The sequence below is a fragment of the Phascolarctos cinereus genome, unplaced genomic scaffold, assembly GCF_003287225.1.
Source record: "Phascolarctos cinereus isolate Bilbo 61053 unplaced genomic scaffold, phaCin_HiC Scaffold_4;HRSCAF=312, whole genome shotgun sequence".
Lineage (NCBI taxonomy): Eukaryota > Metazoa > Chordata > Mammalia > Diprotodontia > Phascolarctidae > Phascolarctos > Phascolarctos cinereus.
In genome coordinates, this window is record NW_027555847.1 from 216,110,817 (window position 1) to 216,254,995 (window position 144,179).

At 39.2% G+C, this 144,179-nt stretch overlaps 1 pseudogene; it reads right to left on the reverse strand.

Annotated features, from left to right (window-relative positions):
- Positions 1–60,140: 60,140 nt before the first annotated feature.
- On the reverse strand, positions 60,141–61,077 carry LOC110201576 (L-lactate dehydrogenase A chain pseudogene; annotated as a pseudogene).
- Between the last annotated feature and the right edge of the window lie 83,102 nt (positions 61,078–144,179).

Here is a 144,179-nt window from a genome sequence, read left to right on the forward strand (position 1 = left end):
GCATTATTTCATTTGATCCTCACAAGGAGGTACTACAGCTATGCTTATCTACTTATAGAGAAAACTGAGGCTCAGAGAGTTGAAGGGTCACACAGCTAGTAAATGTCAAAAGTAGGATTTGAATCTAGGTCTTCCTAACTAAAAGTCCAATCTGCTCTCTACTTTAGCACCTTTCTTCTCAAGATAACATATGAGGAAAATATACACACAGATAATAATAATAGCATACTATTTATCTATCAACTTTAGATCTGAAAAGTTCTTTTCATATCATATATTTGCATTCCTTACAGCAACACCATGAAATAGGTACTATTATTATTCCCCACTTTATAGATGGAGAAACTGAGACTTATAGAGAGCCTTGACATAACTTGCCTAGCTAATAAGTATCTAAGGCAGAATTTGAACTCCTAACTCCAGGTTTGGCATTCTAGTAAACCACCAGGTTGCCTATATATACTAATGCAATGGGCTACCCATTTAGCTGTAGGTCATAGCTTGGACAAGAGGCATTCTGAAATACCTACAGATTCTGGTAACTGTAAAATATAGTACAAATAAAAGGTATAATTGACAGTCTTTTCAAAACCATTCTTATTTCTATCTAATTATTTCCCTTTAAAAGACAAGGTGATGAAAACTCAGTCTCTTTTCTGGCATTACTCACTTTATGTCATAGTAGAACAATATTTTCCATATTACTCTCTTGCCTCCTATTAATATAATTCTTTTCCTTCTGAAGTTCTGTTTATAACCTCCACTCTGGAGACATAATATCAACTCAATCATGAACACAAATGGAATTCTTTGAGGTTAGTACCACACTCCTCTTCCCAACTACACCTTCTGCTTCATGAATACTCTGAACAGAGAATGTAATGCATCATCTTTCATACTGAGTACTATGATTTTTTTTTTTTTAGGGATGGGGGTGAAAGGAATGGAGAAGAGAGAGGGATTATGGGGGAGGGAGAAACAGTTGTTACAAGAAAATAAAAGGGTCACACACTTCGATGTATTTATTCCCATGCCCAGAAGGGTTGTGTCTAGCCCTGTCTTCTGGGTCTCATTAGTTGAACCCCTTCCCATCCACCCCCACTCTACTCCATTGAATTAAAACATGAAATTTCTTCAGGGTGAAGTTTATGAAATGCATGTGTCAGTAGCAAATTAAACTTCCTGAAGAGGGAACCCAAAATCAATCTGGAGTGTACTGAGGGACTTGACATCCATGAATGGCCAAAGCCTGGGAGATCTGGGTGTCTACAAGTGCTATACAGGATGTCCCAAAAGTCTTAGTTCGGGTTTAAGACTTTTGGTATACTCTGTATACTAAAAAATACATTTTTAAATAGAATGGTTATAGAACACAGTTGTTCTGGTTCTCGAATATTTTTGCTGACCAATGGCTACTATATATGCTATCTATGAATCATTCATTCTCAAAGAATTAGAATATAGCAAATACAGCCTACTAAATCTGAACTGAACATGAGGGCATAGGATCGGGGCCTGATGAGAGGCTTAGAGATGAACCAGCCCAAATTCTTCATTGAGCAGATGAGGAAACTGATTCCCAGTCTGGTGATATTAATTAGGGAATCTCATATTTAATTGTTAGTACACATATTAGTATAGTTAGTGTATATATTGGAGTCAGAGGACCTTGGTTCAAATCCCCACTCTGACACTACCTATGTAACATTGAACCTCTCAGAGACTCAGTTTACTCATCTGTAAAATGCAGTGGTTGAGATAGATGACTTCTAAGGCCTCTTCCAGCTCTAAATCAGTAATCTTATGATATATACATATTGTCTCCCATGTCTTGGTATCCCAGCACTTAGTATACTACCTATCTCATAGTCGGTACCTAATAAATATTTGTTGATTGATTGACTAATTATAGGATTAGAGCAGAAGGAACCTCAGAGACTAGTCCAATTCTCTCATTTTAGAGATGAGTAAATAAGCCCCAAGAGGCAGCCCCCCCTACTCTGCCAAGAAACCCCAAGCAATAAATGCTAGGCTCTGGATTCAAACCCAGGGCCTCTGACTTCAAATTCAGTATATTTTTCATATACCGTGCAGCCTCCTATAATCTAACCTTTCTTTGATGACTCAGAGGGCATTTCAGGATCCACTGAGGGCTCAGGCTCTTCATTATGAAACCCAGTTCTTGTACAAGATTATTGATCGGTAGTATGGGACATCAGACTGGATCTGTGCTGAGCTTGTGGCAGCTCTGGAATTTCTCTTTTCCAATTGTTTCTTTATGCTAATCTATTTATGTGCTATTTGTCTCTTTAAAAAGAGAGCGAGAGAGAGAATGTGAAAAAAATTTGATCATTTAAGACTTTTTAATTTTTGTTTTTCAGATAAATAGAATGTTTACTGTACCCACTAAGCTGAATAAAGCGGGGATGGAACATTAAAAATGAGAGGACTCCTCTGTTGAATAAGGTCCCCTTGTCTCAAGGGACTGATTTTCCATTCCATCCTTCATTAGTCACCATGTGAGCCTTCTGGGCAAATCTGGAAAGGGTTCCATCTGGAAAAGGAGAGAACACCATGTCTTACAACTGAATGAAGAATCTATTCCTGGAACACTCATCAAAATACTGGCGAACGTTTGGCTCCATTCATTCATGATTCCACGGGCTAATGCTGATGGGTTATATAATGAGCCAGCTGTCTCCCTCAGTTATGTCCTCATCATCTGGAGGGGCTATGTTCAGCTGCATGTGGGCACACACATTTGCAATTACTTATAATTAGCAAGTATGTTTGCCATCCTTCCTCTTCAGGGGACCAAGACCTGAGCATCTCACATGCATGTGGCTTCCATTGAGCCAGCTGTAGTAGGGGTAAAAGGTCAAGGTCTTCTCTGGCCTATCTATGATGTGTCTTAGCTTACCTGCCATGTATTTCATGAATCAAGAGGGAAAAAATACCTCATATTAAAAAAGATTAATGCTAACCAAAAGGGGGAATATTTCAAGTGCCTAAGGAAAAGAGATGCCACAAATAGCGTGAAGGCAAAAAAAAAAAATTTAAGACTATAAATAATTACTTTACAGAATCCTCTTTAAAGTTCTCATACATTACGTATGTATAAGTTTAGCACAAAATGTTAAGCAAATAAAAGAGGGAAATGTGAAACAGCTGGAAATGCTAAAGACTTTCCTTTCTCAAAAAAAAATCAAATGATAAAAAGTGTTGCAGACAAGTTTGTTTTCTAGACACTGTTATTTTTAGGCAATGTTAATTAATAGCATGGAGAATTAGTGCAAATTAAGTAATTAGAAATGAAGCTTGCAGCAAGAACTGACTTGTGTTTATAGAAGCATGATTAAATGATTAAAACTGATCCTTTCCATTACTTGTTTGATGACAGTGAGAAAAGGAAGAATTCTCAGCATCAAAACAGGGAAATCACAGTCCTCAGTTAATGACTAGTTCAAGAAGTAGAAAGGTGATAAGAGAAAAGGACTCACAGGAAGAATGATCTTAGAGTTAAAATAAGTAAAATTTTATTTTTATCTCCCCAGATCTCCCGTTGTCTTATTGAGAAAATTATTTTCTTCGACATTCAGATTATCCAAATAGGAACGACACTAAGGATTTGTGTCATTTCCCAATATAGGCCAAACAGGGCTGTGGAAGGTGGTGGCATTGTTAAAATGGCAATGCCCATGCCTGTGGATTAGTGCTTCTCAAACTTTTTGGTCTCAGGCCCTCTTTACCCTCTTAAAAATTACTGAGGATCCTCCTTTCTCCGGTGCTCCCCCTCAAAGAGCATTTGTTTATGTGGACTCTATCTGTCAACATTTATGTATTAGAAATTTAAATATCTTGGTATTATTATAAGAAAATAGCTTGGACTTTGTAGACCCCCTGAAAGAGTCTCAGGGACCCCCACCCCCACCCCAGCATTCCTTGGCCCACACTTTGAGATCTGCAGCTCTATGCTGTTTGTGCAACAGCTTCCAAGTCTTGATAGGTGCTCATCCAGGGGAGCTGCTTCTGCCCAAGTTCATCCAAACCTCAGGAGGAAATAATTCAAGGCAAGAAAAGAGCCACAGCAATTGATTTCAGCAGCAGTGCCTTCTTATTGCCTTTAGGATAAAGCAAGGAAGGAAAAAAATAAGCATTTATGAAATACCTACTATGTGCCAGGCACTTTACAAAATTATCCCATTTGATTCTCACACCAACCCAGAGAGGTAAGTACTTATTACCCCTATTTTATAGTTGAAGAAACTCAGTCAGAGTAAAAGTAAAGTGACTTGCCCAGGGTTGTACAGCTAGTAGTATCCAAAACCAGATTCAAATTCAAGTCTTCCTGACTCCAGGCTCTATACTTCAACTATTCCACCACCTAGCTGCCTCTAAAATAGACATTTTTCAGCCAGGCACCTAAAGCTTCCCATAGTCTGGTTCCTATCTGCCTTTTCAGACTATTTCACATGATTCTCTTTCACGTGTTCTATGTTCCAGTCAAACCGGCCTGCTGGCTATACCCCAGCCCTATTCCTCCAACTCTCACCACCACCATATTCCATATCCTGTCTCCTTTGCAGAGACTGTCTGTCACCCATGCCTGGAATGCATTCCCTCCTCTCAAAAATTCCTCTCAGAATCTCTAGCTTCCTTCAAGGCTAAATTCAAGGTCTATTTCCTACAAGAAGCCTTCCCTGCTCTTCCCCCTCCACCACCAACCCCAACTCTAGGTATTAGTTCACTTTCCTTACTCAAACTATGTACTTCTTTACCTATAAAATGAGGATAATAATAACACCCACGTCACAGGGTTGTTGTTGAGGGTCACGTGAGGAAAAAAATGCATAAAGTGCTTTGCAAGCCTCACAATGCTTCGTTGTTCAGTTGCTTTTCAGTCATGGCTGACTCTTTGGGGTTTTCTTGGCAAAGATACTGGAGTGGTTTTCGATTTCCTTCTCCAGCTCATTTTGCAGGCAAAGAGGGTGAAGTGACTTGCCCAGGGTCAAATAGCTAGTAAGTGTCTGAGGCTAGATCTGAACTGAGGAAGACGAGTCTTCCTGACTCTAGGCCTGGTACTCTGTCCACTAAGACACCTAACTACCCCTACGAAGTTCTCATATAAAGCCCTTAACTGAATTATATTTCATTTCCAGGCTGCCCTAGAGGTACTTGCCAGTAGTTTAGAGAGATGAACTACCCTCATCAAGGAAAGATGGCAGAGAGTGGGTTTGTGGAGGTCATTCCATCTTCAGCCAATTGTAGTATCATAGACTCTAGACTCCAAAGAGACAGTCTAGCCTTCCCCCATCTCATTTCATAAAAGGAGAAACTAAAGTGTAGGGGAAAGAAGGGAATTGTCCGGAGTCATCCAGTTAGAAAGCAAGGCGCTGGTATTTGAACCCAGAACATCGGGCTATAAAGCCATTACTTTTTCTACTATTCCCCATCAGGTGCCTTAGACTGGGAGACAAAAAGGCCTAATCCAAGGTGAAGAAAGACCATTTGAGAAATGTGAGGGCCTGAAGTGCCAGGAAGAGAGAAATTAGCATTGGTATTGCTTGAGGTAGGAGTGCCAAAGGTCATGGGGGGCGGGGAACATCAATGTGTACACACACACACACACACACACACACACACACACACACACACACGTACATATGTGTAATGTGTACATTTAATGCATTCATATAAACATATGTATTGTGTGCCTATCTACACGTATATGTTAGCATATGTGTATACATGTGAACATATAGGGATATGTGTGTATATATGCACACATGAACATATACATGCATATAGATACATATAGGTTTTTTTTGTTGTTGTTTTTTGGTGAGGCAATTGGGATTAAGTGACTTTGCCCAGAGTCACACAGCTAGTAAGTGTTATGTGTGTGAGGCAGGATTTGAACTCAGGTCCTCCTGACTCTAGGGCAGGTTCTCTATCCACTGTGCCACCTAGCTGCCCCCTATCCATACAGTTTTTAAACAGCAGTACAATCAGGCACCCACTTATCAGGTTATTAGGCTTCTGGCAACCTCAACCATCTAAAGACAGCCAAGAATTTGAAACAACCAACAAAGTCCTTGGAATAGCTCTAATAACTTTTATAGAGTCTTTATTCTGAAGGAGAGACACTTAGGCCCTTACTCCAAGTCCATTATGCAATCTAAATAAACTTGGCTGTCCGGAGAGTAGAAGCAACAGATTGGGATGGGGACAGAAATGGACACCACCAACAGCTACAATTTGCAGGCCTGGCAGAGAGGGTTGAAATGAAGAAGCAAAAGCAAGAGCTAGCGCAGTAACATTGTCTGGGGCTCTATGACTTAGAAGAAGCTCTAGGGAATTAGCTGAGGCAGGTAAATGACTTGTTCTGCCAGGGCCACAAAACTGGTGAATAAGAGAGATAGCCTAGTCCTCCTGATTCAAGGCCTAGTACTCTACCCACTGCACCACTGCTGACTCTCTGAGAAAGTCACATAAATGAAGTTTTACAGCATATGGAAAAAAGGGAATCTCAGTGTCACCAAGATTTGAATGAGAGGAATTTGGTAACATAGACGGCATTAAATGCAAATTGAAAGGAGAAAACATTTGGCTCCTTTGATTCTGTCATAGGAGGAAAAAAAGAGTTGTTCTGCCTGAATTCTCCATTTCTTTTAATCACGTGATCATCTTCTTAATCCACCAGGCCCAAAACTTCTGAAGTCCTCTCTGGTTCCTACCTTTCACTCATGTGACATATCCAATCTAAAGTCATGTCCACCTCCACAGTATTTCTCATATCCTTTCCACCATAGTGTAGGTGTATACTGTGTAATGCTTCTGTCACCGCAGTCACCTCATAGATTGTCTTCCTTATTTCCAAACTCAGCCCTTTCCATCCTATCCTCTACCCAGTTTTCAAGCTAATCTAGAATCTCTACACAATGGAGACATCTCAGAGTTGGAAGAGACCACAAAGGCTACCCAATCCTTGTTTGCGAAAAGAAATCCCTTCTGTGACATACATGACAATGGTCCATCAGGCCTCCCCTAGCCTATGCTCCCCTAAAACACAGTTACAACTTTGTCACTCCCCTTCTCAAAATCCTTCAATGGCTTCACTTTGTTGGATAAATGCTGAATTTTTCGTAGTCTGATATTGGACGCCCCCCCCAATCAGAAGTCAACCTCTCCTCCCAGCTTTATCTGCTACTTGTCCTCTATGCATATCCAACATTTGAGTCAAAGCAGGCTAATGGCTGTTCTCCAAACACACATGACAGTCTTTCCATTGTGCAGCTTCATTCCTGCTCTTTTCTCTATATTTGGAATACCCTCCTCCTTGCCGCCTCTATCTCTACCTGCCAAAATAACACCCTCCTTTCCCAGCACAGTTCGGATGCCACCATCTCCATGAAGATTTCCTCTTCGTCCCCCGAACAGATGGGTTTCCTCCCTTCTCTGAACTGCCATAAAACCTCCTTTATAACATTTATCACATTTTAATTTCTATTACAGTTACTGTTGTGCTGGTCTTATCCTCCTAGTTTAAAAGTTGTTAGGATGGCAGGGACAATGATACAATTCAGCAGTTTCTCAGTAGTAGCTACTCAACAAACATTCCTGGAATGAATTAACAAATGTCAGAATCTTCATTTACTGTGGATTGAGTCACCAGCATGATTATCCTAGGCCTGATGGAAGGGAGTATTTCTATATTAACAATGGTGATAAGAAGGTCCGTCCCCCCCATAATAGCTAATTTAATAGTAAATATCTGTATAGTGCTTTAAGATTGGCAAAACACTTTGAATTTGTTATTTATTTAATCATCACAACAACACTATAAGGTGAGTGCTACTTTTAGACCCATTTTACGGTTGAAGAAAGTGAGGCAGGCAGCAGTTAAATTGACTTGTCCATGTCACAAAACTAGAAAGTACCCAAGGCCAGATTTGAACTCAGTTCCTTCTGATTCTAAGTTCAACACTATATCTACTGTGCCATGCTACTTCATCTCTGAATGAATATATGGTATGATTTCCTGAACCTCAAGATTGTAGGAATTTTTTTCTTTCCTGAGTTTGTTTTTAGAAAGCAACGTGTAATTTCACCTTATCTAAAAAATATGAAACCAATCTTTCTTGTTTTTAATGGTCTTCCAAGCCCACCCTCCCCGTATGCCATGCACACAATTGTTTCTGTTTTCTGAACTTTCCCCTTCAGTTCATATAGGACAAAAAAGGAAATAATAGTAATTTACTTTATCTGTCTGAAGGGGAGAGGGGAAGGAATCCCAGGTGGCTATGGGGGATTATTCAACAGTCTTACTGCAGCAAGGTATAGTAGAAAGAGAACTAGATTTGTAATCATGGGAAAATCATTTAATGTCTCTGTGTCTCCTTTCCTGTGTCTATAAAAAGGAAAAAGGCTGGGAGTAGGATGACTTTTAAGTTCCAGCTCTAAATCTGTACTCCTACATATCAGAGTGGTTTTTCTAGTAGCAAGGATAGGTTACACCCAGGTATAATTCATACTTTCTCAGCCAGATCCCAAAGTGACCAAAGGCATGTATTTGTTCCTAACTGGCTAAAGATAAATGGAAAGATGGAGCCTATAACCATAACAGATTTTTCCTTTATGTGAAGTTAAATGGTCTAATTTACAATGTCGAAGGTTTTTTTTTCTTCATAGAATGTAAGGTCCTCAAAGGCATAGACTATTTTTCATTTCACTTTTGTTTTGGCTGGGCAATGGGGTTAAGTGACTTGCCCAGGGTCACACAGCTAGTAAGTGTAATGGGTCTGAGGTCAGATTTGAACTCATGTCCTCCTGAATCCAGGGCTGGTGCTCTATCCATTGCGCCACCTAGCTGCCCCTCATTTCACTTTTGTATCTAGGTGTCCTGCACATAGTAGGCACATTTAAATATACATTGACCTGAATTGAAATACCACATATGTCATTTTCATGGTGCATCAGTCAGTAGGAAATGGTATTACTTTCTTTACCTCTTTTTTAAAAGAAGAGTATGGGAAATCAAGTATCAGATCTTTGTTAAGAGAGTATTACATGAGTGGCTAAAATTATTTGTGATCTGAAATACTAACAGATCTTTTAGTTTAAGGGTAAATAGTAGCTGACATTTCTAACCTGTACTGATTTCAGTGACGTTTTTGATTCTAACAAGGAAGGAAAAATTAAAATGGGTCCCTCCCCACACGTCTTTTCCTTCTCCCCCTTCTCTTTCTCTTCCTTCTCTTCTTTCTCCACCTCTCTTTCTTCTACTTCTCTACTTTTCTTCTATTATTTCATTTCCTTCTCTTTCTCCTTCCCTCTTTTTTCTCCTTCAATGCCTTCTCTTTCTTCTCCCCTCCCTCATCTTCTCCTTTTATTCCTCATCCTTCCTTTTATTTTCCTTATCCCTCTTCTCACTTATTTCTTCCTCTTTCTTTTCCTGTCTCTTCTCCATTTGCCTCTTTTTTTCTCTGATGAAACTAATTCTATCATTCTAATAAAAGCAGAAAGAAACCAAGTAGGCTGGAATGTATATTAGAGACAGGTACCAGGGAGACAATGTAAAATAGTAGAAAGAGCAATGGACCAAATTTCAGGAAACACACACAAACTACTTTTGTGATTTTGGGAAAGTCACTTCAATTATCTAGGCTACAATTTTCTGCTCTGTAAAATGAACGCAATAACACCTCCCTGAAAAGTTATTGTGAGCCTCAGGGAGGCTGATGAAATCAAACATATTGATTGCTATTGAGAAAGATAAATTGAGAGTGTACTGTGGTTTTATCAAAAACTGACATCCTATCGTTTGATTTTAGCCAATACTAACAGCAACCCTCAAAACCTGTATGATCCAAATAGTTTATGTTCCTTAGGATCACCTATGGTAAATCAATTCCTTCTCTTCTTCCCACCTCTTTTTATTTCTGCCTCCCAAAGTCTGCCTGTGATTTCATCTGGAAGCCTTCATTGCCTACCCATCATTTGTCTCCAGGTTGCCTCAGCTCCTGTTTTTCACCTTCTATCTTCTTTACATCCTGAATTTCTACCTGTTGTCTCCTTTCCTTCCCATATGCTTCCTTCTCTATCTTCCTACTGTCATACATCCTCTCTGCCAAATTCTGCCACCACCATCTTCCACCTTATCTAACCTTGCTGCGCAAATTCCTGCTTCAGTGACCTTCATCTATAGCCTGAGGTCTACAACCAGATACCAAATGGTTAAGAACCACTGACCTAGTAGTCAAAGTATATGAATAGACAAATCTCAAAAGAAGAATTACAAACTATTAATAGCCACATGAAAGAATATTCTAAATCACTAATAATAAAAGAAATGCTAATCAAAACAATCCTGAGAATTTAGATCACACCCTGCAAATCTGCAATGGTGACAAAAGAAAGGAATGGTCAGTGTTGGAGGTGTTATAGAAAGATGGGTACAATAATGAATTGGTGGTGGAACAGAATCAGTACAATCATTTTAGAAAGCAACTTGTAATTATGCAATTCTAATGGCCCCAACATTCCACTTTTAACTTTTTATTCCAAAGAAGCCATTGATGAGGAGAAAGTGCCCATTTGTACCAAATATGTAGAGCAGCACTTTTTTTGAAGATAATATTTGTAGAGGCTTAGCACAATGCCTGTCACATAGGACAGATTTAAGAAATGTTTGCTCCCATTCCCAAAGAATTGGAAACAAAAGGGGAAGCTAAATGGCTCAGTGGATAAAGCACCAGCTCTAGAGTCAGGAGGACCTGAGTTCAAATCTGGACTCAGATATGAGACACTTACTAGCTCTGTGACCCTGGGCAAGTCACTTAACCCCATTGCCTCCCCCACCTCAAAAAAAAAGAATTGGAAACAAAGTAGATGTCCATTGATTGGGGAATGGCTAAACAAATTGTGGCACATGAATATAATAGAATAATACTATGATATAAGGAATGATGAATGTGATGAATACAGAGAAGCATGGAAAGATCTACCTGAACTGATAGAGAATGAAGTAAGCAGAGCAAAGAAAATAATAGACGAAGTACCTACAACAATGGAAAGTACACCAAAACTTTTTTTTAAATGAACGTTGCAAAATTACAAAGAACAAGTATGACTCTAAATAAGAAATGTAAAAAGACACCCCCACCCCAACACTTTGCCGAGGTGGGAGCTTTGTGGCTGATGCACTGCACATATTTTCAAGATTTTTTCAATATATTGATCAGTTTTGCTGGGTTTTTTCACTTTTTTTGTCTTTAAAAATCCCTCTCTGGTAGGGATGTCTTAAAAACAAAAAATATCAGTAACAATGTATTAAAAAAAATAACTAACATCTGATCAATAGTCTTATTTCATCTATGACTCAGCAGAATGAAAGTACTCTGAATGAGTGAGTCATTAAGCCAAACAATGAGTATTTAATATGCACTATTACTGACCTAGGTGCTGTAGTTATAAAGACAAAAAAGAAACACTTCTTACCTGCAAGGAGCTTACATTGTGGGGGGTAAGAGACATTATCTATTACAAATATCAAATCTTCTTTGCTTGTAATTTCACCTCCAGTAATTTGCATCAAGTCACAACCATCACCTTAAATCTGAACTCCAATCATCTCTATTCCTGGTCAGCTTCATACTTTATCTGAGAAAAGGAAAATTGTCGATGTTGTTCAGTCATATTAGTCATGATGGACTCTTTGTGACCCCATTTGGGATTTTCTTGGCAAAGATACTGCAGTGGTTGGAAGTTTCTTTCTCCACCTCATTTTACAGATAAGAAACTGAGGCAGAGGCAGAGGTAGAAGAGTTGGGGAAGAGTTGATAACAGAAATTAAGCAAGTATATTTTTTTCTCTTTTTACAGACAACTAGGTGGCACACTGGATAGAACACTGGGCCTGGAGTCAGGAAGACCTGAGTACAAATCTAGCCTCAGACACTTACTAGCTGTGTCACCCTGGGCAAGTCACTTGACCTTGTTTGCTTCAGTTTCCTCATCTATAAAATGAGTTGGAAAGGAAGTGGCAAACCAGAACTGCCAAATGGGGTCACTAAGAGTTGGAGACCACCGAAATGACTCAAGACCACCAACAATTACAACGGTGTCCAGAGTGCTAAATCTCAAAATAGTATGAAGCTGGCAAGCAAAGGCAAAGACAAAAAAAGGGATGTGTGTAAGTATGTGTGTGTGTTTGTGTATGTGTGCATATATATGTGTGCACACACATGTATATTAGTGCTGAAAAGTTGATGATCAAAGACAGGATATGAGTGTTACTTCCAGTGAGGAGGCTGATAATAACAGATGACATAGAGAAGGCAGATCTGAATTTGCTTGTTTTTTTCTGCCAAGAAGGATCTCTGGACTAAAAAAAAATAAAATAAAATGAATAAAAATGGAGAAGAGGAAGTTGATTCATAAGGTAAATAGGAAGATAGTGAGAGCAGCTTCCCTTAAGGAGTTCAAGTCATAGGGCTCCATAGGAACACAGGGCATCTCACAAATCTTAGTCATCTTTCTGGTAAAATATTAGCAATAAAGATAAGAAAAATTGCAATGCTTAAAATAATAACTAAATGGATTGAATATCAAAAGTCTTGGAATTAACCTATGTACACTTTGATATTTTCTTATATATGCAACTATTTCTAGGGAAATATGGAAAGGAACAAACAGAGAAATATTCAGTGTTAATAGAAATAGCTGAATTTTCATCATTTCACTCTTCCAGTTCAGGCCCTCATTACTTTTGACTTGGGCTATTTTCAGTCTACTGTTCTCTCTGGTGTTACTCATTCCTTCTCCAATCTCTTCTCTTAAAAAAACTGCCAAAAGAGAATTGGCCAGCCAGCATCTACATGAACACCACTAATGACAGAGAGTTAACTACCTCAGGAGGCAGACACTGTCCATTCCATTGTGGGAAAACTGAGTCTAAGCCAAGAGTTGTTAACACTTTCTGTGTGTCCTGGACCCCTCTGATAGTCTGGTAAAGCTTAGGGACCCCTTCTGGGTATAGTGTTTTGAAATGCATAATGTAAAGTGTATAGGACTACAAAGGAAAACAGTTACATTGAAATATAGTTATCAAAATATTGAGAGACAGACAGACAGACAGACAGACAGACACAGAGAGAGAGAAAGTTATTAGACTTCATATTAAGAACCCCTATTGAAAATGTTAGTGTTAAAAGAAAAATGCTGGCTTGGGCCTCTCCCTGGTCAATTAAAGTCAAACTCAGGAAATAAGACAAAAAGGAGTTTATTGGCACCCCAAGGCATCAAGCAGTTGGAGTGGGGCTGGCCACCAAATCCAAGCTCCAGCCTGTTTTTATAGACCGTTTTTTTGAAAAGAACTAAAAAACTCAATGAGAACTGAAAAAACTCTCCTCTCTCCCACTCCTGTCAACTCTACCCCACTCTTTACACAGGTGCAGGGCATTGATCTCCACAAATGAGGAGAGATGGGTTTTTAGACCAATGGGCTTTGGGACTGGGGTTACATTCATTTGACTTGGCATTATTAAAATGGCAGGTAGGTAGAAAAAATGGGAAGAACTAATTGACTTTATAGAAGACAAAATCATGCCATAGGATAATCAGATGAAGAAACCTGGGCTATTTACCCTCGAAAGGAGCGGGGATCTTGATCACTGTCTTAAAGTATGTGAAGTATGGTCCCATGGAAAAGAAAGGGTCTCACATTCTGCTTGGCCCCAGAAAGAAGTGGGAGCAAAGGCTTAGAAGCTGCAGAGACTGATTTAGGCTTGATATATTAAAAAAAAAAAAACTTTCCAACAACCAGACCTCTTTACAAGTGCAATAGGCTATCCTAGGAGATGATGCATTCCCTCTCATTAGAGGTCATTCTGTGTAAAGGTAATTCTTGATCCAAGATTGGCCGAACTAGATGGTATTTGAGGTTGCTTCCAGTGTTGGGACTCTGTGATACTTTGAAGAAGAGAATCCATAGAGATTTTTTTCACCTCTTTAAGTCTGTAAAACCAGACCTTCTATTCATTGGTGCCATTCTTTTTTTTTCCATGTTCTCCCTTTATTAAGAAAAAAACTTTTAAAAAATCTCAGCAATTAATAAGAAAATTGATTGCTGTAATATAAAGTAAGCTTTTATAGCAATAAATATGATTTGTAAGTTGTTAACTAAAGTCATCAAATCGAACAAGTATTTATTAAGTTCCTGTTACATTTTAGTGCTAATTAAATATTATCAGTCTAAGATGATTAACATAGAGAAGACCAAGTGAGATATAATTGCTATTCCCAAGAACCTGAAGGGCTCTCACATGGAAGGTTCCAAGAACCTGAAGGGCTATTATATGTAAAGTTCTAAGAATCTGAAGTACTATCCCAACATGCTTGGTCCCAAGAGTCAAAACCTGGAGTAAAGGTGGAAGCTACAGGAAGCCATCGTCCAGCTTAATGTCAAGAAAAAACCTTTCAACAATTAGAACTAACCAAAAGGAAAATGGGCTGCCTCAGGGAGGACTGGATTCCCACTCATTGGAGATCTTCAAGCAGAGGCCGAATGACTACCTATTGGAGATCCAGCACTGCAATTTTATGTGTCCAGTGTTATCATTCTATTCAAATACAAACAACAACAACAACAACAACAACAACAAACGGTTTGCCAACATTCCTCTAATAGAGAGATATAGATGAAAGGAAGGAAGAAAGGAAAGAAAAATAGTAATAGATAGTATTATAATTGGTTTCTTTTGTATTCCTATGTATTTTAATTTATGCATTTAAAAACATTACTCTGAGAAAGGGTCTACAGGTTTCACCAGACTGTCAGAAGGGTCCAGGGCACAAAAACTGCTAAGAACCTCTACTCTAATTCTTTATTTCTCCCTCCTGGCATGAGTTAGTCATTCAATAAGCATTTATTAAAAACTTATTGTGAGCTAAGGCATTATGCTAGGTGCTGAGCATACAAAGAAAGGCAAATAACAGTCCCTGCTCTTAAAGAGCTCATGGTCTGCTGAGGGAAGACAAAATCAAACAGCTCCATATAAACTAGATGGATGGATAGATAGATAGATAGATAGATAGATAGATAGATAGATAGATAGATAGATAGATAGATAGATGGATGGATGGATGGATGGATGGATAGATAGATGGATGGATGGATGGATGGAGATATAGACATGCGATAAATTGATAGTTGCTGCCCATTCTAAATTGACGAAAATGACAGAAGGAAGATGTTAACATTAGGGGGGATTGGAAAAGACTTTTCAAAGAAGGTGGAATTTAGCTGGGACCTGAAGGAAATCAGGATAAGGTGATGAGGAAGAAGAAAATTTTAGGCATGGGGGACAGCCAGTGAAAAATGCCAGAGTAGAGGGATGGTGTGTCTTATGCTGTGGAATAGCAAGGAGGCCAGTGTCCCAGAGTACACAGGAGTAAGGTATGAGAAGACTGGAAAGGTAGAATGGGACAAGGTTATGACCCTAGAAGGATAGTTGAAATATCCAGGGTTTTTCACCTTTTGGCTCTGACATTAATGTAGAAGAGATCTTGTGAAAACTACTTCCTCCCTCTGGACCTCAGCTTCCTCATCTGCAATGAAGAGGTCAGATTCAACAGTCATTAAAGTTCCTTTCTAGCTCTCCCACTCTATTTCAGTGATTAGCTTCAGAGTGATGTTCTTAAAGGCTGCAAAGCATTACTTAAGGTATTTGGAAGCTCTCATGCAAGCTATAGGGTTCCATTGGTTTGCACCGAATTAGACTCTCCATTTTCATGGCAAACAGATGAGGAAGTAGTTTCTGTATTATCCCTATCTAAAGTAAATTAGGTCTGATATCATTTCCCATTTTCTATCTGACTTGGTGCTCCCCCTCTGTACACACACGATTATGGAAAATGAGCCCTGCAGAGAAGCAAATGGCTTTGAGCGAATCCAAAACATGAAGCTGTGATGCTTATTAGGTCATTAAAAAGCAAATGACTATTTTCTTGAATGCAGCCCTTGTTTCAGCTGCCCTTGACAATATCCTTAGTAACGACAAAACTTTTCTATTGACTCAAGATAAGTTCCATAAGGCCATTAAAACAGCTCATTGTTCTGCCAGGGGTACCCACTGATGCCGACTCTTTATTTGAGCAGGATAGGAAATGCGCCCCAGGCCAAGGAAATCATGAAAGCGGTAGGTGCTATGAGTTCTGCAAATACTACCCAATATACAACAGTTTAACTCCTTATCAGAATAGCACTCATCTGGGGCCCCTATGAACAATTATATTTTATCAGTTTTACTTGGCAACGTTTATGTATAAATACAGGTCATGTGTTTTCACAGCTCAGTTCCAGAAATAGGCCCAGTTTGGGGGTGACATCACTTCTCCCCCAGCAGAAACTGCTTAACTCTTCAAAGTCCATCCGTCATTGCCTCTACAACTCCCATCAGAACTTGGATCAGATCTCAAGGATCCAGATGAAGTTCTAGGCCTAGCCAAAGTTAGAGAGCTAATTCTAATAACAGGTAAAAAATTCACCAAGATACAGAAACTATACTTGCTAATTGAGAGGTGCACATCTGGTGATTGGCTTTTAATGGAAATGGAATCAAATCCAGCTTTGATAAAGCAATATGGGGAAACCAAATCCAGGTAGTACCTGAATCCAACTACTTATAAAATGAAAAGACTGTGATACAATATTGGGAGAAATAGATGCCTTATTCAAATAGTATTATTCCAGAAAAATAACCATTAGGCTTTCTGCAAAACTCAGAGCTCTCAAAGAGTGTTTGGAGTATTGAACTTTGAACTGAGAATCCCTTGATTTGAATCCAGTCTCAGACACTTACTAGCTGTGTGATGCTGGGCAAGTCATAATAAGATCATGGAATTTAAAGATAAAAGGTACTTTTAAGGTTCTTTAGTCCAACCTTGTCATTCTACAAATGATGAAATTGTTGTTTGTCTTTCTTTCTCAAAAAGGGCCAATGGCATCATAAACATGATGTCTTGACTTGCTCATAAATTGGATTTGAGTGAGGAAGAGGTGCACAGAGTCATCAGCCTCCATCTCTCCTCCAGAATCATCAGAGTCCCATGACAAAACAAAGGTCAAGATGACTGGACATGGCCCAGGATTCAGGGGGCAACCTTGGCTTTTCTAAATTAACCTAGTTTCTAATGTGCCTGTTTGTCTGAGGCCATGCACTTTCAATGACTAAAGGCTAGGTAATTGAAACAAAAGGGGAAGCTAGGTGGCTGTAGACAGAGCAAATTGCCTTGGAATCAGGAGGACCTGAGCTCAAATCCTATCTCAGACACTTACTAGCTGGGTGATTCTGGGCAAGTCACTTAATCCCAATTGTCTCCCTTCACCCCCAAAGAAGAATTGAGACAAAATATGGCCCAATTTATCATCCCAAAGATATCAGTCTCGGAGGGGAAGACCCTCAGAGTTTTTTGGCCAGAATTTGATTTTTATACTCCCAGAGAGGTTAACTGATTTTCGCCAGGTCACACAGGTACTTAAAGTCTGGGGCAGGAACTGAACTTACCTTCCGGAATCCAAATCTAGGATTCATGATACTGTTCTTACTCCTTGGTCTGAGTTTTCTCATCTGTAAAATGGGCATACAGTGAGTAATTCACAAGGTTATTATGAGGATGAGATGAGATAATGTATAAAACTTTGAGAAAACCTTAAAGCACTATGAAAATGTCAGTTATTATTTTATGTTAGGGATTGAAAGCAGGTAGGCCTGATATTAAGGTTACTTTCAGAAAGTTCTCCTGGTTTTTTTTCCTAAAAAGGAAGCAAAAAGGAAATTTTGCAATGAAACAAAAAATTAGGCAGAGAGCTTAGTTGCTAACTCTAGTTTAAATACAACAGATTAGCCCAATTATCAACATGCTGAATAGGGAAGACTACTTGCTATTTGGGCCACTTACAACCAAACATCCTGTTGTATGTTTTTCTAAGAAAAGCTGAAAAGACAGGATTTTTCCCCAAACTAAATTCAAGTTATTCAGCATTCTGAAAAACTGCTTTTAAACACACCTGCTCTGTCTGTAGCAGCTGAAACTTAAAATAAAAAGACAAGAAACTGATGTCCAAGTTCAATATGTCTCTCCCACCCCCTGCTTAGCCCACTTGGGTTTCAATAGCTCACATCGTCTGCTCAACATTTCAATGTATCATCAAATTGTAGTTTTCAGGAAAAAAAAAATTATTTGGCTTTGCCCTGGAATCCAGGAAGGGAGAATCTGTGCTACTACGGTTATCATAAAAGAAGGCAAGGAAATACAGTGGAAAGAGCTCTGACTTAGGAGTCTGAGGCCTTGGTTCTGTTACCAGTGTGACCTCAGGCAACTTAGTTTACTTCTCTAGGCCTCAATTACCTCTCTATAAAATGCCCGGGTAGACCAGGAAAGGAACCAAGATATGCTCTTTGTAACATTTAATTCCTGAATGATGAAGAGAGGGAAAGTGGTAGGTCAGATGTTAGACATAATGTTGATAATGTGAAAACAAAATATATTAATAAAACATACATTTTTAAAATTTCTGCATGTTTCTTATGGAGGAGAAAATCCAAGAGCATCATTGGATGTTCCACAGTTTTTAATCTTTTCACCTTATGGTAAGGACAGATTCCTGGGTTCCTAGTAGACCTGAGGGAAATTTTGAAATCCTAGTTTTGCATCTCCCTCCAAGAATTCAAAAACAAAGAAGTATGGGCAATTTCTCTGACCTTTTTATATGGAAAATGTAGGATCCATTATTAAAGATAGATAGATAGATAGATAGATAGATAGATAGATAGATAGATAGATAGATATAATAAACAAAATGTAAGTTCATTAGATTGTAAGTTCCTTGAGGGCAGGGATTGTCTTTTGATTTGTGTGTGTGTGTGTGTGTGTGTGTGTGTGTGTGTGTGTCCTCAGTGCTTAGAACAGTGCCTGCAACTTAGTAGATACTTAATACATATTTATTGAATTAAATTTGATGGAAATGCTAGTTTTTGACTGTCGAGCTTTTGTTTTATAAAAGTGTTAAAAAAAAAAAAGAAATCAGAACCTCCCCCACCCCACCCCCCAAACTCTTGTGGGTACAATAGGACTGTCCAGAGTGCTCTTTCCAAGTTCTGCTAGTAAAATAGCAATGGTACTAAGAAATAGTATGATGCAATGGAAAAAAAACTTAGGTCTCCTGCCAAAGACCCAGATTCAAGTCCCTATCATTTATTAGCTCTGTGACCTTTGGCAAATCAATTTACCTTTCTTTGTTCCCTCATCTATAGGATGGGGACAATAGTAGCTGCACTAGCTGTATTATAGTGTTGTTGTGACAAAAATGCTTCATAAATTGTGAAGCGCTTTGGAATTTTATTGATCATGATTGCTTATAGCAGCTCAGAGACATTTACAAATCACCTTCCTTCTCCTGGTTCTTAAGAGGCATTGTGCAAATATAGAATTAGAGGTGGAAGGGACTTGCAGATCTTATAGTCACCTAAATCTGGAGCTAGAAGGGACCTCAGAAGCCATCTTGTCCAACCACATATAATACAGACCAAAATAATGATAATAATAATTTAGCACACTAAGACTTGCAAAACACTTTACAATTATTATCTCATTTGATCCTCACAACAACACTGAGAGGTAGATGCTATTATTGTTCCCATTTTTCAGATGAGAAAACTGAGGGAGACAGTTTAAATTACATGCGTAAGGTCAGATAGTAAAACTTTTGTTGTTCATTTGTTTCAGTCACGTTCAACTCTTCATACTCTCCTTTAGGGTCTGGCAAAGACACTGGAATGGTTCTCCAGCTCAGATGTGGAAACTGAGGCAAACAGGGCTAAGTGACTTGCCCAGAATCACAGAGCTAGTAAGTATCTGAGGCTAGATTTGAACTCTAGAAGATTAGTCTTCCAGATTCCATGCCCAGTGCTCCATCCACTGAACCACCAAGCTGCTCTTAGACCTTCCCAAAGATAGAATCAGTGCTCTATACACTGTGCCATATAGCGGCCAAGGTATTTTAAGTGACTCAACCAAATTCACAGAGATACTAAGAATCAGAGGAGATATTTGAACCCAAGTAAGCTGACTCCATAGTTTGTGTTCTTTCCACTGTACCCTGCTGCCTTACACCATTGGTTCTTATACTATGGGTTAAGGAGTTATTGCAAGGGGTCCATAAAATCTAGATGCACACCGAGCATTCTCATTTTTAACCTTTATTTAGAGCCAACAAAATATGCAGTGTAATTCACAATAAATAAGCAAACATGCCTCCTGTTGACTGAATAAATAATATGTCTCACACATATATACATTTCTATTTTTCAAATAGATGCTGTTATGAATTTTAATATACAAATTCTTCTTTAAAAACATTACTAAGTTCACAGGAGCTTTTTGTCAACACATTTTTTCCATCAACAGATACTAAAAATATGACAACTGTCATATGGGAGAATAAAAGAAATGTTTTTTAATGTTGAAAGGGATGCTTACATCAAAGAAGACTGAGAGCTACCAATATAGTCTAATCTTTTATTTGACAGGTAAGGAAACTGAGACCCAGAGATAAGGAGTGATATGTCAGTGTTATAGAACTAGTTAATGGCAAAGCTAGGACCAAAACTTAGGTCTCATAGTCTTTGTCTAACCAATATAACTTGGTTCCTTTCTAAGCTGCATCTTTTCAATGAGATGCTATTCCTTTCTGAAATTGCTAATGTAAATAAGTAACTATGAACACAAATATCCCTAGACTCCCTTCACAACATCCCTTGAATCCATCCTCTTGTCTCTACCCATGTATCCACTAATCTGGCTCAAGCCCTCATCACCATCTTTCTTGGACTATGGCAATGGTTTCTCAGTTGGGCTCTCTGCTTCTAGTCTTTCCCTTTTCCATTCTACACAAATTTGCAAAATAATCTTTTTTTTCCTTTTAGGCAATTGGGGTTAAGTGACTTGCCCAGGGTCACACAGGTAGTAAGTGTTAAGTGTTTGGTCTGAGGTCGAATTTGAACTCAGGTGCTCCTGAATTCAGGGCCAGTGCTCTATCCACTGCACCACCTAGCTGCCCCTCAAAATAATCTTCTGAAAACACAGGTCTGACCATGTTACTTCTCCACTCAAGAATTTGCAGTAGTTCCTTATTGCTTCTCAGGTAAAACACACACTTCTCAGCTTGGCATGAAAAGTATTTCATAAGCTGATTCTATACTACCTTTTCAAATTTATTTCATATCACAATCCTACATACTCTTTATATTCCAGCCCAACAGACAGACTTGTTGCTCCCCAAACTCAATATTCTGTCTCCATCTCTATGCGTTTTGCTCCAGCCATCCTCTATTCTTGGAACACACACTCTCTTTCCTTACGTCCACCTCTGAGAATACTTAGTCTTCTTTAATGTACTTTCTACAGATGCCACCTCCCACAGAAAGTCTTTCCTCTTTCTCCTAATTTTTAGTATTCTCTCCCTCTTCAAATTATCTTGAATTTACTCATCTATTTGTATATTATGCCCCTTGTAGAATGTAATCTCCTTGAAGTTAGGGGGAAGACATTTCATTTTTCTTTTTATATCTTCAGAACCTATGATGCCTTGCCCGTAGTAGGTCCTTTAAAGACTTGTTGAATTGAATCCAAATGAAGTAACATATTTACATTCAATAAAGTCTTTCTTAACATAATGTCATGACCTAACAAACTGATTTTTATGTTGGGCATTTCAGAAATAGTAGAGAAGACACTTAAGTAGGGAGGAAAGGATTTTCAGTCCCCTTCAAATTATACTATTGAACTACTATACTTAGACCTCAGTCTAATCTTGCTTTTTAATAGATTGCATTGTCTTTCTCCATACTAAAAAATAATCATAACTCACATTTCTCTAGCTTTAAGGTTTACAAATCACTTTCCTCACAGCAAATCTGCATATAATGCAAAAATTTCACGGCCATTTTGTAGATAAGGACATGTAAACATGTAAGTTTTAAATTTTAGAACATAAACTCAAAAATTTTTTTAAAAGCCCTTCTGTTCTCAGATATATTAGGTCTTTCATTTTATGTCCCCAAATGATTCTTGATTCCTGGCACTTGACAATCAAGTGCTCTGTAAACGAGTTTCCTTCTATTCCTAAAGATTTAAGCCCCTACTCTTTCCTCTCTTCCTACTAATCAGCCAGTCAATAAGTCCTTACATTGTGCAGACAAGGAAATGAAGACACGGGAATCTCAAACAATTTGTTCAAAGTCAGAGAGAAAACTAGTGGCAAAGATGGAACTGTATAACCAGGCGTCCTGTCTCTCACTTCTGTGCTGGCCATTGGGTTCTGTTACTGTTCCTTTGTCTCTTTGGTATGAAATAATGTCTGATGCATGGATGACACCTCAAAAGTTAAGAACCCTATATGTAGAAGAATCCACCCATTAGACTCCACTATTTCATGCCAAAGAGACAAAGGAATGACATCAAAGCCCAATGGCGATGTTAGTGAACTGAGAAACAGGACACTTGGGTAATATCATTTCATCTCTGCCACTAGTTTATTGTCTGACTTTGAACAATTTCAAATTCCAATGCCTTAGTTTCCTGGTCTGTACAATACAAGAGGTTGTACTAGAGCCAGGGGTCTTAACCTTTTTGGTGTGTTATAGAGCCCTTTGGCAGTCTGGTGTAGCCTAGGGGCTCCTCAGAATAATGTTCTTAAATGCATAGAATAAAATACATGGTATTTCAAAGGAAACTAATTACATTGAAATAAAGATGCCAATTTTTTTTCACTCAAGTTCACAGACCCCCTTGAAATCTATGCATATTCCCCCAAATTAAGAACCCCTAGACTAGATGATTGCTTAGGTCTTCCTTAGCTCTGATTTGCTTATCTGTTTATATATCATACCCCCGGTAGAATTTAATCTCCTTGAAGGTAAGAACTAGTCTTTTGTTTTTCTTTTTATATCCTCAGAATCCATGATGCCTTGCACATATTAGGTCCTTTAAATGCTTGTTGAATTGAATCAAATTGAAGTGACATATTTAGTAACTAGGTGACACAGCAGATAGAGCACCAGGTCTAGAGTCAGGAAGACCTAAGTTCAAATTTGGCCTCAGTCACTTCCTAGCTGTGCGACCCTGGGCAAGTCATTTAACCCTCTTTGTCTCAGTTTCCTCACCTGTAAAATGAGCTGAAGAAGGAAATGGTCAACCACTCCAGTATCTTTGACAGGAAAACCCTAAATTGGGTCAGGAAGAGTCAGAAACAAATGAACAACAGTAAGAAATTTTACATTTAATAATATCTTTCTTAACAATGTTTTAATCCAACAATCTGATTTTTATGTTGGGTTATATAGAGTTGCATTCTGTTGGGTTCTGTGGGTGAGGTCTGGGACCACAGGGACCACAACATAGAGTGATTCAAAGAGCACTGAACATATAAACGTACTGAGCTGTCTAAGACTGGCTAACAAGCCAATTGTTAAATTTTCAATGTGAACATTTATATCTCAGATATTGGAAAATGCTACAAATCAGGGACCAACTTGTTTTGTTGATTGTCTAGACTTAAGAAAGTGATAGAGAATGTGTTAATAATTAAGGTTAAACTTGAAAGTGTATTGTGTATATATTTTTTTCTAGAGAGTCAGTTGTTAAACATTTGCCAGCACACACCTGATTAAACACTTCCAAAAATATATTACTTATTACCTAGAGAATATACAAACATGTGACATTCACCAAACTGTAGAATTACTCTTATAGTTCTCACTTTTTTTCCTTTACAAATTGGTAGAACCTATTTACTGAGAAATGAATGTAACTAGTATTGATGTAGCTAGTAATATATGTAGCTAGTATAGTAATAATATACGTAGCTAGTTAGTAACATATGTAGCTAGCTATATTAACATATATAGCTATCATATATGGTAGTAGTTTGCAAAGTGTTTTACAAATATTATCTCGTCTTATCCTCAACAATCCTGGGAGCTAGGTGCTATTACTACCTCCATTTTATAGACAAGGAAACAGGCTGAGAGAGGTCAAATGACTTGCCCAATGTCACACAGCTAGTAAGTATTGTTGTCTGGATTTATACTCTGCTTTTCTTGACTCTAGGTTCAGCATTCTATCCACTGCACTGCAAAATCTAATAGAACATTTCAGAAAGTACCTGGAGCTATGCTTTTGAGCTGTTATGCAGAAGGCCAGAGATTCTCAACAGTGGTGATCTGGTCCCCTGAGAAAGGGAATGACTGCCATCTGATGGAAGTTGTGGGGAACTGCTTGAAGGACTTGCTGCAAAACTAATGAAGGATGGCAGAAAGGAACACAACAGAAGCAGATCTATAACTAGACATTTCGGTACATACAGCACATTCATGGCAACCAGTGAAAAACATACCCCAAAATCAACTTCATAATTCATGACAATTTGCAGTGAAAGGGAAGGGACATTAGCTCTGCCATTTACTACTTATATGGACTAGTCATTTCATCTCCCAGGTTCCCCATCTGAAAAATGGGGAAATTGGATTAGATGCTCTCCAAGGTCCATTCCAGCTCTCAATCTATGATCCTAAGATAGGGAAAAGAAAAACTGTAATACAAGAATTAATTAAGACAAACTTTGTTGAGTGGGAGAGGAGATTAGAGACTACAGTGGCTCACAGACGGATGTTATTAACAACATGCACCATCTGGTATCTTCCTATTTTAGCTAATTAATCTTGCTAACTAGATTCTAAGCTCTGTTTTTCTATGCTTCTGGAGGAATGCATGTATGAAATGTCATGTCCTCTAAATTTCAGTTCCCTTAGGGAAAAGCCCTGGTTGCCTTACTTTAGATAAGGCTTTAAACAGGTAGCTGTTAAGCAGAGCAATAACCAGAAACATCTACTGAGAGCTGCTAGAGGCATGGACTAGAAGAAAGGAAATACTTTATAGGCAGACAGAGGGACTGTGAAGAGAACTGCTGGCATGATAAAGCAACCTCATAGGTATGCCTAGACCTACCCAGGGAAATACTTCAAGTGACACAGCCTCTAGAGAAGAGTTTCTCATGAATGGATGATATTATTTTCAATGGCCCTGATGCAAGGCCTGATACATATTTGTTTCATTTGACCTACAAATAAACTTGCTTATGCCTTGCCAGCCTGTGTGCTTATAAGGGGATCCGGTTACTATATCCTGGGGTGGTGGTGGTAATGTCAGATAATGAAGTTCCCAAATTATCTTGAGTGGGGCTAATGAGCTAGAGAAATGAGAAGTTCTCTGAACTATACCTGGGTCCTTTATGTATGTAAGGAGCTCTGATATGAGGCTTGCAATTATATTGTAAATGTCTGTGGGCAGTGATCACTATCTTACCCTCTCATCTCTAACACAAGTATTTACCCTCACACTTCCCTCCCAAGGCTCAAAATGCACTTTTGAAAGGAAACCTGGGCTCCTTCTTGATTTGAGATTAGCAGCACCTCACTGGGGATTGTTTCATTTCTCTCATTGATGACTTAAAGAGCTACCCCTCCCAGTGATGAGGAAAGGAGATAGAGTGAGACCCACCCTGTAGTTGGCATCAGAAAGGAATTTATCCTCTGCTCGAGGAGAAAACCCTGAGCAGGTGTCTTCTCTGGGAGGCATGATTACCAGAGGCTGTGCTCAGCTGGGGTTAATTGCTCATTAGGGTGGATACAGAGGCTATAAAAAGGAATCTGCCACAGTTAGGAACTCAGCTTTCTGTGGGAGTGTGGAAATCCTGTCATTCAAACACAGCTCACTGATAGCCCTTTATTCGGGGCTTAGCTCTCTGGGGCTTTAGTTGAAGTGTGTTCCTGATGCAGTGGTTTCATTAAACAATTGCCATTCAAAGAAATGATTCTCCACTTTAGAATTAAAGTGAAGTGATGGCAAGAGGACTGGGTTGGACTGGGGAGACATGAGTTTGAATCCTACTCACATCTAGGGGAGTGTTGGAGCCAGCTCATAACAGCTCTAGAGAACTGGTTGTTAAGTTTGTAGTGTGAACATTTACATTTCACAAATTGGCAAACACAACAAATCAGGGCTTGATTTATTGTTTGGTTGATTTCAAGACTTAAAAAAAATGAGAAAGAAAATGTTAGTAGTTCAGATAAAACTTGAAAGTATATTATGGGGCAGCTAGGTGGCACAATAGATAGATCACTGGCCCTGCAGTCCCTAGGACCTGAGTTCAAATTTGGCTTCAGACACTTATTAGCTGTGTGACCCTAGACAAGTCACTTAACCCTAATTGCCTCCAAAAAAATTTTTGTTATATGTACATTTTCCTATTAGAGAGCCTGTTGTTAAACATGTCAGCACATCACTGCTCACATCCTACCATAACTTGCCAAAGGAGTTAGAAAAAGCCAATAGGAGAGTTGGGTCTTGAGCTCAGGTCTTCTGACTTCTCATTCAGTGTTAACTTCTTTGTTTTTATTGTTAGAGCTGGAAGGAACCTTAGAAATACAGCCCCTTTATTTTACTGATGAAGAAGGTCATATGAAATTCACTGAGGAAGCTTAAGTCAGAGCCAGGAGTTCAGCTTAGCTCTTGTCACTCTTCCAGCTCTCTATGAAAGTGACACTATACTGTTGCTCACTCCCATTTTACAAAGCAGGAAACTGAGGCTCAAAGAAGATAAATGACTTGGCCAAGGTCACATAACTAATGTCAAAGGAGACACCTCTAGGCTCATTATGATTTCCACTATGCTACACTGCTTGCAGAGGAGTATGTTCACACATACCCAATCAATAATACTGGGTATGTTGATCACCTACTTAGAAAAGGACACCTAGTCTAGTGAAAAGAATTTTGAATTTGGAGTTAAAGGATCTGGGTTTGAATCCCAGATCAGATACTTGCTAATTTTGTGACTTTGTACAAATCATTTTCACTCTCTGAACCTCAGTTTCTCCCTTTGTAAAAGGAGAATATTAGTATTGTTCAGCTGTAAATCTTATATTTTTTATATACAAAAAGCTATATTTTAAGGGTAATGTCAAACAACACTCCTCTTACTGCAAAGTTCTGCATAAGCCATAGTCCTTACCCCCAAATCACTTACCCTCTTACTGGAGACAGAATTGTTGGCAAATGGGAAAAAATGTATTGCTGCTGGTCAGCATGCTATTCATGAGAAGGGAGGGGAGGTATTAATGACACTCAGAGGAAATGCTCTAGGTCAGAAACATCCCTCCCCATGATGTCTCAGTCTATAAGAGAGAGGCTCTGCAGAAATGGGCTGGTCTGCAAGCATGACCCTGAAAAAGATTTGAGAAAATGCAACTCCTTCCCTTTTTTGCAGAGGTGGGGGACTACTGATGTGAATTGCTATATACACTGTCAGACACAATTGATGGATTTGTTGGTATTGCTGAATTGCCTTTTCCTTTTTTTTTTCTTCTTGGTTACAAAAGATGGCTCACTGGCAAGGGTAGAGGAAAGAAGAGGGATATAGTCAGAAATTAAAACAAAAACTTAAAGAAATTAGTGTCACCCTAAACTGGGCATCCACCAACCACTTATCAAGTGCTAGCAAACCTTTTATGACCATCCCAATGCAACTTTAAAGAAAGCTCTTATTAAAAACTTAACATTGAATATCAACCTGTAAAACTAAACTTCATTTGTAGGTATTTATATTTAAATTAATGTCAGCAAATAAAGCATGGCAACATGAGTCTTAGCTCAATTGAATTTTTATACTGAAGTTTCACATCAGTTTTTTCTAATTTCATAAGAAAAACTCTGAAGGGTAGACAGCGTGGTTCAGAAGAACGAGGTATGGCATCAGAAGATGCCCTCTGATACTAACTGCCTAAGTGACTTTGGGCACATCGCTTTACTGACCTGGTTATTGGTTTCCTTATCTGTAAAATGAGGGGGGGTGGATTAGATGGCCTGTGAGCTCCCCTCTGCCTCAAGCTCTATGACCCTATTAGTTTGTCCCAATGTAGGAACTGGAAAAGGGTTAAAACTTACAAGAAATGGATTTCCTTAGATCAGAGATGTAACTTTTTTTTTTGTAAGCCTTCCATCCAAACCAAATGTTAACGTTTATTGGGCCTCTAGGCAAAGGAAGGAGTTGGACAAAACCTCACCTTGACCTGCCTGAAATCAGGCAGGAAACAAGAAGAAACCTGAGGAGGAAGAGTTAGACAATTGCCCTCAGCTGAGAACAAGAGTTCAACTATCTGGCTGGATTTTTTACCTACAGTCAAGATACACTTCAGAAAAAAAATCAATAAATTCCACAAACCTGCATATAGCATGAAATACCTATCTTGGTACATTTACCATATTCAGAGAGGATGATTTCTAAATTATTGTAGCATTTCATATTTTATATAAATTATGTGTGTGTACATGTGTGTATGTGTGTATATACACATATATGAATGTATGTGTATATGTATGTGTGTATGTGCACATGTGTCTATGTATGTACATATATACATTTAAGTATCTGTTTTAAATCTTAAGTGCTGTGATATATACATTACTATATATAGTATATGTAATATATGATAACACTGCTGTACGTATATATATACATAAATTACATATCCATTTGCACGTTAAGTTTTATATATAATATAAATATGAATACATATAAATATAAGTCTATACATATTCATGCATGTATTATATTTTGCAGGTTATACATAGGTTTACAGATTGTTTTATATATAAAGCATATAAAATATAAATGTATACATATATGATATGCATATTTTTATAGGCTAAGTTACACACACAATTGTAGACATATATTACATAGACTTTGGAGACTAAGTTTTAGATATATTACATATGTATGTATACATACATATATTACGTAGACTTTTGCAGGCTATGTTTTATATGCAAATATATCATGAGTGTATATATATATATACATTATATAGACTTTTGAAGGCTAAGTTTTAGATTTATTATATATGTGTATACATACATTATATATATTTTGTAGACTCAATTTTAGATATACAGTATGTATGAATTTGTATATATTACATGGATTTTTGCAAGCTATGTAAATTATATATATACATACACATAGACATTACATAGACTTTTGCAGGCTAAGCTTTATATATTACATATGTGTATATACATGTGTGCATTGCATAGACTTTGCAGGCTAAATTTTAGATATATTACACATGTATGTATGTTACATTACATAGACTTTTTGCAGTCTCTGTCCACACAGCCAAAAATCCACCCAAACTGCAAAGTGAGTGATCTGTTTTCCAGCTTTCAACACAGCCAGTGGACCATGCAAGTTCCTCAGGTTCACTCTGCACTTTTTATGCCATATCCCTCTTGGAAATGACTTGTAGGCAGCATGGGAAAAGCAAATAGCACGAGCTCCAAAGCTCATCAAGTAGAAAGTTGTAAGACACTGCAGCACACACTGTCTGAAACAAAGCTACTTGAACTCCCAATGCTTCACATTCTGGATTTTTCTTCCCTTTGTCCTAGAAGTAGGTGAAAAAAGACAAGGTCCTAAAGTAAGGGGGTTGGACTAGATCTCTGAGGTCCCTTACAACTCTAAAATCCCATGTTAATAGTAAGTTCACATTTATAGAGCATTTTAACATTTGCAATACATGTTATCTGATTTGATCTTCACAGAAATTCTGGGAGATAGGTGCTATTATCATTCCCATTTTACAGATGCAGAAACTGAGGCTTGAGAGGTTGAGTACCTTACTCAGACTTCAAGGGTGTGCTAGAGCCAGCTTATACTAACTCTCAAGTAGAATTAAGTACTCAGCATTTATTTCTCTGAAATATGCTAAAATGGCAAATCAGGACTTAATGTACTATTTGTTGATTTCTAGACTTTAAAAAGTGATTCTAGTTCTGGCATTCTGTGATTCCATGAGATCAAAGGAGATAACACAAATGCTTTTCAAAATTAAAAACATTATACGAATAATAACTATGATTATTTTTAGCTAATTGGCATGAATTAGAACTTGAGAGAGTTCGTGGCCTTGAGAGCATTCTATGCCTTTTTCCATAGTATCTCTACCACAAATTCATCAAATAGGTAACAATGTTTTTGCTGTTTGGGAACAATCACCTTTCAGGAAGGGCATGCTCATACCAACTCATGAGAGTCAGTTGTTAAATTTTCAATGTCAGTCAATTTGGGGCAGCTAGGTAATGCAGTAGATAGAGCCTAGAGTCAGGAAGACCTGAGTTCAAATTTAACCTCAAATATTTACTAGCTGTGTGACCCTTGACAAGTTACCTCTATTTGCCTCAGTTTTCTCATCTGTAAAATGGGAATAATAATAGCACCTATCTCCCAGGGTGGTTGTGAGGAAGAAATGATAATCATTAAGCACTTAATGCCTTTACACAGTGCCTTTACTACAGTGCCTGGCACATAAGAAGTGCTATGTAAATGTAAATTTTGATTATTAATAATGAACATTTATTAACTACTAACTATGTGCACAGAGCTAAGCACTACACATCCTAAGAAAGGCAAAGACAGTCCTTGCTGCAGGACCACGAGCAAGTTAAGTCCTCTCCCAAAGCCTCATCTTCCCCCTCTGGAAAACAGGGATAATAATGCAAGATCTGTCAAAGGATTTAGGTATCATTCTCTGCAAATAGCTTGTTACGGTCATAACCAGTCACACCCAAATAAGACACTAGACTCCTTGTATTCATTCCACTACCATTTATTAAGAGTCTACTTTGAGCAAAGCACTAGGACAGCATTAGGGAGAAGCTAAGATCCTGAGACAGGAGGTCACAAAACAAAACAAACAAAATAGTTTTTGTCTTCAAGCAGCCTACGTTCTATCATAGGAAACATATATACACAATATAATCATATACAAAATAAAACAGAGTAAATACAAGGTACTGGGGGGAGGGAGAAGCGTTAGCCACAGGGGACCAGGAAAGGCATCATATAGGAGGTGGTATCTGGCCTGAGATTTGAAGGAAAATAGCAAGAGGTGGAGGGGAGGAAGGAGTGAATTTTAGCGCAAAGGACAGATAGACTGGGAAAAGATACAAAGATGGGAGACAGAAAGTTGTTTGTAAGGACCCACAAGAAATGTAGATTGGCTAAACTATATGTGAAGGGGAGTGATGTAGAATAAGGTGGGAAAGGTAGATTGGAGGTAGCCTTGTAAAGGACTCTTGAAGCTATGCCTGTCACAACCTGTGCCAGAGCTCAAAAACCCTAGAAAACTTTCCTAAAAGCAAACAGCAATCTCCCTACTTGGTATGAAGCAAAGTGCCTGTCGTTCAGGGAAGCCGTAGAGAGGATGTCCAGAATGGGTGGGATGGTGCTCTAGATGACCCCTAAGATTATTCCTTCCAGTACTAAAACTCTCCCTATGATTTTTCTTATTAAAAAAAAAAGGAGCATTTCAGAGAGACAAGCGGCTTAGTTCCAAGGGTCTTCCCCTTGGCTCCCAGCTGGCTGTGTAATCAACAGGGCAGGTTCAGTGCACAGGGCCTGGGGCAAATCCGTACATGTCCCTGACTCCACTCTCTGTCTGAGCTTGCTAGTGTAAGGTTTTTTCTCTGGAAGGACATTGAACGATTACTCACTTTCTGGCATGGGCTTCTAAAAATCGGCACTTTCTTCATCCACTCAGCAAAAGGCCCATAAAAATGTTTGCCCGGACGATAGATCAACAATCTGCTTGGAAACAGGCAATATCTGTTCAGTCTGAGTTGGATGGTTGGGGAAAGACAACGGCAGTAAGAGACGTCTGCCTGACCCAGGAAGGCCCTGGCTTCGACTCAGTGAGCGTTGCTGGTTATGATGCTGTCTGTGTTCGCTTTAGGAAATCACTTGCCTGCTTTTCTTGACCTGGGGTATAAAGAATGGGGCATCTCCTGTGAACTGGGAGCTGGCAGTTAGTAGGAAAGGTTCACTTTCTTGCCTTGGTGTCTTTGCTCATGCCATTGCCTGGCTCCCATGTGGGGAATGGATTACTTCCTCTCATTTCCCCATTTCTGTTGATAGGTCTTGCTTCCTTCAAGCCCCGACCACGGGAAAGTAGAGGGAGTGATGGACCCAGAATCAAAAAAGGCTGAGTCCCTCAGATGAGTAAGAGCTCACCAGCCCTGAAGTCAGGAGGACCTGAGTTCAAATCCAGCCTCAGACCAAACACTTGACACTTACTAGCTGTGTGACCCTGGGCGAGTCACTTAACCCCAATTGCCCCCCAAAAAAAAGGAAAAAAAAAGAATGAAGATGAAACATGTCCTCCTGGAGAGGAAATACAGAATGAGACATACATTTTGGGGCAGCTAGGTGGCACAGTGGCTAGAGCACTGGCCCTGGATTCAGGAGGACCTGAGTTCAAATTCAGCCTCAGACACATAACACTTACTAGTTGTGTGACCCTGGGCAAGTCAATTAACCCCATTGCCTAGCCAAAAAAAAAAAATGAGTAAGAGCTGAGTGACCACACACAAGTCATTTCACTCTCTTTCAGTTTCTTCATCTGTAAAATGAGGGGGTTGGCTATGATGACCTCTAAGGTCCTTTCTAGCTCTAAAAGCTATGATCCCACAGCCTATGGTTATGCTTATGTAATTGACACCTCCTGCATGAAGCCTTCTAGGATCTGACTTCCCCCTGCTCTGCCCTGCCCTAACTCCAGGTGAAAGTGATCTCTTTTCTCAGATGTTTCACAATACATTAGCTAGAACTCTTGTACCATAATTATTTGTGCATTCGTTCTCCCATTCACTTTAAATCGCAAGTTCTTAGAGAGCAGATCCTATGATATAGGGACATATATGTATGTATAGAGACATATATACATGTATATATGCATGTACACATATATAAGTATATGTGCATCACAACACATATATGCACACATATATACATACATAGACACTACCCATACCCACATCTCTCTAGTGCTTAGAACAAAGCTTTGTACATCTTAAGGTACTTAATACTTCCCAAACCGGATTGAATTGCTCTTTGCGAATAAAACCTGTGTTTGTGGTCTGGATTGTGTGGGGACAGGGAGGTAGTTGCCAGACAGTGATACCTGGATTTCTGGCAAAGGCAAAGGAAGGGAGATGGGTTTGGTATCTTGAGTTAGGGTACAGGGATTGAAGAAGTTTTAGTAAAATGAGACTAAAGCTAAGTCCCCTGTACTAGCCCCAACCTATCAGTCAATCAATCCTCAAGCCTGTATTAAGTATGTAACCTGTCCAAGTATTGTGCTGTCCTCAAAGAACTTACATTTTAACAAAAAAGCAATAAGAGAAACTGGTGTCCTGAGGAGCTGACTAGAGATCATAGATGAAAAGATCATAGATTTAGGGTTGGAAGGGGCCTTTGAGGCCCTCTAGTTCACACATACATCCATTTTACAGATGAGGAAACTGAGAGCCAAAGGGGTTAAGTGACTTACCCAATGTCACATTTATAAAAGTGGAAGAATCAGTATCTGAACCCAGATGCTCTGAATCCAAATCTATTATTCTTTCCACTGTATCTTATTAAATTGTGAGCTGCTATCCAGGACTGAATCCTGGTATACAATAGGGGAAGGCCACAACTCACCCGTTAATAGTCCTCATTCTCCTCTGATGGGATGTGAAAGTTTTTCTTGCTTTTGTCTAGTGGATGTAACAGAATGTGGTTTAACTTCCTTTCCTGTCCCCAGTAGGTATAACTGAGTTAGAATATTGGCTCCTGGAGCCTGGCTTTCTGAAAAAAGGTTAGATATCAGTTTTGTTTCAACAACTTGGACCTGTCACTTGGAAAGAATAGAGACCATGGATTTGGATTTGGAAGGGACTTTAGAGGTCATTTAATGTAATCCTCTCACTTTACAAAGAAACAGGTCCAAGGCCCAAGGTCAAGCAGGTACTAAGTTCAAAAGCTAGGACTTCTACCTGGTTCTTTTGATACCAGACCCATCACTCATGGTGGATAGTATAGTATTCATTGCCCCATACTGCTTCCACAGCCTTTTACATAGGGATGTGTTGATAAATGTTTAACAGCTAGTTCTCTGGGCAGAAAAATGTACACAGAACATCCTTTTAAGTCTATTTTTAATATTTTCCTCATCACTTTCATAAGTCTGTTGTTGTTCAGTTGTTTTCAGTTCTGTCCAACTCTTTGTGACCCTATATGGGGTTTTCTTGGCAAAGGAACTGGAGTGGTTTGCCTTTTTCTTTTCCAGAACATTTCACAGATGAAGAAACTGAGGCAAACAGAGTTAAATGACTTGCCCAGGATGGCACAGCTAGTAAGTGTCTGAGGTCAGATTTGAGGCCAGATGACTCTTCCTGACTCCAGGCCCGACACTCTATCCCCTGCACCACCTAGCTGCCCTCTTGTAAGTCTAGAAATCAACAAAAAAATTAAATCAGGCCCTAATTTGGAGCATTTGCCAATTTCTGATGCATTACTACTCACAATGAAAATTTAACAATTGGCTCCCAGGAACTAGTAGAGTTGGCTCCTGCATACCCCTGCTTCCAAAGCTCATCACACTTTGTTTCTCCTTTCTCCATGCTATTGTGGTCTCTCAATGGTTGACTGAAGCCCAGGAGGTCACAGGATTGAAAACTGTTGGCAGATATGAAATTTAATTTTAAAAACATTTAAGTTTGAAATTTTAAGATAAAGCATTATTTGTCTTAGGGCCCTGAGAAATTGTCCTTCCACCATCATTTTTGTATATATCCATTATAGAGTATAGAATTTTAGAATTGTAAGAAGTTGAGAGGCTGTCTAGCCTAACCTCCTCATTTTACAGTTGAAGAAACGGAGGCCAAGAGGGGGCAGGTGACTTGCCCAACGTTATAAAAGTAGTTAATGGCAGAGTTGAGATAAGAACCCAAGCCTCTAGAATGCTAGAATTGTGTGGTTTCCACTACACCACACTGTTCCTTATGTGATGAACTTGTTTATCAGAATGAATCATTTTCATTTTGTTTGTTTTATTAGTGAGCATGCCCCAGGCCTGGGAACCATGAAGAACAAACCACTCTGCATTTCCTGTGTGATGTGTGATAGCATCATCCTAGGGATGACAGGACCTCTTGACCAGGCGTTCTTAACCTCTTTGGTGTTGTGGACCTCTTCGTCAGTCTGGCAAAGCCGATGACCCCCTTCTCAGATGGATGTTTTAAATGCTTAAAATAAAATCTAGAAGTTGCAAGGTTTGTTGTAAAAATCAATAGTTTTTATTATTTAAAGAAATAAATGCTTATTGTTGGCCTACTGCCTGCCCCACCCCCCCCAATAAAATAAAATATATAGGATTATGGAAGAAACCGATTATATTGAAATAAAGATGTATTTTTTCTCATTCAAGTTCATAGACTCTTCTGAAGCCTATCTACAGGCCCTTTAAGGAGGTCTTGGACCCCAGGTTAAGAACCCCTGTTCTAGACTATGACTGAAGGTGTTTCCATAGGAGAAGATGTCACCAGGAATGTATGGGTGCACCAACAGAGAATAGGAAGAGCTAGGCCCACTTCAGGCTACTAATTTTTCCTTCTGTCCATTTTCTGAGTGTTGTTCACTGAACTATAGCTTTCCAGCAGCACCAAAACCCCTGAGAAACAAAACAAAACAAAATAAAACCTCCTTCCTGCAGCCCAGCTTCTCATGTGTGGGCAGCCTCCTTGTACATCAATAAATCACTAGCAGCTTCAGGGGGGAGACCTTGTTCCCTACTGCTTCCTGAAATTAAAAATGACCTGCTCACCTCTGATAATGACTGTCATATATTAACTAGGCTCCTCCCAGCCTCTGTTCCAACCCAGCTCCTTTCATCAGGGGGTGTGGGAGAAAACTCAGGCTGTGGAAGCTGTTTATTTAGAGTTTGCTGTGGCTTTCCCTCTCCTTTAGGGACTAAGTCACAGCTTCTGGAAGTGAGGAAAGAAAGGATATCACATAACCATCTTCCCTCACCCTCTCTCTTTTTCTCCCTCTCTCCACCCCCCATCTCTCTCTCTCCCTCCCTTTCTCTCTCTCTCTCTCTCTCTCTCTCTCTCTCTCTCTCTCTCTCTCTCTCTCACTGATTTCCCTGCATTGCTACTTGTGGAGGTGTTAGGTCCACCATCACATCATCGCTTTTTAATTTAACATGAATTAATTAATCACCCAGGTTTTCATCCTGTGTCTCCTTGCATGCAAACAACCAGGTATGGTTCCTTACTTGCGCAACCCTCCCCCTACCTTTCATCAGCAACAAGGACTGGATGACAAAGAGGAACAGACAAGTTTGGGGTTCCTGACTCTTCCACAGAACCTAGCCCATGACAGCCACGTGGCACACACTCAATAAATACCAACTGGCTTGGCTCATTCTCCCATTCAGCATCCTCAGGGCTCTCTCTGACAGATAGGCCTCAGGGTCCTCAATTCTCTTCACTTCCTGGAATGCAATTTTCCTACTTTCCTATCTCCCAATCTCATGCTCCCTGGGGCCTCCAACCTCCCTCCCTAATGCATGTAGCAAAAAAGATGAGATCAGAGATCGTGGGATCTTTCTAACATAGCCTTTGTATGCTCCCTGGCAACTAGTATGTAGCAAGAATACTATTTTCTAAAGCTACCAGGGGCCAAGGAAGGGGAGGAAAGTCATCCTTTTTCCAGGGCATATTTGATCTTATCTATTCAAACCAGAAGACTTTGAGACCAGCCATAGTCTCATGCCATGGAGTTGCAGGCCAAAAGGAGGAAAGATGGGTCCCAAAGAAAAATTCCTGGTCGAGCACACATTTCAGGGTTAACTGGCAATGGGTATATCGGTCCCCTTGGGTATGGGCAGGCCTGCCCAGCTAGTAGATAAAGATGAGCCTGCCTGTCTTAAAGCCTTTGCTGTTTGATTTCAAAGCTGGTTGTTACCTGGCACCCAGCATTCTGGAGGTCACCCCTACAGTCCAAGAGAGCTGGCTGTTAAATTTTCAGTGTGAGCTTTTATACCTCTGAAATCAGAAACACTGTATAAATCAGGACTTGATTTACTGTTTAGTTAATTGTCCAGACTTAATAGAGTATTGGAGGAAACATTAACAATGTATACTAAACTTTAAAGCATATACACTTTTTTAAAAAAGTCAGTTATTAAATATTTGCCATCACATCCCTGTCCTTACAACAACCTCCCTGCCAGTAGTTTGTACCTAGTACCCACTGCATACCAGCATACCACCATTCTCACCACGCGTATATACACACACACACACACACACACACACACACACTCTCACACATAACACATACACATATACATGTCCCAGTTGGCAGTCCTACCACCAGAAGTAGCTGCTCCTCAAGAAAATGTGGGGAGTGATCTCCTTTACACACAGCTGCCAAAGTGATAGGGAGGCAGTTGGTTTTGGATCCAGAGGACTTGGATTCTAATCTCAGCTCTGTTGCCTATTTCCTGTATGAATTTGGACAAATTTAACTCCCCTGAGCCTTAGTTTCCTCATCTGTAAAATAAAGGTGTGGGAGAGGGACTGGACAGCTGCCCTCTTTCTAGCTCTTTATGACCAAAAGCATAGATCCGACCATGCCACACCCTGTACTCAACATGCTCAGTACCTCCCTTGACGCTGGAAAGCAGTCAATGAGCATTCATTAATTGCTTACTATGTGTTAGATACTGTGCTTGGGATACAAAGAAAGGCACAAATAGATTTCTTGCCCTCGAGGAGACTCCATTCTAATGGGGGAGACAACACTTAAATAACTATGTACACACAAAATAAATAAGTGGAAAGAGATCTCAGAGGGAAGGTGCAGAGTTGACCAGGGAAGCCTGCAGAAAGTGGAATTTGGGCTGTCTTGAAGGAATCTAGAGAAGCTGGGAGTCAGAGACAAAGCAGGAAAACCGCCTGCCATATGGGATAGCCAGAGGTAGGAGATGTGGTATTGTAGGAAGTGGGCCCCCTAGGATCAACTGCAAACTCTTCTGGTGTTCATTCAAAGCTCTCACCTTACACACTGAACCCTTCATGCCCTCTTCAGTCCAGACAATCTATCTTTCCTGCTCATCCTCACACATGGCATTCCAGCCTTCATTTCCAAGCCTCTACACAGATTGTCCCTCATTCCTGGAACTCTCTCCTTCCTCTCTCCCAGTTCTTCGAATATTTAGCTTCCTTCAAAGCTCCCCCCAGGCACCACCTCTTAGATGAAGCTTTCCTGACCTCCCCAGGGTTGGTAAAAATCCTTTAAAATGACCTTGTACAGGGAAAATGATGAAAAGAAGTAGGGAGAAAGAAGGAATAGCACTTCTAGACCTCATACTAAAGCAGCATATATAAAGCAACAGTCATCAAAACTATCTATATTGGTTAAGAGCAGCTAGGTGTTGCAGTAGATAGGGTAAAGGGCCTGGAGTCAGGAAGACCCATCTTCCTGAGTTCAAATCTGGCCTCACACGCTAGTCGTATAACCCTGGGCAAGTCCCTTAACCCTATTTGCCTCAGTTGCCTCATCTGTAAAATGAATTGGAGAAGGAGATGGCAAACTACCCCATAGTATCTTTGCCAAGAAAATCACAGAGTCACAAAGAGCTGGACATGACTGAAAATGACTGAACAACAATAACAACAGTTAAAAAATAGAGAGACAGAAAAATGGAATAGAGTAAACAAGGGAGAACCAGAATCAATGAAACTCAGTAACCTAGTATTTGGTAAAGTAGAAAACATAAATTACATGGGAAAAAAAGGACCTCCTTATGTAATTTAAAAAAATACTGCTGGGAAAACTAGAAAGAACTCTGACAGAAATTCGACTTAGAATAACACCTTACACCATATTCCATTTTGGAAAGCAATTTGGAATCATGCAAATAAAGTGACTACAATGTCCACACCCTCTAAACCAGAGACTCTTTTAGTGGGCTTATAGTCTAAGGAAGGCTCAATAAGGAGAAAGGCCCCATAAGCTCCACAAAATGTATAGCAGCACTTTTTGTACTAGCTAATTTTTAGAAATGAAATAGATATCTATCAATTGGGGAATGACTAACCAAATTGTGGCACATTCATATGATAGAATATTATGGTGCTGTAAGAAATAATATGTGTGATGAATATAGAAAAGAATAGAAAGATATATATGAACTGATACAGAGTGAAGTAAGCAGGAAAACAGTATATGCAGTAACTGCAACAATATCAATGAAAAGAATGACACACCAAAAAAAAAATCAAAAGTAAATGTAATGAAAGTGCAAAGATAAAAACAGGGTTCAAATGAAGAGACAAAACAGGATGCTCCCAACCCAGCCCTTCACAGAGGTGGGAGATCCCCAGGTGTTACATGTTGAACACGTCTTTGTGTTTTTCAGTGCATCAGAGGCAGAATTTGAATCCAAGTCTTTTTGGTACCAAGGCCAGTATGCTCTTCATTACACTATATTGTATCCGTCTTAATGAATTCTGTTTTGTAATTGATAACTTCTCAGGTCACAGCAAAGGACAATAGAGGTTATATTAGAGATAATTAGTCCAAGCTCCTCACAGCTAGATGGTACAACAGATAGAGTCAGAGAGACCTGAGTTCAAATCCAACCTCAGTCTCTTACTAGCTGTGTGAACCTGAGCAAGACACTTAACCTCGGTCTCCCTCAGTATCCTCAACTATAAACTGTAGAAAATACTAATACCACCCTACTCAGGAGCCTTGTGAGAATCAAATGAGGTGATATTTGTGCATAGTAGACAATAAATGCTTGTTCCCTTATTTCCTACAAAGGAACAATAAAAATAATGGAAATGAATAATTGGTTACATTGATTGGTAGGCAAGATCTGTTTTAGCTGTCCTGAATGAGAACCTATCTGCTCCCCTAAGAGGATAGCAAAGATGACTTAGGGGAGAAACCACAGAGGCAAATGGCTTCATTCCAGCCCCATTGAAGCATCTGGTTTTGGCTCTGCCACAGGGTTACAGTTCCAAGGTTGCCTCCTAAGAATGGTCTAGCCCTAGGGGCAATGGTGTTTGGTGGCTGGTGAGGGAACCTGCAATTTTCTTGGTAGGAGAGAGGAAGCAGCAAAGTGAGGACTTAATGAAAATCTAGTTTCTGTCTGGTTTCAATTCTGCCCAGCTATGTTTTAAAAGAAAGAGCATTAGACTGAACATCTGGTGACCCAATGCTTAGCACAGTGCCCGGCACGTAGTAGGCGCTTAACAAATGTTGATTGATGTAACTTTGGGCAAGTCACTTCATTTCTGGAGGTTTCAGTTACTTAATTTGGTCAATTTCCTGATCTCCAAAGCTCCTTCTTAGCTTAATGATAGAAAAACATGGTGTAGGAGACTATAGCAACCCTGAGTAAATCATTCAACCTCTGCTTGCCTCAGTTTTCTCATTTGTACAATGGGAGATATCCATACTTAATAGTAATGGGGTTTGGGGGTTGTTGCAAGCAAAGGGCTTTATATCCTTTAAATGCTGTGTAAGTGTGAGTTTTAATGTCAATAATAATTTAGTTCTATCCATCCAGGTAGGTGACAATATTCCAAAGTGTCCCTCCCAATTTTGACCCCACACATCCCACTCATTCAGGCTATGCATCCTCTCTTTCCCTTTTGTTTTCGTTCCTTTTCTCCTCTACTCTTCTCTCAGGATTTGGGATGGAGTAAAAAGTTAGAAATCTTGTTTCTTCAAGTCCTAACTCATTTGCTTGGCATCATGATAATTTGTTAAACCTGCTTTGAGGAGTTTGCCCAACCCTATTGAAGATGTGGCATTTAAGGAGTCTGACTGATTTATCCTTTGTATGAACCACAAAGCTTTGGACATTTCTATAGAATCTTAATAGGAAGAGCCTCTAGAAGTTTATTGTTGTTGTTCAGTTGCTTCAGTTGTGTCCAACTCTTCATGACCCATTTTGGGATTTTCTTGGCAAAGATACTGGTGTGGTTTGCCATTTCCAATTCAAGCTCATGTCACAGATGAGGAAACTGAGGCAAACAGGGTTGAGTGGCTTGTCTGGGGTCACACAGCTAGTAAGTATCTGAGGCCAGATTTGAACCCACGTTTTTCTGACTCTAGGCCCAGTACTCTATCCACTGCACCACTTAGCTGTCCCTAGAATCAATAGATCTGAGTTTAAAACCTGGGTGACCCTGAGCAAGTCACCTAACCCTCTCAGCCTCAGCTTCTACATCTATAAAATGAGAGTAATAATAGCACCCAGAGGTGTGAGAATTAAATGAAATAACATATATAAAATATTTTGCAAGCCTTCACATACTATATAAATGCTAGCTATTATTATTGTAACTTGAATTAATCTTAACTTCTCTGTACCTTGGTTTCATCATCTATAATAAGGACTAAATGACCTCTAATGTGCCTTCTAGCTCTAAATCTTTATTTCTTTATCTTCTACTCTTTCATCATAGAGATTAATGGGGAGAAGGTGCCAGAGAAACAGATTCTGGCTAAATGTAGAAGCATAGGTAAAAAGCTAAAGTAGACCCTAAAATCATTGAGTCCAACCTACTCATTTTGCCGTTGAGATATTGGAGGCCCAGAAGAAGATCTATGACTTGCCCAAGGTTGCTCAGGAATAATACTAATACTAGTAATGATAATAATAATAGCTAGCATTTATGTAACATCTTAAGGTTTGCGCATTGCTTTACAAGTATTATTTCATTTTATCCTCACCATGACTCTAGAAGGTAGGTGCTATCCCCATTTTACAGATGAGGAAACCGAGGCAGTGCTATTCCAAGTCAAACACTCTAGCCACTCTGCTTATAGAGGCAAATATTATGGACATTTATTAAATGCCTACCATGTGCCAAGCACTCTGCTAGGTGCTGATGATACACAAAAATAAACCAAAACAGTCCCTTCTCTCAAGGAACTCACATTCTGTTAGAAGAAACAGCATGGACACAGTGGCAAGGAGCGGGAAGTTTGTTATATAAAGGGAACTTTGTTAACGATAGAACAGGGAATCCAGAGGACACAGTGAAACTGTAGGGAAAAGTGGTATAGGGACACAAGAGGGATGAAGCTAACATATGATACATATATATATATATGTGTGTGTGTGTGTGTGTGTGTGTGTGTATACACATACATACACACATATACATGTACGTATACATATATATGCATTTATGTGTATATGTGTATATATATGTGTGTGTTTGTGTGTGTGTATATATACATATATATAGGAGCAAAGAGTGGTGGTCAGAGAAGGGAGCTCTGGCCTATCCAATCTAAAACTAAGACAACCTACTGCCCTGTGGCTTCACTCAGGATCCCAGGGATTCTGAGTAGCAACATAGAACAATAGGGGATTGTGTCCTTCAAGTAGCAAAAGTAAGATTGATTTGATCATTGCTCCCTTAAAAGGGGTTTAAAAGTTAAAAAGTAGAGGGGGAGAGGGAGCATGTGGAGGCAAGGCAGATGTCCAATTCCTCATCTTGCCTTCTTCTCAAGGCAAGGCTCAGCGAAGTCCTGCATCCAGCCTAGTCCCACAGGGGTCAGGCTCCTTGTAAGGTAACTTTCCCAGGGTAGGTGGTAGGTGAAAGAGCTTGGATTCACACCCAGAGTCTAGGACTTCAAATCCAGGGCAATTTCTACTACAGACAGTCAATCAAGCAATCAATAAGCATTTATTAAGTGTCTACTATGGTCAGGATCTGTACTGGTGATGAGGCTACAAAGGTAAAAAGAAGTAGTCCTTAACTTCAGAGAGCTTACATTCTATTGGGGGAAAGATTGCCACATAAATAAACAATTAAAGAGTATAAACAAAATGAATGCAAGATAATGGGAGGTGGGGTATGATAGCAGCTAAAAGGATCAGGAAAAGGTCTAATGAAAGAGGTCGCATTTGAGCTCGTCTTTGAATCAATCAACCAAAACCAATTATTTATGAAGTGCCTACTATGCACTAGGTACTGGGGATCTAAGTAAAAAGAAAGGAACAATCCATACCATCAAGGAGCTTACACCCTCTAGAGGGGGAGATAATAAATACGTATAAACCTATGTTGTCCGGTAGTTTCAGTCTTGTCCAATTTTTCGTGGCCGCATATGTGTTTTCCTGGCAAAGATGCTGGAGTGGTTTGCCATTTCCTTCTCCAGCTCATTTTACAGATGAGAAAACTGAGGCAAACAGTGAAGTGACTTGCCCAGGGTCACACAGTTAGTAATTGTCTGAAGCCAGATTTCAATTCATGAAGATGAATCTTCCTGACTCCAGGCCTAGCACCCTATCTACTGTGCCACTTAGCTTCCCATACAAACATATAGGAAGTATAAATATAAAGTAAACAAATACAATTATAAAGTAAATATATACAAATAAGTCAACCACAAAGTAGTTGGTAGAGAGGGAACTAAAAATTGGGGGATCGAGAAAGGTATCACGCAGAAGATGGTGCTTGAGCTGTATCTTAATGGAAGAAGGTGAGTGTACAGGCAGAGGTAAGGTAATAGAGCATTTCAGACATGTGAGACAGCCTGCACAGAAGCAAAGCATTGAGAGATGGAGTGTTCGGTGTGAGAAGCACAGAGAGGGCCCAGTTAGGCCACATCCCAGGGGGTGGAAGTAGGAATAAGGTCCCTAGAGGCTGGAAAGATAAATTGCAACCAGAACACTAAGGGCATTAAAAGCTGAACAAATTACTCCCATTCTGAATTTAAGGGAAATTATTGGTCAGAAGTATGTAGACTAGGCTGGAGTGGGAACAGATTTGAGGCAGGCAGATCAAGTAGGAGGCAGTTGCAATAATTTTAGGTGAGAGATGATGACAGCCTAAACTAAGGTTGGTGGTTTTATGAGTGGAGAGAAATAGTGCAACTCAGCCTCGACCAGGAAACCCCTCTAAAATTGTTTTGTGCGGATGCAAGTACAAAGAATAAAATAATCCCTATTCACAATGAGTGAGGGCAGCTAGGGGGTGTGGTGCATGGAATACTAGGCCTGGTGAGTTCAAATCTGGCCTCTGGCACTTGCTAGCTAAGTCACTTAATCCTGTTTGCCTCAGTTTCCTCATCTGTAAAATGAGCTGGAGAAGGAAATGGCAAACCATTACAGTCTCTCTGATAAGAAAACAGCAAATGGGGTCGTAAAGAGTTGGACAGAACCAAAACAGGGCTAACAATGAGTTTATATTCTATTGAAGGAGCTAGCAAGTAACTATAAAGTATACACAGTTTAAAGTTAATCAATGCAAATATATACAAAGTAGTTTTCTAGTGAGGGCACCAGCTGTGAAGGAAACTAGGGATCCTGAGAGGCAGAGGTCAGAAAGGAATACTTTCCGTGCCTTTTCCACAGTTCCTGCCCTTGAGGCAACTTAAGGAGACACTAAAATCACTCAACAAAACAACTGTGAGAGTAGTCATGAGGCCACACAAACAATAGGGAATGCCAAAGGAAAGCCTACAGACTGAAGACCTGAAGAAGGAGGAACGCTGAGCATTCAGGAGGCAGGGAGGCAATAGCTTTGGAGATAAGCTTTGCCGAATAAAATCCATCTTCCCAGGGCACGAATAGCACATAAAATCATCATTTATGGTGGACACTGAGGGCATAATGCCAGTGGGCATGTCTTCCGATGGATGTCACTTTGCTGTGTTTCTTGGCTTGAGGCCTCTCGGTCTACCTCCTCCACACAATGGTGGCTAAGTGTTGGGAGCTTCAGACCCCAGTCAATGTGATCTTTGCTGGGATTCCAGGTCAGGAGAAGTTCAGGGAAGGAGTCCTAGGCCCCAGACAACAATTCTAGAGATTTGATCAGAGCCCAGAATACAGACGCCAGGCTGAAAACGGCTTCTTAGCCAAGCCTGCCCTGAAAATTCAAGTGCACTCTTACGATAATAAATTTGGAGTTGGAAAGGACCTTAGAGTCCATCTAGTCCATATTCATTTTATAGAGGTGAAGGTGCACTGACTGGCTCAAGGCCAAACTGTTAACAAGTAGCAGAGCTAGCATTGAAACATAGGCAAAATAATGTCAACAAAGATGATGTCAACAACAACAATAAAAATAGCTAGTATTTATATAGCACCTTAAGTTTTGCAAAGTGTTTTGCAAATATCTCTTTTCACCCTCATTTTACTATGTAAGGTAGGTATTATTATTGTTATTATTATTCCCATTTTACAGGTAAGGAAAAAGAGTCTGAAGAGTTTAAGTGACCCAACGTCACACAGCTAGTAAGTATCTGAGGGTGGATTGAACTCAGGTCTTCCTGACTCTAGATCCAGTGCTCTATGTGCTGTGCCTCTAGATGCCTTTAAATTCTTAATCCACTGGAGCAACCACACTTGAGAATGGAATATTCCAAATGTGTTGGGGGGCAGATCTGTGATGAATACTGTGGAATGCCTTTCCTGGATCCTGAGCTGTGTCCTCTACCCTCAAGACAGCACAAGATGCAGTGCTAGTGTATAGATTTCCTTTTGCTATTTCACCCACAGCAAGGCCCATCAGTTTTGTGAAACAGTTATGTTACAGCTATCATACTATGTATGCTAAAGACTGTGCCATGGGGGTTACACACATCTGAAGACATGCAAGTTCTTGCTGATGGCTTTTACAAAGCCAGCACAGCTAAGTGGGTTTATAGTCAAAGACTAATACTGAAGGAGCTTCTGGGAATCATTTAGTACATCTCTCTACATCCCAAACCATGTGGTCTAATTCTATAACCTGCCTCCTCATGGTCATTCTCCTTCTCATTTGCCCTATCATATTATCTCTGTCTCCATGTCTCCCTACATAGTTAGATTACAACTGCATTGAGAAGTGAATTGAGACAGAAAAGCAGAGGTTGGGATCTCATATGGTGGTAGCAGTAACTGAGTGGGTCATGTGTACCCATACATACTTGTATTTTCAAAATCCTATTCTTAAAGGTATGGAAAATATAAACTGCTAGACAACCCATTCCTTTTCCTTAATTTTTAAGGACAAAATTTAGGCAAATAACATAAGAATACAGATAGGGACTGAACCTCTGATTTCCCACTACCAAAATTCAATAATACTCTTCCATTAAAGAGGGGGAAAAAATCTGAATTCTGAAACCGTGTGGTATACAGAGTTCATTTGTGAATTATAGATAATAGCCAAAACATTGAAACCTAGGACAGGATAGAAACTAATATGACCCCAGAGAATGGACAATGGGCCATCTTCACGAATTGTTTAATGGTTCTGATTCTATCCCATAGCAGAGTTGTCGACAAGTTTCCCATCCTGCAGGTCTGTTCACAGACCTTCATTTCCAAGGCTCAGCTGGAAGTTCTTATGACCGAAGTAGATGCAGAAGAGAGGCTTGCTGACCTCTGTTGCTATGTGCTGCATGGCCCAGCGTGTGGGCCCGGTGGTCCAAGGCAAGACTGACTACAAGCTCTGGGTTTTCCTCCCGAGGGCAGACAAATAGCCCTCTCTTCTTTAATCTCTCTTTGCCCCCAACATAGCTAAAGAAAAGATCTTTTTTTTTATTGTCCTTAGCATTCATCACAAGCCTCATCTCGTTCTGGGCTTTAAACATTCCTGACATTCCTATGGGCCCTTGCTACTCTTTTGTACTCATCCGAAGTGACCTACCCTTGCTTCTTCCATACCTGTCTTTTAAAAATTTAAATTGCCTGATGAATTTTCTATGCAGTCACACAAGTCTGCTAGCTGACAACAGAGAGAGAGAAAGCAAACACTGCCTAAATCTTACTTTTATCCTGTTTTCTTTCTCAAAGAGAATACACTTCACACTTAGAAGTATGGAACAAAAGTCATTGAAGAGAAATGCAAATCCACCCTCTGTGAGTCTTTATCAAGTGACCTCAGGACCAAAAATGGGCAAATGCTTTCCTCATTTTTTAAAAAGAGAAGAAGGTTGAATTCTTTGAATTATCTGCTGAGTTACACTTCCTGGCAAAGTTCTTCGGTTTCACAATCTGTGAAATGGGGTGATTGGATTAGATTAGAAGTCACCAAAGTAGAGGCCAGGAGCTTCCTGTAGGGGTGTGTGTGTCATGACTCCAAAAGTTCCTGGCCAGTCAATCAGAGGATGGTAAGATAGATTGGGTCCCATCCTCTCTGCAATAGTCATTCACCAGACTTGTCCTCAAATATGATATTCCCCCAGTCAATTCCTACTACAACTCTACAAGATCTCCACCTCTGCCCTTCTGTCTCAATGTGTTTCTCAAAGCAGTCATAATCTAACTGGGAGGGGAGACATGGAGCCAGAGATAACATGATAGGGCAAATGAGAAGGAGAATAACCATGAAGAGGCAAGTTGTAGAATTAGACCACATGGTTTGGGACATAGAGGAATTTATAGTACACAGGACACTACTTCTATCCTCAATACCTCCTTCATGGATTGATTATCTCTATCTCTAATTATCTCGAGGCATAATCAAAAAAGACTGAATAATGAGGGCCTACTCCTAAGAAGATGCATGTTTTCTGAGCCTTCTTCAAGAAGTGGGTGCCTGCTCTCCAATTCAGAGCACGCATAGGTATTCTGTGACTATTTCTTATCAGCTTATTCAAAGATGGCAGAAAGTCTTTTACCTATCTTCAGAAATGGAACAACAAAAGATATAAACAGGCCACATCTTCTACCAAGTCATTTGACCCTCTTTCAGAGTATCTGTACAGATAAATCTAGGAGGTTTGGGCAAAAAGATGGTAAGAAGGAAGATTTGGAAAAAGTTGAATGATTAGGTCCAGTGATGAATCTCAATTGATCCTGATTGTGAGGGGTTGGACTGGGGGGACAGGAATGGTTCTCTAATGGAAATCTGTAGGTGTCTGTCTTTGGTCCTGGTCTGTTCAACATTTTCTTTTTTTAAATCAGGTTTGTAAACGACATGAATCATGGTGGTATAGATAACATGTTGGATTACACAACAAGGATCTAACAAAAAAAATCCTCAAAGTCTAGAATAATGGTCCAAATCTAATGATATAAAATTTGTTATTGATAAAAATATGGTATTATACTTGAATTTGCATAACTTGTGCAAATACAGTACGAGAAGGATGGGGCTATTACATTCATTCAGCAAGCCCTTATTAAGTACCTGCTATGCTCAAGGCCCTATGCTAGGCACTAGGGAACAAGAAACAGTCCTTGCCCTGGAGGAATTTAATTAGGAAGCCAGTGAGGGAGTGGGTAGAGGGTTAGACTTGGAGTCAAGAAGATCTGAGTTCAAATCCTACCTCAGAGACTTACCACTTATGTGAACCTGGGCAAGTCATGAAACCTCTGTTTGCCTCAGTTTTCTCATCAATAAAATGGGGATGATAATAGTGTTGGCCTCTCAGGGCTGTTGTGAAAAATCAAATGAGATCGTATGTACAAAGGCATTTTGTCAAGCTTAAAGCACTATGTTATTGTCGTTATATTACAATTTACTAAGAGAAACTCCTCCAGGATCACTGCCTTGTCATGGCAGAGGGGTTTATGTAACTCAGTGAAACTATGAGCTATGCCATGCAGGGTTACCCAAGATGGACAGTTCATAGTGGAGAGTTCTTACAAAAAGTGATCCATTGAAGGAGGAAATGGCAAACCACTCCAGTATCTTTGCCTAGAGAACCCCTTGGACCATATTAAAATTCTAAAAGATGTGACATGGTATGCTATGGTCCGTGGGGTCATGAAGAATTGGACATGACTGAATGAATGAACAAGAAAACAACAACCGAGGGAAACAATGTACACATAGAGAAGTGAATACAAAATAATTGTAATATGATGTAATTTGGAGGATGAAGAAAGGAAGCAGGCATTTCTTAAGCACCTATTTTGTGTCAGGCACTGTGCTAAGGGCTAGGGATACAAAAAGAGGCAAAAGACAGACTTTGCCCTCAAGGAGCTTACAGTCTAATGGGGGGAAAAACATGCAAATAAACATATGCAAAACAAGCTATGTAAAGGATAATTAGGAAATCATTAATAGAGAAAAAACACTAGAATTAAGAGGGATTGGGGAAGGCTTCCAGTAAAAGATGAGATTTTAATTGGAACTGAAAGGAAGCCAGAGAGGTCAGTAGTTAGAGTGGAGGGAGGAGAATCTTTGTTCTAGGCATGGAAGACAGATAGAGAAAATGCAAGATAGATATCTTGTATGTAGAACAACCAGGAGGCCAGTGTTACTGGATCAAAGAGTACATGTATACAAGAGTAAAGTATGAGAAGACTGGAAAAATAGGAAGAGGCTAGGTTGTCAGGGTTTTGAATGCCAAACAGAGCATTTTGTATTTGATCCTGGAAGTAATAGGGAGAATTGGAGTTTATTGAGAAGAGGGGGGACACATGTCTTAGGAAAATCACTTTAGTGCCTGAATGGAGGATGGGGAGAGACTTGAGACAGGCAGACCCACCAGCAGGTTATTGCATGATGATGGGGTCCTAACACCAGAGCGATAGCAGCGTCAGAGGAGAAAAGGAGGTGTATTCAAGAGATATTACAAAAGGTAAAATCGACAGACCTCAACAACAGCTTGGATATAGGAGGGGAGAGATAGTAAGGAATCCAAGATAACTCCTAGATTGTGAAGCCGAAGGATTTGGAGAATGGTGTTGCTCTCTACAATAAAAGGAAAGGTGGAAGATGGGGAAACATTGGGGGAAAGACGATGGATTTCATTTTGGATATATTGAGGTTAACATGTCTACTGGATATCCATTTTGAGATGTCTGAAAGGCAAGTTAGAGATGCAGGATTGGAGGTCAACTGAGAGTTTGAGGCAGGATAGGCAGATGTGAGAATCATCAGCATAAAGATGGTAATAAAATCCATGACAGCTGATGAGATCAGCAAGTGAAGTAGTATAGAGGGTAAAGAGAAGAGGTCCCAGGACAGAGCATTATGGAATACCCACACTTAGTGGCCATGACCTGGAGGAAGATTTAACAAAGGAGAAAGAAAAGGAGCTGTCAGAGAGGTAGAAGGAGGAGCAAGAGAGAGTACTACTATCACAGAAACCTAGAGAGAAGAAAATATTAAAGAAAAGAGGGTGATTATCACATTCAGAAAACATTTTAAGGTTTGCAAAACACTTTTGTCCCACAACTAGGTCAGGTAAGGAGAGGCAATTAGATGGCACAGTGTATAGTGTTGGATATGGAGTCAGAATGCTGCCTCAGTTATTTACTAGCTGTGTGACTCTGGTTATGTCACTTTGCCTTAATTTCTTCATCTGCAAAATGGGGATAATAATAGTACCTACTTTCCAGAGTTGTCATGAGGATAATATTTGTAAAGCTCTACAAGCCTCAAATTCTATATAAATGATCCCTCTCATCATCATCATCATCATTGTAGTTGTCATCATTTGCCCATTTTACTGATGAGGAACATGATGATGTGTCCAGTATCAAAGTTAATAATTTTGAAACCCAGTTCTTCTGACTACATGCCCAGAGATCTAACCACCACATCATATTGTCTTTTTCCCTATTCATGCAATTGGATTAGAAGTGTGTATTATAATTATATAAGGATGGGTTGATAGAGCTGAGCATGTTCAGCCTGAAAAAGAAAAAAACGTGGAGGGTGGAGGGCATGATAACTGTCTTCAAATATTTGAAGGGCTGTCATGTGGAAGAAGAATTAAATTTGCTCTGCTTGGTCCCAGAGGGCAGAACTAAATTTAGTGGGAGAATGACTGAACAACAACAAAACAAAAGACAGATTTTGGCTCAATACGAGGAAAATTTCTCAACAAGAGCTGTCCAGAAGTGGGATGAGCTGCCTCAGGAGGTGACGGTTTCCTAGCATTAGTGGTGCTGGAGTAGAGGGCGGGTGAACATTTCTTGAGGAATGGGGAATCCTCCTCAGGTATAGGTTGGAGTAGATGTACTTTTAGCTCCCTTTCAAATCTCTGATTTCATGATTCTATAATTGACAAGCTTGCGGGCTGCAGAAGCAAAGTATCTGCATAGTTGTTTTGTTATTTAGTTGTTTTCAGTCATGTCCAACTCTTCGCCACCCCATTTGGGGTTTTCTTGGCAAAGATACTGTAGCAGCTTGCCATTTTCTTCTCCAGCTCATTTTACATATGGGAAAACTGAGGCAAACAGGGTTAAGTGACTTGCCCAGGGTCACACAGCTAGCAAGTGTCTGAAGACAGATTTGAACTCAAGAAGAGCAGTCTTCCTGACTCCAGGCCCTGGTACTCCATCCACTGCACCACCCAGTTGCCCAAGTACTATTTGCATAGTACCATTGCACAGTACTATTGAACCAAAAATCTGAAGTAGGACAGCCAACCACTACCACCCAGCGACAACAACATCACAACAGCTAAAACTATGTTTGTAAACAAGTAACTTTTAGATAGTGTTTTCTGGCTATGATCACCAACTTTTTTTCATTTAAAGCCATGCAATCATTATGATGCTACTATTTTCCAAAGGGTATGCAAGAAAAGGTCTGTTGCTTTCTGTAAGCAATTACCAAAGCTACCTTAGAAGTACTGTTGCATAAATTGGATATTATCAAAACAAACTAAGTTAACCATTCGAAAGGATGTACAAAACAAATAGTGTGGGTCCTGTTTCCTCCCTCAAGCATTTCCTAGCTGTATGACCCTGGATAAGTCACTTGTATACTCAGCCTTAGTTTACTCATTGGTAAAATGAAAATAATAATAGCACCTACCATATAGGGTTGCTGTGAGGATAATATGAGGTATCAGATGTAAAGCATCTTGCAAACCTTAAAGTTCTACATAAATTCTAGTTAATATTATTGTTTTTAGAGAAATAATGTGGTACAATAGGAAAGGCATTGACTCTGTACTCAAAGGATCAGGGTTCAAATTCCTTCTCTGACTTTTTTACCTGAGTGAACATAGACAATCACTTAACTTTTGGGGACCTCAGTTTCTTCATCTGTAAAAAGAGGCAGACTGGACTAGATAGCTCCTGTGGTCACTTTGAGCTCTAGATATAGTATCACAAAGTCAGAGACTTTCAAGGCTATCAGGGCCAACCCCTTCATTTTATAAAACAGGAAACTGAGGCTGAGAAAGGTTGTCACTTTCCCATGGTTAAAGATGTGATGTTAATAGTTAAATATCTCTGAAGGTTCCACAGTGTTTGTGGAAAGCAGAGTGGGCCATGCCTCACAGCAGAATGTCTTGAGATGTGAGATGTTGCTTGAGGTTCCCATTAGATTATGAGCTCCTTGAAAACAGGGAATATTTTTTGTGTCCCTTTGTATCCTTAGGTACTTAGCACAGTACCTGGAACACAGTAAGTACTTAACAAATGCCTGTTGACTTGACTTGAGAGTTACACATGTTCTGTATAACATGGGCAAGAAGATGGCAGACTAGACATTTTCTTTGATCCTCACAACTGCTTAAACTTCTCCAAAACAGAAATTATGCACCAGATTTAAGGCAACTTCAGCTATCTCCATGCTATAGGACTCACAGAATCAAAAAGAACATTAAAAAAAAGAAACCCCCAAACCCAGGAACTGATGTTCACTCACCTTGATCCCACTCAGTACTCGCCCCCTACTTTTCATGTTACTGGCAATTAGACTGCTGTAACAAACCCAAGGACACAATACAGGCTTACATAGAAATCCTCCCCTGTGTCTTGCTCTTCCCTCTTTCTTCCCAGTGCCTTAGAGACCTCAGCCCCAGTCTATGGACGTTTGCTTGGGCCTTGACAGCCAATTTGGTCACAGCCCTTCAGAAGAAAAAGCCTGCTAGCAGCTGCAACCTGGAAACACCAGTGCTGCAAAGTTGTGAATTTTCAATGTCAGGGAAAGCAGGCTCTAAATTTCTGGTGGCAGGTCAGAGACCTAAGGAACAGAGGTAGTAGGAGAGGTCACCAAGATAGGACACAGTGCTTATGGGGAGCAGTGCAGCACTCTATCAAGCCTGAGGGAAAGAGCACAGCATATAGCCAGGGACAATTCTGACCACCCAAAAGTCAGTTGGGGCAGGAGCTTTGACTGATGAACATGAATTGCCCAATTTGGGAGGAGGCTGAGATGCTTTGAGATCCAGACCCTAAGAAAACCACAGTCAGAAGGGAGTGAGTCAGGAAATGAGAAAAAAGAAAAATGGGAGTTGGAGAAGAGGATTGAAAGTGTCAAAGGTTTCGGGAAGAAGAAACCTCAAAGACCTTGAACACAACAGCAGAGAAAACAGCAAAAACAGAAAGAAAAAAGGCTTCCAAATCTAGCAGATGAGATTAGTCATCAATGAATACCGCAAAAATGAAGGGAAATGATGCAAAAGAAGAAGAAGAAAAAAGAGAATCCTGTGAAATTTTATGAGAACATGGAACCACAATATGCTGTTGTTAAGTAGTTTTAAAAGAAATGAGAATTATTGGAGAAGAATTTATTTCCTGTACAACAAACTTAATGAGTAGAATACAAAAACTTGAACCTGTAATGGCAAGCCTCATCTGAAAAACGAAAGAAAAACAATACATCAGGAATGCAAATACACAGATGTGGACAATCTAAAAGAAAAGAAGCAAAAACCAATAACATTAAAAGAAAATATAGGGATAGCTAGGTGGTGTAGTGGATGAAGCTCTGGCCTGGGAGTCAGGAGGACCTGAGTTCAAATCCAGCCTCAGACACTTGGCACTTAATAGCTGTGTAACCCTGGGCAAGTCACTTAACCCCAATTGCCTCACAAAAAAAGAAAAAGGAAAGAAAATACACTCACTTTGCAAGCAAAATAAATAGATCTCAAAGGTAGGATGCATAGAATCAACTGAAGGATCATAGGTTTCCCTGAATGAAAACACAGCATAAAAGAAGTCTTAAAACCGTAATGAAGGAAAACATAGATGAGAACTTACCAGAATTTCCAAACATAGAAAATGAGATTCTAATTGAACAATTTACATATAGACTCCAGGAAACAACAACAACAACAACAACAACAGAACAAGGCTACAAACTCCAAGACACATAGTGTATAAATTTAATAATTCATTTGAATAACACAAGATTATTCCAAACCCACTAAAAAAAAAGGAAAAGGAAAAGAATAATGTCTTCCAAAGAACATTGGAGCTCAAGATACAAACCAGGGTGACATGTCTTGCAAATATAAGCTTAACCATAGAGGACAAAAGATGGACATTGAATAATAAAGAAAGTTTGAAACATTTTAAGAAAGAAAACCAGAACTAAAAAAATTATTTCCTTCTTGAATGCTCCAAACAATAGAAATGCAAGAGGAATGAATAAATGCAGACTGCAACAGAAACAGAGTGACAACAGTAAGACCAGTAAGAGAATTCTTTCTAAATATACACAAGGAGATGGACAAAGGCAGAAATATAGTCACTGCAACATTGAAAAGATGGACAGGAAACATTTTGTATATAACCTGGAGACACCTTGCCTGCAGGTGAATGCTTCCTTTGTGGGACTACATTATAACATGAAAGGGTACATGGGGGGGGTGAACATGGAGATAGAGGAATGAGTGATTCTTCAAGGTCAAATCAAGGGCTAATAATGAGAAGGTGACCTCTGTGGTCTCAGAAAGAGACCTCCAAACAATTTTAAAATAATACCTTAAATTTAATTCTGGAACAGCAGAGTCAACAAAAGGTCAGGGTTGGACTTTCTTCTATCCTAAGACAACTTAGGATGACAGCAAGAGAGATCTGTGATACTGGGGAGGAAGCAAATTTTGAGTGCATGCATTAGCAACATCAGCTGTGGGCCTTGGAGGTGGTTGCAGCAGTGGTGGCAGCAGCTTTGGCTTTGAGACAGTTGTGGGGGGAGGGTGTCAGACAATTGATCAGAAAGAGATCACAGAGGACCCTTTGCTGGCACTGAGTGCAGGACCTGATGCTGTTTGATGTCTCTGTTGACCACGTGCAGTTCTGGGTTGAAGTTCCAGGATAAAGAGGGACATTTATGGTTGGTCACAAGAGAGCAGGAGCCCTGATCATAGTTCCAAGTCAGAAAAAAGCATTAGTGCTTATAACTGCAGGAGAACAAGGGAGCTGGTCATAGTTCCCAGACCATGAGGAGAGTTAGCACTTATAACTGCAGGGGCCCATAGCTCCTTCCGGGAAAAGATAAGAACACAGACTAGAAAAACAGAGACCACACTTCTGAAACTGTAGCACCTTGGAAGCACCTAAAACTTGCAGACCCCCCAGAACTAGCTCTAAAAATAGCAGCACAAAAAAGCCTAGACCTTGAGACCATGCCTCCCTACCTCCAGGTGAGCAGAGCCCAAATTTAACGTAAAGTTCAAAGTAAGAAAATAGGCTGGAAAAATAAGCAAACAACAATAACAAAAGAACTTGACCTACAGTGGTAGGGAAGAGCAAGATCTAAACTCAGAAGACCACAGTGCACAAATAGCTACAGGCAAAGCCTCAAAGAAAAAAACCTGCAAATTGGACACATGCCCAATAAAAATTTCTAGAAGCATTTAAGAAAGAAATAAGGGTGGTATAGGGAAAACTGCGAAAAGAAATGAGTGATACAAGAAAACTAGGAAAACAGGATTAACAGCTTAGTAAAAGAGGCACAAAAAATACTGAAAAAAAAATTTTAAAGCACAAAATTGTCCAAATGGTAACAGAAGCACAAAAATTTACTGAACAAAAGAATGCCTTAAAAAGCAGATTTGGGCTGAGCCAAGATGACAGAATGAAAGCAGTGACTTGCTTGAGCTCTCCCCCAAAACCTTCAAATGCCTGTAAAAATGGCTCTAAACAAATTGTAGAGCAGCAGTACTCACAAAATGACAGAGTGAAACAAATTTCCAGTCTAAGACAACCTGGATGGTTGATTAGAAAGGTTTATTGTGCCAGGCTGGAAGAGAAATGCGGTTCAGCATGGGTGCACACACTAAGACCAGGCCTCAGTGAACCTGGAGCAGGCCTCAGAGGACTGAATCACTGCCAGCTGTGGCAGTTTCCAGACTTCTCAACCCACAGAGTAAGAAAACTCTGTGACCACAATGAGAGAGAAACTAGGTTCCAGCCCCAGTCCTAGTGTAGCCCCAAAGCAGTGGCTGCTGCCTGAGTTCAGCCCATAGACTGAGGGAGATTCAAGTGGCTAATCAGAGGGGAATTGTAGGGATCTTTTTTGCTGGTGCTGAGGCAGGATTCTCTTGCCTTGCCTGTGCTTGGATTTGGGTCACAGGTCTGGGTGGAGGTCCTGGGGAAAGGAGGAGTGCTGGCATGGTGGAGTGACAGTACAGAGAGAATCCTCCTCACAGTTCCAAGGCAGAAAAGAGTGCTTGTGGTCACTCATAGACCAGAGCACAGGCCAGAGAAGGAGTAAACACCTCACCCTTTATCATCCACCTTGGAAGAACTGAAAACTTACAGATCCCTAGAAATATCTCTGCAAATAGCTGCACAAAACCCCCAAAGCTTGGGACAATACATTCTCCACACTGGAAGCAGACCCCTACCTTAACAAAGAGTTTAAAACTCAAGTAATTGGCTGGGATCATGAGCAAATTGCACAAAAAAAGTCACACCACAGAATCTTTTTCTGGTAACAAAGAAGATCAAAACATACATCCAGAAGAAGACAACAAAGTCAAAGCTTCTACATCCAAAGCCTCCAAGAAAAATATGATACAGTTCCAGGACATGGAAGAGCTCAGAAAAGAATTTTGGGAAGCAAGTAACAGAAGTAGATAGAAAACTGGGAAGAGAAATGAGAGTGATGCAAGAAAATCATGAAAAACTAGGCAACAGCTTGCTAAAGGAGACCTAAAAAAATACTGAAGAAAATAACACCTTAAAAAAGAGCCTAATCCAAATGGCAAAAGAGGTCCAAAAACCAATGAGGAGAAGAATGCCTTCAAAAGCAGAATTGGCCAGATAGAAGAGGAAGTCCAAAAGCTCACTGAAGAAAATACTTCCTTAAAAATTAGAATGGAGCAATTGGAAGCTAGTGACTTTATGAGAAATTAAGATGTTGTAAAACAAAACCAAAAGAATGAAAAAATAGAAGACTATGAAATATCTCATTGGAAAAACAACTGACCTGGAAAATAGATCCCGAGAAAGAATTTAAAATTATTGTACTATCTGAAAGCCATGATCAAAAAAAGAGCCTAGACATCATCTTTCAAGAAATTTTTAAGGAAAACTGCCCATTCTAGAACCAGAGGGTAAAATAGAAATTGAAAGAATCCACTGATCACCTCCTGAAAGGGAATCCCAAAGGAAAATTCCTAGGAATATTGTAACCAAATTCCAAAGTTCCCAGGTAAAGGAGAAAATATTGCAAGCAGCCAGAAAGAGTATTTGAGTATTGTGGAAACACAATCAGGATAACACAGGATTTAGTAGCTTCTACATTAAGGGACCCAAAGGCTTGGAATATGATATTCCAGAGGGCAAAGGCGATATGATTACAGCCGAGAATCAGCTACTCAACAAAACTGAGTATAATCCTTCAGGCAAAAAATGGACATTTAGTCAAATAGAGGACTTTCAAGCATTCTTGATGAAAAGACCAGAGCTGAATAGAAAATTTAACTTTCAAATACAAGACTCGGGAGAAGCATGAAGAGATAAACAGGAAAGAGAAATCATAAGGGACTTATTAAGGTTGAACTGTTTACATTCCTACATGAAAAGATGATATTTGTAACTCATGAGACCTTTGTCAGTATTAGGGTAGTTGGAGGGGAAAAAATTATATGTATAGATAGATGGCACAGGGTGAGCTGAAGATGAATGTGTGATATCTGGAAAATAAATTAAGGGGTGAGAGAGAATTATACTGGGAGAAGAAAAAATGAAGAGGTAGAATGGGGTAACTTATCTCACATGAAACAAACAAGAAAAGGCTTTTACAGTGGTGGGTAAGGGGGGGGGAAGGTGAGGGAGAATCAGTGAATCTTATTCTCATTAGATTTGGCTTAAGGAGGGAATAACATGCACACTTAATTGGGTATGGAAAGCTATCTTACCCTACAGGAAAATAGGGGGGAAGAGGATAAGAGAGCGGGTAGATGATAGAAGAAAGGGCAGATTGGGGGAGGGGATAATCAGAAGCAAACATTTCTGAGAAGGGATAGGGTCAAAAGAGAGATTAGAATAAACAAGGGCCAGGATAGGATGAACAGAAATGTAGTTAGTTTTCCACAGCATGATTACTATGGAAGTGTTTTGCATGACTGCACAAGTGTAACCTGTATCGAGTTGCTTGCCTTCTCAATGAGGGTGGGTGGGAAGGGAGGAAGAGAGAAAATTTGGAACCCAAAGTTTCAAAAACAAATGTTAAAAAATTGTTTTCACATGCAACTGGGAAATAAGATATGCAGGCAATGGGTTATAGAAATCTATCCTGGCATACAGGAAAATAGAAGAGGAAGGGGATAAGAGAACGGGGAGGGGGGAGGGCAGAGACGGAAGGGAGGGCAGATTAGGGGAAAGGGTATTCAGAATGCACACTGTCTTGGGGTTGGGGGAGGGATGAGATGGAGAGAAATTTTGGAACTCAAAATCTCGTGGAAGTGAATGTTGAAAACTAAAAATAAATAAATTAATGAATCTTTAAAAAATTTAAGTAAAGTTAAAAAAAGCAGAATTGGCAAATGGAAAAAGAGGTACAAAAACTCACTGAAGAAATATAATTCCTTAAAAACTACAATTAGGTAAGAAGAAACTAATGACTCCATGAGACATCAAGAAACAATAAAACAAAGTCAAAAGAATGAAAAAATAGGGGTGGTGGGAATGAAATATCTCATCAGGAAAACAATTAACCTGGAAAGTAGATTGAGGAGAGATAATTTAAAAATTATTGGACTACCTGAAAGATAAAAAAGACAAAAAAGAACCCAGAAATCATATTTCAAGAAATTATCAAAGAAAACTGCCCCAATATCTTAGATATAGAGGATAAAATAGAAATTGAAAGAATCCACCAATCACCTCCTGAAAGAGATCTCAAAATGAAAGCTCCCAGAAATATTACAGCCAAATTCCAGAGCTCTTAAGTCAAAGAGAAAATATTTCAAACAGCCAGAAAGAAACTATTCAAGTATTGTGTAACAACTGTCAAGCTCACACAAGATTTAGAGGCTTCCACATTAAAGGAGTGGAGGGTTTAGAATATTATATTCTGGAGGGCAAAAGGTAGGATTACAACCAAGAACACCTTACCCAGCAAAACTGAGAAAAATAGGGATATTAAATGACATAGAAGACTTTTAAGCATTCCTGATGATAATACCAGAGCTGAATAGAAAATTTGGCATTCAAAAACAAGATTCAAGAGAAGTATAAGAAGGTTAACATGAAAGAGAAATCATAAGTGATTCAGTAAGGTTAAACTGTTTATATTTCTATATGGGAAAATGATACAGGTACCTCCTAAGAACATTATCATTACTAGGGCAGTTACAAAAATCTATGTAGACAGAGGGCATGGGTATTAGTTGATTATATTAGGATTATTTTTTTAAAAATTTATCAGTTATTTGCTATTTATTCAGTATTTAGGGGTTAGTATGACACTTGAAGAATTGGTTGTGTCATTGCACATATATAGATCTTTTTATATAATATAGAAATTTACAACTATGTGGATATAGATATACAAAATCAGGTCCTCTGGAAAGGTGATACATGCGGTCATGCTGTAGAGCCCTAATGGAGGGAGCACGAAGGTAATCAATGCACCAATAAAGTATTATTCCTGTATGGTGTTTTTGTATCCAGGAATGTCTTCTGGATCTACAGGAACCCGTAGTATTTACATACAAGGCAGGCAGTTATATACCTGTGGGGTGCTGGCTTTGCTTGACACCAACTATTAAGACTGTACAAGTCATATCCAGCATCATACACAAACAACAACAGGGTTTAACAAATAGTAGTCACACTGTACTATATTCCCCATTTCTAACTTTAGGAAGAGACTAGAGTATGTTCACAGGTTTTACATTTCTGATATTCAATCACTAATTAGAGGAAGGATTTGACCTATTTGAAAAGAGCATCATATATAAGCCCTTAACCACTGTCATGCTCTCTGTAGCAAAATAGCAGCACATTAAAAACTTTAAAATTGAAGCTCCTTCTGGATTCCCCAAAGAATATCTGAGCTCTTCTTTACATGGCTCTCCTCCTCAGGATTCAGGTTTACTTTCACCTCATCTGAAATGCCATTCTGTACCAAGACACAAAGGACACTAAAGAAGACATTCTCATTAATGCCGTATAGGCCCTTAATCATGGTGGAAATTGGATGTACTCTTGTTAAGATTCTACATAATGCTTTCTATCAGATCTGCCACAGACAAGCCAGTAGCCCAGAAAGTATAGCCCTTCAGGTTGATCACCTCATAAGCATTGTCAACCACCTGTTTATGAGCATCTTTCCAATTCTCTGAATCAGCATCAGTTCCCAAAGCAAGATAAAGATTCTTTAAAGAAACACCAGCAACATTCGCACCACTCCATAGAGGAACACTGGAGTCTCCATGTTCCTCAAGGACCCATCTAGGACAGCTTGAAGAATGGACACCAAGTCTCATCCCCATCCGGTAACAGAAATGGGCAGAATCCAGATTGCAAACACTTCTAATAATATGTTTCTTAGGAAAACCACTTAGCTTCCAGGCCACATATGTCAAAATATCCACTGGATTGGAAACAATAAGCAACTTGCAATTAGGACTGTATTTAACAATATTGGGAATGATGAATTTAAAGATATTCACATTGCACTAGACCAAATTAAGATGACTTTCTTCCTCCTGTTGACATGCCACAGCCATAACAACAGCCAAGTTTTAATTTGCAGTCACACTGTAGTCCTTGCCCGAAACAATCTTTGGCATTTTGAGGAAAAGGATGCCATGTTGAAGATCCATCATTTCTCCTTTTAGTTTGTCTTCTATTACATCAACTAGGGCAAGTTCAGAGGCCAAATCCTTCATTAAGATATTGATGGCACATGCCATGCCAACTGCACCAATACCAACAACAGTGGTCTTGTTATTCATAATCACCTGATACTTGACAGTAGGTGCCATTATGGGGGAGATCGAGGTTGCTGGTCAGGATGCAAAAGTTCTAAGTTAGATGTGAGACTGCTGCTCCCAGACTCCAACATGATTTTTTTTTTTAAGTGAAGGATCAAGAAAGAGGAATTCACTGGGACGGGGGGGTGGGGAGGGAGAGGAAGAATAGGGGAAATTATTTAACATAAAAGAGGCAGAGAAGGAAGCATTTTTACAGTGAAGGGGAAAATGGGGTGGGGAGGCTGGTGGGCAATATTTGAACCTCACTCTCATCAGAATTGGTTCAAACAGGGAAGAATATATATATATATATATATATATATATATATATATATATATATATATACATACATACATATTCATATTCAAATGAATAGAGAAATTTATCTTACCCAGCAGGGAAGTAGAAGGGGGAGAAGATAAGAGAAAGGAGAGGAGAATGATTAAATAAGGAGGTGGATCAAGGGAAACAGTGGTCAGAAGCAAAACAGACTTGTGAGGAAGGATAGGTTAAAAAGAGAGAGAAAAGGACAAATAGAAGAAAATAGGATGAAGGGAAATACACAATTGGTAATCATAACTGTGATTATGAATAGGATGAACTTACCAGTAAACTTCAGCTGAAGTAAAAAAAAAAGGCAAGGGTAGCAATCATGATCTCAGATACAGCAAACGCAAAAACAGACCTAATTAAGAGATAAGCAAGGAAACCACATTTTGCTAAAAGGTACCATAGACAATGAAGTAAAATCAAAAACTTTTAAAGCAAATTTCTCTGATAAAGGCCTCACTTCTCAAATATATAAGGAATTAAGTCAAATATATAAAACCAAGAGCCATTCCCCAAATGATAAATTTTCAAAGGATATGAACAAGTAGTTTTTAGAAGAAGAAATCAAAGTTATCTGTAGTTATATGAAAAAATTCTTGATATCACTACCAATTGTTGTTGCTGTTCAATCATTGTTCATTCATTTTCAACTCTTTGTGACCCCATTTGGGTTTTCTTGGCAAAGATACTGAAGTGGTTTGGCATTTCTTTCTCCAACTCATTTTACACATAAAGGAACTGAAGCAAACAAGGTTAAGTGATTTGCTTAGGGTCACACAATTATTAAGTGTCTGAGCCAGATTTGAACTCATGAAGATGAGTCTTCCTGACTCCAGGCCCAGCACTCTATTCACTGTGGCACCTAGCTGCCCTCTTTTAAAAGTTTTGATTAGACAAATGTAAGTTAAAACAACTCTGAGGTACCACCTCATTCTTATCAGAATGACAAATGCCAGAGGGGTAGTAGGAAAAATAGGTACACTAATGAATTGTTGGTAAGTTAGGAACTGGTCTAACCATTCTGGAGAACAATTTGGAACTATGTCCAAAGGCCTATAAAACTGTGCATACTCTTTGACCCAGCAATACCAGTACTAGGTCTGTATCTCAAAGAGATCAAGGAAAAAAGAAAAGAACCTACATACACAAAAATATTTATAGCAGCTTTTTTTTTTTGGTGGCAAAGAATTGGAAATTGAAGGGATGCCCATCAATTGGGTAATGGCTAACAAGTTGCAGTATATAATTGTGATGGGATACTATTGTGCTATGGGCAGCTAGGTGGGGCAGTGTATACACCTCTGGGCTTGGAGTCAGGAAGACCTGAGTCAAACCCAGCCTCAGAAACTTCCTAGCTGTATGACCTTGGGCAAGTCACTTAATCTTTGTTTGCCGCTGGAGAAGGAAATGGCAAGCCATTCCAATATCTTTGCCAAGAAAAACCCATCGACCTCTGGAAATATGTTACCAGATAAAAGCCAAATAGAGGAACTGATAAGCAAAACTTTAAGGGAAAAGGTAACAAAAGATAAAAGGGGATCAGTACTAAAGGGAAGAGAGCCAATAAGAACAGGGGTACCTTTATGAAAGATTAAAATAACTGAAGGAAGATAACACAACATAAACTTTTAGTTCACAGCAAAAAGGTGGGCTTAACTTGGGGGGAAATGATTTCAGAGACAGGTGGAGGAAAAGATAAACCTAACTCATATAATTTTAAATGTGAATGGAGTAAGCAATCCAACAAAGTGAAAAAGAGTGACAGATTGGATAAGAAAACAAAACCCTATGATCTGTTGCTTACAAGAAACACACTTAAAAAGGGACATGCACAAAATAAAACTGAGTAGATGGGGAAAAAAATTTACTATTCTTTGAGTGAATCCAAAAAATCAGAAGGTGCCATTATGCTATCAGAGAGTTCCCCAGGTTGCCTCTTGGAGTTAAAAAAGAAAGGGGAAGGGAGCAAGCATTTATTTAGTGCCTATTGTGTGCTAGGCACTATGCTAAATGCTCCCCTCCCCCCAGTATTATCTCATTTGATACTCAAAACAGCCTTGAGAGGTAGGTGCTATTATTTTCCTAGTTTTATAGTCAAAGAAACTAAGACAAAAAAGAAGTGACTTTCCCAGGGTTACACAACTAGTAAGTATCTGAGGCCAGATTTTAACTCAGATTTTCCTGGTTCTGCTAAGCCCAGTATTGTATCCACTGTGTCACCAGCTTATTTCCAGTTGAACAAACTTTGCATCATTAAAGCAGTACATAAGTGTCGGTTATTATTGTTGTTATTTTAATCATTATTATTATCTTTTCCTATATAATTCTCTTTATTTATAGATTTGTCTTTCTTCAGTACAGTTTCAGTCTCCATGACTTTCAGCCCTGTGCTATTCTCATCCATGGGATCCCACAAATTCTTTGAAATAATTCTTTTTGTTAATATGTTTTGTCTTTACATTTCAGCTATCTCCCATACCATTCCATCCTTGCCAGCCCCTCAGATAAGACCCTCTCTTGCCTTGTATAAATTCTTGTCAGTAACCCTACCTGATGTGCCAGTAACCTTCTTCTGATTGTCTTATCATTTGGAGAGTAGCACTGTCACATTTGAACAAGCCCATGTCATGTCTCATCATTGCTACCTAGCTAGCCCAGCATGCCTATATTCATGTCCTGGATACCCCCATTTATCAATCAATCTATTTACCCAACAAGAAGCATTTACTAAAGATTTACTATGTGCCAAGTGCTTCTCTAAGTAGCTCCTTGAAGGCAGTTTCTCTTCTAAGGAGGGAGACAGCTTGTAAATAAATGGATACATACAAGATAGATACAGAGTAAATGGAAGATAAGCTTTAATTTTTATAGATAAACAAGAGCTCTAGTAGTTTGGGGAGGCCTGGACACCTTGATGCCACATTTTGTATACAAATTATCCTTCATGCCATCTTTCAGCCTGCTTATCATCCATCATGTGCCTTCCAGTTTGCGTTTTGTGATGTCTATGATTTTAGTTCTACCAAAACCATAGGGTTCCAGAATTTTCTGCCATTTAGACAAATGGAGAAGATGTTGGCATAGAGATAACCCTAGATTCCCAAAAAGTTGCCAGGGGATTGCAAGCTTTGGCATGTCCTACCAAGCTAATTCTATTCCTTTGTTAACTGGACTGAGCAGATTGAAGCCCTAAATTTAGTTGGGTATAACCTGGAGTTCAAGCCCCACTCCTCATACATACTAGTTGGGTGACTCTGAGAAAGTCATTTAACCACTCAATGTTCTGGCATCTTTCTCTAAGACTCCAAGATACAGAGAAGCTGTCCCTCCCCCTACATTGGTAGAGGGGCTTTCCACACCTGGAATTCTCTACCCTCAAGAAAAGCAGAGGTCCAGCACAGTCTATTACTGAACACATGCACAGCACTGTGTAACACCAGCAACAGCCCCTAGGGGGAGTCAATGCAGTTCAATGAGCATTTAACTGCCTACCCAGAGCAAGGCACTGAGGATATATGGTCAAAACCAAACCAAATCGAAAGAGGCAGAGACAGAGTCAGAGAGACAGAGAGAGATAGAGACAGAGAGAGGGGAGTTACAGAGAGAAAGACAAGGAGAGACAGAATGAGAGGCAGAATGAAAGACGAACGGGGGAGAGAGAGACAGAGAGAAATAGAAGGTAACAAAGAGAGACAGAGAGAGATAGAGACAGAGAGGGAAGAGAGAGAGTGAAAGAGGAGAGGTAGAGAGAGACAGACAGAGAGAAACAGAAGGTGACAAAGAAAGAGAGGGAAAGACAGAGTCAGAGAGACAGAGACAGAGTGAGAGACAGAGAGAGATAGAGACAGAAAGAGGAGAGTTATAGAGAGAAAGACAGGGTGAGACAGAATGAAAGAGGAGAGGGGAAGAGAGAGTGACAGACAGAGAAAAATGGAAGGTGAGAAAGAGAGACAGAGGAAGAGACAGAGACAGAAAGACAGAGATAGAAATAGAGAGAGTGACAGTCAAAGGGAGGAGAAAAAGAGTGATAGAAAAGGAATCACAGGAATAACAGAGAAAAAGAGAGACAGAGATGGAGAGAGCACATCTTCAAGGGAACTGACATAACCCATTCTATCTCCCTTTCCCCAAAAAAATTCTGCCGAAGTATTGTATGCCTACCCAGAAAAACCCTTATCCTTTGGAATGGAGGCCAATGGAAGGCAAAAATAAATAAATAAATAAATAAATAAATAAATAAATAAATAAATAAGTGAAGAGTAAGGGAGCTGAATCTGGGAGGTAGAATAGCATAGTAAGAAGAGCATTGAGTCAGGGAACAAAAGTACCTGGGTTCAGATTCCACCACTGACATTTGGCAGAATACTTAATTTCCCTGAGCCTCAGTTTCCTCATATTATGATGGAGTTGGACTAGATGGCTTCTGAGGTCCCTTCTAGATCTTTAATCCTACTTTTGTATCAATCTAAGAATTTATAGGGTGATACTTTTGTTTATAGAACTAAGTCATTTTCATGCTCCCAAAATGCATTTATTTACTACTAAGTCAGCATGGAGGATTTCCTCCATTTTTCAAATTCTGGAGGGGGAGAGAGAGAGAGAGAGAGAGAGAGAGAGAGAGAGAGAGAGAGAGAGAGAGAGAGAGAGAGAGAGAGAGAGAGAGAGAGAGAGAGAGAGAAGAAGAAGAAGAAGAAGAAGAAGAAGAAGAAGAGAAGAAGAAGAAGAAGAAGAAGAAGAAGAAGAAGAAGAAGAAGGAAAGAAAGAAAGAAAGGGAAGGAAGGAAGGAAGGAAGGAAGAAAGGAAGGAAGGAAGGAAGGAAGGAAGGAAGGAAGGAAGGAAGGAAGGAAGGAAGATAGACCCCAAAGCAGAAAGTTTCCAGCTAAAGTCATGTGTTTTCCACAAAAGATAAGCTAACTTGAAGATCCCAAGTCCATTTGGGGTCCCTTGACAAGTTATTCCAAGGTATAAGCCAGGTCTGGAAGAAGATCAGAGGTGTTCAGTCAACCAATAAACAATTATTAAGTTCGTGTTATGTACCAGAACTATGCTAAGCACTGGGGATACAAAAAAAGGTAAAAGACAGTCCCTGCCCTCAAAGAGCTTACAATCTAATGGAGGAGATAACTCATTCAAAGATACTGAAAAGGGAGGGGGAAGGAAGGGAAAGTACCCAACATGGGGACATGGAAAGATCTTGCAGTCAGGTGGGAAATGATGAGGTTTGTGTCCTGGGCTCCTTACTTAAATAAAGTATCTGAGGAAGTTCTGCAATATCTACCTCCACCTTCTCTAATCAGAGGGAGAAAATGGCCACAGGGCAGGAGGTACTGAGGAGGTATGAGTTTCATACTTGATGAAGGAAAATGCATTTCTTAAAACAATGGAAAAGTCCACTAGAGCAGCCAGGTGAGAAGTAAATGAGGTGCCTACCCTGGGTCTCCTTCTTAAATGAAGAATCTGAAATGAGCTCTCTGATGTGTGCTCTCCACCTTCTCCAATCAGAGCTACTCATCTAGGTCTTCAATATCCTCAGTGTCAATGTGGTTTGAAGAAACAAAGAAACAGGAACAGTCTCAATAACAGAGACTATTATTGGAATTTTCCTTCCCTCCCCCCACCCCACTTCCTCAAAGACTTTCTCTGAAATTCTGTGGTCGTGAAATGGCTAACTTGGAGACAAATTTGGGTTTCAGGATTGTGTAACTTGGGGAGGTGGGGGAAGGGGAGGGAAAAGGATATTTGGCTGATAATCCAACATCTAATTATCCAGGTATTTTCCTTGCTCCTGGCAAGCTGCCCACAAGTGAAAGCACTTTGAAACCTGCAAACTCCACAGCCTGACATGTTCTCCAGTGAAATTCTTTCCATTCATTATGCTGCCTGCCTATGGTGTTACTCATGAGTTGGGAGGCCAAGAGCAGGAGCACAATTATTTTATTCAATTACGATTCTGATGTAAGCTTCTAACACTCCTAAGCCAGACTCTTGTTAAAAACTTCCACAGCTTATCAGACTTTTGTGGAGTCCACTCAAGGGAGCCTAAGATCTCATTTTCAAGATTGAGACCCAATCTAGCCTGAAGAGTGTACACACCTCTCAGCCTGAAATAAAGCCATAATTCTGTGAAAAGACAAAAATCTCCTTTCCTTGGCATTTTTCCCCTTGTGGAGAGAAAGCCTCTGGGTAAAGCAGATTTAAGTTTTTAAAAATTTATGCTTAACAAAATGAATTTAGGGCACATTGAGGAGAAATGTAGCAGAGGGTTTTCTAGCCTTCTGGAAGTAAGAGTGGATCATACAGAAATGTGAAGGAGATTAAATGAAACAGGCTGCCACTGGGGACACCCCTCATTGGAGGTTTCCATGCAAAGATTGGATAGCAATAGTATCATAGATTAGAGCTGGAAGGGACCTTGGTGGCCATTTTACAAATATGGACTTGGGTACAGTGGAACACCCAGCTATAATCCCTGTAAGGATGAGGCTAGTAGATCTCTAAAACTTGGGAGTTCTGAGCCACACCATTGTTCAGTAATTTTGGTTGTGTCCAGCTCTCCATGACCTCATTTGGGATTTTCTTGGCAAAGATACTGGAGTGGTTTGCCATTTCTTTCTCCAGCTCATTTTACAGATGAGGAAACTGAGGCAAGCAGGGTTAAATGACTTGCCCCAGATCACACAGCTAGTAAGATCTGAGGCCAGATTTGAAATCAGGTCTTTCTGACTCCAGACCAGGCACTGTACCACCCTAGGTGACCCCTGAGCTACAGTAAACTGATGCTATCTAGTGTCTGCCCTGAATGAGCTTCAATATGGTGAGCCCCCAGAAGTGGGGGAAGATGAGGAGGCAAACTGGCAGAGATCAGAAATGGAGCTCCTGTGCCAATCAATAGTGGGATCTGTCTCATGACTGGGAGACCCAATCTCAAAACAAAAACAAAACAAAACAAAAACTGGCCGAGAAAACCGAGGCACAGAGAAGTTAAGGAGTTAAGCCAGGTTCACACAGCTAATAAGTGTTATGAGGTGAGATAACACTTGTCAGATACATAGTAGAGGAAACTTTAATTATTGAATTTATTTATTTAATTATGAAAGTCCTTGATGTCCCTTTCAACTTGCAAATGTGGTAGAGTAAGTTTGAGACCCTACCACCATCCCTTCCTCCCTTTAAAATAATTTCATTTTGTCCCCACCTTTCCCCATTCACACCTTTTATCCTCAACATGTTCTATCCCCTCTTTCCTGACCTCCCCACCTCTGATCCAAATTATGATTGACCTGTCCTGGCTTCCATCTTCTTAGGATCCATCTCTGTTAATGTTGGTGAGCTTATCTGATAAGCTCAACTATGCCAATGTGAGAATGGATGTGAGTGAGTTTTAAGCACTTAATTAATTTGAACAGAACCTTCCAGAGACAGATCTTGATCACAAAGAAGTTACTCTGGGGGCAGCTAGGTGGCGCAGTGGATAGAGCACTGGCCCTGGATTCAGAGGACCTGAGTTCAAATCCGACCTCAGACACATAACACTTACTAGCTGTGTGACTCTGGGCAAGTCACTTAACCCCCATTGCCCACCCGGAAAAAAAAAAAACCAAAGAAGTTACTCTAAGAACTTCTGGTAGGTGGCAGGCAAAAGAATTGTCAAGTCAACAAGTATTTATTAAGTGTTTACTACGTACAAAACACTATGCTAAGCACTAGAGATACAAAGAAAAGCAAGAAGCATTCCTTTCCCTCAGGGAGCTCAAACACGCAGCTATGTTTTTATTGTTGTTCAATCATCTTCTGTCATGTCCGACTCTTTATGACCCCATTTGGGGTTTTCTTGGCAAAGATGTTAGAGTAGTTTGCCATTTCCTTCTCCTGCTCACTTTACAGATGAGAAAACTCATCTGTAAGGGTCTAACTACAAACAAACTATATACAGTATTAAAATGAAGATAATCTGAGAAGGAAAGGGGGACTGTGAAAGACTCCTTACAGAAGGTGGGGTTTGAGATGAGGCTTGCTGGAAGCCAGGGAAGAAGCCAAGAGGCAGAGAGAAGGGAAAGGGTTCCAGACATGAGAGATAGCCAGTGAAAATGAATGGAGTCAAGAGAAGAAAGTGTTTGCTTGAGGATCTGCAAGGTGGGGAGTGTCACCAAATCATTGAGTACATTGCGGGGAATAAAGTGTGAGACAGCTGGAAAGGTAGCGGGAAGTGTAAGTGCTTGAGGGAGAAGAAGGCCTTTCAGCACCTCTTAAATCATAATACTTTGACTGTTTTCTACTCCACCTATGCATAAGGTCAGGATTCATACCCATCTCTAGCATAATATACCCCCTTCTTTCAATTATATGACCACACTGAGTCCTTCCAGTGTTAAAGGCAATTGTGCAAGCTTTGGGAACTGCCTTAAAAGACTTGACTTGATTAATTCTACTGCAAGCCTCCTGGATGATGCTTTTTCCATTTCAAAGCACTTTTGTACATGTAGACATAAGATTAGAGGATGATTGATTTAGAGCTAAAAGGGACCTCAGATATTGTCTAGTCTAACACCATTATTTTACAAATGAGGAAACTGAGGCCCAGTGATTTTAGGGGACTTCTACAAGGTCACAGAGAACCAGGTTTTGAAATTCAGCTATCTGTGTTCAGAAGTAATACTCTTGACCCTATACCATGACCTTTCCATAGCCCTGTAAAGTCAGTAGGTAAGGTAGGTAAGCCAGGATCCTCATCTGAAAGGTCAGGAAATTGGGCCTCAGCAAAGTAAAGTGACTGGCCCAAAGCCACACAGAAAGCTAGGGGTAGAATTGGGACTATAACCTAGAATTTCTGACTTCTACATAGAATCTCTTTCTACCACAGCCTACCACTTCACATAAGAAAAAGAAAGCACCCATGCCCTATGTCTAAGCTTAATTGGTTGCCAGCCATATGTAAAGTGAGCTAGGTCAAAGGGCGGATGTCCCAAAGAGAAGAGACAGAAGTTTTAGGGGGTATAAGATCATAAGATCATAGATTTGGAACTGGAAGGGACTTCTTGTCCAACTGTTTCATTTTACAGGTGAGAAAACTGAGGCTCTGAAGGGTTATTAATCATAATAGTAGCTACAATTTATATAGGGCTTTAAGGTTTGACAAGTGCAAATATGTATGTACATATACATATATATACACACATATATACACATATACATGTTATATTATATATGTGTACATATACATATATGTGTGTGTGTGTATGTATATATATATAATATGATCCTCAAAAACAACAACAACAACAACCTTGTAAGGTAGGTGTTATTGTTATCCTCATCTTGTAGAAGAAGAAACTAAAGCCAAGAGAGGTTACATGCTTTGCCCAGGATCATACAGCTAATAAGTATCTGAGGCAGAACATGAACTCACATCTTCCTAACTCCAGGCCACTGCATCATGTTAGTTACCTCGAAGATGATGGGGAGAGAGAAATATGAATGACCAGAGCTGGCAGTTCAGGTTACATGAAAACCTCAAGTGGCTGTCCTTGTAGCAGATGACCCTGGTGCTTTAATTCTGGGCCCTCTGGGCTTGCCCTAAACAGCAAATTTGTCACAGTCCAATTTTCTCAGTCTGGGCCCTGACATCCTCATACTGTTAAGATAACAAAGCAGGAGCGAATTGGTTAAAAGCAACACTTTAAGAAAGAATGAGTCCCTTGTGAAGCAAGAATCTTTATTGAACAGGTCTCTACCTTGTTACTTAATATCTTGCCTGCCAAGAACCTGATTCAAAAATGTGGGTTATGTAGGATTTCTTCATTTCATAATTCCTTCATAAGCATTTCTTTTGTGTGAGGAGGGTAATTCCCCTGTTTCCGAGTTGCAGGCCCTCTTACCCAATGCTCTTGCCTTGTGAATGCTGGCTTTTTGGTGTGCAGGTCAGTGGAGTGTTGGGTGGGGAGTGATGAGGAAGCTTGCTTTGGCCTGCCAGGGACCAGCATTCATACTCCATGAGATCATCCAGGCAGCAAACAGGGACACTGTCCCACAGAGCCTTCCTCTCTGGGTCCTTGAGCTGTGCCCAGAGACCAGAGGAGCATGAAAAGGCTGGACACTGTATTAAAAAAATCTTCAAGGCTGGAGCCAAGGACTTGAGAAACAAGCATCTTGATGGTCCTTAAAGTTTCATTGAAATTCTTTCCATTGGAAAGTTGTGACAACAAAGGGCTGGCCTGAGAATGGACTTTCTCAGAGCCCTCTGACATATAATTTAATGTTAAAATTCCCAAACAAGAAAAAATTCATACCATTCTTCCCTTCCTCCCTCACTGATGTATTCTCTTCTTCCTTCTTTCTACCTCTATCTCTCCATTTCCCACCTCTCTCTCTCATTCTCACCCTGTATCTCCACTCCACTTATGTGTCCCCCAACTATCTGTGTTGAGTGCCTCATTTTTCAGGTGTTATTTGTTTCTCCAGGGGACTATGTAAATTCTCTTCCCACATCCCATCAGGGAACCACCATGAAAAAGTATCGTTGGCTTCACCTCTCAGGACCGCTGACCTCCTCAAGAAGACTGTTTTTGCTTTGTGGTACATCTAGTTCTTGGAAGCAGCTAGGTGGTTCAGTGGATAGAGTGCTGGGATTAGAGTCAGGAAGACTCATCTTCATGAGTCCAAATCTGGCCCCAGACACTTACTAGCTGTGTGACCCTGGGCATGTTACTTAACCCTGTTTGCTTCAGTTTCCTCATATGTAAAATGAGGTGGAGAAGGAAATGGAAAATTACTTTAGTATCCAAATTGGGGTCATGAAGAGTCAGACCCAATTGAAAAGCAACACAATAACAATAATAACAACAACATTTAGCTCTCTGGGGCAGCTGGGTGGTTTAGTGAATAGAGCACTGAGCCTTCAGGCAGGAAGACCTAAGTTCAAATCCAGCCTCAAATACTTATTAACTGTGTGATCCTGGGCAAGTCACTTAACCTCTGTTTGCCTTAATCTACTGGAGAAGGAAATGGAAAATCACTCCAGTATCTTTGCCAAGAAAATCTCATGGAGAGTACTGGCATGCTATGGTCAGAGTCACAAAGAGTGGAAGCAGTACTCAACCTGACTGAATTCCAAAAGGAGTCTGAAACAAGGGACAAAGACCACGTAAAGCTGTGTTTCTCCGAGATTACAAGGTTCTTGGGGCAAACAGCAAGAGTTATGGGTTGACCAAAGGCTATTGATTAGCAGGAAAACTCAAGAGCCCTTGGAGTAGCAGTGTCTCCCAGAACAAAAGTTATCAAACACTCAGGGCCAGCACTCTCTTGCTGTGGGAATCAGATTAAAATGTAATTGGGAAATAATTACCAAAAATAAATACAGCAGTCAGGGATCATTATGTAGGGATTAATGACTTCCATTTCTATGTAAGTGCTACACCATGGCCCCAGACCAAGACCTCGATCCCAGTCTGGCCACCATATTCTTTGTCCAAGGGTGTGATAGTAAATGATTAACATCAGGTCTCTGATAAACAAAAGGTGAGCAGGACACATTTTTAAGCTTAATCTGCATTGTTAATATTTTCTCCATCACTTTCTTAAGTCTAGACAAGCAACAAAACAATAAATCAAAGCCTGCTTTGTAGTTCAATTTTTGAGGTATAAATGCTCACAGCTACGTGGAGGCAGCTGAGTAGAGCAGTAGCTAGTGTATTGAGCCTGGAGTCAGGAAAAAAGATGTGCTTAAAGCTAGCCAGAGACCCTTAGTAGCTGTGTGACCCTGGACAAGATCCTTAAGTTCTATCTGCCTCAATTTTATTGACTCTAAAATGGAGATTATAATAGAATCTACCTCCAGGTTTGTGGTATGGATCAAATGAGATGATTTGGTAAAGTGCTTCCCACAGAGTCTGTCATAGAGTAGGTACTTACTAAACGTTTGTCCTCTTTCCCACCTCCCCCTCCCTTCACATTGAAAGCTCAGTTCCCAAGGCCTGGCACATGGTTAAATGTTTAATAAATGCTTATGGACTGATTTTTCTCTATGTTGCCTGTCATCCATTCAACATGCCCCCTCCAGACTAGACTTCTTAAGATTTTTCAAGTGCCTTCACCAGGCAGTTTCAGGAATAGGGTATCAGTTCCTTAAGTTTATCTTACTACTGGACAACTCATTTCACCTTGGATCCCTTCTTCCACCTATACCAATGGGACTGTAGGATTTAAAACAGAACAGAAGCTTAGAAATCTAAACAACCCTCTCATTTTACAGATGGGGAAACAAAGACCCAAAGAGCTTGGTGACATGCCTGAGGTCACGTAGCTCTGGCAGGGATTCACACCAAGATTCTCTGTTGCCATATCCACCATTCTTTCCACCACCACTCAATCAATGCCTCTAGTAAAAATTTTTTATTGCATTCCTTGGATGGAGGGAGGATGTACAGAACACTTTATGCCAGGCCTGTTGGCTCAGTGGGTTGGACCACAGATGCTATCAGCAGATAGCTCACATTTATACTTTGCTATAAGGCTTACAAAGCACTCCAGACAAAGGTGCTAAGGAGGCCAGTTGAGGGTCCTGAGTTGGAGTTATGTGTGGCTTGCTTGGTTTTTCCCAGAAACCAAGGACTGCCCTTTTCCATCCTGGCACACAGTCTGACTGTGCTGGCTCTGCTTCCTGTAGCTGTCATTCAGGCCCCCACAAGCACTGCCTCTGGGACTCAGCTGAAGTCAATCCTAGCACAGCTGCTGACTCAGACATCAGCTGCTTCAGGAGAAGATAAAGAATGGGTTGGTTCCATGGTCCAGGAAGCTTCGTGATGCTGATGAAAGAATATCTCTGTGACCTTGCACACCCAATAGACTGATAAGGGATCCTCACTTGACCAAAGCACCTTTTTGAAGGAAGAAATCATTGATTAACAGATTGAGCTTTGCTGAACAGAGGACAAAGAGAGGGCTGAACTAATGAATTAGCCCCGGACTCCAGTTTACTCATCTACAAAAAATGAAGCTGTTGGATTGAACTGTTTCTAAGGGTCTATTCCAGCTCAGATGGTTTATGACTCTGAATCCCTTGTAAGAATCCTCAACTCTTGACTCTGGGATTCTTTTCCCCTTTCCTTAGGAAGAGATGACATCATGAAAGTCCCAGAGTTGTTTAGAATGTTCCTTCCCCCCTCCCCATACCCCAAATGCTTTTCTTTCCTTGGACCCCATGTGAGCCGCCAACCAGAATGGAAATGCACTGGGTCAATTTTTGTTTTGTGGGGAAGGGGGAGAGGGAGTTGACACCACCCCTTCCACTAACAAAGCCTGAAATTCCAGTTTTCCAAACAGGAAAATGAGCTATTAATTTGCCTAGCTTTGAACGAAATACCCATTAATGTGAGCGATTATCTTCTCTTAAAATCAAAGCGTGAACGACAAGAAAACAAACAGCTCAGGACAAAGGAGATGCCCTTACTTTAGCTAGTTCAATGAAACCAGTACAATTGGAAAGAACATAGATATACAATTCAGTCACCATGGAATGAATGGGGCTTATTCCTTTTATTTTGTCCCAAAGCAGGCCTTTTTGTTCCAAAAAGATACTGAGTGTTGATGCCTATTACCATGAACAGAGAGAGGAATAATTCCTCTCCTATCTAAGTCTTGAGAGTACTTTCAAATCTCCTTCGGTGTTTGGCACTGTTTCTTTAACAGAGGGGAATTCCCCAATAAGGAAACTCCCTCTACCAAGGCAGGGCAGATCTAGGCTTAGAAACTTAGATTAAATGGGTCATATAGCCAATGTGTCAGAAGCATGACTTGAACCCAGGCCTTCCTGGTTCTGAAACCTGCTTGATATGGATCAAGGTGTCACAAACTTAGAGTTATGGAGTGAAAAGTGTACTGAATTGGCAATTAAAAGAGACCTAGGTTTAAATCTGTCTCCCCTAATTATGTTGTTCAGCAAGTCTCTTTAATTCTCTAAACTTCAGTTTCCTTGACAAATTACAAAGAAAATGCATTGCAACATTTGCCAGAGTTTATTTCTGGAGGAGATGTGTCTTTTTCATATATTTCAATTCAACAAGTGATTATTAAGTATTTTTGGATCAGACTTTTGATTTGATTGGTTTAGGAGTTTTCTCCCAAATGAAGAAATGCCTTCTAATGCAGGTGGGCACTTGCTCTACAGGTGGGGGCACCTGGAAGTTAAATGACCACCCAGGTCCCAGGACAGGATATGCCAGAGGCAGGAGACCTCATGCATCTCTGTTTAAAAAATATAGCCTACCTATTGTGTGTTGTAATACAACACACCCTGGTGCTGGAGTCAGAAGACCTCAGTTCAAGTGCTGTCTCTGTCACTTATTATATGTGTGACTTTGGACAAGTCATGTTAACTTCCCAGAACTTTAGTTTCCTCATCTATAAAATAAGGAGGCTGTACTAAGCTGTCTTCCAATATCCCTTCTGTATTTACATCTATTATTCTCTATTCTAAACACAGTGCTAGATGCTGGGGATTCAAAGATAAAAATGGAAAAAGTGCCTGTCTTCAAGGAGCTTACCTTCTACTATGGAGAAACTACATGGATACAGATAAATGTAAAATATATACACACAGTAGTTTTGGGGGGTGGGCAAAGGAGAGAATTAACAGGAACAGCCTCAGGAAGAAGTTGGAAATTGGGCTGAAGGGAAAGGAGCTAGGGATTCATTCCAAGAAACAATGAGGAGGGACAATATCCCAGGTCCTGAGAAGACAAGATATCTCAAAGATTTTTCCTTAAAAGTTTTGGTGAAACGAACCTATTCAATTCCTCCCCCTATCATCCACCCCCACATAAAATATTCAGGATGACCATTTCCCCTGATTGAATTTCCATGCCATGTTACAGGGAGCCTAATCTTTCTGCCATTAAATGAGGAAAAAGCCCTTTGGCATCATCCAAAGAAAGATCTTTGGCCAATGCCCAGAATTTATAGATGAGCAGAATGTCTGTAGATTAAGGCTCATTTGGAATCAATTGTGCTTCATTGTGCTGCTGATTTGATTCTTCTAGAAATGCCTTGCTTTTCCTTCTGAATGTGTTACTAGGGGATGACTCAATTATAAGAGTCTTCAAATTGAACTCACAGAAGAAGGGAGAGGTAAGCAAACAAGGAGTGTGTGTGTGTGTGTGTGTGTGTGTGTGTGTGTGTGTGTGTCTGTGTCTGTGTGTGTCTGTGTCTGTGTGTGTGCCTGCAATATTCTTTCCCCTCCCATCTTCAGTGGATCATTAACTTCACAGACTGACCATTTATACAGAATCCCAGCATCACTAAATATAAGAACTTCCCCTTAGATCCTTTTCATTAGCTGAGCTTTGCCAGCTCTAAAAGATTTCAGTTCTTTGCACAGCCAAGGTTAGAGTCTGAGCAACTGCAGTTGAAAATAATCTTAAGAATGGAAAGGACCTTGAGATCACCTGAACTCCTGCCTTTGACCAGGACTGCTCCCCAGCAGAATATAAGCTCCTAGAAGTAAAAGTTTGCTTCATTTTTCTCTAGGTCCCCAGGATTTTTCATAATTTCTTAGCTATAGTAGGCACTTAATAAGTGATGGATTGTTTGATTCACTTTCTGCCATATTCTTTAGCTTCAGGATTCCAGATTCTTCTTTTAGTCCTAACTCCCCTGGCTGAAATCAAACCTTATTTAGTTAGGCAAGTCACTTCAGCTGTCTAGATCTGAATTCTAAATGTTAAAATCAAGGGTTTGGATAAGATGATTGTACACATCACCTTGCCTCCTCTAACACTGAAGCTACCCTAGTGTAGGCCCTCATCACCTCATGCCTGGACTGTTGCCCATAGCCTTCTGGTTGTTCTTCCTAAGACAAGTCTCTTCCCTTTCTAGACCATCCTCCACTCAGTTGTCAGTGTGATCTTCCTAAAGCACAAGTCTTACCACATCACCCTCCTCCTCAATAAACTCCAGTGGCTTCCTATCACCTTCAGAATCAAATATAAAATCCTCTGTCTGACATTCAAAGCCCTTATAGCCTCCCTCCCCACACCTTTCCAGTCTTCTCACACTTTACTCATTCCCACATACTCCTCAATCCAGTGATACTGACCTCCTTGGTGTCTCTCTAACAAGAAACCCCATCTTCACTAGCTATCCCCCACACCTGGAATGCTCTTCCTCCTTATATCTGCCTCCTGGTTTCACTGGCTTCCTTCATGTTCTAGCTAAAATCTGCCTTCTACAGGAAACCTTTCCTAGTCCCCCTTAATTCTAATGCCTTTTCTCTGCTGCTTATTTCCAATTTATCCTGTATATATCTTGTTTCTTCATAGTTGTTTGCATGTTGTCTCATTAGACTGTAAGCTTCTTGAGGGCAGGACTATCTTTTGCCTTTGTGTCTCCAGTGCTTGGTCATTTTGAGGGGCCTCTTGACCTCAAGCCACTCATATTCTAATGGAAGAGAACATATGCAAGCAAAAATACAAGATACATACAGGATAAATTGGATATAATCTTATAAGGAAGACACTTGCATGCCTTAAGTAAATTTTATACCATCAAAAGATAGAACATCCACCAGGATAAAGAAATTTAGTTCATCAAATACGAAGAGAAGAACCACAGTAACATTTGTGGATTGCATGGGTGCATATTACTATTACAGACGGTCCCCACTTTTCCCTGCAAATGTTTCAGTAAAAGCCAAAAATAAATTCCTCCTCATCCCTTCCAAACAATCTCCCTGACTCAACGTTGCATGTCAGTCCCCTGATGTATTTTTAAAAAGGAAGTGAGCCAGTAACACATCAACAGCCCTCAGTGTTGACCAAATACTATAAAATGAATGCAGTGAAGATCCTTTGTTTTCAAGATCATGCAGTGAACTCTGAGGTTAACAAGAAAAAAACAGATCACCAGAGACTAGTCAGGCTTTCCTCCTTCAAGAGTTTTAGGTTTTTCCAGAAGTTTTGGAGTTTTGCCTCTAGATGTTTTCAGGCGGTTCTGAACAAATCGCTTATTGAAGTGTTTCCATATCTATATACATTTGCCTTTTTGTGCATGGATGTGTGTGTTCATGAGCACCTATGGATACACCCATACATACACCTTAGTTTCTTAATCTAAAACAGCTAGATGGGTAGAATGATGGGCCTGCAATCAGGAAAACCTAAGTTCAAATCTGGCCTCAAACATTTACTAGCTGTGTGATTCAAAGCAAGTTACTTAACTTCTGTTTGCCTCTGTTTCCTCTTCTATAAAATGGGGATAATAGTAGAACCTGGGCTTGAAATCAGTAAGACTCATCTTCATGAGTTCAAATCTGGCTTCAGACATTTACTAGGTGTGTGACCCTGGGCAAGCCATTTCACCCTGTTTGTCTCAGTTTCCTCATTTGTAAAATGAGCTAGAGAAGGAAATGGCAAATCAATCCAGTATCTTTGCCAAGAAACCCCAAAATGGGGTCCCAAAGAGTCAGACACAACTGAACCAACTGAACAACAACAAAACTCCTAATGTTGCTGTGAGGATCAAATAAGATAACATATATAAGGCACTTTGTAAACTCTGCAGTGTTATATAAAGGCTAGATAGCATCATTACTAATCTGTGAAATGGAAACATCACCTATCACAGGAAAACTATGAGGACTGATGAGTCAATACTCAGAAATCTCAAATAAAAGATACCATATGATTAAAAATGGCATTTTATGAGAAACATCTATATACACATATATCTTCAGTCATGACTGAGGAGTGAGGATTATAGACATTGGTCTATACTTTTCTTTCTCTGACCTCTAGTAGAAAGTAGGAATTGAGCCGAGTCTCCAGGGAGGCCACAGAAACCATCAGGCAGAGATGAGGAGGGGAAGCATTCCAGATATGGGGTGGGGGGTGAGCCATTTGAAAACTCACTGAGTTGGGAGATGGCGTGTCATGCTTGAGGAACAACAGCGAGGCCAGTGTTTCTGAATAACAAAACATACAGAATATCTAAGAAGATTGTAAAGTTAGGAAGTGACCAGGTCACAAAGAACTTTAAAATCCAAACAGGTTTTTATTTTCAATCCAGGGGGTGGGGTGGGCCATAGGGAGCCATAGAAGTTTATTGAGTAGAGGAATGACCTGTACTATAGGAAGATCACTTTAGCTCATGAGTGGAGAATAAACCAGGATGAGGAGAGACCAAACATGCTCATGGGAGGGAGGCCAAACCTGAGGCTATTGTAGTAATCCAGATGTGAGATGATAAGGGTCTGCACCAGGGTAATGTGAATGGAGAGGAGAGGTAAACTGTTGTGAAAGTAAAATCAGTAAGGCTTAGCAATATATTAGATATGTGGGGTGATTGCCAGTGAGAAGTCAAGGATGATACCTAAGATCGTAAGCCTGTGGTTTGCCATTTCATTCTCCAACTTACTATATATACGAGGAAGTTGAGGCAAACAGGGTTAAGTGACTTGCCCAGAGTCACATAGCTGGTAAGTGTATGAGGCTGGATTTGAACTCACGAAGATGAGTTTTCCTGATTCCAAGACCAGTGCTCTATCCACTGTACCACCTAGGGCAATGATGCTTTAGATAATAACAAGGAAATTAGGAAGAGGGAAGGATTTGAGGAGAAAGATAATTAGTTCTGATTTGGACATGTTGAGTTTGAGAAGTCCGTGGGACAGACAGCCAGTTCAAGATGTTCAGTAGGCAGTTGGTGATATGAGACTGAAGGTTATGAAATAAGTTTGGGCTGGATAAGAAGTTCTAAGAATAAGAAATTCTAAGAATAATTGACACAGAGGTGATAATTGAACCAGTTGGAGCTGATAAGCATGCCAAGTGAACTGGTATATAAGGAGAAGAGAAGAAGGCCCAGAACGGAGTTGGGAGACACTCATGATTAGTAGATATGACCTGGAAAGGTCCAGCAAAAGAGACTTAGAAAGAGAACCAGAAGAAAACAGTATCATGAAAACCTAAAAAAGAGAGTATATCCAAGAGAAAAAGGATGATTAATAGTGTCAAAGCTATAGTGAAGTCAAGAAGGATAGGGATTTAGAAAAGGTCATTAGATTTGGCCATAAATCACTGGTTACTTTGGAGAGAGCTCTTTCAGCTAAGGTCTGAAGCCAACACTGAAAAGAATTCAGAAGAGTCAGAAGAGAAGTAGCAGGCTTTCTCAAGGTGTTAAGGGAAGAAATAAAGAATTATGGATGGCTAGTGGAGATTGCCTCATCTAAACAAGTGAGAGTTTTTCTAAGAATGGGGATCCATAATCATGTTTATAGCCAATGGGAAGTAACCAGTAGATGTGGAAAGATTGAAGATTGATGAAAGAGTGGGGATGATAGAGGAAATCTGCTAAGGAAGGCAGGATGGAATGGGATTAAGAATGTATGTAAAAGGGTTTTCCTGGGCAAGGAGAAGAATCACCTCTTCATGTGAGACAGAGATGAAGGTGGAAATAGTGGAGAAAAACATCTAAGTGATGCAAGATAAAGAGGGATCTGTTGGTGAATGGCCTCAATTTTTTCAATAAAGATTGAGGCAAGTTTTTCAGTTGAAGGGGTGAAGTGAGGGAGTGCCATGGGAGGTTTAAGGAAGGTTTGGAATAACCACTGTGATGTGTAGGATAATGATTTGATTAGGGAGAGATTAAAAGGATTATCCACAGAACTCCACTGAGTACCTGCCCTCTCCCTGCCTCTTTCCAGCTTCCTTTTGGGTATTGTCTTCTCCAATTGGATTGTAAGCTCCTTGAGGACAGAGACTTTTTCTTTTTCATATTTGTATCTCCAGCGCTTAGCACAGTGCCTGGCACAGAGCAGACACTTCATAAATGAGTTTTTTTGACTGACTTTTGAGCAGGAAGGGTAACAATAACTTACCAGCCCCTAGGTGTTACCTTATTTTTTTGGATGGTCTTCCTTGTTAACACAGAAAGTATGAGCACAGTGAATGTCACCAAAATGGGGAAAATTTCTTACTTCACAATTTTATCCTCTGTCCTTAAAGGAAAGTTCAAGAAGAGTTCATTCTGACCTTCTAGTTCGTCTTTCCTTTTAGGCATCTTTTGACTCTCATTCTCATTTTTGTGGTTACTGTAATTCACCTATAAAATCAATTTCAGGGGAAAACGTTTTCTCTATAAATAGTGCATTCTGGTCATACTTCACTGCTGTGGGAAAAACTCCTTAGTGACTACTGGTCAGGGTAAAGATCCATGATGAAATTCTAGAGGAAACAGACATGTTTGGGGGAGGGGGGCAAAATTCCCATTAAACCACAATTATGCAGAAACAAGTCATTTCCTTATATGTCATCTGTGTATAATCAGTCCGTCAACTAGCTATAGCAAAGGTCAACATTAACCCCAAACTAGAAGAAAGAATAAAGATGATGAGAAGACACTGCCTGAAAATCACCACAGTGAACCTACTTCAACAGAATTTAACTCTAAAAAATGGGAAACAGAAAACAACAAAACCATTTCCATTTACTTTCACTGTCTTAAAGAAGTTTAATTAATATAAAGCACAATAAGTGCAAAAGAGCCATGAAACAACTTTAGCTAAAAAACCCTTGTTCTCCTTGTCAAGCAAAGACAAAGGCAATCAAGGGCCATATTGGTTTTATAATCACAAGCCACTTTGCAAAGTTGGCAAGAAGAAAAGCTTCAGAATGTTACTAGCTCTAATGGTTCACAAAACAGCAAAGGCCAGTGAAGAGGAGAACAGGGCTTGTAGAAAGTGAGGCAAGAGGGGCAACTCAACTAGATCAGTTCTATAGACATTTCTTAGATACTAGCTATATACAAGGCAAAGTTCTAGGGATATGATCTTAAAAAGAAAATAATCCCTACCCTCAAGGAGCTTACATTCTACTGAGAGATAAAAAAGAATAAGAATAACAATAATAACTGAGGTACAGAGTGCTTAATAAAGCTTACATTCCACTAAGGAAGAAATAATAATGATAACTGACATCTATACATATATATACACACATATATATATATACGTGTGTGTATGTGTACATATATATATATACACACATATATATTGCTTGATGAATATATGAGAAACAGGTTCTTGTAGACAATTTTCTACAATAGACCACATTCCTATGGTTATATATATATATTAATATATATTATAAAATATATAGAATACTATATATAGTGCATACATAGTGTGTAGTATATATAGCATGTAATATATACTATAAAATATATAGACTATAGTATAACATATAAAGAATACAACATGCTACGATGTTTATTGTTACCCATGCAAGCAAACAAAACAATCTCTACCCAGAAGAAGCTTACATTTTAATGAGGGGAATGTGAACTGAAAAAAGAAGTTATACTATTCCCAGCAATATAAAGTAAAGGCTCCCTTATCTGAGCCCCATTGTCCCAGGGATGGAGTCCAGGGTTCCAATGGTAGGCAGCTGAGGATGATGGCTAGTATGCAGGTAGCATAGTGTGGAGATGTACCAAAAGTGGCACAAAAGCTTGGCTTCAGACAAGATAAAGCCAAAGGTCACATATCAGAGCCTGGCATCACAGGGGAAGAGTCCTTAAATAATGGGGTGTCATGATTGACAGCCACATAGCACACTGGAAGAATGTGTTAAAAAAGATAGGATTTTGTGATGGGAACATCTTGGGATTATTGGAAGCAATGAACAATTGATCAAAGGCAATAGACAAGAGAACTCCTAAGATCCTTTAAAAAAATTTTAAAGGGAGAGGAAGAACTGATGCAGAAGAATTAGATGGAGGAAGAGGGCTGGTAGCTCTGGAACCCTACTCTCATCAAGGAATGGGTTAAGGAGGGAATAAGACATATATATCTAGAAGGACATGAAAGTCTTCTAGATTCAGAAAGAAATAGAAAGGCTTAGGGGATAGGGAGGAGAGAGAGGATACAGGAGAGATTTTAGGATGGGAAGGAGAGGATAAGAGAGGGATCTTTGGTGGGGGGGTAGGTAATAGGAGGACAAGATAGCAGGGTAGAAGTAAAGTAAAGAAATCAGGAGGGATAAGAAATAGGTGCAAGCATAAAATAAAGATCAGGAGCAGTATTTATTAGGGAAAAAAGCAGGGGTAGTAATCATAATCTCTGACAAAGTTAAAGCTAAAATAGATTCAATCAGAAGAAAAATAGGGAAACTACACTATGTCAGCCATATTAATCAATATTATTGTAGACTATTTAAAATAACCAGACAGTATAAGATTGGAATATTGCTATGGTATAGAAAATGATGAGCTGGTGGGCTTAGAAAAATAAGGAAAGACTTGGGACCTATGAAGGAAGACATTATCTACCCTGAGAGAAACAGAGGACAAACAATTATAGTAAAGTCTTATGTAGATAGATATGAATGTATATATCTATGAGTATGATTATAGATATCTAAGTATATCTATGTGTATGTGTGTATATATGTTTATGTGTGTATGTGTATATATGTATGTATACATATATATACATACACACTATATATATAATATACATATATATATATACACACACACTCAAATATATCCATGCTTAATTGTAGCCCTCTTTGGCAGAGGGGTGGGGGAGAAAAGAGGGGAAAAGAGAATACAAAATAAAAACTGCACAGCAGAGAACAAAAGAAAACTTACAATGAAGCAAAGAAAAGATAGACAGCTTGTGACACAATGTGTAGTATTTATTATATAGGCTTTCCTGAAATGCAAATTTTTGTTGTATGATTTGAATCCTCTCTTACATTCTGCTGTGCACAAGGCAATGCTTTTTTTTTCTTTTCTTATTTTCTATTTAAGTTTTAGTATTTAAGTTTATGTTTCTTTTTCTTTTCTTATTGTTTGTTTAAGTTTTAGTATTGAAGTTTAAAATAAATTAATAAAGAATTTTAAAGGGATTTGTCTTTGCTTTTGCAAAAATATAATAAGAAATCAGTTCCAAGGGGCAGCTAGGTGGCTCTGTGGATAGAACACCAGCCTTAGAGTCAGGAGGACTGGAGTTCAAGTCTAGCCTCAAACACTTGACACTTACTAGTTGTGTGACCCTGGACAAGTCACTTAACTGCCTTGCAAAAGAAAAAAGAAATCAATTCCACAGGGACTATGGGTACAGATTGTTGCATAGACTTATTTGATGTGTGGACTAGTTTGGGTAAATTGTTTTCTCTCTCTCTCTCTCTCTCTCTCTCTCTCTCTCTCTCTCTCTCTCTCTCGTTTGTTTTGTTACTGTAATGAAGGTTGTCTTAGGTATGCCCAGATTGCCCAACAAGGAGAAACTCTGTATCCTTTATCATGTGAGTAGGGATAAAAGCCCTATTATATAACAAAGGATGGCTTCCTTAGTAGGGAAGAGGGGAGGATTATGTGAAGGAATGAAGGTGATTTTAAAAATTAGATATCAACATTTTAAAAAATTTTTTACATAAAATTACCACATTCTAGCAGTCATTCATTCAGGCCATTAATTTATTGCTTGGAACTAATACTATTAGCCAAAGGTCCTAAGATGGGATGGGTTGGGATTTAGCCCTTGGCTTCTAGCTATCATTGAGGAAGATACGAAAAGGAACTAAGCACCTACTTGAATTCTACATAGCCTCTCATAGCATCTCAAAAAGAGAAGTCCCAGAAATCCAAATATCTGGTCTATACAAATGGAATCTACTCTTTCTGAAAAAATGTAAGACAGACTTTGCCAAGCACACATAAATATTCCATATGCAGGTCATTTGAGGAGTCCAGGACACACACAGTTTGAAGTAAAAATTCCTTAGTTAAAAAACAAAACAAACAAAACAAAACAAAAAGCATCACTCCTCAGAATCCTAGCTCAGGGGTTCTCTCTGTATCTCTCTCTCTCTCTCTTTTTTTTTTTTTGGCATGGACCCCTTTGGCAATCTGTTGAAGCCTATGGACCCCTTCTCCAAGTATCTGTTGTCTATATTCATTACTAAAGGAAATGCTCAATTTCAGTTAGAGGTTAGTGAAAATAAAGATGTTGCTTTAATCCCTAAACCAAGCTCACCAAGTACCTCAAATCTATCAATGAATCCAGGTTAAGAATTCCTGTCCTAGACTACCTGCCCCCAGATTGTGGCCATTAATAGAAAATAAAACAGGTTTGTTATTTTATACCACTGTATCTACTGAATACCCTTGCTCCCAGGAATGATTTTAGGAGTCACTTCTTACTATCCCCACCCCCAACTGGTAGTTTTACTCACAGCAAAATAGGCCAAAGTGACCTTGAAAATCAAATTATATTTTCCTATTGAGTGATTTTCTTCTGGTAAGTTCAATTAACACGTCTGTTACAGAATCCTCTCTAATAACCATACTGCCTAATTTCAATATTACTCATCAGCTAGTTATGGCTGCCATGGAGGCTGTGACATTTGGGAATAGATTTAAGAGGGAAAAAAAGTCAGGGCATTCCCAGACAGGAGGAAATCTAGGTTAAATCTGGATTTGAAGCTCCTTTTTCTAAATTCCGGATATTGTCTACTGGCATCTTATGTTGTCTTGTAAAGATCCACTGATCCTTTCCCCCAGGGCCAACATTTTCCCCCAGTCCATCCCCAGCAAGCTGGAGCAGCCTTTCAAGTTCTGCAGATGGCCTATCGCAAACTGAAAATCAGACCCCACGGGGAATTTGGAGATTTACTACATTCCTTGGGAAACGCCTCTATACATAGAATGCCAATCACCAGAAAATGGAAAATACATCCAGTCCACTCCAAACCCGTGCTGACAATTGTCTCTTAAATACAGTCCTTACCAGTAATGGCAATACTAATATTATTTGTTTATATATATGGACTTATGTGTACTTTAAATCTTCTAAAATATTTTCCCCACAACAATCCTGGCAGGTAGGTAAGGAGAGAGAATAAATAAAGGCATAAGCCAAGTCTTGCAAAGCAAGTTGAGGTGCTGAGACATATTTCCACATTCTGAGTTCCTGGATTCCCTGGTTTTCAAATGCATCTGCATGCTCTCCCCCAGGCACAGAATCACAGAATTTCAGACTAGGAAAGGACTTCTGAAGCCATTTTGTTGTTGCTGTTCAGTAGCTTTCAGTCATATCTGACTCTCACTACTCCCTAACATCCCCATCAAGTGATAGCCATGTCTTCACTTTAAGGCCTCAATCGAGAGAGAGCCCACTGCTTTAGGAAATAGCCCATTCCTCTTTTGGACATCTCTAGTGGTTAAGAAGTTGTTCTTTAAACTGAACTTAAATCTTCCTTTCTGCATTTTCCAACCATTATTCTTCCTCCGGTGGCCAAGCAGAACAAGTCTAAATCTTTGTCAAGACAGGCCTCAGAATTCATGAAGAGAGCTACCATGTCTTCTCTTCTCAAGGTTCAACATTCCCACTTCCTTTAATCAATCTTTAATACAACACAATCTTGAGATCTTTCCCCATTCTGATCAACTTTTTCCGGAAGCTTTTTTTTTCCAATTCTGGAAATAAAACAAGCATTTCTCTAACACAGTACAATAAAAAGGATGACTACACATGACACTGCAAATCTGCAATGTACAACTTGCTATTCCCTCCAAATATACAACAGCTATCATGTAAGTTTCCTTTTTTCCCTTTTCTCTTCCACCCCCCCCCGCCCTAGAGACAGCTATCATTAGACCCAAATAGGTATGTATACATACATACACACACACACACACATATACACATATGTATACATATATATACACACACACATACATCTATATATATATATATACACACACATATATACATATATATGTAAAATTATTCTATGCATACTTCTATTTATCAGTTCTTTCTCTGGATGCTGATAGTATCTCTCTTCATACATCCAGTATTTTTATTGTGTGTATTTATAATAATCAAAATAACTTAGTCATTCAAAGTCTTTCTTAAAACAATATTGCTGTTACTATATACACTGTTCTCTTGGTTCTGCTCACTTTGCTCTTCATCATTTTGTGTAATTCTTTCCATGCCTTTCTAAGATCAATGAGCTCATCATTTCTTATAGCGCAGTAGTATTCCATCACAACCATAATACAACAATTTGTTCAGCCATTCCCCAATTGATGGGGATGATCCCTACAATTTCCAGTTCTTTGCCACTGCAAAAAAAGCTGCTTAGAGCATCTTATTCATATTCAAAATTATAATTAGTATTTCTGAATTTCCCCCCATCTTATTTTTACTCACTATTTTCTTTCTCAGCTTCTTTTTACCCCATCCTTGTTACCTTGTCTTCTCACTCCACCCTCCCATCACCCACCTCATGCATCCCTCCAAGACTCCCCTATCCCCTCCCCAATCTCAACCCACATACCCCTCCAAGGTCTCCCTCATCCTCTTCCCCCATCCTTCCAAATCCCAATCTACACATTCCTCTAAAAGTCCCTCCCCCATCCTGCCCTCCAGTTTTCTTACATGTCAGACTACCTGACATGTTCAGAAGATTTCTACACCCTTCCAGATGTACATGTTGTTTCCTCTTCAACCCAGATTAGAATAAGGTTCCAACATTACCAGTCTTCCACTCCAACTTGCTTCCTCTGTATTAATCCTTCCTTTCATGTCTCATTTTTATAATGTAGTTGCTCTCTTTTATCTTTTCCTACTTAATTTGTTTATACACAACATTTTTATTTTATACACAAAACAAAACATTTTGCTTATTTTTTGTCATACACAGCTCAGGCCCAACCCTTCTTTCAAACTACCTTAGTAGTGATGACAGTTTTAAGAACACTGATAACATTTTCATATATATGTTATAATATATACATTATATATACAAACAAATACACATATGTAGCCTTAATGAGTGCCTTATAATTAGTCTTTAATGTTTTCTTTATTTTGGGGGGGGATCTTTTATATCAAATTTTCCAATGAGTTCTAGTCTTTTTGTTACAAATATCTGAAAATCTTTCAGTTAGTCAAATGTCCTTTTTTTTTTTCATTCAGGATTATACTCAACTTTGCTGGGTAAGTTATTCCTGGACATAACCCCAGCTCTTCTGCTCTTCAAAATATGGTGTTCCAAGACCTGCGGTCTTTTACAGCTGAAGCTGCTAGGTCTTATGAAATCCTGACTGTATTTCTGCAGTATTTAAATTGTTTTTTTTTCTTGCTGCTTGCAATATTTTCTCCTTAACCTGGGAGTTTTGAAAGTTGGCTATGATGTTCCTGTAAGTTTTCCTCCTGGGATCTCTTTCAAGTGGTGAACGGTAGTTCCTTTTCTATTTCTACTTTACTTTCTTGTTCTGAAACTTCAGAGCAATTTTCCTTAATTTTTTTTTGTAATGTTGTATTCAGATTCTTTTTTTGATCATAATTTTCAGATAATCTGACAAATCTTATACTGTCTCTCCTTGATCTGTTCTCCAGATTAGTTGTTTTTCTAATGAGATGTTTCAGATTCTCTTCTATTTTTTCTAGTTTTATTATTTCCTGGTGTCTTATAACATCATTAAATTCCTCTTATCCAATTTTAGTTTTCAAGGAGTTATTTTCTGCCTTAAGATTTTGTATCTTTTTTCCAATTGGTTAACTTTCTTTTCATAATTTCTTGGGTTGCTTTTCCACCTCCCCCCAATTTTTCCTTGATCTCTCTTATTTGATTCCTAATTTCTTTTTAAATTCTTCCAAGAGGATTTTTTTTGGGGTGGGTGGGGCTTGTGACCATTTGACATTACTCTTTGCATATGGTAGGAATATGAACCCAGATCTTCTTTTACTTTGGTAGCTATCTATGGTCAGGTTCTTTTTCCTTTGCTTTCTCGTTTTTATTTTTATTTTGTTTTATTTTATTTTTGGCACTTTACTATTATAACCAAGTTTTAAGCCTGGGTTGTAGGTAATGTCACCCTAGGCCTCAGGTCCTCCTCGCTGTTATTTTTTAATTCTGTCTGGGGTCTCAACCTCAGGAACTCCTTTCCTCCCCTAAGCCATAGTTAAGGTCCCCAAAATGCTATTGCTCCCTGAGGTGGTGCACTAAGAAGCTGTGTACTCACTCCTCCTCACCCACAGCCACAATCTGGGATCACTTTTGGTCCGCACCTCTAGGCCTGGCTTCTGGAAATAGCGGGGAATCCCTCAATGCTCCTCTATCCATCCATCTGCTGTTCCTTAGATGAAAGTTTATGAAGTAAAAGTTCATGAAGTGAAAACTCTGAGGCCTGTCTGCTTCCCAAGGAGTGGCCCTCAGGGCCTTCTGTTTGTTGCTTCAGTGGAGTCAGCCCAGAGGTGTCTGCTTTTCACTCAGGCCAAACCTCAGACCCTGAAGGCCCTGTATTTTTCGAGGTCTTCTCAAGTTATCTTAGGTAGACAACTTGATTTACCCCTTTATTTTTGCTAGTGGTGATTTTCTGTCTGTTTGCAGAAGAAATCTGGAGAGCCATCTTCTCAGAATCTTCTCCAGAAGCTTTTCAATTCATCAATCCTTCCTAAAATATGGCACCCATACCTGAATATACTACTCTAGCATATAGAATATATATGTGGTATGTAATTCTAATTATAATCTGACAAGGCAGAGTGCAATAGATCTGTCATTTCCACATGTTATTTCTTAATGCCATCTAAAATCACATTGGCTTCTTAATTTCCATAGTACTGTTGACTCTTATTGAACTTTCTGGACTAAAACATACAGGGGTTTTTTTTGCAGAAAAACTACTGCCCAGCCATACCTCAATCATCTCTCACTTCCTCTGTTGGCATTTAAAGCCCTTATAACCAGGTCCCCGCCTACCTCTTCAGTCTTCTGACACTTTACTCCCCATAACTACACTGGCCTGGTTGGTGCTCCTCACATTCTCTCTCCAGGCTACCTCAGGCCTCAGGTTTCCCACCCCCAGACTATTTTTTTGCCTTTCTTTAAACTCCTAGTATTCTGTGCAGCATCTAGTACGTAGTAACTGCTTAATAAATGCTGTTTATGGACTGAAGTTGATACTTTCAATACAAGTGTAACATCATGTATATCCCTATTGTGGTCCATTTTATGAGATTAAGCTTAATGTAAACTATGGCCCAAGGGTCAAATATGGCCTACCACCTGTTTTCATGTAGCTTGAAAGCAAAGAATGGTTCTTAATTTAAAAAAAAATCCTTAGTTCACAGGCCACACAAAAACAGGCAGCAGGTAAAATATGGTCCCTGGACTGTAATTTGCTGACCCCTATTCTAGTTTGGGGCAGCTAGGTGGTGTAGTGGTTAGCGTGCCAGACTTGGAGCAGAAAGACTCATTTCCTGAGGTCAAATCTGGCCTCAGATAACTTACTAGCTGTGTGACCGTGGGCAAGTCACTTGACCCTGATTGTCTTATCTGTTTCCTTATCAGTATCTGTTCCTTATCAGTTTCCTTATCTGTAAAATGAGCTGGAGATGAACATGGCAAACCACTCCAGTATCTCTGCCAAGAAAACTCCACATGGGGTCACAAAGAATCAGACATGACTAAATAATAAGAAATTCTACTTTTATTGGGGATCTTTTTGGATCCTGGATCTGTTATCCAATATTTTGGGCATCATACATCCCAGCTTCCTACCATTTACAAATATGATAAGCACTCCATTGATACCTTTATCCAATTATTGGTAAAATGTTAACAAGCACAGGGCCAAGGACAGGTCACATGACCAAGTCATGTCAAGTCGATTCAATTTAATAAGTATTTATTAAGTGCCTACTATGTGTCAGGCACATAAGCAGTGGGCTAATGACTGAGCATCAATCTTAATGTGGATGTGTCTAGGATTGCTGATGACCTTGGGAGTTCAAGAGGCCCAGGGATCTTTGAGTACATTAGGTGCAAGGATATGAGGATATTTGGGTTTGGAGTATAAGAAGAGCATAGAGCCAAATTGAAATATAAAATGTCTGATTCATAGTCTGCTTAATGTTCTGTTGATGTTCAAATATTAGCCTCCCAGCAGATTATAACAGTAGTTATGAGATAAATTTGCAAATTTCTTCTCCCTCTATACCACTTCACTTGGTGATCTCATCAGTTCCTGTGGATTTAATTACCATCTCTATGTTAATGATTCTCAAATCTACCTCTCAAGCCCCAGACTCTCTGTTGACCTCCAGTCTTGCTTTTAGACATCTCAAACTGGATGCCCAGTAGACATCTTAAATTAAACATATTCAAAACAAAGCTCTTTTTCTTTCCCCTAAATGTTCCCCTCACCCCCACTCCCTGCCTCCTACCTTGCCTATCACTGTAAAGGGGCAACACCATCTTAGACCCATCTCTTAGTCCCTCAGGCTCACTGATATCGTTATAGATTCCTTACTCACTCCCCATATCTAAGCTACTGTCAAGACATGTCGATTTCACCTTTATAGCATTCTCAGTCTTGTCTCTTCTGACACTGCCACCACCATTCTAGTACAGGCCTTCATCATCTCAAAGCTACTTAATTAATGCCTCTTTTTGTATTCCTAGTGTGTAGAATAGAGTGTGGCACTTAGTAGGTGCTTAACAGATGTTTATTGACTATTGACTATTAACTAAATGCAGTTTAATTAATTCTGCTCATGAATATTTTTAACTTCTATTTTTTTATGTTTCTTTTTATATATAGGAATAAATTACTTGCCCCATCCCAATTTATATTTTGCAATTTATATTACTCTCTCCTTTTGTGGAGGTACTATACATGAGCCATGATCTATATTATAATTAAAATCATACCCTAAGCCAGGCCTGAACAATCTGTGGCCCAGGGCTGCTTACAACCCCTGGGCCACTTGTGGTACACCAAACAATTTGGGTGGGGGGGGGAGGCTGGCAAAAATATATAGAGGAAAACATCTACATTTTTTGTAGGCTGCCTGAAATCCTTTGGCATGCCCTTTGGGCCATAAGTAGTCCCTGGGGTGAAGACTGTGCAGGCTTGCCCTAATGAGTGGGCATTTGCTGATGATCCAAAGATTCTTAGAAAAGGTAAAAATTATTTTGTTGAATACAAGGTCCATAACTGATTACTTTGGGCTGGCTGAGATGCTACCTATCTACCTTCTAGTTGATCACATGCGCACCGCAAAAAAAAAAAAAAAGGGAGAGTTGCTTCCTACAAACTTTTAAAAGATTCTGGAGATCTTTACTGTGTGCTAAGCCTATTGGGAAACCTGGTTACTCCTATGGCTTTTCTCTCCAATGTCCTCAACAACTTTTTCATTTTGAATTATAAAGTGGCAGCCACTATTAAGGGAGCAGAACAGCCCTCTGAAGTAACTGGCAGTCTTGGAGCACCTAGAGATCAGAGTAATCCTGTTTTAGCCACTGACAACAATCTGGGGGGTATTTTAGTTCACCCTGTACTTGAGAACCTGAACTCCATGAGAATTCTCTTGGTAATTTGGTTTCCTGGAAAGAAAGTGTAAAAATACAATGACTCAAATAAATATACATCAGAGTTGCCTCAGACCAAAATAAACACTCAAGGCTGATCTTTTATCAAGGGGGCGCTCAGACATAGAATGTATGCCATGACAAATCTTTGCTGCTAAAAATGGTGTGGCTTCCCACAATAAATGGCTGAAAAGAGGCCAGAGCACCTTCTCTAACCTAACAGAGGAGAGAAGGAAATTAAGCTCTCAGATTTGCAAGTGTGAGTTCACTTGTTACTAAACCTAACCTCTGTCAATTGGGTTTATTTGCTGATTTAACCACTCTTCAGAAAGTAAAAACAACTAGTTAGATTGTGCAGTAAACAGAGTACTGGGATTGAATTCCAGAAAAACCAAATTTGAATCCTCCTGCCTCAGTCACTAATTAGATGTGTGACATCTCTGTTTCTTTTCTCATCTGTAAAATGTGGGCCTTTCAGCCCTATTGCAAATGTTTTGCCATGTTCATTTCCATATTTATGCAATAGATAATACTATTTCTACCCCAACTCTTTACCTGTTCAAATTCTACTCATCCTTCAAGGTCCCATATCCTTTCTGAAGCTTTCCAGGAGATTTTAACAAATCCTTACTGATTATTTTCCAGTTACCTCAACCCACATGCATCTCTCTTTTCCAAATTACAGTGGGACAGAAGTGCCAAATGGTATGTTCTCTAGTTATTTTCTGTGTGTTTATTTTGTCTATCTAATGAAAGATTAAGCTACTTGAGCTCAAGGATTATACCACAGACTTTTTTTTTTTTTACTGTGCCTGACAAAGCCCAGCTTACGTTGTGCTCCGTGAATGTGACTATAACCTGAACCTGTGAGTAATCCACATCTCCCTTTTAAAGCATATGTTCTGCCCTCCATTTATGTAAGCAATGGTACTGACTCACCATCCATAAGATGTGTGCTTGGGGTTGTTTTAGTAGTAGGTACAAGTCTATACTGAGACAACTGTATTTTCTTTTTGTGATGACAAGTACAGTTCACTTGTGAAACAGGGTGTAGTCTGTGGTCATAGAAAGCTAAATTAGACTTTTTGCTGCTCATTACACATTACTTTCCATCTCCCACCTCCAGATGGGAGCTTAAAAAGTTCACTGTAGGACCTTTATACAAGCTGCCTCCCATGTACGGAATATATTTTTCACTTCTATCTTCTAGAATCTGTATGTCTTCAGCTCAAATGCCACTTCCTACATGAAGATTTGCTTGATCCCCATCTGCTAGAACCTCCCCCCATACACACACACACACACACACACACACACACACACACACACACACGAGATTGTACTTATTTTGTGTATGATTATATATGTACATGCCATCTCTCCCTACAAAATGTAATCTCCTTGAAGGGAAGGACTGTTTCATTTATGTCTCTAGATTCCCAGTGACTAACCCAGAGCCAAATACAAATGCTTACTAAATGCTTGTTGCTTGATCGTTGATCCGTAGAGATTGTTTGCACCAGATTTTAACCAATTGAAGAGGAGAATTCAGATAGAGTAGAAGGACAGATGAAATTAAACCTCATCCTTTATCTCCCATCACCACTGGCAAATAGCAGGTGCTTGATAAATGCTCATTGACTTTAATTTCTCCATTCTCTCAAACTTAACTCAAACCAAATGAGAGATAATGGCCTTCAAGCTTGATCTCCAATCTGAGATACAGGAAGGTCCTTCCTGCCTGAGACTTTCAAGACACAGAGCTATGTTACTGGTAAAATGATACTTTGTACTTGAGAACGTGAAGAAAGTGGAAGTGATCTCTTTTCTTCAGTATTGCCTAGAAACTGTAGGGTAAACTACAAATATTTTTGATCCCACAATCTCATCTGTTCCATGGCAGAGCTAGTCTGGAAAAGAGGAATGGGCACTGGCTTTGGTATCATAGGACCTAGGTTCAAATCCCAAATTTGCTGGTGGGATTAGCCTGAGTGATGTTGGACAAGTCATTTGAGTTTTCTGGATGTCTTAGCTCTCCCAACTCAAAAATGAAAAAGTTGGATTAGACCTCTAAGACCCCTCCCAATTCTAAATTTACAATGCTATGAGTTTTTTGCTGCTTATCCAACTATTGACTAAGGAGACACAGCCATGAAGGGATATGTAAGCCCCCTGATGGCCACAAAATAAGTTGTTGTTGAGTCATTTTGTCAATTGTTTTTTGATCATGCCTGCCTCTTCATGATCCCATTTGGGATTTTCTTGGCAGATATTGGAGTGGTTTGCCATTTCCTTCTCCAGCTCATTTTACAGATGAGGAAACTGAGGCAAACAGAGTTAAGTGACTTGCCCACGATCACAGAACTAGTCTGAGGCCAGATTTCAACTCAAGAAAATGAGTCTTCCTGACTCCAGGCCAGCACTCTATCCACTGTGCCATCTAGTTACCTGTAAAATAAGTAATAATTTACTTTACTGCAGGCTGTTGGGTTGTATCTTTTTTTAGTAGAAATACAATTTTAATGGCACTGTTGAAAATAGCCTACTTAGTATTAGACACTATGCCCATTCAGTTGGATTTTAAATTAATAGGTTGACAGTTGGCAAATAGATTTGTTGTTATAGTTGTTGTTGTTTTTGGGAACTGTCATTCAATTAAAATGTTTACCATCCATTCCCACATTTTTAACTGTCCTAATGTTATGCATCTGTTGGCAGAGATCCTCTGTTGCCCTAAGAAATATTGAAACTTTAATTAGTTTTAAAATTTTTATTTGAGGTAACCTTATTTATTTAGTTACACAGTTTAATAACTTTGGGGCTCTGGGTTGGTCATTTCCTGCTCTTTTTATGATGAGAGACAGCTTTGAATGTTAAAGGCAACATGTAAGAAGACCTTGCTTGAAGAATCTAAAGGATTTCTGTTTTTATCAGTTCTAAACTTTTTAGCCTGGCCTTCATGGCCTTTCAATTGCTTTTCTCCTAGTTCATAGGATTATAGATTTGGAGCTGGAAGGGACTTTACTTTAACCCCCTTATTTAAAAGATGAGGAAACTGATCACAAAGGTTAAATGACTTGGCCAGGGTCACACAGTTAAAGAGTGTCAGAGGTGGGATTTGAACCTAGGTCTTTTTAACTCCAAGTCCCATACTTTGTCTTTTACCCTCTAAACATGCCAGATCCAGAGAGCTTTCTTTACATCCCTTTTATATCTGAAACCTTCCACCTCACCATCTTTCCTAAAAGAGAATCATTACTCTCGTTAAAAGGTATCATCTTCCTATTCCTCATATATCATATGTTCATTTAATAATCTAGATGAAAGCATGGCTGTCCCCTTCACTCCACTCTATGGCCCTTTCCTTCACAAGTATCACTTGGATCTACAAGAACTCTTCCTTCATAGATCTTACTCACTTCTGTCGATAGGTTATATTTTTCATCTTTGTTGTTTGTGTATAAGCCAGATGTGCTTATGAGGCTGAGGTGAGGTGTTTTGCTTGCCTGCTTTTCATTCTTTTTCCATGAATATGCCCAAACTTCTACATCCCAATGAGTGAAGGTCTTCAAAGTAGCCACCTTGGGAAGCCACATTATAAGGTCACTTCCATTGCTCAAAACATGTTTAGAATTCCTCCTCTGAAACTGTTTTTAGAGCTAGTTATGAACCACAGAGGAAAAAAATCAACCTTTTTTTTTAACCCAAAAGAGTATGTATCAGCATGATTACCAGACTCATTCAAAAGACTTGGCTCCAAATGACCTTTTGTCCTTTGCTTCCAGAAATCAAATATTCCCTCAAAGGCCTGACACAACTGAGGATGTCACAAAGACTGAATCCCTAGGCTCTGAAGGCAGTACCCAAAGAGGAGCTCCAAAGAAGTTAAACCATGCCATACTGTCGATAGGACCTGGTCTATGGCAGAGCCAGTAGGATCCAGATGAAGGCAGCACTAAAGGACTCTGAACCATGTTATCACCAATAGAATATGAGTCTTGGCAGCACCAATGGGAACTGAGTTGTGGCAACTCATGTCTTAGATACTTTTTGGTGTGCTTTAGAATATTTCAATCATATTACAAGGAAAAACAAACAAACAAATGTGAGGTGTGACTAGAATGCCCAATGAGGAGCTTTAAGGAACAGCAATCAAAAAGAAGACCAGAAGATGACTGGCTATATGTGTCTTCTTACTTATAGAATAATAAATTTGGAGATGGAAAGGACCTTAGCAGACATCTAGTTTAATGTCTCTATTTTGCAGATGAAGAAACTGAGGGCCAGAGAGGTGACTTACCCAAGGTCACATAGCTAATAAGTGACAGAACTAACTCCAAATCCAACCTCTTTCAGCTGTCCCACACTCCATCTCCCCTCATTGTACCTCTAGATGGTGGGTGATTAATGTGACTGAATGACACAAGTCTACTAGGTCTGTGACCTTGAACAAGTTCCTTCCTATCTCTGGACCTCTGTTTCTTCATTCATTTCACCATATAAAAGTTGGATTAGATGATCTCCAGAGATTCTAAGATTCTAGGGTTCTTTATTCACCGAGGAGTTAGTGTTTCTCACCATTCATTTTAACTATTATAGGCACAATCTTATTCAGCCATATAATTCTAGTTTAAACTAGAAGATCAAACAATCACTCAACATTTAATAAGTACCTACTATGTGTTAGGCACTGTGCTAAGCATTGGATAAAAACAATCACAATTAATTTAATTTTTCAGATCTCCTCCCAATGAGACCTTTTCTAATTCAGCAAATCATATCTCTTACCACTTTTTTTAATGGTTAACAGCTGCAATAAAAATGGTGATAATGAGTTTTATTATTTCTGCTTCAGAGGAATCTCTTATCAGTGTTCCAACATAAAGAAGCATGTGAATGCTATAAAAGTCTCACTCTTCTTTCTATCTGTTTGGCTGCAGATGAAAGAATGAAAGAGCCTGTAGTTGAAAAGGGAGAAAGCTTTTCCCAAACTGAATGCCTTTCACCAGCACAAATTTTGCAGTAAAAATAGAAATAGGAAATTCTTAATCTACGTTTCACTCAAGACAAGCTGCATTGTGGTAGGATAGCTTCTACAAAAATGTTCTCTGTTCCTTTATCTATAGCTTTTCGTGGTCTTTCTAAACACATGTAAATACCCAAGGGTTCACCAACTGTGTGAATCTGAGCCTTTTGTGTCTGGGAAGAAAGCAATCAGCCTCCTCCGTCACACAAGGAATACTTCAATGTAGGGAACTGCTGACACAGGGTTGGAATTGGACAGCATCTCATTTCATCTTTGATCTGTAATTTTAAAAACATGTTACAGTACCACACATACCACCCTCCTCCCCACCCTCCACCCCCAATCCAGAGGTCAAACTTCTGGGCTTCCTGGATTGTTCAGAATACAGCCACAGTTCTGGAAGGTTCTAAATAATAGCTACTACAGAAAGACTCTGAGGACTTCACCTCCAAGAGAGTGTGTAAAATCAGGCCTCAATGAAATAGGATATATAGGAAGAAGTGACCATTGACCATGAAGTGAAAGACAGAATAACTTTTTTTCTTTAATAATATTTCATTTTTTCCCAATTACATGTAAAAAGATCTTTTAACATTCAGAGTAACTTTTTTTTGACATTTTTAAATTTTATTTTTAATTTATGGAATAAAACAAGCATTTCCATAACATAGTACAATAAAAAAAAGATGATTGTATATGAAACTGCAAATCTACTATGCAGAACTTGCTATTCCTTTTAAATATACAACAAATTATCATATATATTTCTTTTTTTTCTTCCTTCCCCCTAGAGATGGCTACCATTAAGCACAAATAGATATAGATATAGATACACGTATGTATGTATGTATGTAAAATTATTCTATACATATTTCCATTTATCAGTTATTCTTTCTCTGGATGGAGATAGCATCTTTTTTCATATGTTCTTTAGAGTTAATTTGGATATTTGTAATGGACAAAATAACTTATTTGCTCAAAATTGCTCTTATAACAATATTGTCGGTACTGTATACAAGGTTCTCTTGGTTCTGCTCATTTTGCTCTTCATTATTTCATGCAAGTCTTTCTATGTTTTTCTAAGACTATTAAGCTCATCATTTCTTATGTTTTTCTAAAATCATTGAGCTCATTTTATAGCACAGTAATACTCCATCACAATCATATACCACATCTTGTTCAGCCATTCCCCAAAGAATAACTTTTTTTTTTTGGTGAGTCAATTGGGATTAAGTGACTTGCCCAGGATCACACAGCTAGTGAGTGTTATGTGTCTGAGGGCGAATTTGAACTCAGGTTCTCCAGACTCTGGGGTTGGTGCTCTATCCACTGCACCACCTAGCTGCCCCAAGAATAACTTTTAAAAGCCCAGTAGTTTGGATTTATTTAATGGAGGGATAGATAGTCCTTCACATCTCACTAGGCCCTGAGAAGCATTAGTTAGAGCAGGGCTTCTTAAATTTTTTCCACTTGAAACTGCTTTTCGCCCAAGAAATTTTTACAAGACCTCAGGTATATAGGTATATAAAATAGGTATATAAATCAAACATTTACTGATAATAAATCATAAAGAAATATATTTTAAAACAATTTTGGTATACATATAATTTTACCATTTATTAAAGATGACAGAAAATTTACATACTAATGAGATGGATGTACTTGTTTATTTTTACATAAAGAATTATATCTTGGTGGAATGTTTGATACTGTAGGACATAGAGCATCTTCAATGTTTTTCAGAGTTGGTCAATATTTTGATACTTTCTAATCATCAATGCTGAGAACATCACTTCACATAAATACTTAGTGAAAAATGGCAGAAGTATGTTTAAGGCCATTTCAGGAAATTCTATCCTAATCTCAAGCCAAAATTCATTTAATGATTTTTTAGAAAACTCAAGTTTTAAACTTGTGTTGCTTGATAACTCAGCAAATTCTTCTTGAATTTTTAAAGGCAGATGACTGAGGTTTTTAATTTTAATCTAGTATGTTTTATGAACCCAACTTAGTTTTTTAGAATTAAAATTTGAAAGGAATTATTTCTGAAACTGTGTCTCTAGGCACTTCAGATGATCAATTATAACTCTTACAATTAAATCTTTGGGGAAGTTATTTTCAATTATAAAATCATTTGTAGTCATAAACAGTTCAGCCATTCCCCAACTGATGGGCATCCTCTCAATTTCCAATTTTTTGCCAAAGGGTATGACTTTTAATGAAGTTAAGCTTTTGCTAGAATCATGAAGCACAATATTTAACTCTGGTGATTTTTTTTTGGCTATGAGTGCCTCCCAATGGATCATGCAATGAGTAAAAGTGGTATGTTCATTGCCACCAGCTTAAACTTTTGCTACAAATCCAACCTTCTCACCTATCATTGCTCCAGCACTGTCTGAACAGACTCCAACACAATTTTTCCACTGTAAACCTTCTTTGTGAAAAATTCATCGATTTTAAGACATACACCTTCCCCTCCAGTGTACCCTTTCAAAGGGTGAAAAAAATAATTCCTCATGTATGCTTTCTTCATAAACATCTCTTACAGGGGCAGCTAGGTGGTACAGTGGATACAGCACTGGCCCTGAAGTCAGGAGGACCTGAGTTCAAATCTGGCCTCAAACCAAACACTTGACACTTACTAGCTGTGTGACCCTAGGCAAGTCACTTAACCCCAATTGCCTAAAAACAAAAAAATGAAAAAGAAAAAAACAAAAACATATCATACATAAAGTAACAACTGTACCATGTTAGAAACATCAGTTGTTTCATCAAACTGAATTGCAAACTTTGGGCTCCCCTTAAGCCTAGTGATAAGCTGCTGGAATTGGTCATTACTAATTTCAGAAATTCTTTTGGAAACAGTATCATTCAATAAAGGAATTTTATGAATTTTATCCCCATATGTTTTCATATGAACTATTTCTGACATTTTAATAGCAGCAAGTAACATGAGATCTCCTATTGTATAGGGCTTTTTAGTTTTTTACAATTAAGTAAGAAGTTTTGTAAAATGCAAATAGATACTTTTTGTTAATAGTAACAAATTTCTCAAAACATGTATTTTCTTTATTTGAAGATTTTAAAAGTCATTCAAAATATTCCTTTGGTTTATTGCAGTACTCTGAATGCTTGGTAGTAAGATGTCATTTTAGTTTGACTGGTTTCATGCTTTCTGCAGCCAAAACTTCATTACAAAATAAGCAAAGAGGTTTTTTCACACCATCATCATTATTAGAAGTAAATCTGTATTGCAAAAATGATTCAACATATTTTCTTTTTCTTGTCAATTTAAGTGTATTAGACACTGAAGAAAACAAATCCCTTAAAAATACAATTGGCCAACTGAAGAAGGAAGTACAAAAACTAACAGAAGAAAACAATCTGTTAAAAACTAGAATTGGACAAATGGAAACTAATGACTCTATGAGAGAGCAAGAATCAGTCAAACAGAAACAAAAAAAAATGAAAAAATGGATGAAAACATAAAATACCTCATCGGTAAAACAACCGACCTGGAAAATCGATCCAGGAGAGACAATTTAAAAATCATTGGACTGAAAATCATGATGAAAAAAAGAGCCTGGACAGTATCTTTCAGGAAATCATAAAGGAAAACTGCCCTGAAGTCCTAGAACCAGAAGGTAAAATAACCATAGAAAGAATACACTGCTCACCACCTGAAAGAGATCCCAAATTGACAATGCCAAGGAATATAATAGCAAAATTCCAAAATTACCAGATGAAAGAGAAGGTGCTGCAAGCAGCCAGAAAAAAACAATTTAAATATCATGGAACCACAGTCAGGATTACACAGGACCTTGCAGCTTCTACATTAAAAGACCACAGGGAGTGGAACATGATATTCCATAAGGCAAAGGAGCTTGGATTGCAGCCAAGGATCAACTACCCTGCAAAAATGAGCATGATTTTTCAAGGGAGAAGATGGATATTCAACAAAATAGGGGACTTCCAAACCTTCCTCATAAAAAGACCAGAGCTCAACAAAAAATTTGATCTTCAAGTCCAAGATTCAAGAAAGATATGAAAAGGTAAATGGGACAGAAAGATACAAAATGTTGTTAATAAGGGCAGACTGTTTACATCCCTACAAGGAAGATGACACTTGCAACTCTTGAGAACTGTATTGTTATTACACCATGTTAAAGGAGTATACATAAAGGGGTGGATATTAGTTGACTTTGATGTAATGATAAAAAAAATCTAATCAAGTGGGTTAAATGGATCCAAGTAAGTGGATTAGTCTGATCTTAGAAAATGTACTGAGAAAGGAGGAGGCAGACAAGGGTAAATTACATTACAGGAAAAGACAGAAAATCCTATTACAGCAGAGGGAAAGAAGGGAGGGGGAGCATTGTTTGAACCTTGCTCTCATCAGATTTGGCTCAAGAAGGGAATAACATAATCAGTTAAGTATGGAAATCTAACTTGCCCTGTGGACACTAGGAGGGAAAAGGGGAAAGAAAAGGGAGGGGGATGGAAGGAAGGGAAGAAGCAGTGGGGGCAAAGAGGAAGAGGGGGGAGGGGGAAAATAGAAGGGAGGAGAGACTGAAGGAGGCAGTGGTCAAAAGCAAAGTACTGGGAGGGGAAGGGAGGGGGGGGAAAAAGGAGAAAAAGACACAGACAGTAATTATAACTGTGAAAGCTGAATTGCTATCCTTTTTTTCTCTTCTGTTGAGTTTTGTTTCCTCTTTCTGGTGGTTCCTCCTATTGGTTTTAATTTTTACTTACAACTTCACTAATGTGAAAATATATTTAATAGGAATGTAAATGTATAGCCTATATCAGATTATGCACCATTTTGGGGAGGGAGGTGGGAAGGAAGGGGGAGAAAAATTTTAAACTCAAAAGCGTATGGAAGTGATTGTTGATAAATCAAAATAAATTAATAAAATATGCAATATAAAAATTAAAAAGTTAAAAAAAATTTGAGTGTACTAGAACCTGGCAGCAAAGACTCAGCCACATTATCATCAGTATTTTTACCTCTTCTGTCTAAATTTAGCCACTTACATAATCTCATTTGAGCCCCACAACAACCCTGTGAGGTAGGTAATACAAGTCTTATTAACCCAATTTTACACATAAGGAAACTGAAGATTATAAATCTAGAACCAAAAGGAATTTCAGAGGTTATCTAGTCTAATCCCCATTTTATAGATGTGAAAACTGAAATCCAGAGAAGCTATGTGGCTTGCTCAGGATCACACAGCTAGTACGCATCAGAGATAAAATATGTTGAAGTATTTGTTAAGTTCTATTATTTATTCATTTTAATAAATTAAATTTTTATAATATATTTAACTAATTAATAGCATTCTATTTATTTATGCGCTTGCTATGTGCCAGACACTGTGATAAACACTGAGGATACAAGTAGCAAGAATGAAATAATTCCTAGTTGCAAGTAGCTTACATTCTAGTGGGAAACACAAGTATAGATAGATTAGATAGATAGATAGACAGATAGGTAGATGGATAGATGGATGGATGAATGGAAAGATATAGATATAGATATATATATGCACATACATGTATATGTATGTATATATGTGTGTATATATGTATACATGTATGTGTATATACACATGTATACATACATGTATACATATGTATATGTATATGTATATGTATATGTATATGTATATGTATATGTATGTATATGTATATGTATATGTATGTATATGTATATGTATATGTATATGTATATGTATATGTATATGTATGTGTATGTGTATGTGTATGTGTATGTGTATGTGTATGTGTATGTGTATGTGTATATGTATAGACAGCGAGGTGGTACAGTGGATAGAGCTCCAGGCCTAGAGTCAGAAAATTCATCTTCCTGAGTTCAAATATGGCTTCAGACACTTACTAGCTATATGATCCTGGGCAAGTCACTTCACTGTCTTTGCCTCAGTATCCTCATCTGTCAAATGAACACAAGAAGGAAATGACAAATCATTCTAGTATCTTTGCCAAGAAAACCCCAAATGTGGAGTCACAAAAAGATTTATAGATAGATTTCAGGAGGTCCATGAACTTGAATGAGAAAAAAAAAGCTACATCTTTATTTTCACTAGCTTTTGAGTTCCTTTGTAACATTCTGTATTTCATATTATGTATTTAAAAACAGTCTTCTAAAAAGGTGTTCATAGGCTTCATCAGACTGCAAAAGGTGTCCAGGACACACAAAAAAGTTAACTCTTGGATTAGATTGAGTATACTGAGCCTGGATATTATCTGGAGATGTTTCTTTCTTTTTAAATCTCCCAAATGAAAACTTATTCTTCCTCAAAAGTTCTACTTCAGTGCCTCATCAAGGTATGAAGGTGATCTTAAGTTCCCAGAGACAATGCCAGCACAGTTAAGTCCAAAAGGTTCTACCAAACTCGAAAGACTTTGAGCGTAGTCTCATAGATAGACTGTGGCATCTGGCCAAGGCCTAACCTGGCTAAGTTACAGATTCATCACTAACAGGTGGAACATTAAGCAATAAGGTCCTTAGCCACATAGCAAGTCATAAAATAATTTAAAACTTCTAAATGGTTGGAAAATTGTTTTGATGACTATATACATATATATGTGTGTGTGTGTGTGTGTGTGTGTGTGTGTGTGTGTGTGTGTGTGTGTGTATATATGTATATATATATATATACATATATACACACACACACACACACACACATATATATACATGTACATGTATTTCTAATTACAGTTATCTCTTCCACATCTTAGGGTTAGGGCACAGGGCCCCCTGCAATCTGGAAAATCTGCATAAAATTTTTTGGCCTTCCCTTCATACTAGAAAAGAAGTTTGAAGACTATGGTATTAAAAGATAAATATGTTGATATTATACAATGCTATACATATATTTTATGCATTTCTGAGTTTCTAAACTTTTTCTGTCATGCAGGCCTTTGCAAAACTCCCCAAAAATTCCCATTTAATTTCTTATGCCGACCCACATTATATGGAAATCATGATGGGAAAGTCACAATGTGTTATCAATGGGGATGCACATAAGAAGGCAAATTTTGGCTGATTAAAATAATCTTCAAAAAAAGATAAAGACCTTATTTGTAATATTTGCCCATTTCTGAGGTATAAATGCTCACGTTGAAAATTTAATGGTTGGAGCCAGTAAGCATCAGCTCCAGTAAACCCCTATTGCCTAAAGGCACCAAGAAACATTATTTCATAGGACACAATCACCTCAGTTTATAGTGCTCATGATAAGCTTAGGCAAAAAAGACCACTGGGAAAATAATTGCAGCTTATGAGCCAGCCCCTGTTTTAGAAAATGACAAAGGAAGCATCTACAATGGGAGAATCACTTGTTCTGGTGTTGGACTGGGCAGACTCAAATCCTATCTCTGATGGTCCCTGTTTGACCTTGGCCAAGTCACTTAATCTCCTCGGAACTCAGTTTTGACATCTATAAAATGAAAGAGTTGGACCAAACGATCTCTGAAATCTTGATAATCTTAAGTAGAGAAATTCCATGAAGAATTTGACAATTCATACCTACATTTGAATAAGCATACATTTATTAAGCAGCTACTATGTGCAAGGTGCCCTGCCATGAAATGAAGCATTCCCTGCCCTGAAGAAGTTTAAATTCTACTGATAAGTGGGATATAAAGCGAATACAAGAAATTAATGTACAATAAGTCGATGTAAAGTATATACAAAGCAATGCAATATATGTTAACGATTCTTCAAAATGGGTCAACGAATGCCTTGATGATACAGTGACTTCAGTGCAAAGATGAATACTGGGAAGGACAATAAAAAATATGCCAACAAATCAAAGAGCATTCTTGGAATCAAAAAATGAAAGGAAACAAGGACTTACAGACTATTTAGAAACATCATATCTGTATGAGATGAAGGTCTTCTTCATGAAGAGTGTCAGACATTATGGGACATGGTGAGCCCTGAACAACAGCACAACAAAAGGAAATGGAACTGGCTGGATGTGAACAGTCAGAACATTGATTAATTAGAATAAAAGCAAAAATCAACAGAAAATTAGAAGGCTACAAATGGCATTACATTATAACTACAGCTCTAACTATTTAAACAAACTGTTGACTTCTAAAGGAGGATATCAAAGTTGACTCTGATTCACAATATTTCTATAAGTTGAACTGATTAACTATAATTACTGAGGCATGTTCTATAAAGATCATAAATGGAAGAGGAATGCCCCACACATGCTGAGGTCTTCAAGGTGTTTCTGTTTGTAGAAGACACTGTTCTGAAAGCCCAGTTTACCACAGGGTAGTGTCACAGAGTGTCCTCAATGAAATTTACAGCCTCTAAAAAGAGGTTGGCCTAAAAAATACACACTGGAAAAATCAAGTGGGTGAAGAATGCACATAATCAATTTATGACATGCATTTGGATGAGCAGTACATTGAGTTTATCCATAAATACACACATCTTAGACCAATCCTGGGCAGATACGTGGTGCAATGGATAGATTGCTGGGCTTGGAACCAAGAAGATCCATCTCCCTGAGTTCAAATCTGGCTTTAGACACTGTGTAACCCTGGGCAAATCACTTAACCTGTTTGCTTCAGTTTCCTCATAGTGAAATGAACTGAAGGAGGAAATGGCAAGCCATTCCAGTATCTTTGCCAAGAAAAACTCAAATGCAGTCATGAAGAGTTGGACATGACTAACAACAGAATAGCCCTGTAGATGAATAATAAAGTTGGCCTAGAATTAAATAAAAATAGAATACCTTAGTTTGCATGCAGGAAACTTTATTTTAGTAATCTTACACAACTCCCTGACCAAAACAAAAAACAACAATAACAAACATATTTTTAATAGTAAGGTATTTCCTGTGATGTTTTATGGCAGGAAATCATGAAATACCATCATATCCAAATTATCAAGAGAATGTAAGCTGTTAGAGGGTAGGTACTGTTTGATTTTTGTCATTCCACCACAGCATCTAGAATGCTGCTTACCATTTAGTAGGCATGTAGTAAATGCTTGTTAAATTAAATTCAACAATACTAATGGAACATTGGAAATTTCAGGTGATCCAAATGGTGCTAAAGATGCACTTGGATTTCCTGAATAGGTTGAATCATTTTATCATCTGCATATCAAAGTATTATTAGAAAAAATATACTGGTCATGTAGAGAGATTGAGGGGAAAGAGATGGACAAGATACTTAATTGGTACTCACAAAATATCAAAAGTCCTAGAATGTTTCCAGTTGAATCCTCTTTGGAGGATTTCTGGGAGGATCAGGATGAGAAGGTAAGCTGGAGGAAAGAATATCTTCATTTAGGGAATTGGTGCAATCACAGATTTAAAAAAAAAATCAATGCTATGCGCCTATTTCTTTGTTATTGGAGTGAAAGAAAAAAGAAAAAAAACTCTTCAAGACTTAGATTTGAGTTGATCACTCAAGAGAAATATTTAATGTTTAAGAAAATCTGTTTTCAAATACTTTAGAAATACCTACTGTGCCAGTCTGAATATAGGCTGTACTCCCCCCACCTCAAATCTGAGTTTTATAAAACCTAAATACAACCTATAATTACTGTTATTTTGCAGTTTATACAAATATTGTTTCCTCTCCAAAGATCTCATTTTATGGGTGTGGTCTAATATAAAAAGACAGCCTAATTATATATCTAACCACCAAAATAGATATTCAAAGGTCTCTACTTGCCAAGACTTGGCTGTTTATTTTGTCAAATACTCTTTTCCTCTTTTTTTGTGTGGCACCTTTAACAAGGCTTGAGATAATTTTTACTCTCCTATTCAAGTCTATTTCATGTTTCTTGGATACATGAGTACTCAAGGCGTACTGCATGGTTGTGTTCCATCCTCCATTCAGCACCCCAAGTGATTTTCCCAAAGTTCAGGTCCAACCATGTCACCCCTGTATTCAATAAACTCCAGTGGCTCCCTATTGCCTTCAGGAAAAAATATAATATAATGCCTATTTGGCATCCAAAGCCCTTCATCACCTAGCAACATCCCCTTTTACACCTTACACCCAGACTTTTCAATCCAATGACACTGCCCTCCTTAGTGTTCCTTAAACAAGACATTCCATCTCTCATCTCCAGGCATTTTCTCTTCTGTTCCTCGTGCCTAGAATGTTTCTTCCTCCTCATCTACCACTCCTGGCTCCCCTAGTTTTCTCCAAGCTCTAACTAAAATCCCATCTTCTACAGGAAGCCTTTCCCTACTCCTATTAATTCCAGTGCCTTCCCTCTTTCAATTATTTACTTCTTTCCTTTATCAAGCTTGTTTGTACATATCTGTCACTTGTCTCCTATGTTAGATTGGAAGATACTTGAGAGCAGGGACTGTCTTTTGCCTCTTTTTGTATCCCCAGCACTTATCACAGTTTCTGGCATGTGGTAGGTACTTAATAAATGTTTGTTGACTGACTGCCTGGTTGTCTTAAAAAAGTTATTTCTAGTCTTGGTTTCACAGCAACATCTGGTAAGCCTATTTATCTCAAGGGATGTCACCTAATTTGTTGAGAGCTCTTATAACAAAATCAATTTTAGTTTTGAAAACATCAAGTCTGATTTGGTTGTAGCTCTCTCTAGGGTTCTATAAGGATCATACTCTTATAGCTGGAATGAATTTTAGAAACCATCTAGTTTAATCCCTGATATAACAAACAAATGAACAAAAAAAAACCCCACATAGCTTTAGTACTAATGTTCTTCCAAAAAATGGTACTCTGTGGCAGCAAATCATGAATTACCATGATCCTGTCTGATAATCAAGAGAATGTAAGTTATTAGAGGGTAGGTGCTATTTCATTTTTGTTTTTGTAATCTCCTCATTTGTCTGGTAAGGAAACTAAGGCCTAGAAAGATTAGCTTTTTTGAAAGCTAACTGGGTAATAAGTGGTAGGATCCAGGTCTTCTAAAACCTAATCCATCCACTTTTCCATTAGATTATGCTGTCTCCCTAAAGCTTATGGGGGAGATATTTTGTTACTTTTTTTTTTAAACTATGTCATTTCAGTAAATGCTTTTGCCTTGAGCTGTGTCCTCTGGCTGATTACCAAAAGGTAAAGATATAGGTGGGGGCTCATAAGCTATAGCTTTAGAAGACTGGATCTACAGACTACTTGGAATCTAACTCACACCACAAGTGTGAGTTAAAAGGGCTAGCCCAAAGGGACACTGTCCTGTGGAATCTTCTTAGCAAAACAAAACAAAACAAAAAAAACACAGGCCCAGTTCTTGTTTAATTTACTGTCTAGTTGGAGACAAGACAAATGAACACAAGATGATTTAAGACTCTGCCCATTGTCTTCAAAGTGCTAAAGTGAGTGGAATGAACTGTTAATTGCCAAAGAAATGCAAAAAAGGGAGAAGATCCTTGACAGTTTTCTTTGGAGAATATTTCCATGCAGACACTTATTTTGGTGGAAGGACTGAGGGCAGGGGATAAGGAAATAAAAATGTGATATTAGAATTAGAATGTGAGCTTTTTGAGGACAGGTGCTGTATTTTTGTTTTGGTTTGGGTTGGGTTTTTTTGTGGGTTTTCAGAGGCAGCTAGGTGGCACAATGAATAGAGCTCTGCGCCTAGAGTCAGGAAGACCTGAGTTTAAATCCAGCCTCAAACACTTACTAGCTGTACATCCTTGAAGAAGTCATTGAACTTCTATTTGCCTCAGTTTCCTTAACTGCAAATGGAGATGACAACAGCATCTGTGTTTCAAGGTTGTTGTGGAGATCACAGAAGATAACATTAATAAAGCACTTAGCACAGCACCTGGCATGTAGCATTGTATATAAACACTTACTTCCTTCCCTTTTGCCTTTCTTTCTAACCCAAGAGCTCATGTGCCTGGTACATAGTAAGCACTGTCTGGCTGAAACAAAACAGCAAGCTTTAAAAATTTCACAAAAGTTAGGAATTGCTTTTTAAGAAATAAAGGTCAAATCCCATCACCATCTTCTCTATTCAAAAGATTTGCCCAGAGAAAAAGCCCTAGTCAGTGGTCCACATTTATTTTAAGGAATATTGGAAGTAACTTTATTCTAACATCACAGAAGAATTAAGGCAATCCCCTGGAGTTCATTGAAAGTGGAATTTAACCTATACCAAGACACAGAATATCAATTTAATCCACCCTAAAAATAACATTCTCCTTTATACACAGGAGATTCAACAGAACAAGGACAAAACAAAGTTTCCTATAGAAATAGCCTTAGTCAAGGTACTTAACCTCTCTAGGCTTCCATTTCTTCATCTGTAAAATGGGCTTTATTTCCAAGATCCCTTTTGGCTCTGAAATTCTGTGCTTTAGACCCAGTCCCACAGTCCTGCAATGCTGCTGCAATTTAACACTTTATTTGATTCTCTTGAGGACTTGATTTATCATTGATAAGGTCAGGCCTAAGCTAAACAAAATTGTCAAGTATAGTGTTGAATTGAACACCTATTTGTTGAGCACTTAATATGTGCTTGGTGCCACAGGGAATACAAAGATGTGTAAGACATATCCCTGTTCTCAATGAGCTTAAAATCTAATAGTAAAGAATGTGTAAGCAAATAAATGGGTAAATAGATGAATTAATAAATGAATGAATGAATGGATAATGTGATTGATATTTGGATGGTACTTTGATGTTTGAAAATCTCTTTACATAGGTGACTTCAGTTGTGCCTCGCAACAACCCTATGGGGCAGATAGTAGCAGTGGTAGTAGTAGTGGTGGTGGTGGTGGTGGTGGTGGTGGTATTCCAGTTTTACATATGAAGAAATTGAGGCTAAGAAGACTTGTCCATGATCAAATTGCTTGTAACTGTCAAAGTTGAGATTTGAACTCAGGTCTTCCTGATTTCAAGCCCAACAATCCTCCATGCACTCTGCCATACTGATTTATCAAGAAGATGAAGAGTGTCTATTGTTCAGATTATGATATGAATCAGATGGACAACGTGTAGAGAGGAACTGGACATTGTATTCAAGGCAGTCTGTGACAAATAGATGCCATGTCTGTGATATAATGGATAGAGTTCTGGACTTGGAGTTAGGAAGACTTAGGTTCAAATCCCTCCTCAGATACATGACAGCTGGATGACTCTGGTTAAGTCATTTAACCTCTCTGGGTCTCAGTTTCCTTTTCTGTAAAATGAGAAAATTGGATTCCATTGCCTTCTAGATTTAAATCTATGATTCTATGCATCATGCCAACTAAGTGCTATGGCCATGGAGAAGAAGGAAAATCATGGTCACTTCCGCCTGGAATGATTCAGGAAGATATCCTGGAAGAGGTAACATTTGAACTAGTCTTCAAAGGATGGGTAGAGGAATTGTGAGCATGTTAATAGGCAGAGAGAAATAAGTCAGTGGAGGAAAGAAAATTGGAGATTTAAGAGAAAATGGAACTTCATTGGAATGAGGTCCTGGAAAAGGTCAGAGGGGATAGAATCAAATAAAGGTGGAAGCAATTGGCCTTGGAAAGGACTTCTCCTTTGTGACTTGAAGGTAAGTGAAGACAAATTTTTGAGGTGTTAGAAAGTGCATGAGAAACATCATGCAATAATGGATAAAAAGCTGGTCTCTGAGTCAGGAAGAACTGGGTTCAAATCCCAACCCTGATACTTATTAACTAGCAAAAACTGATCAAAACACTAAAACTCTCACTGCCCTGGGTTGTAAGGAAGATGCTGACTTTCCTTGATAGAAGGAGCTTTCTCATTCAGGAGCTCCCTATATCAATGAAATCGCTTCCTACAGAGCATAGGCTAATAGATGGAAGCAAATCATCTCAATGTAGGTCTAGAGTTGGAAAGAGCCCGTAGAGACCACTTAATCTACCCCACCCCTATTTTGTGGGAAAGCTAGGTGGTGAAATGGATAGAATGCATAGAATGCTGGGCTTGGAGTCAGGAAGACTCATCTTCTTGAGTTTAAATCTGGCCTCAGATACTTAGATACTAGCTGTGTGACCCTGGGCAAGTCACTTAACCCTGTTTACCTCAGTTGCCCATTCATAAAATGAATTAGAGAACGAAATGGCAAACCGCTCCAGTATCTTTGCTAAGAAAACCCCAAATGGGGTCATGAAGAGTCAGACACAACTGAAATGACTGAACAACAAAAGCAACAATACTCCCATTTTATGGATGGCAAAACTGAGGTCTAAGAATGTGAAGTGACTTGTCCAAGGCCCCACAGCTAACATGTATCAAAGGTTTTCAACCCAGGACCTCTAACTCCAGAGCCAGTATTCTATACCACACTGACTCCTATGAGGGAGCTCACATCAGACAGTTACTCTCCTTCAAATATGATTTTCTAAGTTTTAATATAGTTGATGAGGTAGGGTATACATATACAATACTTTATCCTTTCTCACTCATATGGAAGTCATGTAGTCCTAATCATTAAGTTAAGCTCCCCCATTTCTTTCAACTGATTCCCCTGTGACACATTCTCCATGTTGCTAAGAAGACTCTCTTCTCCTCCGGATGCACTTTGAACTATCTGTGTCTTTCATAGAATGTGGAGTCCAGAAAAGAATACCATCCTCTTGATGTGGTGTGATATCCTAGAGCTGAATTCTTATTTCCCTTGTATTTGACCCCATTACTCTCATAATGCAACCAAAGATTGCATTAGCTTTTGGAGAAGCCATGACACACTATTAACTGCTACTAAAACTATTTTCAGGTGAACTTGCTTGCTAGCCACACCTCCGCCATCTTGTACCCATGAAGCTGATTTTTTCAAGTGTACTAGAGGATCTTGTGCTTGTCCCTATTAAATGTTATAAAATTTTGTTTGGCCCGATTGCCCTAGACTATTTAGATCTTCTTTGTATCCTGATTCTGTCATGGAACATATTAGCTGTATTTCCTATCTTTCAGTCATTTGCAAATTTGATAAGCCCATCATCAGTCTCTGCCTTCATCCAAGTCATTAGATATATTCAATAAGACAGGGCCAAGGACAGATGTTCAAGAAATTCTACCAGAGACCCCCTCCAAGTTAACATCTATCTATTGATAACAGCGGAGTATAATGGCAAGAGTGCTGATTCAGAAGTCAGAGGGCTTGGGTTCAAATTCTGCCTTTGATGCTTCCTACAGGTATTGGGCAAGTCACTTAACCACACTGGGCCTCAGTTTCCTCAACTGTAAAATTAGTGGATTGGACTAGATGGACATCTCTGGTTCCTTCTACTCTAAGCCTATGATTGATTGAGCTTTGAATTTAGTCAGTTAACCAGTTTGGAATCCAACTAACTATACTACTGCTAAGCCTCCATCTTGTATACAAAGATAGTGTGACAGACCTTGTCATGTGCTTTGCTGAAATTTGTCAACTATATCTACAACATATCCTTGATCTACCAGTCTAGAGCCATGTCAAAAAAGGAAATATGGCTATTCTGCCATGACCTTTCTTTGATGAAACCACACTATTTCTTTTTTTCCCCCACTTAATAGAATTTTATTTTTCCCAATTATATGTAAAGATAGTTTTCAACATTCAGTTTTATAAGATTTTGAGTTCCAAATGTTTTCTCCCTCCCATCCCCTCTCCCCAAGATAACAAGCGATCTGATATAGATATAGGTCATACATGTGCTATCATATTAAACATACTCCCACATTAGTCGTGTTGTAAAAGAAGAATCAGAACAAAAGGGGAAAACCACAAGAAAGAAAAAAAAATTAAAATAGTATGCTTCAATCTGCATTCAGACTCCATAGTTCGTTCTCTGAATGTGGATAGCATTTTCCATTATGAGTCTTTTAAATTGTCTTGGATTATTGTATTGCTGAGAAGAGCTAAGTCTATCATAGTTGATCATCACACCATGTAGCTGTTACTGTGTGCAATGTTCTTCTGATTCTGCTCACTTCACTCAGCATTAGTTCATGTAAGTCTTTCCAGGTTTTTCTGAAATCTGCCTGCTCATCATTTCTTTTAGCACAATAGCATTCCATTATATTCGTATACCACAACGTGTTTAGCCATTCCCCAACTGATGGACATCCCCTCAATTTCCAATTCTTTGCCAGCACAAAAAGAGCTGCTATAAACATTTTTGTACATGTGGGTCCTTTTCCCTTTTTTTTTTTAATGATTTCTTTGTAATACAGACCTAGTAGTAGTATTGCTGTATCAAACGGTATGCACAGTTTTATAGCCCTTTGGGCATAGTTCCAAATTGAAGCCACTCTATGTTTTGGGGATCTGAGTTTCCTTTTTTTTTTCTTTTTGAGGTAATCAGAGTTGTGTCTTGCCCCAAGGTCACAGAGCTAGTAAGTGTCTGAGGCTGGATTTGAACTTGGGTCCTCCTGAATCTAGGGCCAGTGCTCTCTCCACTATGCCACCTAGCTGCCCCTCCATCAGTAGGGACTTGGAGTGGACTTGTGACTTAATTGTCATAGAGAAATCCCAGATGAGGAAACTCCCTCCACACATTCAGGTCACCATCTTTTCTGCACTTTATAGTCTTAGAAAGGTACCCAGAGCACTGAAAGGTTAAGTCATTTGCCTGGTTGGATGGGTCACAGAGTACAGGAGAGGAGTAATGTCCAGCAAGACAAAAAATATAGGAGGGGACCAAGTTGTGAAGGAATATTAAAGCTAATCAGAAGTGTTTGTAGTATATCCTAGAATCTATAGGAAGCCACTTAGGTTGGTTGGATAGGGAAGTCACATGGTCAGATCTGCATTTAAAGAAAATTACTTCAGCAGCAGTGGGTAGAATGGACTAGGGTGATTAAAAAGACTTGAGGCAGAGAGACCAATTAGGAGGCTGTTGCGATAATCTAGGCAAGAGACAATGGCCTATACTAAGGTGATGTTATGTGAGTGTAAAGAAGGGGTACCAACCCATACATAACCAGGTACTCCTTAATTTTAAAAACATCTTTTCATGTACAGATTGGACAGTTGGCTACTGAGGTGCTTTCCAACTTTGAAATTCTATGATTTGGAGATAATTGAAGCACAGTCTGTGTAAAGTGCTTTGTGAACTATGAATGTGAAGTATTTATGCGCACTATTATTCCTATAGGAAACAACTCTCAAAGTCCTAGCAGGGGCAAGCCTGGCAGAAATGAATGAAAAATAGCTAATTTGAGGACCCATTGTCAAACCAGTCACCCAGAGGAAGGATCTCAACAGCCTTAAACAAAGAGGATTATCAAAGAACATAATAACATTTCTAGAAATTAAAAAAAGAACCTTGTTTAATAGATAAAAGGGTCCTGGGGTCTATTGTGATTCTCACTAAACCTAGATCCATTCTTTGTTACTGAGTTTGATGATATTCTTAGTTGCTGAGACTCTCTGTCTGGCTCTGGATTTCCACAGAACCTTTGGTTGTTGTTTCCTGGGTGTTATTTGGCTCATAATTGGGATCTTGCTTTCTTTTAATCCTATACTTAGAGGGCTGAAACACTAGAAGGACCCATGTGTCAATTGATGAAAAAATTGCTTGCTCTTTCCAGGTATTCTTAAACTCTAGTCCTTCTTTAATTATCTGAAGACTCAGCGGCAGGGTCCTAATTTAGAAAAGCATCACAAGAAATAATGGTACATTCTTATGTCTAACCTGTGAACCATGAACTGTATGAATTAGTTTAATCCACAGTGAGGACATCTTTTAAAATTAGATATATCACAATGAAGATAAGAACCCAAGTCCAGCTTTTCCAAATAACAAATAATAACAGCATACATAGTGTGTTAAGATTTTCAAAGTGCTTTACAAATATTATCTAATTTGATCCTCACACCAACCCTGGGAGGTAGGTGTTATTATCCTCATTTAATAGATGAGAAAACTGAGGCAGAGAGAGGTTAAGTGATTTGCCCAGGGTCACACAGTTAATAATTATGAGGTATGGTTTGAATTTGGACCTTTCTGACAACTTTAGCACTTCTTCCTTTACGCCAACTAGCTGAAAGGGAGAAAAGGGGAGAGGGAGAAAGGAAGATAGAGAGAGGGGATAGGGAGAGAGAGGGAGAGAGACAGAGACAAAGAGAAATAGACAGAGACAGAGAGAAAGACAGAGAGAGAGAGAATATTCTTACCTTGGATTGAGACTCATGGATAAATTTCAAGGAAGGGTTCCATGAATTGGATGAGAAAAAGACAATTGGTTTCCTTTGTAATCCTACATATTATTACGCATTTTAAAACAATTCTGAAAAGGGGTCCATAGGTTTCACTAGACTGCCAAGGGGGTACACTCCACAAAGAAAGGTTGACAATCCCTGAAATAGTAGATTAAGCTTGGTGTCAAAAAGGCATGCATTAAAGTACTGCCTCTGACACATGGTGATTCTATCACCATGGGCAAGTCACTTAACCTTCAGTCAACTGTGCTTTAGTAAATTCTCTAAGACTATGAGGTGGCTCAGATCATATTTCTTGACCCCGGTGGCTATATTCCAAGTGAAATTCCAAAATAATTCATGATTGTTGCCCTGGGCTCAAAAAAAGTGCTAGTGCTGGCTCTGTTCCCACTATAGAAGTCTTTGTCAAAAAACATCATGAAAATTGTTCTTGATTGATATAAATCCTCAATTTGGGGGGGGGGGAGTAGGGATGGGTAATGGAGATCTGAGGTTCCCTGAGGTAGATCAGGGCTGCTACATTGGCAAGAGTCTCCTGTCTCCATCCACTCTGTCTAGATTTTTACTTTGGAGACCAGACAAATAAGGTTTTCATTAGCAGATAATAAAAAAAAAAACCTAAATTGCACCAGCAAATCATAGAAAGCACAGCTTTAGGCGAGGGGCAGCTTTTCCTATTACCTAATTCCTCTCTGTTCATATTGAGCCCCAAAATCTCATGGAAATGCCAGACTTCCTTAGCCCAGAAGGCTGCCCATCTCCCTCCCCAATCTCCTGTCAGCTCCATCCCCTTCTCCCTGAAACATTTCCTATGAAACAATCCAACATTTGATTCAGGTTTTCCTTTTTCCCTGGACATATTTCTGGAGTTCAGCTCTTCCAAAGGCCCATATTTAAAGTCAGGCCTACCCTCACATCCATAAAGGTGAAGGGAGGGGGCAAAAGAAGTATGAAATTAAGTAAATGGAATGTAGTGGGAAACCTAGGATGCCAATGTCAGCAGCCCAGGAGTGTCAGGTGGGGAAGGTCTCTGCTAAGATAAAAACTTTGCCTGAGCAGCCAAAGATTTCTTACTTCACTTACTGACAGAGATGCCTTTGGGATCTCTGGTTTCTCCTCTATATCACATTCTTGGAAATGAACCATTAAACAATAATTTTCATCCCTTTCCCAAATGCCTCTAAACCAATTTTTGTGTCCAGGCACTCTATGTTTATGACAAGTTATCTCATCTTCAAAGAAAATGGTCTTCATTTCCCTACCTTGTCAGCATATCCCACGATCTCTTTCCTAGGATGGAAGTTTTTGCAGTATGTTTTATTTAATTTTCCCCTTCATGATCTTAGGTTTTTCCCACGATAAGGTTATGCAATTCTATACGCTTACCAGCACCAGAACAGTGCATGAACTTCAAGTGAACTCTAACATCTCAACTTGACATTCCATATCTTTAAAAATATATCTATATCCAGCAAAGCAAGGTTTGAATATTAATCTCTTCAATGAGGAAGTGTGGTGGGGAAATAGGACTCCCTGCTTGTATTTCCTGTGGGTGAGGATCTAAGTTTTGTCTCTCTGAGGGAGAAAAAAAAAAAGTGTAACCTGGAACAATTTAAGTGCCAAAGGAATTCATTCAGAACCTCAGAGGAAGGCAAGGCATCCCAAATGGATGTGCAGGCAGTCTGGGACACTGAACAGAAATGGGAAAAGCAAAATTGGGCTCTTTGGGGGAAAATTCTGAGATCCCAAAGAATACTAGATGGGAGGAAGGAAGAATGAGTATCTGGGTTACCTTGGAATCTTGGAAATGGAGCTATGTTGTCAAACCAATATCTTAATTCATCTTCTGCCTTTGGGAGAGGTCAGTGGATCTGCTCTTTCTCCATTGGCTCTCAAAAAATGGTGACTGAGAGGCTATGAAGAAGGCAAAAAGAGAATTTCATCTCCTAGAGGATATAATTCAGTTGAGTATAAATTTATAGGGTGTCTACAGTCTGCAAACCACCATGCTAGGTTCTGCAAGTGCAAAGATGAAATGGAAAACAGTCCCTGCCTTCCAGATGCTTGTATTCTCTTCATTTAACGTTAGGGTAGAATGAGGAGAATATGAAATTTAACCAAAAATATAAATTAAAGAGACTGAGAACGCAGACAACTAGGAGGGATAAGAGTATTTATAGCTAAAAAGAACACTAAAAAAACCCAGTACCAAGGTTTTTAATCTTTTTCTTTGGGGGGGGGTCATTAACCCCTTTGACAATCTGGTAACATCTATGCATACCTTCTCAAAATAATGTTTTTAAATTCATACAACAAAATACATAGATTACAAAGAAAAACAGTTATATTGAAATAGTTATAGAAAATTGTTTTAAGTTCACAGGTTAAGAACCCCTGATCTACTAGTATAATTCCCCCAATTTACAGAGTAGAAAACTGAAGTCCAAAGAGATTAAGTTATCCAACCAAAGTCATACAGTTAGCAAGGAATAGAGTCAGAATTGAAAACTGGTCCTCCGACTTCACATTGTATTCCCTTCGATTGTACCATGCTGCCTGACCCTATGGAGACTGACCCAGAAGATTAGAATAGAATAGAATAGAATAGAATAGAATAGAATAGAATAGAATAGAATAGAATAGAATAGAATAGAATAGAATAGAATAGAATACAATAGAATACAATAGAATACAATAGAATACAATAGAATACAATAGAATCTTGGACACTTTCAGTGCTGATTTCCATGAGGTGGTTGTTCTATTACTTGGTGTTGTTTCCTCATTCCATTAAGAGGGATGCTTCCTTATTAATGTTGCAATATGAAAGCCAAGTGTCTCAGTGGATAGAGCTCCACAGCCTCTTTCTGTGTGCCAATGTTCAGCACACCTAGAGTTCAATCTCTCCTCACTTCTACCTTTTAGAATCCCCAGTTCTCTTCCATGCTTAGATTATACCCCACTTCTCACATGATACCTTTCCTGATTCCCCCAGGGGCTAAACCAATTTCACAAACTACCAGACTTTGTTTGTTTGTACTTTGTATATATTTTGTATTTAATGATATCTGTACATGTTGTTTTCCCTGTAATAGGGCTTCTGAATGATTTTTATGTCATGACTATCTGGTTAAGTCTGTGGACCCCTTCTCAGAATAATGTTTTTCGTGCATAAAATAAAAGACATAGGATTATAAAAGAAGCTAATTATATTGAAGTAGTAAACATTACATACTTTTAAAACAAGGTAAAGGACCCCAGGTTAGGAACCTCCTGCCTTCAGAATTTAAACTCCTTGAGGGTAGGGACTATTTAATTTTTGTTCTTGTATCTAGCTCAGTGCCTGGTGCAAGTAAATTCGTGTTAATTGACTGACATCTATGATGCCATAGTGTGAGTATTCCCTTTAATGATTCAGATTACAGCTTTCCCTTCCTGCCTATTCTCAACCTACAAAATTGTCATCCATGTCCTCCCATCAGATCACCAAAGGGGATCCTCCCAACATGTTGGAGGTCATCTTCAATTTCTCTCGATATCATGAGGATACCATGGAATATGGAAACTGTTCCACCAGTTATCTCTCCCATCTTCTCTCCACCACTCCATCTTGTTACATGACCAGCCCATCTTCTTTTCTGGTCACATAGTTCTTTGATGACAACTTTGTTACCATATACCCTAATAATTCTTTGTTTGAAAAGTGTTGTGGCCTGTTCACACCCATCATCCTTATCCATTGTCCTTTGGATTATCCTTCAACTTTATTTCTTTAAAGACCGTAGTGATCTCCAGAGGAACCTGTATGCAATCCAAGAAGCAACAGTTAGAACTAAACATGGAACAACTGATTTGTTTAAGATTGGAAAAGGAATACAACAGGCTATGTATTGTCACCTTATTTATTTAACTTAAGTACATTGCGAGAAATGCCAGGCTGGCTGAATCAAAAACTTGAGTTAAGGTTGCCAGGAGAAATGGCAACAATCTCAGATATGCAAATGATACTACTCTGATGACAGAAAGTGAAGAGGAATTAAGAAGCCTCTTGATAAGTCTGAAAAAGAAGAGTAGAAAAGCTGGCTTGAAGCTATTAAAAAAAAACACTAATATCTTGGCAAGTGGTCCCATCACTGTCTGGCAAATAGAGAGAGAAGCAGTATCAGTCTTTATATTCTTGGGCTCAAAGATCATTGAAGACAGCAAAAGCAGCCATGAAATTGAAAAATGTTTGCTTCTTGGAAGAAAAGCTATGCAAATCTAGAGAGCCTACTAAAAAGCAGAGATATCACCTTGCTGACAAAGGTCTGTATAGTCAAAGCTATAATTTTTCCAGTAGCAATGTATGGCTGTGAGAGCTGGACTATAAGGAAAGCTGAGCGCCGCAGAATTGATGCTTTCAAATTGTGGTGCTGGAGAAGACTTTTGAGAGTCCCTTGGACAGCAAGGAGATCAAATTAGTCAATACTTAAAGAAATTAATTAGGCTTTTCACTGGAAAGTAAAATACTGAAGCTGAAGCTTAAATACTTTGACCACATAATGAGAAGACAGAACTCATTAGAAAAGACTCTGTTTGGGGAAAGATTGAAGGCAGAAGGAAAAAGGGGGATGGAAGAGGATGAGATGGATAGTTGGTGTCAAGAAAGCAGTGAACATGAACTTGGAAAGACTTTGAGAGATAGTGGAGAACAGAAGGGATTGGCATGCCATGGTCAATGGAGTCACAAAGAGTCAGACATGATTGAACTATTGAATAACAACAACATAGTGATCCATGATTCAGAGTCCTATTGGGTCATTGAAAGAATATCAGTGTTAAAAGGGGGGGTGGGGCTTTATTTCAGGGAAGAGCTTGGAAGGGGCCTTTCCCTTCAAGACAAAGCAAAAAATAAAATATCTAGCCTAGAGGTGTTTGTAGCTTTTGATATTTTTTCATCCCCCTCCCTTCACACCCACCACCCCTAGCTCCCCAACTCCTCCTACATTGCACCTCATTGTAATTCTGATTTATTCACTTGACTACCCCCTGAAGACTCAAAAACATTGCATGCTCAGCACTGGACTCATTATTTAAGCTTGCCATATAACAGCCGAAGAACCCGATTACTAACCCTTAGACCTGATTGAAAATTAAGGGATTAAAATTCATAAAGCTCACAGAAAGTGCTTTACCATATATATAATATATATATAATATACATATATGTGCATATACATATATATACATATACACACATACACACACACACACACACACACACACACATATATATATACAGAGAGAGAGAGAGGTGTGGGGTGGGAAGACAGAATTTTGTAGGCAATACTTGCTACATTGATCAGAATGTTATAGAAGCAAGAAGGATGATTTGTGAACCTTTTTATGAAAAACATATAACTATATAGATATGTGTAACTGTATTATACATTATTGTAGTTATGTATAAAATTACATATAGTTATATATGGACACCTTGTATATGCACATGTATATGCATTTGTATATGTACATATGTACATAAGGGTGAGGATAAGGGTGTGTTTATATAGGCATATGTGTGTATATATATAGGTCCACACACATGCATATGTGTACATATATATACATGTAAACACCCTATGTTTAATCTTGAAATCATGTATGGTCAAGGGCAAGCAAGAAAAGGAACCCATGATCACATAACTTCAGGAAGAAATGTTTTTTAATGAAGGAACAGGAAACAGATGGAACAATTGAGGTTGTCTCCTGAGTCATCTGGAGAAGTTGGTAATAGGCTTTGTAAAGGAGAAAAAAAAACCTCATAATATCCCTTAAATATTAACCAGATAAACTAGATCCTTAAGCTCTTCTGTTTGGTCCCTGACCTTCTCTTCCCTATCCTTCATTTACTGATAGGGCAATGAGTCCTGAGACTACGTCACCTGACCTTTTGGCCCATAAGCTTTCAGCCATGCCATCTGGTTTCCATGATAAGCCCTCCCTGTGCCAAATCTTTGTCTAGTTGTATTATCAAAGAAGGGACACAATATAAAAATGAACTTGCCAAAGAAGGAAAATAGAGACTAGAGAGGGTGCTATATTTCAGAAGGGTATCCCACATGGGGATGGATTATAGAATCTTCTCTAAAACAGAGGTCATAGGTTTAAAGCTGGAAAGAACCTCAGAGGTTATCTAGTCCAAACTTCTCATTTTATATTTTAGGAAACTAAGGCCAGGCAGGTTAAAGGACTTGAACAAGGTCATACAGGTAGTGATGATTAAAGGTAGGATTTGGCCTCAGGTCTGTCTCCAAAGCCACTGTGATGTAGATCACACTTCATTCCATCTGTCTGGAACAACTCTATTGTCATGGAGACAGGGAAATGCCCTAGTTGATCTGGAAAGGTCTCATTTGGTCTTCTGATTCTTTGGAAAGAAATTTTCTACTTTTGTAGGCCCTTAGGTCTCACTCTACTTGAATTGTTCTTCAGCTCTACTCCTAAGTATAACTTTCTTTCTGACCCATGGAAAACAGTTGCCTCTTAGGGACCAGGGTGGCAGCCAGAGTGGGAGGTAGAGTACCAGGGCATTATGAAGGAGGTGTTGAGAAATGCAAGGATGAAGTCAAAGGAGGGGATTATTGGGAACATTTGATACTTTGAGGCTTCTCTAACCCTGGATCTTTCTTCACTATTAATCACTTAGGGGGGACTGATTTGTAACAAACAGGGATACTTATCAAGGGAGGATAAAGAGGGCAGCATAGATCTCTCTAGTGAGGATTATTTGGCAAGAATTGTGTGGAAAGATTTCCCCCTCCCCGCCATTAACAACTGTCTAATGGATAGGGCCCTGGCTGGGTTCTGATTAAAGGGAGGGGTTAGGTGACTTATTCAAAGACACAAAGCCTGCAGTTTCCCCTTCAGGAAAATGAGGATAATCGTAATTTGGCACTTTTCCTCCTCACAGGAACACTGATTAATGAGAGCATAGTCATAAAGCACTTAGTGACATGGAAAAAAAGGAGTCATGTTATCTGGCAGACAACTCCCTTTCTACTATCCCAAGGCAAGTAGCAACTGATGGCAAGGCAGTAGTAAAGAACCTAGATTTGCCAAAAATCAGTCAACAATTCCATCTAGCAAACACCCACCTCCTATGCAGGGCTATGAGGCACTGGGGCAGATACAAAGTGTAGATAAAATGTTGTCCTTGCCTTCATGAAGCTTACCAGAATGCCCAAAAAAGGTAGAAAATCAATCAGTATTTAAACACCTGCTTCGCTTTGAGAACTTTCCCACAATAGAATTATAGTCTTATTGGAAAGATGGGGCATAAACAATCAATCAACAAGCATTTTTTTTCTTTCTAGTATAAATTTATTTATTTTTAGTTTTCAATATTCACTTCCACAAGTTTTTGAGTTCCAAATTTCTCACCCCTTCCCCCACCCCCAAGATGGCATGCATTCTGAATAACCCTTCCCCTGGTCTGCCTTCTCTTCTATCTCTCCCCCCTCCCTTCTCTTATCCCCTTCCCCTTCTATTTTCCTGTAGAGCAGGATAGACTTCTGTACCCCATTTCCTGTATTTCTTATTTCCCAGTTGCATGTGAAAACATTTTTTTAAAAACATGTGTTTTTAAAACTTTGAGTTCCAAATTTTCTCCCTTCCTCCCTCCCCACCCACCCTCATTGAAAAGGCAAGCAACTCAATATAGGTTGTACATGTGCAGTTATGCAAAACACTTCCTTAGTAGACATGTTGTGAAAAACTAACTCTATTTCCCTTAATCCTATCCTGCCCTCCCATTTATTCTATTCTTTCTTTTGACCCTGTCCCTCCTCAGAAGTATTTGCTTCTGATTACCCCCTTTCCCAATCTGCCCTCCTCTCTATCATCCCCCTGCTCTCTTGTCCCCTTCTCCCCCTATTTTCCTGTAGGGTAAGACAGATTTCCATACCCAATTGAATGTGTATGTTATTCTCTCCTTAAGCCAAATCCTATGAGAATAAGATTCCCTCATTCCCTCTCACTTTCCCCTGTTTCCCCTCCACCATGAGAGACTTCATTTTTCTGGGGGTTTTTTGTGAGATAATTTACCCCATTCTACCTCTCCCTTTCTTCTCTGAGTATCATCCTTTCTCATCCCTTAATTTTATTCTCCAGATATGACCCCTTAATCTTCAACTCACCCTGTGCCCTCTATCTATCTATCTGTATATACGTACATATAATTTTTTTCCTTCAACTACCCTAATACTGACAAAGTCTCATGAGTTACAAATATCATCTTTCCATGCAGGAATGTAAACAGTTCAATCTTAATAAGTCTCTTATGATTTCTCTTTCCTGTTTACCTCTTCATGTTCCACTGTTCCATTTGAAAGTCAAATTTTCTGTTTAGCTCTGGTCTTTTCATCAGGAATGCTTGAAAGTCCTCTATTTCACTGAATGACCATTTTTTCCCCTGAAGGATTATACTCAGTTTTGCTGGGTAGGTGATTCTTGGTTGTAATCCTATCTCCTTTGCTCTCCGGAATATTATATTCCATGCCCTGCAGTCCTTTAATGTAGAAGCTGCTAAATCTTGTGTTATCCTGATTGTGTTTCCACAGTACTTGAATTGTTTCCTTCTGGCAGCTTGTAATATTTTCTCCTTGACCTGGGAACTCTGGAATTTGGCTATAATATTCCTAGGAGTTTTCCTTTGGGGATCTCTTTCAGGAGGAGATCTGTGGATTCTTTCAATTTCTATTTTGCCCTCTGGTTCTAATATATCAGGGCAGTTTTCCTTGATAATTTCTTGAAAGATGATGTCTAGGCTCTTTTTTTGATCATGGCTTTCAGATAGTCCAATAATTTTTAAATTCTCTCTCCTGGATCTATTTTCCAGGTCAGTTGTTTTTCCAATGAGATATTTCACATTGTTTTCTAATTTTTCATTCTTTTGGATTTGTTTTACAGTGTCTTGATTTCTCATAAAGTCACTAGTTCCAATTGCTCTATTCTAATTTTTAAGGAAGTATTTTCTTCAGTAATCTTTTGGACTTCCTTTTCCATTTGGCCAATTTTTCTTTTTAGGGCATTTTCTCCTCATTGGCTTTTTGGACCTCTTTTGCCATTTGGGTTAGGCTGTTTTTTAAGGTGTTATTTTCTTCAGTATTTTTTTGGGTCTCCTTTAGCAAGCTGTTGACTTGTTTTTCATGATTTTCTGGTATCACTCTCATTTCTCTTCCCAGTTTTTCCTCTACTTCCCTTACTTGCTTCTCAAAATCCCTTTTGAGCTCTTCCAAGGCCTGGGACTGATTCATATTTTTCTTGGAGGCTTTGGATGTAGGAGCTTTGATTTGTTGTCTTCTTCTGGTTGTATATTTTGATCTTCTTTTTCACCAAAGTAAGATAATATAGTCTGACTCTTTTTGTGCTGCTTGCTCATGATCCCAGCCAATTACTTGAGTTTTAAACTCTTGTTAAGGTAAGAGTCTGCTTCCAATGTGGAGAGTGTATTGTCCCAAGCTTCAGGGGTTTGTGTAGTTGTTTTCAGAGATACTTGTAGGGACCTGTAAATTTTCAGTTCTTCCAAGGTGGTATGATAAGGGGCGAGGTGTTTACTCCTTTCCTGACCTGTGACCACAAGTATTCCTTTCTGTCCTAACTGTGAGGAGGGGTTCCTCTTCCCAGCCACTACAAGCTCCACCATGCCAGCACTCCTCCTCACCCCAGCACCACCACCCAGAACTGTGACCCAGATCCACACACGAGCAAAGCAAGAGATTCCTGCCTCAGCACTAGCAAAGAGATCCCTGCAATCCCTCTCTTATCAGCCACTGGATTCCCCTCAGTCTGTGGGCTGGAAGCTCGGGAAGCAGCTGCCCCCCCAGGGCCACGCTCTTGGGAATGGAGCTGAAACCCCACCTTCCTCTCTGACCACCAACAGAAACAGACTTTTCCCACCGACCTAAGTTGTCTTTGGCATTTGTGAATTGAGGAGTCTGGAAACCTCCGCAGCTGCCCACGATTCAGTCCTCTGAGGCCTGCTCCAGGTTTGCTGCAGCCTGCGCACCCACGCACGGCTGTGCGCGCTGCGCTCCCAGCCCGGCGATACACCTTTCTGATCAATCATCCAGGTTGTCTGGGGCTGGAAATTTGGTTCACTCTGTCTTTTTGTGGGTTCTGCTGCTTCAGAATTTGTTTAGAGCCATTTTTATGAGTATTTGGAGGGATTTGGGGGAGAGTTCAAGGAAGTCACTGCTTTCACCCCGCCATCTTGGCTCCGCCCCCCCCAACAAGCATTTATTAAGCACCTTTTGTGTACCAGATACCATACTAGGCAATGTGAATATAAAAAAAAAAAGATAAAATAATCCCCGAAAATATAAGATCACAGCATGAAAGATATCCTGAGATGGCCTTTAAATTGATCCTTTGGAATTCAGCACTTAAACATCCAAGACCATGTGTAAATAACCTACCTTGTTTTGGCAGCAAAAAGAGTCCAATTTATCTTTTGGTGATTCTATACATTCACAGAGGTGTCCCACCCAGGATACCTGGCACACATAGACCTACCAGAAAACCTGCCAGTGCTTAAATAAGAAGGGCGTTTGCTGAAGCTTCACCCTTCCCAGTTAGTTCCACAACCCACTGGCCCATTGGGTTACTCCAGTGCTGTTCTACCTTGGGCTATAGTGTGGGAAGTTAGGTAAGGAGTTTCCATCATGTTACTCTTTGGAAAATGGTCCTTGATAGGCATATCCTGCCAGAGCTCTTTGGTTACCTCTGGACAGTCATCTACTAACTAGTGAATCTACATTTATCTACATTTATCCTTGGTCAGCATTAACTAAGATCATACTAATAGAGAATTTTGGTGACAGAAAGCTAGGAAACCTGGGAGAGTTTGGGGGAGGGGGAATCCTGAGCAATTTCAAAGAGAGTTCGTCTATGAAAGATAGCAATAACTACTGGACCTATTGACAGATAGAAATAGATATAGGTACAGATACATATATGGATATGGATACAGATAGACATAGGTGTAAATACAAATACAAATATAGATACAGACACAGATACAGTTATAGAGATGGTTATAGATATAGATGAGGATACAGATATAGATACTCTCTAAGAATCCATAACTACTGGCATAGAGAGCTCCTGAATAATGAAATTCCTTCTCTACCAATGCAAATCAGCATCTTCTTTGCAACTTATGGTCTTAGAATGTCGCTGAGAATAGTGAGAGGTTAAAGGAAGGTCACAGCCTTGCAAAGGGTCATAGCCGATATGCATCAAAGATAGGATTTGAATCTAGTCTTGGTAGTAGTCCCAGCTCTCACCACACTGCATATCCTTTACTAAGGACAGCTTGTAGAATTTTCCACCCACTTGTCCCTACAAAGCTAACATATCTCCTTGCTCTTGAATCTGGTGGTCCTATCTTGACCATACTATGACGATCACTGTGATCAACTATGTATTTCAGGGTTGGCTGGCCAATGCTGGTTTTGAGTGGGGTAAAGTTGAAAGATAATCTGGTTGAAACAGATACAATTCTTAGGAACTATCTATATAACTAAATCATTATATTGTCTCTATAAGCTCTGCATCTGTTTCTATATGTATACCTGTACATCATCTACGTTGTTGTCCAGGCATTTCAGTCATGTCTGAATCTTCATGACCCCATTTGGGGTTTTCTTGACAAAGATACTAGAATAGTTCATCATTTCCTTCTTCATCTCCTTTTACAGATGAGGAAACTGAGGCAAACAAAGTTAAGTGACTTGCCCAGGGTCACACAGCTAGTAAGTGCCTGAGGCCAGATTTGAACTCAAGAAGATGAGTCTTCCTGACTTCAAGGTTAGCACTCTATCTACTGCAACACCTAGCTGCCTCTACATCATCTGCATCTCATCTATTATCTCTCTCATCTGTCAAGTGACCACAGTAGTTCCTCTGTTTAATACCACAGCGTTCTAGTATAAGTTAATATGTTGTACAGTTCTTAATTGCAAGTGTAACTCAAATAAGCTCTGAGGATCTTTATTCCAACACCCGCTCTCCCAGAAGAGTCAGGGCCCTGAGCTTAGCTGATACTTCCTTACCAAGGGAAGGAAAGTACAAATGAAAACAAAAGAAATAAAAAGAGCCAAGCAAAGAAATGGGCTCTGTGTTCAAGGCTGTGTCATGACCCAATCTCTCTCTCTCCCCCAGAGGATTATAGTCATCCTAACTCGAATACAACCAGCATGAAAGAGGGCCTGCCCCATCTGTTAATGTCTTTTACAAGCATTCTCAGTTCTAGCTCAGTAGACAATCAAAAAGATCCTCTTGTCCACATGGCAAGCAGACTAGAAACAACACTTACCTACATATTCCCTGAAGTTCGAGTGAAAATTGAATTAAGCAGAGGACTCTGAGCACACTCAAAAAGACCAGGCCCTTATTACCCAATCCCAGTCTCCCATTACATTCTGATAGCTACTGGCCCTGTGACTTCATTGGTATAGGGAGCTCCTGGTGAGGAACTTCCTCTTCGAATGCATGCCACCAACTTTTGTGCAACTTATAGTCTTAAATAGTTGTTCAGTGTTACTTAGAGGATGAATTACTCGCACGGGGTCACACAACCAATATACGTAAGGAGTGAAGCTTGAATGCAGTTCTTCAAAGAATCAAGGCCAACTCTTCATCCATTGTATCATACTGCCTTCGCACATGGGTTCTTAACTGTTTCCTAATTATTTCAGGTGCTAGCCTTAATTTCACCAAACGGGAGCTTGTCCACAAGTATGGAAATTCATTTGGGGCCAGTAGCCGATCATTTCTGATGTGTTGCCCATATGCTGAGAATATGGTAGACTCAGAAAGATTCCATCAGACAGCTAGTGCTTAGTGTTTGGGCAGCTCTCTGAGAAGAGGAATCAGGATATATTTGAAATGACGATGATGTAAAAACAGAAGATATCCATTTTCTTCAAAGGAAAATGTATTTCTGGAATATTTTGTATAATCTCAATGACTACATTTTAATAGCAACAACTTCACTCTTTAATCCCTCTGGTAATGGATAATGTTTCTAAAAAATATTCTAGCTTAACATGAATAACCTATATCAGATTGCTTACTGTCTCAGGGAGGGGGTAAGGATGGTAAGGACGGAATTTGAAACTCAACACTTTTAAAAACTGAATGTTAAAAATTGTTTTTATATGTAATTGGGGGAAATAAGATATTATTTTGCTTTTTTAAAAAAAATACTGTAGTTTAACTCAAGGAGTTTTCCAGGACAATATCTCTTTTAGAATTCTCTTTTGGCCCTCACTCTCCCCTCTACCATTGGCTGTTTCTTGCCAACTTGAAAGTAATAGAAAAGGCTAGTTTCTTTCTTAGGTATTTCTTGATTTAATAAGAGCTTCCATCTAGTCACGTGAAATTCTAGTATATGTATGCTTCAGGAGGGAAAACAGTATCTGTAGACTTCTTTTGGAGTGTTTTCTAGACTGAGGTTGATGGAACATGTAGAATCATTAAATTTGAGAGCTGAAACTTCTGAGAACATCCAGACTCTGCAATGCAGAATTTCAGAGGAGGAGTTGGAAGACATCTCAAGTGCTATCTAATTCACCCCACACCCAGGCTGTGTTCTTTATCCTGTAAGCTCGCTCCAGCCCTGGAAGTACCCTTCACTCTTGTGGCCTCTCCTTCTAGCTGGATGGCTCCTCCCAGTACCTTCATTTAAGGAGGGGGACCAGACCAGAAATGTCTCGTTGCTGTACAGTCAGCATCTGGACATTTTCTGTACCATGCCCCTGCCCTATTGTCCTCCCTGGCCTACTCAGATTCCTTTTATGTGCTGTCTTCTCCCATTGGAATGTAAGCTCCTTAAGGGCAGACACTATCTTTCTTCCTGCTGGTGTTTGTATTTCCAGTGCTTGGCTCAGTGCCTGGGACATAGCAAGTGCTTAGAAAATGCTTGTTGAGTGACTGATTGAAAAAGAAATCCCTTTGCAACATACTCAATAAGTATTTACCCAGCCTTTACCCTACCTGCTTGCAGTCCTCCAAGGATAGGGGACCCATTATTTCCTGAGATGGCCCATTTAACTTTGGGATAGCTTTAATTGTTAAGGAAGGTTTTCCTTACACGAAGCTAAAATATCCTTCTTTGAAACTTCTACCATTTCCTCCAAATTCTGCCCTGTGGCCCCAAACAGAGTAGATTTAATCCCTCTCCCACATGACAGCCCTCTAAATGCTTAAAGACAGATATCATCTTCTCCTTGGGTTTTTCCTTCTCCAGGTGAAATGTATCTAGTTTATTTAACCAATCCTCACATAGTTGGAAGAACTTGAAACCTCATACCATCCTGGTTGCCTTCCTTGGATATGTGCCACTTTATCAGTGTTCTTTCAAACGTAAAGCACCCAGAACTGAACATAGAACTCCATATGTGCTCTGACCAAGGTAGAGGAGAGGGATTTTCTCCTATTTCTGAAAGCTAAGAACCAAGTACTTCAGCACTGAGCCCTATGTGTCCTCAGAAGTTGTCAGAGGAGCTCTGGAACATATCCCATAGAAGAGGTCCTATAAGCCCATCTCCACTCACACTCCATGACATGTAATCCTTTGAAATAAGTTGAGACAAAATACGTATGAAATAAATACAAGGAAATTTAGGAGGGAGGACACGAGCTGTTGGAAAGACCAGGAATGATTTCACATAGAATGTGGTGCTTGAACTAAGTTTTGAAGAAAGTAATAGGTTCTAAGAGGCTGAGGTAAGGGAGGAGGGCATTCCTCACACGGGGAAAGCTGGGCAATGGAGGTGGAATTTCTTGTGTGAAGAATGGCAAGAAGGCCAGAATCAAACTCTGATTATATCTTGGCTTTGTCACTAATAAAATCTGCATAAAAACAAATCTCATTTGCCTAAATGTTTCCCCTTAGTTCATGTTCTCTGATTCTAAGAAGCAGGGCTCAGTGATTGGGTCCATAAATTTGATTCATAATTTAACAGCAGGCCTGTTCATCATCTTATCTGATACTGTGATTTATATATATACTGTGATATATATATATATATATATATATATATATATATATATATATATATATATATATATATATATATATATCTCCAATTGATGTGTTTTTCAGCATACAAGCTGGCAGTTTGATGTGCCTCTTGTTCCAGTCTGTTTTCTTTAACTTCTTAAGTTACTTTTTTTTGAATTTTGGACCCTTCCACCCTCCCATTCTCCTCCCACCCACCTCAGGATGTGACAGTTTAGAGGGACTTTCTCCTTGAGCTATTGTCTTTTTCTTTTGCTGCTGTAAGGTTTATAACACAGAAGATGAAACCCAATCCACTTGGAAGAGCTTGACAGCTAGAAGTGACAGCTTTCCCTCTTCCCTTTCCCAACATGGCAAATGCATATGGTTAGCGTACCTGTTGAGTTACCACAGAGCATTGTGGGAGCTCTGGAAATTTTGCTGGGAAGCCCACCAATACTAAGAAGTATTCCTCCAGCTAAATAAGCCAAAGATTCTTCTCCAATTCTCTTCATCTCAAAAGACCTTGATATCTCCTACTCTATCTTCCTTTCCTTATCCTTATAAAGAAGTGCCCCCCACCTTTTTAAGGCAATTGGGGTTAAGTGACTTCCCCAGGATCAAACAGCTAGTAAGTTTCAAATGTTTGGTCTGAGGCCGAATTTGAACTCAGGTCCTCCTGACTTCAGGCGCGGTACTCCATCCACTATGCCACCTAGCTGCTCCTGCCCTTTTTCTTATGAAGGGTAACCCGAACTATACATGTGTACTCGATCCTGTCCCCTCATGTCTAATCCATCAAATTGCATCCTCAGTTACCCTTCCTATTCTCCCAATTCTACAATCTCTCTCTATAAATTGGTTCCTTCTTTACTGCCTACATAGTCTCTCTAACCTTTCAAAAACAAAAAACCCTTCACCAAACTCTACCATCTCCTCAAGCTATTGTTCTAAATCCCTCCTCCTTTCTCATGCAAACTCCTAGGAAAAGTTATATATGCTTACAGCCCCCACTTCCTCTCTTCTCACTCACTCCTCGACCCTTCATAATCGGGCTTTCTATCTCATCACTCTACTGAAATTGCTCCAAAGTTATCAATAGTCTCTAAGTCACCAAATCCAACAATCTTTTTTCACTTACTCCCTTTCAGCTATCTGCTACATTTGACACTATTGACTACCCTCTCCTGCTGTTGATGCCGTCTTTTCTCTGAATTTTTGTGATGTTACTCACTCTCTCCCGGCTCGCCTCCTCAGTCCAAACACTCCTCGTTTTCCTTTGATGGATCATCATCCATCCAAGTCCCCTAACTGTGGGTGTCCTGCATTATCAACTGCCTATTAGAAATTTCAAACCAGATGTAAAACATCTTAAACCCAACATGTATAAAACTGAACTAATTCTCATGCCCCCTAAACCCTTCCCTTTTCCAAACTTCTTTATTTATGTCAAATATTACCATTTCATATTTCATAATATCTCTTGCATTCAATCCATTCTCTCCCTTCACACAATGACCTCCTTAGTTAAGGCTCTCATCATCTTTTGTCTATGTTATTGGGACAGCTTTCCAATTGGTCTCCATGCCTCAAGTCTGTCACTGCTCCAGTCCATCTGAAACACTGCAGCCAAAGAAATTTTCCTTAAAGGCAGAACTGAATATGACTCCCTTACTCAACTAAGTGGCTTTCTCTTTATTGCGTCTAGGATAATACACACACACAAATGTATGTATGTGTGTGTGTGTGTGTGTGTATGTGTATTTCTCTGTTTAGCTTATAAAGCTGTATATAATATGGCCCTAACAGATCTTTCTAGCCTCATTGGGCATTACTGTCTCTCTTAAACTCTAAGATCCAGCCAAACTGGCTTTCTCTCTGTTCCTCACTCATAACATTCTATCCAAATCATGTCTCTCTGCCTTTGCACTGGTACACATGCCTGGAATGCATTCCCTCCTTACATTCACCTCACAGAGTCCCTCTCTTCCTTTGAGATGCATCTTAAGCAACATGTCCTGCACAAAGCCTCTTCTGATCTCCCCAAGCTAGTGCCACCCTCCAAAACTAGCTAGTGCCACCCTCCTAAACCAAGGGAGGAGGGACCAAGACACCATGCAATGAACATAAATGAATGGGACTGACAGCTTCATAACTGACCTACACCCAGATCTCCCAACATCTAACTGGATTTTATTATACAGGACTGATTCTACAGAGAGTCTTGCCCAAGTAAAGACTAAAAAAAACAGTGATATACTGAAGTTATTTGCAAGGCTGAAGGAGAAGATCAAGGAGTGCTTCAGGTTGTATCAATATAAATAGAGATAGTTTTACCAGCCACTGATAATTTGGCTTGCCATGTCTCCCTCATAGATGATCACAGGTGGGAAAATAAATGAAATCTGGGTTCATTTCTACAAGCCAAATAAGAACTCCTGGTATTATATTAGAAAGAACATAGAATTTGGAGTCAGATGACATTCGTTTAAATCCTGTTATGCTCCTGACTATCACAGGACTTTGTGAAAGTGACTTTACCACTCATCTTTAATATTTCCATCTGCAAAACGAAGAAAAAAGGGTTCTATTTCCTAGAACCCCACCAGGTAGGCTGGGGCACCTAGGTGGCACAGTAGATAGAATGCTGGGCCTGGAGTCAGGAATATTCTTCTCTGCAAGTTCAAATCCAGCCTTAGACACTTACTAGCTGTGTGACAAGTCACTTAACCCTGTTTACCTCAGTTCCTCATTTTTAAAAAAGCTGGAGAAGGAAATGGCAAACCACTCCAGTATCTTTGCCAAGAAAATCTAAGGAGTCCTAAAGAGTCAGAAATGACTGAAAATGACTGAATTGAATACCATGTAGGCTAGGGTCACTTTTCTAGGTTATTGAGTTAAGCTAGTTCAATTCCTTAAGAGGTACTGAAACTCTTCTTGAGATTTAATTAGCTAAAGGAATTGACTCAAGTTCTTGACCTGGCTTCCTGGTCATGAAGATCTCCAATTCCCTCTCTGATGCATCTGTCTATAAACCAACAGCATGACCAACACTGGGGAAGCTATGTTCAGCTGAATCAACATGGTGTCCTTAGTGGATATGCTTGTTGAATATTACTTCCCTCTTATGGCTAAATAAACTTCCTTTGTTAACTCATGAATAACCATCAGGTGTCATTTCATGCCAATATAAAAACTAAATTACCAGAGCACTAGCTTGGGTCAGATCCTGACCAACACAAGACAATTAGCCTTTAAAGTATTTTACTACTACAACTCCTAGGATTTTGTGATTAATCCAGGATGAGAGGAGAAAAATATTCTTTTAAGGATGTCCACTTATTTGTTTTTATTTCTCCTTTCCCCCTACCATTATATCACCTATTATAGAATGATGCAATAGGAATTCAGATCTAGGTCTTCTGACTCCAAGACCAGTGCTCATTTGACAATATCACACTGGCCTGCTGTGGACTCCTCTTTGAAAATGAGTGACCTTAAGCAGGTCACTTAACTGCTCTGAGACACATTTGTAGAGTGGGAATAATAATCATCATGGTACCTACTGCTCAAGGTTGTTATGGAAAGCGGGGAGGAATCACTTTACAAACTGTAAAGTATTGCTTAATTGTTAGCATTTTTTTAAAAAGCCATTAATCAGGGCACTGATTGGGAGTCAGGAAGGGCCCCCAGTTATTCTAGGGGGTCCCTCTGTTATACTGAATTGCAATACTGATAAAAGAAAGCACTATACAAATGCATGATTACATCAATATTAATAACTGATTTAGCATATTTCATGGCTTAGACAACTTTTTAAAAAATGGTTTAGTCTATTGGTTATGAAAACAATTGAAGAATCTATGCACCAAATTATTAAGATTTTATGGATTAACCCATCCTAGAAATAGTAATCATACTGAAAGGGATCTAAGAGATCATTTGATATAATCTCTCTCCCAGTGCAAAAATCGATTTTACATCATCATTGTTGGTCAGTCACCCAATCTCTGCTTCAACAGCTCCAAGGAATGGAGAACACTCTCATTTGTGAAACAGCCTAATTCCATTGTTGACTTTTATTTAGCCAAAATCGGCCTCCCTGTAATTTCTGTCTTTTGGTCTTAGTTCTGTCTTTGGAATGAATCCAAACTAGTTTGTTTCTTCTGCCTACCAGCCTTTCACATATATGATGACAGCTATAATGTTCCCTTCCCTCCCGCCAAATCCTCTCTTCTCTAGGCTAAGAATCTTCATTTCCTCAATTATTTTTTTTAAATATAATTGCCAGTGCCCCTTATTCTCCTGATTCAATTTAATTCAATTTGATAAATATTCTTTAAGTGCTAATGACAAAGCACTGAGCTAGGAACTGGAATACAATAAGAAAAATGAAACAGCCCCTGCCCTCAAGAAGATGACATTCTTGTGGGTACACATGTACAAAAGCAAAAAGTAAATGCAAAGTAAAATAATTTTAGTTGAAAGTTCTAATAATCAAGGGAATTGGGGAAGGCTTCATGTAACAGATGGCATGAGTTATGCTTTGAAATAAGTCTTGTATCCTATAGAAGGGGGAGAGGAAGTGCATTCCAGATATGGGGGACTACTTGTGCAAATGTATAGAGGTGAGAGATGGTGTATTGCAGACAAAGAATTGGGTAGGAACAGAATGTGCATGAAAGGGAGTTACATGAAATAAGACTGTAAAGGTAGGCAAGAATCCAGTTGTGAAAGGTTTTAAATGATAACCTGAGGATTTTGTGTTTTATACTAATGGTAATAGGGAGCCATTGAAGATTTTTGGACAAAAGAGCACATGGTCAGATTCTCCTTTGGACATTCATGCAGTAAACTGAAAGAGTTAACAACAGAGGTCCTTTGGTCTGAAATTCAAGGGATTGGAGGGAAAGAAAGTTTTATTGAGGCTGTTATTTGTTAACAACCAAGCAGGCATTTATACTCTTTAGCCTTTGGATAGACAAGATATTTATAAAACAGGGGCTACATAATTTCATAATTAAATGTTGTGGTGATGTGAGGAAAATACAATGTATCTTCAAATAAACTTTAAAGACTCACTTCTGAACTCTCTCTCTCTCTCTCTCTCTCCTACTTTTGTCTTCTCTTCCACTCTCTCCTGTTCTGCCCTCTCTTCTCTCTTCTGGCCTCTCCTGCCCTCTCCTTCCCTTCCTTTTCCTCCGCTTCCCTCCTCTCCCCTTCTCTTTCCTCTCTTCTCTTTTTATCCCTGTCATATAGATTTCTCATAATTGCATGTCAAGGACAGGGGGACCAGAAGCTCTAGCATCTGGTACCTTTCACATCAACTGAGCCCAGCCTTTGACCAGGCGTCGGTCAAAATACTGTTTTACATTGGTTCAAAGTGATTGTCTTCATAGAGGAAGCATGGTTCAGCTAAAGAAAACACAGGTTTTCTCCTGTCTAATTGCAGCCCACCTCCCTAGGTTTCCTTTTCCTTTTAAAAGCTTAGAGGGAAGGTTGTGCACTATGGCATCTGCAGTCAGGACAATTTATGGGCTGTAATTTTCAGACCCTATCTTGGAGAGTATCTTATTATCATGCAAGCATTCACTTCACCTGGAGAATTTTCTTTCTTCAAGGCTGATATTTGGTGTCTCTCTGTGAAATCCCAACATGCCTGAACACGACAAGGTTTACATTGAGAGACACATAAATTTCCAGGTAGCAGGTCTGTCCTGAGCAGCCCAATGATTAAAAAATGAAAAAGAGCACCGGAGATTTACAGCTGGCAGGAACCTCAGAGGTCATCTAGACCAACCTCCTCATTTTCCACCTAAGGAAAGTGAAAGCCAGGGAGGTTAAGTGATTTGCCTAAAGTCACTCACTTACTTACTACTTAAGAGTCTAAGGCAGAATTTGAGCCCTGCTCTTTTCACTCAAGCACCAGCACTCATTCTGCTATGCTAGGTTAAAAAAGGAGGAGTAGGATTCAAATTCATGTCCTCTGGCTCTTAATCTAGAGCTTTCCACTCTCTCCACTGTACCCACTCCCCACCCCTCCCCCAACTTCAAAGGAAATAAAGGAGATAAAAGGAGGAAGCTGAATCTAAAGTTGGGTATATTCATCTTTGGAACTCCCTCTCCTGCTTGGGTGAAATGGTTCAACGTCCTTGCTGTTCTGGGGATCCCTGCCTGAGCAGGCAGTCTCTGCCCCGAACCTTAAGCAGTATATCAAAGGGAATTGAGTCAAGATAAGCATCATAGGAAAGTGCAGCTCAATGAGGAAAAGTTTTTACACAATAAAGGTCACAGGAACTTCCTGGAATTTAATAAGGGAGGTGATGGGGAGAGGAGATTTCTCCTGTCCTTGTCAGCCCCTGTTCAAATCCCTCCCAGAAAAAATAAAAAGTCTGTAACTCCTTAGCTTGGAATCCCAGAGCCTCCACAATGTAGCTTCAACATACCTTTTAAGGCTTGCCTGCCACTCCATAACTCTTAAGAATTCCTTCACTCAAAAATGGCCTCTTCCTTGTCCCCAGCCAACCATGAAACTTCTCACCTACTCGGCTTTCTCCTCTCCTTTCCTCCTCTCCCCTTCCTTTTCCTCTCCTTCCTTCCTCTCTTCTTCCTTTATCTTCCCTCCTCTCTTCTCTCTTTATCCCCATCTTGTAGATCTCCCGTAATTGCTTTCCTTTCACCTCCTCTTACCTCCCCCTCAACAGAAGACCTCTCTTGCTATGAACATGCCCAGTTATACCATAATGTAAATATAAAACATCTTTAGAACACTTTACCTATGTCATTATACTATATCTCTTCTTCCTTTCATGGCCCTATTTTTAGGATAATAAATCTAGAGCTGGAAAGGATTTAAGTAGTCATCTAGTCCAACCTTTTCTTTATTTTAAAGCTGAGGAAATAGAGGGCCCAGAAGGGTAAGTGACCTCCCCAATGTTACACAGGTAAGAAGTAGCAGAGCTGGGGCTGAACTCAGGTGCTGTGCCTGCATGTTTAACAAGCTGCTACACTCTGTTGGAAGAAGCTAGTTATACTCTGTCTCCTCACCACAAATTCACTTCTCAATCTCTTGAATTCTGCCTTTAATTCTACACCTTAACTGAAATTCTTCTAAGTGAGAATAATCTTTATAACTGTTGGATCTGATGGTCTTTTCTTATTCTACTGGACCTCTCTACATCCTTTGAAATTGCCAACTATCTCCTGATATTTTCCTTCTCCCTTAATTTTCATGATGCTACTCTTTCTTGGTTCTCTTCCTACCTTGGTTTAACCATTTTTCTCGGTCTCCAACCTACCAAGTATGGATGGATCCCAAAGATCTGTTCTAAGTCTTTCCTCTTCTCATTCTATATTTTCTCTTTTTGGACTCTCCTTGGGCTGATCCTATCAGTCTCCATGTATCAATTATAATCTCTTTGCAGATGGCTCCTAAATCAATATACCCAGCTGTAGTCTTACAATCCCATATTACCAACTACCTCTTGGACATCTCCACCTGGTTGTTTCAAACTCAATTTGTCTAAAACAGAATTTATTTTACTTCTTTTCAAGCCTATTGTTCAACCAAATGGCCAGTGAAATCATTAACATCCTTTTAGTTCCCAGGTTCAAAACCAAAGAGTGATCATTGATTTCTCCCCTTGTCTTCACATACCAGGTGGTCCAAGTGGTTAATAGTCAAATCTTAATGCCTTTTTAAGTCATTTTTCAGTCAAGTCTGTCACTTCATGATTACATTTGGGGTTTTCTTGACAAAGATATTAGAGTGGTTTGCCATTTCCTTCCCTAGCTCATTTTACAAATGAGGAAACTGAGGCAAATAGGATTAAGTGACCTGTTCAGGTCACACAACTAGTATTTATCCAAGGTCACATTTGAATTCAGGAAGATGAGTCTTGGTGACTCTAAGCCCAACACATTATCTACTGTGCCATGTAAATGCTCTTAATGATTTTATCTTCACTATATCTCTCACATCCACCCCCTTCTCTCTACTGATGCAATTGCTACTCTATTTTAGGCCCTCATCACCCTTTGCCTAGAAAATTGCAATAGCCTCCTAATTGATCTCCATGATTACAGACTCTCTCCTCCTCAATCCATTCTCTTCAGAAATGGCAAACTGATTTTTCCTAAAACACAGATCTGACCATGCCACTCCCTTTACTCAAATCTTCAATGACTCTATTGTCCTTAGCATAAAATACAAAATTCTCAGCCTATCACTTAAGTCTTTTCACAATATGACTCCTATCTAGTTTTCTAACTTATTTCATGCTATTTGTCTTCACAAACTCCCTGTTCTAGTCAAAGTGACGGGCTGATCTATTTTCCCATTTAGAAAATTCAATGTCCTGCCTCCATTATGTTGCAAGGGAGGTCTTCAATGTCTGTAATGTAGATGCATAGCCCTTACCTCTGCCTCTTACAGGCTTCCTTCAAAAATAAGGAAGAAAAAAATGCATTTATTAACCATCTGCTATATGCCAAGCACTGTGCTAGGCACTTCATAAATATTACATATTTGACCCTCACAATAACCTTTGGGAGGTAGGTGCTATTTTATCTCCATTTTATATTTGAAGAAATTGAGGCAGATAGAAGTTTAGTGACTTCTCCAGAGTCAAACAGCTGGTAAGTGTCTGAGGCTAGATTTTAACTCAGACCTTCCTGACTCCAGGACCAGCGCTCCATCTACTATACCACCTGGATACCCCTAACAGATGCTACTCCTTCTCATATAAAGCCTTTCCTGATCCTACCAGTTGTTAATGCTCTCTCTTTCTTGAAATTACTTTGTATTTTTTGGTATATGCTTGATACTCACTTTTCTATATACATAGAGTATCTTCCATCTTTCCCCTAACAAGCATAACGTAAGCTACTTGAAGTCAGGAACTGTTTAGTTTTTGCCCCAGTGCCTTTCATGTAGCAGATGTTTAATAATCATTATTGATCTTTAAAAAAGAATCCATGACTTCCTTGGCCCACAGGTATCTTAATAGTGACAAGATAACTAGACTTTAAGTTTCAGGAAAGTTAAGAGCCTGCTCAGGGCCTCAAAACTAGTGAGAATCAGAGCCGGGACCTAACCATTTCATTATTTGCAAAATAGGGATAATTATATTCATACAACCTAGCTCAGAGGACTGTTGTATATAAATATAAATTGTGCTTATCTAAAAGGCTATAAGCTCCATAAGGGCAGGGACAGTTTCATTTAAATTTGGTATCTCACCAGCACCTAGAACAGCTACTCACAAGGGGTGCTTAATAAATTTTGAAGGAGTAAAATGTTAAAACATTTAACAAGCAAATGAGGTATGTCATCCCCTCCCTCCTTAAGGCATGCTCAGTCAACATTTCTGGCATGCAGGAAGCTGGGGGGAGGAGAGGAGTGCTTCCAGACATTTTTCATGTTGTTAGGATATTTCCCCACCCCATTTCTGAGCATGTGCAAGGATCTTCGGACTGCTTACTGCTAATCATGATGACTCAAGAGGTCATACTTCATGATGATGAAAAGTGTGTTAATTGGCTGCTGAACTCTGTGAGCAGAGTAAAGGGGAGATCCCCACCCCAAGGCCTCTTTTACCGTGAGTCTTGAAGTGCAAGGAGGACAAGTCTCTTAGCTCTCTGGAGGGTCAGGTGTGATAGGGAGTGCACTTCCCCTTGCTACCAGAATCCATGAGCTCATGGCCTCCTAGGCAAGCCTGTGCCTGAGATGGAGCCACTTCTCATTTAACTTTCCTTTTCTTTGAAACAGGGTCTTAGGGGCAGCTAGGTGGCACAGTGGATAGAGCACCGGTCCTGCGTTCAGGAACACCTGAGTTCAAATCCGGCCTCAGACACATAACACTTACTAGCTGTGTGACCCTGGGCAAGTCACTTAACCCCACTGCCTAATCCCCCCCAAAAAAAAAATGAAACAGGGTCTTGACTTGTGAAATCCCAGAAGCCAGTTGGTAAATAATGATAAAATAGTGTCACTGTGTACCAGACATTTTACAAATATTATCTCATTAGATGCTCACAAAAACCGTGAGAGGTAGGTACTATTATTATCTCCATTTTACAGGTTAGGAAACTGAGGCAAACAGAGGTTAAATGACTTGCTCAAGCTAGGAGACAAGTAATAGCTAGCAAGTGTCTGAGGTTGGATTTGAAATGAGATATTCTTGATTCCAAGCCCAAAGCTCTATCTATTGTGTCACCTAGCTCCTTTTCTGGGGCACCAGAACAGCAGAGTCATGGTTCCTGAAGTAATTACCATGGCAATGACAACTGGCAGAAAGGAAAAGAAATACCTGCAGAAAAACAGGGAACCAGAAAGAAAAGGTCCCACTTGGTGTTGAGTAGACTGCCTAGGAGAGGGGGGAATGTAAAATAACTAACTAGCAGCTCTTCCAGATAGTCTGTTTGTAAAAGTCTCAGCAGAGTTTGAATATTAACCTCTAGATCAGAAGTATCAACCTTGGGTAAACTCCTGTGTGGGATATGAACTAGATTAAAATGTAATTAGGAAATGTTTAGCAAAAAAAAAGATAAAAATAAAAATGTAATACAACATAGCCAATACTAATCTGTAGTTTTTTAAGTCAATATGTGGCCAGCCGGGATCCCAGTGCTATAGATTGTAATAGTAGTAATAAGTCACTACATTCTAGTTTAATCATCCTATGTTCCTTTTACTAAGTGGGAATAAAACTACTCATTCCATGCCTGATTCATATCTATATTCTGGAAACTTCCTTTTGGTACTTCTCCTACGCTGGAGAAAATTCTAGACTACAGCCAAAGGTGGATTTATTCCTTGAAAATCCTATGTGGAGGGTGAAATAGAAGTGCTGACAGGTCTAATTCCTCTACAGAGCAGACAGGTCACCAAAGAGCAATGAAATGTAGGGCAATCCTGAGGACAGGTAAAGGATAGGGATGGGTGAGCCCCAGGGATACCTGGCTAGTCACTGTGCTGGATGGGTAATATATTGTATTATTTTTATGTGTGTTTATCTTGTTTCCTCAACTAAAATGTAAGCTCTTTGAGGGGGCAGACCCATCGTACTCATACCCAATCAAAATCAAAATGTTTGCTGAGTACCTGCCATTTGCAGGGAACTATGGGAGTTACAGTTGTATTTCCCTATGTAATTTGGGTTGCTGGTTTCAAATGAGTCATTCAAGGCATCTATTCTTTTCAGGAAAAACCTCCTCTCTGGACCCTATGTGCCCCTTTGATGTGTTACTTATTTAGGCTCCCAGGCTGCTTCAATTCTTTGCTAAACAGTTTCAACCTGGCATCAAAAGAAGAAGGAAGCGGTTTTATTTCCCAGCAAAATGCCAACCGGTTGTGGGAATGCTGATTAAGCCCTATGGGCCACATCACAGAGCAATTATCTTCCTCTACTTGTTTCTGAAATCACCCCTGTGATTTTCAAATAGCTAGAAGGATCCTAAAACCTCTCATTGTTGGGTCCTCACCACCAATTTTTTTTTTAAAGCCTCTTTGGTCAGTGCCTTTTATTTATAGCAGGGGGCAGGTTAGTTGTAATGGAAAAGTCTTCACTATCAGATAGCTTAACTTGGGGAAGATAAACCTGGACTGTGTTTTAGAACCATTACCCAATGTCTCTTCCATAGCTGTGCTTGCACAGTCCTACATCTTGGGTTTTAAAGGTGATTTAATAAAGAAAACAAGAGTAACAATAGGGACCAGAAGGGGCATGCCTGGAATCCATTCCAGATGTTATGTGAACTGGGGGCTGCTAGATTTAAAAAAAAAATTTAAATAAGCCATGAAGAAATCACTTGAACAAAGAGACCTGGGTGACATAATCCTCAGTCCTTGTAGGGCTGCTACTCAGGCTGTCAGCTTTGCCATCAGACCCAGGGGGAGAATACTTTATTCCTCTCTACAAGGAGGTCAGGACTATTCAGGTTACCCTCTTAGCCCCTCAAGAGAGTCGGCACTGTTATCACCAGGAAGTATACCAGGAAGGGGCAGGTGGGAAATCTCTACAAAACCAGAGGAAGAGCAGCTCATCTTTATTCTCCTGGAGCTATTCCTTAAGACTGAGATCTATCCCATTGGATGGTATTTTCTTTCTTCCTCAATTTCTTTTTCTTTCTTTCTTTCTTTCTTTCTTTCTTTCTTTCTTTCTTTCTTTCTTTCTTTCTTTCTTTCTTTCTTTCTTTCTTTCTCTTTCTTTCTTTTTTGAGGCAATCAAGGTTAAGAGACAATCAAAGGTCTGAGGCCAGATTTGAGCTAAGGTTCTCCTGACTCCAGGGCTGGTGTTCTATCTACTGTACCACCTAGCTGCCCTTGGGATGAGGTTTTTAATATCTGCATAACTTAATATTTGTGCATGATTGCCTTCTTGGTATCAGATGGGGGAGAGGAAAGTAAGGGAAGGTCTTTTTGTTCAGAATCCCCTCTCTGCAACAAATACCTGGATGTCCACCATTTATCTCTAAATGCCTTTTTGTTGCACATTGTTCTCTTGGACAGGGGTTTTGTTGCAGAAATGCAGAGCAAAATATTTCTAAGTGCCTCCTTGATATACATCGGAGCAGCAGGGTAATCTGGATAGCTCTGGTGCTAGAAATCTGGGGCATTAAATGGGAATTAAAAGGAATTTGCTCATCTCAATCTAAATATTAAGTGAGTCTGGGGGAATTTCCAAGGAATAGGGAGAAGGTTATTTAAAAAAATAATGACCTGGACTCCAAGAGCTCATTTCTTTGATGAGAAGTGTGGCTATGGGCCTGACCATCATTAGAGCTAAAAATGTATGGATTAGCTTTGGGTGTGCATTGTCCAGGGCAGTCTCACAAAAGAGCAATAACACTCCCTTTGAGGAAAAAGAAGCCCCAGAAGTAGTTGTTAACAAGTGCAGCTCAGTAAAGAAGTAGTCCAGCGGCAGATGACAGCAGCAGGGCTGTGTAAAAGCAACAGGAGACAGTTTCAGCAAAGCAGAGCAACATTCCAGTACCGCCTGTTACTGGTTTTGGATCATACAATCCTAGAATGATGAGCTATCCAGACATAACAACAACAACAACTGCAACAACTAACATTTATATAGTGCTTACTATGTGTCAGACACTGTACTAATCACTTTACAATTATTATCTCATTTATTATC